This window comes from Hordeum vulgare, chromosome 2H, assembly GCF_904849725.1.
Source record: "Hordeum vulgare subsp. vulgare chromosome 2H, MorexV3_pseudomolecules_assembly, whole genome shotgun sequence".
Classification (NCBI taxonomy): domain Eukaryota; kingdom Viridiplantae; phylum Streptophyta; class Magnoliopsida; order Poales; family Poaceae; genus Hordeum; species Hordeum vulgare.
In genome coordinates this window covers 365,972,561-366,116,739 of record NC_058519.1, presented here as the reverse complement: position 1 = coordinate 366,116,739, position 144,179 = coordinate 365,972,561, and the positions used below count along the sequence as shown (strand labels likewise).

General features: G+C 42.5%; 1 long non-coding RNA gene across 1 annotated transcript; it reads left to right on the top strand.

Annotated features, from left to right (window-relative positions):
* Window positions 1-125,518: 125,518 nt before the first annotated feature.
* LOC123430087 lies at window positions 125,519-128,567 on the top strand. Its single transcript, XR_006622850.1, has 2 exons — window positions 125,519-125,745; window positions 128,163-128,567. It is a non-coding gene; the product is annotated as an uncharacterized LOC123430087 (long non-coding RNA).
* Window positions 128,568-144,179: the final 15,612 nt, after the last annotated feature.

The window sequence follows — 144,179 nt, the reverse complement described above, 5'->3', positions numbered from 1 at the left end:
TTAACGATACTAAGGTCGGATGAGCATAGGTGACAATGTTCAACCTTGCCGTTAATGCATCTACCTATGAAGAGGGCAAAGTAGTGCAAGGCAGGGAAATGAATGCTTCCTATGGTAGCTTGCGTGATGTCTCTTGTTTCTCCAACAGTTATACTAGAGACAAAATCTCTAACTGAAGACTTAGCAGGATCTTTAAGATTACCCCCATCGGGTATCTTGCAAATCCTATTGAAATCCTCCAAATCCATGGCGTAGGATTTATCATACAGATCAAACAGTATGGATGAGTCACGACCAACTGAAAATTTAAATCTACGCACGAAAGAGGCAGTGAGCAAAGCATACTGTTCACATTTATCTGAGAGGAATTCTTCTAACCCGGCATTGCGGACAAGTGTATCAAACTCATTCTTGAAGCCTGCTTCGATCATGAACTCATCGGAAGGCCATTCACATGGTTGTACAGGTGCGTCCCTTAGTTGATAAGGATCGGGCTCCCGAATAGAAAGACGGGGACCCTTCTTACTTGAGGAACCACCATGAAACTTCCTCCTGAACATAATTTCTTTTTGCTGAAATTTTTGAAGTTCAAGAGAAAAATGAATAAAGACCAACCACACCTTGTAGCAACTACTCCTACTAGTGCCTAGAGACCGTAGCACGCGCTAAAACTACTTGGGACCAGCTAAAATCAACATTTCAAGCTCAAGAACAGGGTCACCAAGGTAGCAAGAATACACGAAGGATAAAGCACTAGAGCAAAAACTAATTGGACCAATGGAGGAGTCACTTACCAAGGAGTAATTTCCCCAAAACGGTTCGGAGAATGGTGCTTTGAGCAAGGGGATCGAAAATCACAGCCAAATGAGCAAGAACACGGGTTTGAGCTGCGAAACGATTTTTCTGGAGGTAGAAGAAGAGGATGGGAGCTAGAATGAGTGGAGGGGGTCCCTGTGGGCCCCACAAGCTTGGTCCTTGCGGCCAGGGGGTAGGTCGCGGTGACAGGGCTTGTGGCCCACTGGTGTGGCCCCCAGGCCAGCTCTCAGTCCCAGTATTTTTCAAATATTCAACAAAAAATCATACTAGATTTTCAGGACCATCGGAGAACTTTTATTTTTGGGGTACTTTTCTCCGGGACGCTAAAACAGAAAGCAGGAAAAACTAAACTAAATCTATCATTTTTCTTCTAAGCAACAGAAAGTGAAAGCTTAAAACAGAGGTATGTGACTCCTTGATTCATCCATTTCATGGTCATCGAAATAAATCCGTCAATGGGGTTGATCAAATCCTCATGACAAAAACTTTTTCGAATCGCAAAAGGAAACGGAGAATTGTTGAATAGCCACTAAGTCACCTCAATGGGGATATGTATCTTCCCAACAAGCAAATCATACTTCATCTTGACACGAGGAATAGGGCATTCAAAGCTCCCAATAAGAATCGATGAAGTTTTTTCGATAGCATTGATGCAATGTACTTGATATCGTTTCTTCGGAAAGTGCACTGTATGCTCATTACCGTTGACATGGAAAGTGACATTGCCTTTGTTGCAATCTATAACAGCCCCTGCAGTGTTTAAGAAGGGTCTTCCGAGGATGACAGCCATGGCATCGTCCTCGGGAATATCCAAGATAACAGTCTATTAAAATAGTGGTGTTAGCAACCCCAACAGGCACATCCTCGCAGATGCCGACAGGGAAAGCAGTTGATTTGTCGGCCATTTGCAGAGAAATTTTGGTGGGTGTCAACTTATCCAGTTCAAGTCTACGATAAAGAGAGAGAGGCATAACACTAACACCGCTCCAAGGTCACATAAGGCAGTTCTTACGTAGTTTCCATTAATGGAGCAAGGTATAGTGGGCACTCCGGGATCACCAAGTTTCTTAGGAGTTCCACCTTTGAAAGTGTAATTGGCAAGCATGGTTGAGATCTCAAGATCTGGTATCTTCCGCTTGTTGGTCACGATATCTTTCATGTACTTGGCATATGGAGACATTTTGAGCATATCAATTAACCGCATCTGCAGAAAGACGGGTCTTATCATTTCAATAAAGCGCTCAAAATCCTCATCATCCTTTTTCTTGGATGGCTTAGGAGGAAAGGGCATAGGTCTCTGAACCCATGGCTCCCTTTCTTTACCATGCTTCCTAGCAGTGAAGTCATTCTTATCATATCTCTTAGGTTGTGGGTTATCAGGATTAACCATAGGTTCAATCTCCACATCCTTATCATTGCTGGGTTGAGCATTATTATGAACATCGCTGTCCATATTGTCACCAGGTTCATGTTCATCACCAGATTGTGTTTTTGCATCAGACACAGAAATATCATTTGGTTCTTCAGGTGTGACAGTATTTGGTGAACTGACATGTAGGTTTCTATCATCCTTCTTCTTCTTCTTAGGATGACTGGGTGTATCGGCATTAATTCCTTGAGAATCTTGATCAATTCTCTTAGGATGGCCTTTAGGATACAAAGGTTCCTGAGTCATTTTGCCTCCTCCAGTAATGACTCTGACAGAGTTGTTATTTAATTCATTGAGCAAGTCATTCTGAGCTTTAAGTACTTGTTCTACCTGAGTAGTAATCATAGAGGCATGTTTACTCAGAAGCTTCAGATCATTGACATTTCTGTCTACACAAGCACTTAAATGACTAAGCATACGAGTACTTTGTTCCAATTGTCTGCTAACATAATCATTGAAACTCTGTTATTTGGCAACAAAGTTGGCAAATTCATCAAAGCATAAGCTAGCAGGTTTGTCAAAAGGAATATCACTCTCATCAAACCTACGCAGAGAATTCACCTCTTCTACTTGTATGAGGTTATCGAGACCATGGATCTCTTTGATAGGTGGTAGATTGTTGACATCTTCAGATCTAATGCCTTTATCTTGCATAGATTTCTTGGCTTCTTGCATATCTTCGGGACCGAGGAATAGAATACATCTTTTCTTAGGAGTTGGCTTAGGAGGTGGTTCGGGGATAGTCCAAGCATTATCGTTGATCAAGATGTTATTCAGTAGGATCTCAGCTTGTTCTACACTTCGTTCCCTAAAAACACAACCGACACAACTATCTAGGTGGTCTCTAGAAGCATCGGTAAGTCCGTTATAGAAGATATCAAGTATCTCGTTCTTCTTTAGAGGGTGATCAGGCAAAGCATTCTGTAGCTGGATGAGCCTCCCCCAAGCTTGTGGGATACTCTCTTCTTTGAGTTGAGCAAAGTTGTATATTTCCTGCAAGACAGCTTGCTTCTTATGGACAGGGAAATATTTCTCACAGAAGTAATAGACCATATCCTGGGGACTACTCACACATCCAGGAGCAAGAGAAGTGAACCAGGCTTTAGCTTCATCCTTTAGAGAGAAAGGAAACAGCTTAAGGATATAGTAGTAGCGGATCTTCTCCTCACTAGTGAAAAGGGTGGCTATATCGTGTAGTTTGGTAAGATGGGCTACGACCGTCTCAGACTCATAACCGTGGAAAGGATCAGATTCGACTAGAGAGATTATCTCAGGGTCGACAGAGAATTCATAATCCTTATCGGTGACAAAGATAGGTGAAGTGGCAAACTTCGGGTCGTATTTCATCCTAGTTTTCAGAGATTTTTCCTTCCACTTGAGAAGTAATTTCTCAGCGTCATAGGCATCCTTACACGCAAGAAAATCCTCAGCTATCTCTCCCTCCATAACATGACCCTCAGGTATATCAGGCAGTTCATATCTAGGAGAGCTAGATCTAGTAGGAGCAAAAGCAGGTTCTATCTCAATAGTATCGACAGTTTCAGAAGCATCACGAGCATTGGCGGTAACTCTAGCAATATGAGCATCAAGGAATACCCCTAGTGGCACATCAGGCAAATTAGTATCTCTAGCAGTATCAAGCATAACATCATCAGGCAAAATAGCATCTCTAACATCATCAGGCAAAGCACTATCAGGCATAGCATCTCTAGCAGTATCAGGCATAGCATCTCTAGCAGTATCAGGCATAGCATCTCTAGCAGTATCAGGCATAGTAGCATCATAAGCATCATCAAGCACAAGCGACATATCAAGATTTCTAGTAGGAGGTGGTGTTGCAAACTTACTCATAACTGAAGGTGAATCAAGTGCAGAGCTAGATGGCAGTTCCTTACCTCCCCTCGTAGTTGAGGGCAAGACTTTGGTTTTTGGATCTTTCAGATTCTTCATAGTGATCAGCAGATATAAATCCCAAGTGACTCAGAGAATATAGCTATCCTTCCCCGGCAACGGTGCGAGAAAAATGCTGCTGACGTGCAACTATTCCTGACTTGATGCCTCCACGGCAACGGAGCCAGAAAAGAGCTGCTTCCAGTTGCTCAACAATTAGAAATTGTCTTGCAACAGCCCACCAGCGCGTGGGATCGCGGCAGTTTTCGAGGGTAGAGTATTCAACCCAAATTTGTTGGTTCGCGCGACGGGAAGTGAAAGAATATTCTCAAGTATTAGCAGCTGAATGTGTTAGAATCAGCCACACCTGAAAGATTAGTATCTGCAAGCAAGGTGTCAACATTAAAGTAGTATGATAACAACGGTGCCAGAAACGATCTGTTGACGGCAGACTATTCCTAACTTTTGTATCAATGGCGCCAGAAGTTGCCCGTGGACGGGAAATATTCTTTCCCGGCAACGGTGCGATAAAAAGTATTGTAGCAGGTAGCAGCAGTGTAACGAGTAACAAAAGTGGCAAGGAACAACAGTAGTCACAGCAGTAGCAAGTAGCAGCAGTAGCAAGTAACAGCAGTAGCAAGTAGCAGCAGTAGCAAGTAACAGCAGTAGCAAGTAGCAGCAGTAGCAACAGTAGTGGCAGCAGCAGCAGAGCAAAACAAGTAACAGTAGCAGCAAGTAACAGTAGCAGCAACAACAGTGGGACAAACTCGTAGGCAATGGGTCGGCGATTCGTCGCATGACATTCATCATGCAACAGTTATAACACGGAGAGATATGTGGCTAGCTCCCGTTCGTCAATGTGATGTAGGCATGCATTCCGTGTGTCGTTATACGTGCTTAGGGAAAAGAACTTGCATGACATTTATTGTCCATCCCTCCCGTGGCAGCGGGGTCCAAATGGATACTACGGGATATTAAGGTTCTCCTTTTAATAAAGAACTGGACCAACGCATTAGCACTTGGTGAACACATGAACTCCTCAAACTATGGTCATCACCGGGAGTGGTTCTGGTTATTGTCACTCCGGGGTTGCCGGGTCATAACACATAGTAGGTAACTACAACTTGCAAGATCGGATCTAAAACAGACATATATTGGTGACAACATAATAATTTCAGATCTGTAATCATGGCACTCGGGCCCTAGTGACAAGCATTAAGCATGGCAAAGTAGTAGCAACATCAATCTCAGAACATAGTGGATACTAGGGATCAATCCCCGTCAAAACTAACTCGATTACATGATAGATCTCATCCTACTCATCACCGCCCAGCGAGCCTATGAATAGATTACTCACGAACGATGAAGAGCTTCATGGAATTGGAGAGGGAAGAAGGTTGATGATGACGATGGCGACAATCTCCTTGATCTGGAGCCCAAAGCGGACTCGAGATCTGCCCTCCAGATGAAGAACAGGATGTGGGGGCGCCTCCATGTCGCAAACGCGATGACATCTTCTCTCTTGATTTTTTTCGGGACGAAAGGGAATTTATAGAGCTGAGTTTGGGGGCGGCAGAGCCACGTGGGCCCCACAAGCTTTGTTGCCACGACCAGGGGGGTGGCCGCGGCGACAGGGCTTGTGGCCCACTGGCCCGTCCCCTCCGGTGGATCTTTGCGCATGTATTTTTCATATTTTCCAGAAATATTCTCCGTAAATTTTCAGGACGTTCTGAGAACTTTCATTTCTGCACAAAAACAACACCATGGCAATTTTGCTGAAAACAACGTCAGTCCGGGTTAGTTCCATTCAAATCATGCAAATTAGAGTCCAAAACAAGGGCAAAAGAGTTTGGAAAAGTAGATACGATGGAGATGTATCAAGGCCCAGGAAGAGAATTGTTCATCTTGTTGGGAGAAAGACTTCAATGTATGAATACCCAGAAGATGCTGAGGAAGAAGCTCCTGTGGAGATCCCATATCCTCCCAAGAAGAAGAAGCTCATCGCTGATACTATGAAATCTGCTCCTAAGTCTCCTGCCAAAGCAAAGAAGGTTGTAGTGCCTAGAAGGACTACCAAGGACATACATGCAGCTGCCAAGAGAAAAGGCCCTGCATTCAACGCCCATGCTGTAGAGGAGGAAGAAGATCAGAATGTACTAATTCCCAGGAAACTCAGACCAACCCTTCCTATTCACAATGCTGCTCATCCAATAGAAGAAGATATGAAGAAGATGAAGGATGCCGGGCTAAGAAAGTGGAGAACTAATGATCCATATGCTATCAGAAGAAGAACTATTGTTGATCCAAGGTTTCACACCAAGTAAACAACAATATATTTATGAGACTGTCTTGTTTGACAAGATCTCAGTGACATGAGGTATGTCGACTCGGCATATATCAAAGAAAATGAGAATTTATTTCCCCATGTCCAAGAGAACTTCAGATTAGTGGACATTGAAAATTTGTTGGCAAAGAGATGACCCCATGGAATGAAGAGCTAATCATGCAATTATATGCAACTGTTCATTTCTATAATGATTCTTTAGTCTGGATGACTGATGGTCACAAGTATGAAGCCACAGTTTCTGAATGGGCTGCTATCATTGGTGCCCCAAGCAGGAAGATCGAGATGTAGATGTGTATGCAGAAGCAAAGCAGAGTCACAACTCAATGGCCAATATGTACAAGACAATTCCACACAAGTACTTGGCTAGTCACAAGATGGGATTAGTGTACTTTTTTGCAAGTAGGCATTCCTACAACAAACACTATTCTGAGATACACCCTCATGCCTAAATCAGGAGATGAAAGATGATTAGAGGACATTCCATCAACCTTCTGCACGTGCTAGACACTCATACTAGATTCAGAGTGATGGATTTGATAGTAGAAACTATCCAGAAATCTGCTGCGGATCAGAAGAGATCATGTGGTGCTCCTTACATTCAAATGCTTATCAATGCCAAGCTAGGCAAGCATGCATGTCCACTTGATCTTCCACATCTACCTCTTCAGCCAGAGTTTGAAGACAATGAAGTGGTAATGGATGACAATGATCCCAACTCAGCTGCAGCAAGAATGGCAGCAGAAGCTGAGGCTGCTAGAAATAGGCCACCACCAGTTCCACAGCTCAGAACTCAAGTTGAACAAATGGCATTTCTAGTTAGCTCTGTCAGAGGCATGGAGAAGAACATTCAGGAGATACTGCAAAGCTAGAAAAGCCTTGAGAGATTCATGGAAACAGAGTTTCATGACATGGATGTGAAGGTTTCTGAATTGACAACTATAGTCAAACAACTTCAACATGAAGTTGACTCAGTGGAGATCCCACGCTTAGAAGATTAAGATGATGATGATGATGATGAGTAAGAGTCTCCTCCTCCCACTACTACTCAGTTCAACACCAGGCCTAGGTCAGTTGACGTACCTGCTCAACACCTTCAGCACCAGCTCTAGCTCAAGGACCTTCAGTATCAACTCCTCTATCACATCTTCAGCACAAGCTTCAGCACCTTCAGCACCAGCTCCAACTCAAGCACCTTCAGTATCAACTCCTCCAGCTCCAGGAGATTCAGGAGAAGCCTTCTCGTATGCTCTTCTGTCGACTCCGTCATCAGTTGCCCAGAGAGACGAGTAGTTCTATACCTTTTGAACTTTTTCGTAACTTGTTGCCAAAGGGGAGAAATGTATAGATCATAAACTTCGTGTGTGAGAGAGATTTTGACCTGATTTGCTCTCTGATGACCCACAAGTATAGGGGATCAATCGTAGTCCTTTCGATAAGTAAGAGTGTCGAACCCAACAAGGAGCATAAGGATCTGACAAGTGGTTTTCAGCAAGGTAAAATTTTCAAGCACTGAAATTATCGGTAACAAGTGATTGTGTGGTGAGATGATTCATAGCAAGCAACAAGTAACAAAAGTAGCAACGGTGCAACAAAGTGCCCCAATCCCTTTTGTAGCAAGGGACAAGCCTGGACAAAGTCTTATAGGAGGAAAAACGCTCCCGAGGACACACGGGAATTTCTGTCATGCTAGTTTTCATCATGTTCATATGATTTGCGTTCGTTACTTTGATAGTTTGATATGTGGGTGGACCGGCGCTTGGGTACTGCCCTTACTTGGACAAGCATCCCACTTATGATTAACCCCTCTCGCAAGCATCCGCAACTACGAAAGAAGAATTAAGACAAAGTCTAACCATAACATTAAACTAGTGGATCCAAATCAGCCCCTTATGAAGCAACGCATAAACTAGGGTTTAAGATTCTGTCACTCTAGCAACCCATCATCTACTTACTACTTCCCAATGCCTTCCTCTAGGCCCAAATAATGGTGAAGTGTTATGTAGTCGACGTTCACATAACACCACTAGAGGAAAAACAACATACAACACATCAAAATACCGAACGAATACCAAATTCACATGACTACTATTAGCATGACTTATCCCATGTCCCCGGGAACAAAAGTAACTACTCACAAAGCATAATCATATTCATGACCAGAGAGGTAATGAGTAGCATCAAGGATCTGAACATAAACTCTTCCAGCAAGTAATCCAACTAGCATCAACTACATAGAGTAATCAACACTACTAGCAACCTTACAAGTACCAATCGGAGTCGCAAGACGGAGATTGGTTACAAGAGATGAACTAGGGTTTGGAGATGAGATGGTGCTGATGAAGATGTTGATGGCCGAAGAGAGGAGTGTTGGTGATGACGATGGCTACGATTTCCCCCTCCGGGAAGGAAGTTTCCCCAGCAGGATCGTCCTACCGGAGCTCTAGATTGGTTCTGCTCAAGTTCCGCCTCGTGGCGGCGGCAAATCCACGAAAAAGCTCCTCTCTGATTTTTTTTCCGGACGAAACCCTTCATATAGCAGAAGAGGGGGGCCAGTGGGCCAGAAGGCTGCCCACAAGCCCCCTAGGCGTGGCCTAGGGGGGTGGCTGCGCCTAGCAGGCTTGTGGCCACCAGCTGGTGCCCCTCTGGCGCTTCTTCGGCCCAGTATTTTTTATAAATCCAGAAAAAAATCATCGTTTATTTTTACGGTGTTTGGAGTTGCGCAAAATAGGTATCTCAAACTTGCTCCACTTTCAGGCCAGAATTCCAGCTGCCGGCATTCTCCCTCTTCATGTAAACCTTGCAAAATAAGAGAGAAAAGGCATAAGTATTGTACCGTGAAGTGAAATAATATCCCAAGAAGCGATAAATATCAACATGAAAACATGATGCAAAATGGACGTATCAACTCCCCCAAGCTTAGACCTCGCTTGTCCTCAAGCGAAAGCCTAGCTCAATAAATATGTCCACATGTTTAGGGAGAGAGGTGTCGACAAAACAAGATACGAACATGCATGCGTCATGATCATGATCAGAACATCAATACCAACATATAATCTCTCATGCTAAAGTAATAATTCCTTCACAAAGTAAAGCATGGATAAAGAACCTTACCGAGAATTAACAACCGATAGCCTTTAGTCATTGAAGCAATTGCAATTTATCACAACATCAGAAAGAGTCAAATAAGAGCTTGTAAAGCAAATCCACATACTCAATCATTATTTCATTCTCTACAATTGCTACAACTCACGTGGTACTCATGGGATCAAAGTTTCAGTTGGACACAGAGAAAGATAGGGGCTTATAGTTTTGCCTCCCAACTGCTTACCCCAAGGGTAATGTCAACAATAATACTCCATGAATACTTACCTCCAAGTTGACATATGAATATAGATCTTTCCCAAGCATATGACGTTAGCCAAGATAAAGGCGAGATAAGGAATTGGTGAAGATCACCATGACTCTTTTAGGGAAAAAAGTAAAGGTACAAGATAGGCCCTTCGCAGGGGAAGCAGAGGTTGTCATGCGCTTTTGAGGTTTGGATGCGTGTCCTCTTAGTGCGGAGGAACGTCACTTTATATTGCCTCCTGTGATAAAGAACTTTATTATGCAGTCTCTCGCTTTTATGTCTTCCTCATCACATGTTCGTACAAAGCTTATTTTCCACACACTAATAGATCATACAAATTAGAGAGCAATTTTTATTGCTTGCACCGATGACAACTTACTTGAGGGATCTTATTCAATCCATAGGTAGGTATGGTGGACTCTCATGGCAAAACTGGGTTGAAGGTTTATGGATGCACAAGTAGTATCTCTACTTGGTGCGGGAGTTTTGGTTAATATGAGGTGGAAGCAATCGTCACATGCTAAGGGATCTCTAATCATATAACATTGTTTGGAACCAAGCAAACACAATTCATTATGTTGTCTTCCTTGTCCAACATCTACTTCTAGGCATGTAATAGTTTAGTGAGTGTTCACAATCATAGATGGTGTCAGAGATGATATATTCATATGTGAACCTCTCCTTCTTTATGACTTCCTATTAATTGCAACGATGACCAAGGTCTACGTTTGTCTAACCTCAACAAGTCTCAATCATCATTCTTTTTATATGTGAAGCCATCACTTCCCATAAGATCATTACATGATCTTTCATGCTTTTGTTCTTTTCTCAATCTATTGATCATGGCAAGAGGCAAAGCCCTTCAACTAAGACACTCTTCATTATATGGCTCACGAGCTCGAATACATCTGGGGTGACTCAAAGCAAAACTCAAGACTAAAACACCAAGACCTTAAATCTACTAGATAAAGAGAAAGATGAAAAGAAAAACTAAAACAAAGGTAAAGGCAAAAGATATGATGATGATACGATACCGAGGCAACTCCCCCAAGCTTGGCACAAGCCAAGGGGATTGCCCATACCCATGTTTAGTTGTCTTCCTTTGGTGGTGATGGTGGTGGAGTTGTTGCAACATGAGCTTGATCCTCCGTCTTCCAAGGCATAGGTGCTCCATCATGGAAAGATGAACGAGTCTCCGGAATCCTCAAATGTGCAGCCAACCGTATTGATTTAAATCTATACTCATACTCACAGTTTTGGTTCTGCACATCATAGATCTGGGCCTGGAGTTGATCAATTCTATCATAGAGCCTGGAGAGGTGCTTCCCAATGTCATTGGCATCAATCCTGTGCTTGTTGGTGAACTCCGTGATCATCATGTGGTTGGCGTTGAGTCCACGCTCCACCATCCCTTGGCACTTGAAGACTTGTTTCTCCGTTGCTTCGAGCCTCGTCTCCACGCTTCCGGTCTTCTTGGGCCCCTCAACATCACGGATGTGCAACATCCCCTCACGCATCTCGATAGATTGAGGGTGTTGCAGCACTCCCGTGAGGTAGGGATTGATGACCTTCTCGAAGATCTTGTCCTTCAGAGCTTTTGGGGACGTCATGGCAATCTAGATCTGCAACAGAAAACAGAGGAAATCTGCATGATACGAGGGTCAAACCAAACGAGAGAATATATATTGATTTTTTCCAGACTAGAAGGAGTGCTTTGCACGAAAACGGAGTCCGGGAGGCACACGAGGTGGCCACAAGCCCCCCAGGCGCGGCCAGGGGTGGGCCCGCGTCTGACAGGCTTGTCGCCTCCTCGCGCGCTTTTCGGACTACTTCCAATTTTTCTATTTTTTCAAATATTCCAAATTGGAGAAAATTTCCTACTGGAAAAGCTTTGGAGTCTGTTTTCTTACCGAATCACATACCTCTTCGTTTCCAGAGTCTGAAACAGGCCGATAAATATCCGTTAGGTATTCTTCCGGAGTTATGGTATTGATAATATTGGTTTCAACATTTATGGGAGTACCTGAGATATAATGCTTGATTCTATGCCCATTTACAACTCTCGGACAATTACCTTCCGTGTTGTTGATCTTGATAGCACCAAAACGATATACTTCCTCAACAACATAGGGACCTTCCCATTTAGAGAGAAGCTTCCCTGCAAAAAATCTTAAACGAGAGTTATATAGCAAGACATAATCACCTACATTGAACTCACGCTTTTGTATCCTCTTATCATGCCACCTCTTAACCTTATCTTTGGACAACTTGGCATTCTCATATGCCTGAGTTCTCCATTCATCAAGCGAGCTAATATCAAATAACCTCTTCTCACCGGCAAGTTTGAAATCAAAGTTGAGCTCTTTGATTGCCCAATAGGCTTTATGCTCTAGCTCCAGAGGTAAATGACATGCTTTACCGTACACCATTTTGTATAGAGACATGCCCATGGGATTCTTATGGGCAGTTCTATAAGCCCACACTGCATCATCGAGCTTCTTAGACCAATTCTCTCTAGACCTGTTGACAGTCTTTTGCAGAATTAGTTTAATCTCTCTATTGCTTAGCTCTACTTGACCACTGGACTGAGGGTGATAGGGAGACGCAATTCTATGGTTGACATCGTACTTAGCAAGCGTTTTACGGAAAGCACCATGAATGAAATGTGAACCACCGTTGGTCATTAGATATCTAGGGACTCCAAATCTAGGGAAAATAACTTCTTTAAGCATCCTGATAGAAGTGTTGTGATCAGCACTACTAGTGGGGATAACTTCTACCCACTTAGTGACGTAATCAACATCAACTAGGATATGAGTATACCCATTGGATTTTGGAAAAGATCCCATATAATCAAAGCCCCAAACATCAAATGGTTCAATGACAAGCGAATAGTTCATAGGAATTTCCTGAAGTTTACCGATATTACCTACTCTTTGACATTCGTCACAAGACAAGACAAACTTATGGGCATCCTTGAAGAGAGTGGGCCAATAGAAACCTGATTGCAATACCTTGTGTGCAGTTCTATCTCGCGCATGGTGTCCTCCATAGGCCTCGGAGTGTCACTTCTGTAGGATCCGTCCCTGTTCATGTTCAGGTACACAATGTCTAATAACACCATCTACTCCTTCCTTATAAAGGTGAGGATCATCCCAAAAGTAATGTCTCAAGTCAAAGAAGAATTTCTTCTTTTGCTGGTATGTGAAACTAGGTGGTATATATTTGGCAATGATATAGTTTGCATAATCAGCATACCACGGTGCACTACGTGAAGTATTGATGACATTCAGTTGCTCATCGGGAAAGCTATCATCAATAGGTTGTGGGTCATCAAGAACGTGATCTAACCTAGACAAGTTATCTGCTACGGGGTTATCAGCACCCTTCTTGTCGACAACGTGCAAATCAAATTCTTGTAGCAAGAGAACCCATCTGATAAGTCTAGGTTTAGCGTCCTTCTTCTCCATGAGGTACTTAATAGCAGCGGGATCAGTGTGAATAGTGACTTTGGAATCAACTATGTAAGACCTGAACTTTTCACATGCAAACACGACTGCTAAAAATTCCTTTTCCATAGAAGCATAGTTTCTCTGGGCACTGTCTAGAGTTTTACTAGCGTAGCGAATAACATTCAACTTATTATCAACTCTTTGCCCTAGAACAGCACCAACAGCATAATCGCTAGCATCACACATGATCTCAAAAGGTAAGTTCCAATCAGGTGGTTGAACAATAGGTGCAGTTATCAAAGCCCTCTTAAGTATTTCGAAGGCTTCCTCACAATCATCGTCAAAAACAAAAGGAATATCCTTTTGTAAGAGATTGGTAAGAGGCCTAGAAATCTTAGAGAAGTATTTTATGGACCTTCTATAGAAACCAGCATGACCAAGGAAACTTCTTATACCTTTGATATCTGTGGGGTATGGCATCTTCTCGATTGCATCAACCTTAGACTTATCGACTTCGATACCTCTTTCAGAAATTTTATGTCCCAAGACGATGCCTTCATTAACCATAAAGTGGCACTTCTCCCAATTCAAGACAAGATTGGTATCTTTACATCTCTACAAGACTCGATCAAGGTTGCTAAGGCAATCATCAAAATAAGACCCGTAAATGGAGAAGTCATCCATGAAAACCTCAACAATATTTTCACAAAAGTCAGAGAATATAGCCATCATACATCTTTGAAAGGTGGCAGGTGCATTACATAAGCCGAAAGGCATACGTCTATAAGCAAAGGTACCAAAAGGGCAGGTGAAAGTGGTTTTCTCCTGATCAGATTGTGCAACTGGTATTTGGGAGAGACCAGAATAACCGTCTAGAAAGCAGAAGTGTGTGTGTTTAGACAGTCTTTCTAGCATTTGGTCGATAAAAGGCAAAGGGTAATGATCTTTCCTAGTGGCTTTATTCAATTTCCTAAAATCGATCACCATCCTATAGCCAGTAATAATCCTATGTGGGATCAATTCATCCTTATCATTAGGGACAACGGTAATGCCTCCCTTCTTAGGGACGCAATGCACCAGACTCACCCAATCACTATGAGCAACATGATAGATAATACCTGCTTCCAGGAGCTTTAGTATTTCTTTTCTTACTACCTCTTTCATTTTAGGATTTAATCTCCTTTGATGTTCAGCAACTGGTTTGGAATCAAGATCAGTTTTAATCTTGTGCTGGCATAGAGTGGGACTAATGCCCTTAAGATCATCAAGAGTATATCCAATAGCAGCACGGTGCTTCCTCGGAGTTTTTAGTAACTTATTTTCTTCATGCTCTGAGAGGATAGCACTAATAATAACAGGATATATCTCTTTCTCATCTAGATAAGCATACTTAAGAGTATCAGGCAACTGTTTAAGCTCAAACACAGGATCACCCTTTGGTGGGGGTGGATCCCCAAGCAGTTCAACAGGCAGATTATTCTGAAGGATAGGATATTGTTCTAAGACAACTCTATCTATTTCACCCCTTTCATCCATATGCATATCATTTTCATGCTCAAGCAAGTATTGCTCTAAGGGATCAGTAGGAGGCACGGCAATAGAAGCTAAGGCAATAGTTTCATCCTTACTAGGCAACTCCTTTTCATGAGGTTGTCTACCAAACTTGGAGAAATTGAACTCATGTGACACACCTTCAAAGCCAACAGTGACAGTTTGCTTCTCACAGTCAATATGAGCATTGACGGTATTGAGGAAGGGTCTGTCAAATATGATGGGATAAAAGCTATCTTGTGCGGTAGCAAGAACGAGGAAATCAGCAGGATACTTCGTTTTACCACACAAGACTTCAACATCCCTAACAATTCCCACATGGCAGATAGTATCTCTATTGGCAAGCTGAATAGTGACATCAATAGGTTCTAGCTCGACAGGTGCAATCTCGTCTTTAATTTCATCATATAAGGATTGAGGTATTGCACTAACACTAGCACCCATGTCACATAAACCATGATAGCAATGATCTCCTATCTTAACAGAAACAATAGGCGTGCCAACAACAGGCCTATATTTGTATTTAGCGTGAGGTTTAGCAATTCTAGCAGCATCTTCACAGAAGTGAATATTATGTCCTTCAACATCGTCGGACAGAAGATCTTTGATAATAGCAATGTTAGGTTCAACTCTAATTTGCTCAGGGGGTGTAGGTGTTCTAATGTAGCCTCTACGTATCACAGTTGAAGCTTTAGAATGATCCTTCATCCTAACAGGGAAAGGTGGTTTCTCAATGTAAGCACTGGGAACAACAGGATCATTATAGGCGATGACTCTCTCTTCAACTGGATTGGGTTTAACTACATTGACTTCTAAAGGAGGATGATATTTAAACCACTTCTCTTTGGGGAGATCAATATGAGGAGCAAATGATTCACACAAAGAAGCTACTATCTGAGAGTCAAGTCCATACTTAGCGCTAAAGTCACAAAAAGTATTTGTTTCAACAAAGAATTTAACGCAATCAAACTTGAAATTCACACCTGACTCCTTACCTTCTTCAAGCTCCCAATCTTCAGAGTTGCGTTTAATTCTCTCCAATAAATTCCATGTGAAGTCAATATCTCTCTTCATAAAAGAACCGGTACAAGAAGTGTCAAGCATGGTGCGATCATCATGAGAAAGCCGAGCATAGAAGTTCTGAATGATAATTTCTCTCGAGAGCTCATGGTTGGGGCATGAATATAACATTGATTTAAGCCTCCCCCAAGCTTGAGTGATGCTTTCTCTGTCACGAGGCCAAAAATTATAAATATAATTTCGATCACGATGTACTAAATGCATAGGATAAAACTTTTGATGAAATTCCAATTTCAACCGATTGTAGTCCCATGATCCAGTATCATCACATAGCCTATGCCATGTCAACGCCTTATCGTTCAAAGATAAAGGAAAGACCTTCTTCTTGACCTCATCCTCAGGCAAACCTGCAAGCTTAAATAAACCACAAACTTCATCTACATAGATTAGATGCAAGTCTAGATGTGATGTTCCATCTCGTGTAAAAGGATTAGCCAGCAGTTTATCAAGCATACCCGAAGGAAATTCAAAGCAAATATTTTCAGTAGGTGCAGCAGGTTGAGGAGCACCTCTTTGTGCTTCTGTTCGAGGTGAAGATACCCCGAACAAGCCCCTCAAAGGATTAGTATCCATAGTGACAAGTGACAATCAATTTCAGCACACTATATGAATGTTTCCTTACCAAGTTCCACTTACCAAAGGCGCTTCACTCCCCGACAATGGCGCCAGAAAAGAGCCTTGATGACCCACAAGTATAGGGGATCAATTGTAGTCCTTTCGATAAGTAAGAGTGTCAAACCCAACGAGGAGCAGAAGGATCTGACAAGTGGTTTTCAGCAAGGTAAAATCCGCAGGCACTAAAATTATCGGTAACAAATGATTGTGTGGTGAGATGATTCGTAGCAAGCAACAAGTAACAAAAGTAGCAACGATGCAGCAAAGTGGCCCAATCCCTTTTTTAGCAAGGGACAAGCCTAGACAAAGTCTTATAGGAGGAAAAATGCTCTCGAGGACACACAAGAATTTCTGTCAAGCTAGTTTTCATCATGTTCATATGATTTGCGTTCGTTACTTTGATAGTTTGATATGTGGGTGGACCGGCGCTTGGGTACTGCCCTTACTTGGACAAGCATCCCACTTATGATTAACCCCTCTCGCAAGTATCCACAACTACAAAAGAAGAATTAAGACAATGTCTAACCATAGCATTAAACTAGTGGATCCAAATCAGCCCCTTACGAAGCAACGCATAAACTAGGGTTTAAGCTTCCGTCACTCTAGCAACCCATCATCTACTTACTACTTCCCAATGCCTTCCTCTAGGCCCAAATAATGGTGAAGTGTTATGTAGTCGATGTTCACATAACACCAGTAGAGGAAAAACAACATACAACACATCAAAATACCGAACGAATACCAAATTCACATGACTACTATTAGCATGACTTATCCCATGTCCTGAGGAACAAAAGTAACTACTCACAAAGCATAATCATATTCATGACCAGAGAGGTAATGAGTAGCATCAAGGATCTGAACATAAACTCTTCCACCAAGTAATCCAACTAGCATCAACTACAAAGAGTAATCAACACTACTAGCAACCTTACAAGTACCAATCGGAGTCATGAGACGGAGATTGGTTACAAGAGATGAACTAGGGTTTGGAGATGAGATGGTGCTGATGAAGATGTTGATGGTGACGAGTCCCCTCCAATGAGAGGAGTGTTGGTGATGACGATGGCGACGATTTCCCCCTCTGGGAGGGAATTTTCCCCGGCAGGATCGTCCTGCCGGAGCTCTAGATTGGTTATGCTCAAGTTCCGCCATGTGGCGGCTGCGAATCCATGAAAAAGCTCCTCTCTGATTTTTTTCCGGACGAAACCCTTCATATAGCAGAAGAGGGGGTCCAGTGGGCCAGCATGCCGCCCACAAGCCCCCTAGGCATGGATAGGGGGGTGGCCGCACCTATCAGGCTTTTGGCCACCTGCTGGCACCCCTCTGGCGCTTCTTCGGCCCAGTATTTTTTATTAATCCAGAAAAAAAATCATCGTTGATTTTTACGACATTTGGAGTTGCGCAGAATAGGCATCTCAAACATGCTCCTCTTTCAGGCCAGAATTCCAGCTGCCGGCATTCTCCCTCTTCATGTAAACCTTGCAAAATAAGAGAGAAAAGGCATAAGTATTGTACTGTGAAGTGAAATAATATCCCAAGAAGCGATAAATATCAACATGAAAACATGATGCAAAATGGACGTATCACTCTCGTTTGGGTTTTTAAAACTTTGGTCTTTTGGATGACTTTATCCTATCTGTGTGATTGATCATACGCTTTATCTTGTTTGATGCTACACTATTATCTCTTAGTTATCTCTGTGATGATCATTCACTTATCTTGTTGGTGCCATGTGTATTACTATTCATTCCTATTTTGTTTATGCACCACCAAGATGTACGTGACATGAAAGAGTGACCCATGATCCTAATCGATTGTGCATTTGCCTTCAAACACAAATTTTAAATAATGCACAAATTTACGGGGAGCTCTTGGTTTTCACATACTTCTCAAAGCGTCGATGTTAATCATTGATTATATATTTTGTCGAAGCTTTGATCTATATGTTGTCATCAATTACCAAAAAGGGGGAGATTTAAAGCACAATTGCTCCCTAGGGTGGTTTTGATAATTGACCACAACATATGCATCATTGGACTAATATGTTCTCCAAGTATATTTCAGAAAAAAGTTCAAAAGATGCCATGGCTTAAGGTTTATGTGGAGATGCCCCTGGATGTAAGAAAGGAATAATGTTGGCTCAAGCTTCAAGCTGAAAGACTCTTCATTTTATATTTGTGAGAAATCACTTTTGAGTCCATAGGAAAGCCAATACTATTAGAAGGGGATGAGGTAGTAAAATAAACTGATTGCTCAAATGCTCAAAGTTATCAACCAAAACACTCAGTCATCGTTCCCACATATCCAGTTTGTCAAGATCGACATTCACAAATTTGGTGTCACCAACATTTTCATATCGGACCCACCGAGTTTGACCTCAAACAAAAACCCTAGCCACTCCCACCAAATCAGTGCATTCAAAACTAAGTCGGTGCTACCGAGTTCAGTGTGACCAACACTCTGTTGCCAAGATACACAAAATCGGAATTTCCGAGTTTGAGTATCGGTGCGTGATACATCTCAAACGTATCTATAATTTCTCTTTGTTCCATGCTCTTTTGGGTGACATTGTTATATGTTTTGCTACACTTTCATACCTTTTACACATATTTGGACTAACCTACTAACTCAGTGCACCCATTGCCAGTTACTATCTGCTGATGTCTTTTTTGCAGGGACTTTTAACCCAATTTACAGAGCCCCAAAAATCACGAGAAAAAATATATAAAAATCATCATGACGGAAGCGTCACGAGCACCAAAGGTGGGCCAGAGGGGAGCCACGGCTCGCCCAGGCGACCTCCCTGCGCGGCCCACCTCGTGGCCACGCCACCAGGTCGCCTGGGTGGGTCCCACCCCCTCTCGTGCCCTCCTTCGGCCTATCTTTACCTCTCCGACCGAAAACCCCGACATCATATCCAGAATCGTGAATTTGTCCATCGTTCCGCCGCCGCAGCGCTTCCGAGATCGGTTACGTCAGAAGACCTCTTCCCGGCACCCTGCCGGAGGGAGGATTGACCTCCGGGAGCTTCTCCACCACCATGGACGCTTCCTGCACGTGTCGTGAGTAGTCCTCCTTGGACCATGAGTCCATGACCAATATCTATGTGATGTCTTCTCTCCAATCTTGTGCTTCAATGCTTAGCCCTTGTGAGTTGCCCTACATGATCAAGGCATCTATGTAATTTACCTGCTGTTGCTATGCTTGGTTTGCTGGGATCCGATGGATTATGAGATTATGTTCAGATTGTGATGAGTTATATATTTGGTTCTCCTTTTATATTATGTTCTTGAGTAATTCATGCATGTTCTCCATTGCTTTTTATTGCTTTGGTCGAGTAGTAGATTGTAACTCCAAGAGGGATCGTTATGCATGATTGTGGGTTCATGCCCCCTGATGTCTAACTTGAGTGATAGAAACATGAGACTAGGGGATGTGCTATTTCCTCTAGGGAGAAAACAATGGTGCTTGTGACCACGGTTGCAAGGATTGTTTACCTTACGCAAAGTTCATTAGTGCAGTTGTCTGTTGCTTTGAGTTTACACTTTGGGTGGGGCTCGTAACTTAATACCAACGAGATGTTCTGGATAGATATCGCAAGGTGGATGATTAGAGAGTAGATGCTGATGGATAAACAGTCTACTTGTCTTGGCGTACTGCCCATTACTTTTGAGCCTCTAACTTTCCAGTAGCATGATTAGCATTGCGGTGCGTTTATAATTCTGTCAATTCCTAGCTGTAATTTGTTTACCCAACATAGTTGTTTATCGTCTTTTGGGAGATAGATATCACTAGTGAAAATCATGTGACTCTGGTCCATATTACAACCATTGTTTACACCTCCACCGTTTACTTCTTTTATTTACTTTTCCGTTGCAATCACTGTCATATTCCCGCTTGTGTTTTGATCCTTTGCAAACTACAAGGCCGAAGAGATTGACAACATCTCTGAACTCGTTAGGAGCAAAGTTGTTTGTTGTGTGTGCAGGTACACGTCTTCAGCTAGCGCCAGAGCAGCGGACACCTACTTGTTGATCCTCGGAGTCCTCCTGGTTCGATAAACCTTACAGTCCCCGTGTAAGGGAAATCAGGCGCTAACTACATGTCCACCTTCCACTTGGGGTAACCAATGAGGGGCGAGAAGTATATCCATCAACTCATCATCAAGCAAATTTCTGGCGCCGTTGCCGGGGACTCCATTCTTCAAGATAGGGGAGTTGCACGCTATCTTTTACCTTTGCTTTTTAGTCTTGTTAGTTTGCTTTCTAGTGCCTCTGTTATGCCCAAAAGAATGTACGATATGCTTGATTTAAAACCGTTTGATAAATGTTCTTTTGGTGTCCGTCTTGTTGATTATTCCATAAAGAAACCCTTAAGGAGAATTGGTGATGTTCTTATTGTTGTCAATGATAATTATGTTCCCGTTGATTTTCTTATTATGGACATTGAGTGTGATCCCTCATGTCCAATTATTTTGAGACGTCCTTTCTCCGCACCGTTGGTGCTATCATTGACATGAAAGAAGGGACCATTAGATTCCAATTTCCCCTTAAAAAGGTAATGGAACACTTCCCTTGGAAGTAGATTAAGTTACCTTATGAGTCCGTTATTCGGGCAAATTATTCTTTTGGAGTTGATAATACTTGATATTTTTGCATCATGCCTTGCTCAAAGGCATAAAAGAAAGCGCTTGTTGGGGCAACCCAATTTGTTTTAACTTTCAGTTTTCGTGGTCTTGATGCTTGTTACTACTGTAGAAACACCATTGTATCTTTATTTTCAAGCTTTGTGCCAAGTTTTAGCCTCCGATTGCAAGAAAGTTCAAAAGTTGTGACATGCTGTCCAGAAACAGATTCTGTCTGCTTGACGGAAAATTCGCCAAACATCAATAGATCATCTTTTTAATCTCAATTTTTTTTGACAGTATGCTCTATATAATTGTCTTTTTGGCTCTGTTCTGAGTTTTTTGATTTGAGTTGCAGAAGTGCCCTGAAACAATTATTTACTACTTGCTGTTCTGTTTTTCCCAGATTCTGCCCTGTTTTGCGTTTTCATTGTTTTGCAAATCTTAAGCTTGCTTTTTCTTTGCAAAAACCTTTTGGAAATCTTGATAAATAGTAGCTCTTCATGAAAATCTTTATTTCCAGTAGAGAATAAATTATTTTATTATGGGCACTAACCACTCTAATCAGCTTATGATGAGTTTCATATGAAGCGAGTTTTCAAGTATGCGATGGAATATGATGAAATAAGATCCAGGAGTGTCAAGCACTCAATCTTGGGGATTCCCCCATGCACCCCCAAGAAATATTCAAGGAGACTCAAGTGTCTAATATTGGGGATGCCCCCGTGAATCCCCTTCTCCATCAACAATCATTAGTTCGTCCTTCTCCATGCTATATTTTTATCACTTCATATGTTAGGTGCTATAGTTGGAGCGTCCCGCTCTTTACTTTTTAGTTTGTTTTAGTTTTGTTTGCTGTTCATAACAAGTTGGAACCTAGCCTTCTTTGTTTGGGAGAGAAACACGCTCCACTTCACTCTAGAACACAACATACGTTTTCATACTTATGTTTTTTGTGTGGTCTTTATCTTTTCATAGGTGCTGACATGCTTAGCTCTTAGTTTTCATGCTTTATCTTTTTAAGAGATTTTATTTATGTTGCTTTTGGAACTCTCTTGAGTTATCATGCTTATCTTGTTTAGAGAGTTTTCTTGTTGCACTGAGTTGTGTGTCTTGCATGAATAGGTAAATGAGGTTGCTATTTAAGTATAGTAGTAACTTGCAATAGTTCTGAGGTATTGATTTGAGTAATGTTTGGACTATTGGTGTCAAGAGATTGAGCCTATTAGTGATAGGTGTCATATTTTGGGAAATCCGTGTGTATTTAAAAAAAATAGTTGAGAACTCTAGCTACTAGATGGATCGCTAACCTGTGGAGGGGATGGAATATATAGAGTACCCTCACGTTATCATGGGTCGAGGATGCGCAAGGATAACCAAACCCCCAAACACTCCTCCTCGGGGTACTTGTCTCTTTATGAATCTCCTGACTAGATAGAGAGTTACCGACAATAAGTGCATGGGTTCTTCGGACTAATGCGATTATTCGATTGTTGGCACTTCCACCATCCATATTTTGTTAGCCTCTTCGGTACCGTGCATTGCCATTTCTCATCTTGAGAGTTGTTGCAAAATTCGCCGGTGCATTCAAACCCTTGGCATGATACGCTATGTCATCATAAGCCTCATTATATCCTTCCTCAAAACAGCCACCATACCTACCTATTAATGCATTTCCATAGCCTTTCTGAGATACATTTCCATGCAACATCCACCATCTCATGACTTGATCTTCATGTCATACATGCTTTTGCTTGATCGAGGAGCCGCATTCTAGTTGGGCCTTGCCCTTATTATTGCTACATGATGCGCTAGTTTCATTGCATATCCTGCTACACTAGCAGAGGCATACATTTGCATACATCATGATAGTTTGCATTTGTCTTTATGTTGAGTACTTCTTATAAAGTGTGAAGATCTTATTTTTATTCTTGTAGAATATAGAGTGTTGCCCTTAAGTGAGGAAAAGATCCCAAAGAGGACAAATTAAAAGATCCCAAAAGAGGACACTAAATAGAAAGAGCCAAAGAGGCCACAAAAAAATGAAAAGAAATAAAAAGAGAGAAGGGGGCAACACTACTATTCCCTTTGAAAGGTCCACACTTGTACTCCATTGTTATATTTGTACTGCATAGAGATTATATATTTTGTTTTGCTGCCCTACATGATCAAGGTATCTATGTAATTTATCTGCTGTTGCTATGCTTGTTTTGCTGGAACCGATGGATTATGAGATTATGTTCAGATTGTGATGAGTTATATATTTTGTTCTCCTTTTATATTATGTTCTTGAGTAAGTCATGCATGTTCTTCGTTGCTTTTTATTGCTTTGGCCGAGTAGTAGATTGTAACTCCAAGAGGGAGCGTTATGCATGATTATGGGTTCATGCCCCCTCATGTCTAGCTTGAGTGACAGAAACATGAGACTAGGGGATGTGCTGTTGCCACCAGGGAGAAAAGAACGGTGCTTGTGACCACGGTTGCACGGATTGTTTACCTTACGCAAAGTTCGTTAATGCAGTTGTCCGTTGATTTGAGTTTACACTTTGGATGGGGCTCGCAACTTAATACCAACGAGATGTTCTGGATAGATATCTCAAGGTGGATGATTAGAGAGTAGATGCGGATGGATAAACGGTCTACTTGTCTTGGCTTACTGCCCATTACTTTTGAGCCTCTAACTTTCTAGTAGCATGATTAGCATTGCGGTGTGTTTATAATTCTGTCAATTGCCCAACTGTAATTTGTTTACCCAACATAGTTGTTTATCGTATTTTGGGAGAGAGACATCACTAGTGAACATGATGTGACTCTGGTCCATATTACCACCATTGTTTACACCTCCACCGTTGCAATCACTATCACTATTTCCGCTTGTGTTTTGATCCTTTGCAAACTACAAGGCCGGAGAGAATGACAACCTCTCTGAACTTGTTGGGAGCAAAGTTATTTCTTGTGTGTGCAGGTCCACATCTTTTGCTAGTGCCAGAGTAGCAGACACCTACTTGTTGATCCTCAGAGTCCTCCTAGTTCGATAAACCTTACAGTCCCCGTTTAAGGGAAATCTTTTGCTGACAACATCTCCACCTTCCACTTGGGGAAACCAACAAGGGGCGAGAAGTATATCCATCAACTCGTCATCAGTGCCACCGAGTTTGGTCATCTGGCCGTTAGTCACCATTTCGATGCCACCGAGTTTCATATATCGGTCTCACCGAGATTCAAAAGTTCACACCTTTGTGCTAATCGGTACCACCGACTTTTCAACTTGGGTGTCACTGAGTTTGCCCTTTTGTGTGTAACGGTTGGATTTTGGCTGCTGCCTATATATACCCCTTCACCCACCTCTCATTTGTGGGAGAAGCACTCAGAACACACACTTCACTGCCAGATCCATTTTCTGATAGGGAGCCACCTACTCATGTGTTGAGACAAAGATATTCCAATCCTATCATTTGAAACTTGATCTCTAGCCTCCCCAAACTGCTTTCCACCAAATCAACCTCTCCTACCCATGCATATTGTGTGAGAGAGTGATTTGTGTTGAGGAGACTATCTTTAGAAGCACAAGAACAAGGAGTTCATTGATCTACCATATCTATTACCTTTTGGAGGGATGTGCCTCCTAGATTGGTTAGGTGTCACTTGGGAGCCTCCTACTTCGTGTTGTGGAGTTGAACCAAGAAGTTTGTAAGGGCAAGGAGATCGCCTACTTCGTGAAGATCTACCATGAGTAAGGCTAGTCCTTTGTGGACGGAAGCCGTGGTGGAATAGACAGGTCCGCTTCTTTGTGGACCCTCATGGGTGGAGCCCTCCGTGGACCTTTGCAGCCGTTACCCTCCATGGGTTGAAGTCTCCACTAACATGGACATATGATAGCGCCACCTATCGGGACCATGTCAGAAATCGTCGTGTCAACCTCATGCGTTTGATCTCCCTACATTACTCCTCTACTTTACACTTGCATGTTTTACTTTCTGCTGCTATACTATTAGAATTGCATGTGTAGGGTGTACTTGACCTGCTATAACTTTTGTAGCTGTTTCTCAAGTAGAATTGGGAAAAGGAAATTTTTTATCTTGTCAAGTAGTCTAATCACCCCCTCTAGACATACTTTCGATCCTACATGTTAGTGTTATCCCTTTTAACTTATATCAAGAAATTATGCATGAGATATCACCCGTTTAGATAGAAGACATAGATGTTACTATTAAAATTGGTAATAGAGACACCATCACACCACTTGGGATTGTTAGAGATGTTGAAGTCTTGTGTGGAAAAGTAAAATACCCTACTGATTTTCTAGTACTTGTCTCACCACAAGATAACTTTTGTCCCATCATATTTGGCAAACCCTTCTTGAACACTATCAATGCTCAAATAGATATCAAAAAGGAAACTGTCAGTGTTAATTTTTGTGGTATGTCTCATGAGTTTCATTTCTCCAAGTTTAGTAAGCAACCCCATGAAAAATAATTGCCTAGTAAAGATGAAGTAGTTGGTCTTGCTTCTATTGCCATTCCTCCTACGGATCCATTAGAACAATATTTGCTAGACCATGAAAATGATATGCACATGCCTGAAAGAAATGAACTAGATAATATGTTCTTTGAGAAAAAAATATCCTTAAACACAACTTGTCTGTTGAAACTCTAGGGGGTCCTCCTCCACCGAAGGGTGATCCTGTGTTTGAATTAAACAAATTACCTGACACTTTGAAATATGTTTATCCTGATGAAAAGAAGATATATCATGTTATTATCAGTGCTAACCTTACAAATCATGAAGAACAAAGATTGCTAAAAACTCTAAGGAAGCACCAGGCCGCTATTGAGTATACTCTTGATGATCTTAAGGGCATTAGTCCCACTCTTTGTCAGCACAAGATTAACATGGAACCAGACGCTAAACCCGTTGTTGATCACCAACGAAGACTTAATCCCAAAATGAAAGAAGAGGTAAGAAATGAAATTAAAGCTTCTAGAAGCAGGTATAATTTACCCCATAGCTGGTAGTAGATGGGTAAGTCCCGTTCGTTATGTTCCTAAGAAAGGATGTATTACTGTTGTTCCCAATGATAAAAATGAACTCATTCCACAAAGAATTGTGACTGATATAGAATGATAATTGATTTTAGAAAATTAAACAAAGCTACTAGAAAAGATCATTATCCTATACCTTTTATAGACGAAATGATAGAAAGATTATGGAAGCACACACATTTTTGCTTTCTAGATGGTTATTCTGGTTTCTCTCAAATACCCGTGTCATAATCCGATCAAGAGAAAATCACCTTTACTTGTCCTTTTGGAACTTATGCTTATAGACATATGCCTTCTGGATTATGCAATGCACCAAATACCTTTCAAAGATGCATGACTGCTATATTCTTTGATTTTTGTGAAAATATTGTTGAGATCTTCATGGATGATTTTTCCGTTTATGGAACTTCTTTTGATGATTGCTTAAGCAACCTTGATCGAGTTTTGCAGAGATGTGAGCAAACTAACCTTGTATTGAATTGGGAGAAGTGCCACTTTATGGTAAATGAAGGTATTGTCTTGGGTCATAAAATTTCCGAACGGGATATTGAGGTGGACAAGGCAAAGTTGATGCAATTTAGAAGATGCCATGTCCTAAAGATATTAAAGGTATCCATAGTTTCCTTGGTCATGCTCGTTTCTATAGGAGGTTTATTAAAGACTTCACTAAAATTTATAGGCCTCTTACTAATTTATTACAAAAGGATGGTCCTTTCATTTTTGATGATGAATGTGTATAATCCTTTGAAACACTTAAGAAAGCCTTAACTTCTGCATCTATTGTTCAACTGCCCGATTGGAACTTGCCTTTTGAAATTATGTGTGATGCTAGTGATTATGTTGTTGGTGTTGTTCTGGGACAAAGAGTTTATAAGAAATTAAAAGTTATTCATTATGCTCGTAAAACTCTAGACAGTGCCCAGAGAAATTATGCTACCACTGAAAAGGAATTCTTAGTAGTTGTATTTGCTTGTGATAAATTCTAATCTTACATCGTTGACTCTAAAGTAATTGTTCAGAGTGATCATGCTGTTATGAAATATCTTATGGAAAAAAAGATGCTAGGCCTAGACTTATTAGGTGTGTTCTCTTGCTACAAGAATTTGATTTACATATCATTGATAGGAAAGGAGCTGAGAACCCCGTAGCTGATAACTTGTCTAGGCTAGAAAATGTTCTTGATGACCCACTACCTATTAGTGATAGCTTTGATGATGAACAACTAGTTGTTGTTAATGTTTCTCATAATACACCGTGGTTTGCTAATTATGCTAATTACATTGTTGCTAAATACATACCACCTAGTTTCTCCTATCAACAAAATAAAAAAAACTCTTCTTTGATTTAAGACATTACTTTTGGGATGACCCACATCTTTATAAAGAGGGAGTAGATGGTTTTATTAGATGTTGTATACCTGAGCATGAACAGGAACAAATCCTTCGGAAGTGTCACTTCGAGGATTATGGAGGACACCATGCGGGAGATAGAATTGCACACAAGGTATTACAGTGTGGATTTTATTGGCCTACTCTTTTCAAAGATGCTCGTAAGTTTGTCCTCTCTTGTGATTAATGCCAAAGAATTGGTTACATTAGTAGACGTCAGGAAATGCCTATGAATTGTTCACTTGTTATTGAACCATTTGATGTTTGGGGATTTTATTATATGGGACCTTTTCCTTCCTCTAATGGGTATACACATATTTTGGTTGCTGTTGATTATGTCAATTAATGGGTAGAAGCTATTCCAACCAATAGTGCTGATCATAACACTTCTATTAAAATGCTTAAGGAAGTTATTTTCCCATGTTTTGGAGTCCCGAGTTACTTAATGACTCGTTGTGGTTCACATTTTATCCATGGTGATTTTTGTAAGTTGCTTTCTAGATATGATATTAACCATAGAGTTGCATCTCCCTATCATCCTCAGTCTAGTGGTCAAGTAGAATTAACCAATAGAGAAATAAAATTAATATTGCAAAAGACTGTCAATAGGCCCCGAAAGAATTGGTGAAAGAAATTAGATGACGCATTGTGGGCCTACAGAACAACTTATAAAACTCCTATGGGTATTTCTCCTTACAAAATGGTTTATGGGAAATCATGTCATTTACCTCTTGAGCTAGAACATAAAGCTTATCGGGTAATTAAAGAACTCAACTATGATTTCAAACTTGCTGGTGAAAATAGGTTATTTGATATTATCTCATTAGATGAATGGAGAACCCAATCCTATGCAAATTCCAAACTATTCAAAGAAAAATTTAAAGATGGCATGACAAAAAAATCCAAAAGCGAGAATTCAAAGTTAGTGAATATGTTCTATTGTACAATTCTCGTCTTAGATTTTTTGGAGGAAAACTTCTCTCCAAATGGGAAGGACCATATATCATCGAAGAAGTTTATCGGTCTGGAGCTATTAAAATCGGTAACCCGAAGGCACTAATCCGAAGGTGGTCAATGGACAAAGAATAAAGCAATATATTTCTGGCACACCAATTAATGTTGTAACAAACATTATCCAAACCATGACACCGGAGGAGCACATTAAGGAGACCTTCGAGAACACTCCAGAATCCTTAAAAGGAAGAGGTATGTGATACGGTAAGTAATCGGGCTCAGAAAAATCCACAAAAATATTTTATGGCAGTTTTGGAATATTAGAAAAATAGGAAACTGAGAAACACACGGGAAGGCAACCGAGGTGTCCACTAGACACGAGGGTGTGCTAGGCCCCCCTAGCACGACCTGATGTCTAGTGGCCCCCTAGGGCACCTTCCTGACACCGTTTTCTTGTGGAACATGTATTTCCTTGTATAAAAATTTGTTGGAAATATGCTCTAGAGGCAATAATAAATTAGTTATTATTATATTTCTTTGTTCATGATAATCGTTTATTATCCATGCTATAATTGTATTGAATGGAAACACAATACTTGTGTGGATACATAGACAAAACATTATCCCTAGTAAGCCTCTAGTTGACTAGCTCGTTGATCAAAGATGGCCAAGGTTTCCTGGCCATAGGCAAGTGTTGTTACTTGATAACGGGATCACATCATTAGGAGAATCATGTGATGGACTAGACCCAAACTAATAGACGTAGCATGTTGATCGTGTCATTTTGTTGCTACTGTTTTCTGCATGTCAAGTATTTGTTCCTATGACCATGAGATCATATAACTCACTTACACCAGAGGAATGCTTTGTGTGTATCAAACGTCGCAACGTAACTGGGTGACTATAAATATGCTCTACAGGTATCTCCGAAGGTGTTAGTTGAGTTAGTATGGATCGAGACTGGGATTTGTCACTCCGTGTGACGGAGAGGTATCTCGGGGCCCACTCGGTAATACAACATCACACACAAGCCTTGCAAGCAATGTGACTTAGTGTAAGTTGCGGGATCTTGTATTACAGAATGAGTAAAGAGACTTGCCGGTAAACGAGATTGAAATAGGTATGCGGATACTGACGATCGAATCTCAGGCAAGTAACATACCGAAGGACAAAGGGAATGACATACGGAATTATATGAATCCTTGGCACTGAGGTTCAAACGATAAGATCTTCGTAGAATATGTAGGATCCAATATGGGCATCCAGGTCCCGCTATTGGATATTGACCGAGGAGTCTCTCGGGTCATGTCTACATAGTTCTCGAACCCGTAGGGTCTGCACACTTAAGGTTCGACGTTGTTTTATGCGTATTTGAGTTATATGGTTGGTTACCGGATGTTGTTCGGAGTCCCGGATGAGATCACGGACGTCACGAGGGTTTCTGGAATGGTCCGGAAACGAAGATTGATATATAGGATGACCTCATTTGATTACCGGAAGGTTTTCGGAGTTACCGGGAATGTACCGGGAATGACGAATGGGTTCCGGGAGTTCACCGGGGGGGGCAACCCACCCCGGGGAAGCCCATAGGCCTTGTGGGTGGCACACCAGCCCTTAGTGGGCTGGTGGGACAGCCCAAGAAGGCCCTATGCGCCATAGGAAGAAAATCAAAGAGAAAATAAAAAAAGGAGGAGGTGGGAAAGGGAAGAAGGACTCCACCTTCCAAACCAAGTTGGATTCGGTTTGGAAGGGGAGACCTTCCCCCCTTGGCTCGGCCGAAACCCTTAGGGGTCCTTGGACCCCAAGGCAAGGCTCCCCCTCTTCCCCCTATATATACGGAGGTTTTAGGGCTGATTTGAGACGACTTTTCCACGGCAGCCCGACCACATACCTCCACGGTTTTTCCTCTAGATCGCGTTTCTGCGGAGCTCGGGCGGAGCCCTGCTGAGACAAGATCATCACCAACCTCCGGAGCACCGTCACGCTGCCCGAGAACTCTTCTACTTCTCTGTCTCTCTTGCTGGATCAAGAAGGCCGAGATCATCGTCGAGCTGTACGTGCGCTGAACGCGGAGGTGCCGTCCGTTCGGCACTAGATCATGGGACTGATCGCGGGACGGTTCGTGGGGCAGATCGAGGGACGTGAGGACGTTCCACTACATCAACCGCGTTCACTAACGCTTCTGCTGTACGGTCTACAAGGGTACGTAGATCACACATCCCCTCTCGTAGATGCACATCACCATGATAGGTCTTCGTGCGCGTAGGAATTTTTTTGTTTCCCATGCGACGTTCCCCAACAAAATTCCCTATGTATATCTCCTGATGATTTGACCCGAATACTACGGAGAAATCCTATATTCTTGTTTCGTGTTGTTTTTCTCATAGATCTAAATCACCATGGCCTCATCAAGCTCTTCCAAGGACAAGTTCTTCGAGAGGGTTATCAACTCCTACTTGCCAGAGGTGATGAAGCATCCTCAAAACATTCAGATGCGTGATGGGGTGTTTCACATCCGGGATGTTCAAGGGGCAAAGAAGATGGGGATCGTGGAAGCTAGGCTTGAGGCGTTGGAGCAAGAGATCTTCAGGTGCCAAGGCATGGTGGAGCGTGGACTCAGTGCCAACCACTCCATGATCACATAATTCACCCATGATCCGAAGGTGGATGGAAATACCTTGGAGGATATCATCTTCACCCTCAACGATCAAGTCAATTTTCTATAAGGCCAAGTTTTCGATCTTCAAAACCAAATCTTTGTGTATCAAGCAGGATTTAAGGGTATGAGTTTAGCTGCCAGTTGCATGACTTTGGAGACTCGTGCCTCTTCTTACAATGGTGAGCCACTGCCATGGAAGCTGGAGTACAAGTTTTCCGCTACCTCGTCATCTACACCACCACCTCCATCTTCACCACCAAAGAAGGAGACTTGAGTACAAGACTATGGCGTCACATCCCTGGAACTCTAATCAAGTATAGCATTGTGCTCATATGTTCTTTGCATTGCATCAAAGGAAATTGCAACAAGATCAAAGAAAGTGGTGAAGCAAAACTCAAAAACCCTAGCCACTTCTCAAATTCAAAGAAATTATAAACTTGTTCAAATCAATGAACCCAAAATGGCCTCAAGAAAAGTTCAACTTTTCTGATAATTCATGGAAGCAAGTTAGAAGTGAAGAAAATTATTTTCATAACACATTTGGCATTTTATTTAAATGCAAAAAGCTAGTGGATTCAAGTTTAAATTTGAATTCAAAAACTTTAAGTTTTCAAAAATGTTGTAAACTTCAGGAATGGTTGGATATATTCCAACAAATATTCTCGTCTGTTCAAAATATTTTTGGTAAACTATTTTGGAGCTGAAATAAATAGCAAACCAAAATAGTTAGTAAAACAGAAAACAAAACAGAAAAAAGGAAGAAACACTTACCTGTCGCTCACGTGGCCCGACCCAGCTTCTTCCCTGTCGTCTTCCTCCCCCGCCAGTGGGCAGCAGGAGGTGGCCGCCGCGTACTCCGGCGCGGCCACGCACCTGTGCGCCTGCCTGGCCGCCGCGTTGCGCTGGCACGCGAGGGGATAACCCTCCCCAGGCGTGCCCGAGCTCATCCTCTCCTCATTCTCCCCCTCTCCTTCGTTCCCCACTGCCGCCATTGAAGCCCGAGCAGAGATCGAGCTCGCCGCCGTTCTAGCCTACCTCTTTCCCTTTTAAGCCGCGCAATAGAACCGCCGCAGCTCCCTGGAGCTTCCTAGACACGAGCCCGACGCCGAGACGCAGTGAAACGACGAGTCGCAGTTGTCTTCTTCCTCGGGTCACCGAAGTTCACCGCCGGCGTTCTCCCTCTCCACGTCGTCCCCGAGCAAGCTAGCGCCACCACTGCACTCCCCATGAGCTTGCGCAGATTTCCCCAAGTTTCCCACTTAGATTCCTTCCTCTAGCCTTGATTTCAGTGGAGCCCGATGAGATCTGCCGCGGGAGCTCGTCGCCGGTAGCCCTCCGGTGAACAGCTCGTCCTTCTGAGGCCACCAGCAGCTTCAGACCGTCGCGTAGATGCCGTAGGAGCTCAGTCCCGTGCGTAGCTCCCTGTGTTTCGATGACCCCGATGACGCCCGAACTTTGGCCGCCGCCAAGCTCATCGCCGGCGTCATCTCCGTCCGGATCAGCCCCGGCTAAGTGCAAAAATGAACCTGCGGGAGTCGTGACGTTCCTCTGGTGCACTCCGCGCCGAGTTTGGCCGCCTGTGCGCTGTTTCCGAGCCCCTTCGCCGTACTGATGGTCGTCGGAGGCTCCCCGCCGGCGAGGATGACCTCGCCGCTGGTGGATCTCAGCTGGCCTGAGCCACTGACGCGTGGGGCCAGCCTCTGGATGTTTTGGATTAATAAAAATAAAATGAATTAAACTAATAAGTCACTGACATGTGGGTCCAGTACTGTTAATTAGCTAATTAAGTTTAAAACTAATCTTAAACTGACCAGAGTCACTGACTAGTGGGTCCTACTGGTCAGGTTTGACTTTCAACGACCAGTTTGACCTGCTCATGCCATGCTGACGCAATAAGTGGATTTTCTGTTTAAAAAGAATTCCAGAAAAATGCAAAAACTTCTAAAAATCATAGAAATTAATCTATAACTCCAATGAAAATAATTTATATATGAAAAAGTATCAGAAAAATCCAAGGAATCTGAATATGTCATTTTCAAACATGTTTGAAAATGTTACTGGACCAAACATGTAGAATAATGAATAAGTTAAATCTTATAAATGCTATGGAGATGGAATTTGAAAATCATTTGAATCCCACTTCAAATACTATGATCAAACATTGTTCAATCACAACCAGCAACTTAACATATCATTTCCATGCATGTTAAAAACAAGTTGATCTGAGCATCAGGTCGAATCAATTAAAATGGTATTCGAGAATACCTCGTTTGAAGTGATATTGAATCTGATTCAAATCAACTCCAAACTTAATAAATGATAGCTACATTAGCATACCACCTTGCATCCTCATGCCATGCTCATGCATCACTCTGTTGCATATGATTGTTATTAATTGTTGTCATTTCTTTCGGTAGGCTTCGCTCCTCCGGATTCCACTGAATATCCGACTGACGGATATTGTCCCTCCTCTGAGCAACAAGGCAAGCAACCATTGTGATCATCCCGATAAATCCCATGTTCTCGCTCCTGCACTTACCTATTGCATTAGGATCAAATGCTTCAAATGCTTTTGCCACGTTAGTTGAACCGACTTCCTTTGCATGACCTGTCTTTGTCACAGTAAACAGCTGAACCTTGCAACCTAGCATACCTGGTAGATGCTTGAGCCATGATGTGCCTTATCCTGCTATGCATGCTATGCTTAGAGTTGTGTATGGTCTGTCATCTGGGAGATGAACAGAATTGTGAGATTGTGTTCAGTAAGTAAAGGTTGTGTGTTGAACCTGATTTGGTAAAGGTACTGGTGAAAGGCTATGTAGGAGTACATGGCGGGTTGTTTCATTGGAACCGTCCTTAGGACCTGAGTTCCGTGTATGTAATCCAAGATGAGATACTACCACATGCTGGGCCCTGAAATATGACCCCACTCGACTTATTAATCGCTTAGTACTCGGTCCAGGAGTTCCAAGTAGTTTTTGGTGTTTATAGTCATGCTCGAGGCCGTGCATAGTACTGACCTGAGAGGTGGGCTGTGATGCGGTAGGCAGTGGCACGGTGTACCAAGTGGCACCCGGATGGTGGGCTTGGGAACCCTGCGCACATCGTTTGGGGCCGTGGCGGAAACCTCGGCCGGACTTCCGTGCAGGTTACCCTCAGATAGGCGATAGACATGGACTAAGTATTAGTGTGGTTAACGGTCGTGGCCGACTCCCTTGCTGGGCTTCCGCTTGAAGGTTGCCGAGGTGCATGGCGTGCACATGGCGATAAGTGGCGAGAGCGTGTGTGAATAAGTACACCCCTGCAGGGTTATGATCTATTCGAATAGCCGCGTCCGCGGATATGGACTACTTGAAGACATATGTTGCTCATAGATAACTTCAATGGCTACTCATAAAATTGTCAAGATAAGCGTGAGTGTCGTGGACGGCATTTTCGTATGGAGACGGAATGATTCCACGATGGAGTATTGTTGTGGTGTTAGTGGACTCGTGTGCGAGAAATCAAGTTGTCAAAAATTGTTTTAAAATGCAAGTTGTCTAGCCACGAGACAAATGTTGGCTTTCCGCATGAAACCCCACAATTCCTTATTGATACATTGCATGAGTAGATAGTTATCCTAAAGTCTTGCTGAGTACCTCCGTACTCATGTTTTCTTAATATTTGTTGCAGAGGTTGTTAATGACCCTAATGGAGGGTTCTTCCTAGACATCGACGACGACGAGTAGCTGGTATCCCAGCTACGATCTGGCCCTAGGGTGGGTCTGTAGTATAGTCAGGCCATGTGCCCTCTAGTTTCATGTGTCTGTACTAAGACAGTTTAATTACTTCCGCTGGCTTGTAACTTGAATGACTGTTATGATGGGTCGTGAGACCCCTACTGTGTAATATTATGTGTGTGGCTCTCCCGAGCCTCTTAAATAAAGCTTGTATGTTTATGGTTATGTTGTGATGCCATTGATGTATCTATACATATAGGTATGCCATGCGTACGTGTGTCGTACTTGATATGTATGGGGTTCGATTACCTAGTTGTAGACTTTAGTAGCATTCCTTACAGGGAAATGCCTCTTTGTGATCCAACGAGCCATGGTAGCTCGCTACTGCTCCGGACACATTGGTTGACCGGCGTGTGTCCTTCTTAGTTGCTGTGTCTGTCCCCTTTGGGGAAATGTCACGCGATGTAATGGATTCCTTGTAGCTTGCTACGACTCATCTACATTCGCTGGTGACTGACACCTGCTTTCCTGGGTCACGTATGTCTGTCCCTGTGCGGAAGTGCCACTTTGGTTTATCACTAGACATGTCGATCCGGGTTCTTTGTCACTGGATTGCTAGCGACACAATTGCATACGCGATTCAAAAGGCGCAAACGGTCCCGGCTAAGGTAAGGCTGCAGCCGTGGGGTTAACCGTGCATGAGACCGCAAAGAGATGCGATGTGTTACAGGCTGGATTCCTATGACTTAGGATCGGGGTCCCGACATATGGACACTCCCCTTGGCTTGTGCAAAGCTCGGGGGAGATGCCCCGGTATCGTATCACCATCACTCTTATTTATCTTTATCCATATTAGTTTGATCTTTAGCTATTCTGAAATTTAGTCAAATAAAAGTTTAGTTCGTTCATTTTCTTTTGAGTGTTAGTTTTGTGATCTATCTATCTACCTATGTAATCGGGTGAGAGCTATATAATAAATTTTATTTTGAGTTTTGCTTCTTTACTTTCTTGTTGCAACCAAAATAAAGGAAAATAATGAAAAGATCATATGCCAATCTTATAGTAAGTAGTGACATCACATACGGAAAAGTATCAGTGGTAAAATTTGTTGAAGGTTGACAAACATAGCATTGGTCGGTGATGCAACACATGAAAGAATTAATAAGGGAAGAGAAGATTTACATGCAAATATACTATCCTTGACACCTTTTATGATTGTGAGCCCCCATTAATTATAGTATGCTAAAACCGTTGATGTTGGACAAGGAAGACAATGTAATGATTTATGCTTGTTCACATTCATATAGAAGTTATATTGTTATAGATTCTCTAACATGTGGTACTTGCCCAATAGCTTTGCTAGACAAAACTCCACACTAAGTAGAGATACTACTTGTGCATCCAAAACCTTAAACACAAATCCATATTTTAAGAGTCCACCATACCTACATATGGATTGAGTAAGATCCTTCAAGTAAGTTGTCATCGGTGCACAAAGCAATAAAAGTTGCTTCTAAACATGTTCGATCATTTAGAGTAAGGGAAATTAAGCGTTGTACAAACTTGTGATGGTGATAATCAAAGTGACGGACTGCATAATAAAGTTTGCCATCACAAGGGGCAATATAAGGTAACATTCTTTTGCACTAAGAGATTTAGCATACAACCAAGAAGCGCATGATAACCTTTTCTTCCCTCTGCGAAGGGCATATCTTTTACCTTTATGTATTTACTTTTGTGCAAGAGTCAAAGTATTTTCCTCTACTTCCTTTATCTTATCTTTGGCCAGCATCATGTGGTGGGGAAAGATCTAAACATATATATCCAGCTGAATGTGGGTGGTCACCCTTGAGGTGAATACATTGGGAAGCAACACTATAAGCCCCTGTCTCTATATGTGTCCGGTTGAAACCTTTTGCTCATATGAATGCGGTGAGTGTTAGCAATCATAGAAGACTAAATGATGGTTGAGTATGTAGACCTACTTAAGAGCTCTGGTACGTGACCCTTCCTGAAAATATGATGAATTGTGTTGCAAAGTTGACTGAAAACATAGTTTGTTAGTTTTCAATATAACTTATGCTTCATACTTTGATGTTGTGATGAATTGCTACTTATTTATAAGAATCCTTTGTGATAAAAGTTATATGATGAAAATGTTGTGATGAAGTATTTTATAAAGTTTTATTTCCTTTTATAATAATGAGCATGATGCTGCTATGTCCGTATTTTGTTTTTATTGACACCTCTCTCTCAAAGCATGTGGTCATGATTTTCGCTATCGGCTTTTGCTTGAGGACAAGCGAGGTCTAACCTTGGGGGAGTTGATATGTCCATGTTGCATCATGTTTGGTTACTGTTATTTATAGTGTTTTTATGCATTTTGCCACTTGGTGGAGTAATTCTAATGCCTTTTCTCTCATAATATGCAAGGTTTACATCAAGTGGGAGAATGCGGGTAAATGGAATTCTGGGCCTGAAAAAGCTACATCAGAGATACATATTCTTCAAATCTCCAATTGGGCTGAAAATTTATGGAGATTTATTTTATAAAAAGTAAAAAATACTAGAGCGAAGAAGTACCGGAGGGGTGCTACGAGGCGCCCACTAGACACCGGGTGCGCCAGGCCCCATGGCGTGGCCTGGTGTCTAGTGGGCCACTTGGCCCACCTCTGGAGATCATCTTCTTGTATAAAATATCTTTTACCCCAAATACTTAAAGATAGGACTTTCGGGACAAAGCGCCGCCGTCTCGAGGCGGAACCTGGGTAGGAGCGCTTTTGCCCTCCGATGGAGCGATTCCGCGGGAGGAACTTCCGTCCCGGAGGGGGAAATCGAGGCCATCGTCATCACCAACAACCCTCTCATCTTGGGGAGGCCAATCTTCATCAACATCTTCATCATCACCATATCCTCTCAAAACCCTAGTTCATCTCTTGTACTCAATCTTGTACCGGAACCTCGGATTGGTACCTGGGGTGTCACTAGTAGTGTTGATTACATCTTGTAGTTGATGCTTCATGGTTAATTTGGTGGAAGATCATATGTTCAGATCCATTATGCTATTTAATACCTCTCGGATGATGAACCTGCTTATCACCTGTGAGTAGTTACTTTTGTTCTTGAGGCCACGGGAGAAATCATGTTGCAAGTAGTTATGTGAAGTTGATATTCATTCGGTATTTTGATGATATGAACGTTGTGATTCCCTTAGTGGTGTTATGTGAATGTCGAGTACATAGCACTTCACCATATTTGGGCCTAAGGTAATGCATTGTGGAGTAGTAATTAGAGAGTGGGTTGCGAGAGTGACAGAAACTTAAACCCTAGTCTATGCACTACTTCGTAATGGGCTGATTTGGATCCATATGTTTAATGCTATGTCTATGCACTTCCTCATTGGGTTCGACACCCTTACTTATCAAAAGGACTATGATTGACCCACTATACTTGTGGTTCATCAGGACCCACAATCTTCTTGAACTTCTCCATGACCAACATTACAACCCATGCAATTGGTTCACTCTCCATCACTGCAAGGACAATGGTGCTACAGAGCAATACCTCCTTTTAGATCACTTCTACCTATGGCCCCGTCGATGACAACCAAAAAGAAGAATTCCTAGTCAAGCATGCAAGGGCCATGACACCAGTGGGAGAGTCATGGTTAATCAATGGTGACTTCAACATCATGTAAGAGGCGAGAGACAAGAGCAACTTGAACCTGCACATGAAGATTATGGGCAAATTCAAAGCAGCGATTGTTCGAGCTAGGCTAAGAGAGATCAAGTGCAAGAACAAGCACCCCGCCTAGAGAAATGAGAGGGAGAACCCAACGTTTGTAGCCCTAAATAAGGTTTTATACAATCAAGAATGGGAGTCTCTCTTCCCCTCACTCATCCTAATGGTGACATCAACTGCCTTCTTGGATCACTGCCTCATTCTCTTTACACCGCGTCGGAAGGTGTAGGATCAAAAGTTTGTCTAGAGGGGGGTGATAAGACCACTTGACCAAATTCAAACTTAACCTTTTCCAAATTTTATCGGTAGGTGATACGTCTCCAACTTATCTATAACTTTTTATTGTTCAATGCCATAATATTATCATTCTAGGATATTTTTTGGCATTTATTTGTTGATTCATATTATTTTTTAGCACTAGCGTATTAACCTAGTGCCAAGTACGAGTTGATGTTTTCTGCATGTTTTTGGCTTTTCAGCTTTACATTACCAAATGGAGTCCAAATACCACAGAACTTTTTGATAATTTTTTTCTGGACCAAAAGAAGACCTAGATGCTTCGGGAGAAGGCCTAGGACCACACGAGGGCCCCACAAGCCAACAGGGCGCGCCCAGGGAGGTTGTCTCACCCTGTTAGTTTGTGGCTACCCCCTCGTCTCCCGACCTCGTTCTCTCGCTTATAAATCCTCATATATTCCAAAAACCCTAGGGGATCTCCCGAAATACTTTTTTCGCTGCCAAAAATCTCTGCTCCGTCGTGTGCCCATGTGGAGCCATGTTCCGGTTCCCTGCTGGAGGGGCAATCGATAATGAAGGGCCTCTGCATCAACCTTACTACTCCCATGGTGATGTGTGAGTAGTCTACCACAGACCTACGGTTGCATAGCTAGTGTCTAGATGGCTATCTCTCTCTATATTCTTCAATACAAAATTCTGTTGGGGAACATAGTAATTTCAAAAAAATTCCTACGTCACGCAAGGATCTATCAATGGAGAAACCAACAATGAGCAAAGGGGTAGAGCATCTTCATACCTTTGAAGATATCTAAGTGGAAGCGTTGCTAGAACGCGATTGATGGAGTCGTACTCGCAGCGATTCAGATCACGGTGGATTCCGATCTATGCACCGACCAACGATGCCTCCGTGTTCAACACACGTGCAGCCCGGTCACGTTTCCAACACCTTGATCCAGCAAGGAGGGAGGATAGGTTGAGCGAGAGCTCCGGCAGCACGACAACATGGTGACGGTGGAGCTACGTGGCACTCCGATAGGGCTTCGCCAAGCACTACGGAGGACGAGGAGTAGGGCTGCGCCAAGAGGGAGGAAGAACTAGTGTCTTTGCAGCCCTAAAACCCCACATATATATAGGGGGAAGGAGGAGGAGAACCTTCCACCCCTAGGTAAAACCTAGGAGGTGCGGCGCCTAAGGAGGAGGAGGAGGTCGCGCCCTAGGGTGGCTTGCCACCTAAGGCAAGCCTCTCCACGCCCTAGGGTTGGCCCCGTAGCCCTTATGCGGCTTGGGCCTTAGGTGGGTGGCGCACCAGCCCACCTAGGGGCTAGATCCCATCCACTTTAGGCCCATGTAGCCTCTTGGGGCTGGTGGCCCCTCCAAGTGGACCCTCGGAACCCTTCCGGTGGTCCAGGTACATTACCAACGAATCCTGAAACACTTCCGGCGATCAAAACTCCACTTCCTATATATGATTCTTTACCTCCGGACCATTCCGGAAATCCTCGTAACGTCCGGGATCTCATCCGGGACTCCGCACTACCTTCGGTAACCACGTACACTACTCCCATAACAACCCTAGCGTCATCGAACCTTAAGTGTGTAGACCCTACGGGTTCGGGAATCATGCACACATGACCGAGACATCTCTCCGACCAATAACCAACAGCGGGGTATGGATATCCATGTTGGTTCCCGCATGTTCCACGATGATCTCATCGAATGAACCACGATGTCGGGGATTCAATCAATCCCGTATGCAATTCCCTTTGTCTATGGGTATGATACTTGCCCGAGATTCGATCGCCGGTATCCCTATTCCTTGTTCAATCTCGTCGCCGAAAAGTATCTTTACTCGTTCCGTCACACATCATCCTATGGCTAACTCCTTAGTCACATTGAGCTCATTATAATGATGGATTACTGAGTGGGCCCACAGATACCTCTCCGTCACTCGGAGTGACAAATCCCAATCTCGATTCGTACCAACCCAATAGACACTTTCCGAGATACCTGTAGTGCACCTTTATAATCACCCAGTTACGTTGTGACATTTGGTACACCCAAAGCACTCCTACGGTATCCGGGATTTGCACAATCTCATGGTCTAAGGAAATGATATTTGACATTATAAAAGCTTTAGCATACGAACAATACGATCTAGTGCTATGCTTAGGATTGGGTCTTGTCCATCACATCATTCCCCAATGATGTGATCCCGTTATCAATGACATCCAATGTCCATGATCAAGAAATCATGATAATGTATTGATCAACGATCTAGCCAACTAGAGGCTCACTAGGGACATGTTGTTGTCTATGTATTCACACATGTATTACGGTTTCCAGTTAATACAATTATATCATGAACAATAGACAATTATCATGAACAAGGAAATATAATGAGAACCAATTTATTATTGCCTCTAGGGCATATTTCCAACAGTCACCCACTTGCACTAGAGTCAATAATCTAGTTCACATCACTATGTGATTGCAATGAATCTAACACCCATACAGTTCTAGGGTTCGATCGTGTCTTGCTTGTGAGAGAGGTTTTTAGTCAGCGGGTCTGAACCTTTCAGAATCGTGTGTGCTTTACAAATCTCTATGTAATCCTATAGATGCAGCTACCACGCACCATTTGGAACCATTCCAAATGACTGCTCCACTATATGAATCCGGTTTATTACTTAGAGTCATCTGGATTAGTGACAAAGCTTGCATCGTCGTAATCCTTTACGATGAACTCCATTTACCACCTCCATAATCGAGAAAAATTTCTTAGTCCACTAGTTACTAAGGATAACTTTGACCGCTGTCCAGTGATCCATTCCTGGATCACTCTTGTACCCCTTGACTAACTCATGGCAAGGCACACTTCAGGTGCGGCACACATCATAGCATACTATAGAGCTTATGGCTAAAGCATAGGGGACGACCTTCATCCTTTCTCTTTCTTCTGCCGTGGTCAATTATTGAGTCTTACTCAATATTCACACCTTACAACACAGCCAAGAACCCATTCTTTGCTGATCTTTTTTTGAACTCCTTCAAAAACTTGTCAAAGCATGCATTTCATTGAAAGTTCTATTAAGCACTTTGATTTATCTCCATAGATCTTGATGCTCAATGTTAAAGTAGCTCAATACAGGTTTTCCTTTGAAAAGCACTTTTCAAACAACCCTATATGCTTTCCATAAATTCTACATCATTTCAGATCAACAATATGTCAACCACATATACTTATCAGAAATTCTATAGTACTCCCACTCACTTCTTTGGAAATACAAGTTTCTCATAAACTTTGTATAAAACAAAAATCTTTGATCATCTCATCAAAGCGTATATTCCAACTCCGAGATGCTTGCTCCAGTCCATAGAAAGATCGTTGGAGCTTTGCATACTTGTTAGCATCCTTTAGGGTAGTCAAAACCTTCTCGTTGTATCAAATACTACCTTTCCTCAAGGAAACCGTCGAGGAAACAATATTTGACATCCTATCTGCAAGACATCATAAATGATGCAGCAACTGCTAACATAATTCCAACAGACTTTCATCATCGTTACGAGCTAGAAAGTCTCATCGTAGTCAACTCTTTGAACTTGTCGGAAATATCTTTGCGACAAGTCAAGATTTCTTAATGGTGACTTTTTACCATCATCGTCTGTCTGCCTTTCAATGATCCATCTTTAGTTAATAGTCTTATGACCATCAAGTAGTTCTTCCAAAGTCTATACTTTGTTTTCATACATGGATCCTCCCTCATATTTCATGGCCTTCAGCCATTTGTCGGAATCCGGGCCCACCATCGCTTCTCCATAGCTCGTAGGTTCATTGTTGTCCAACAACATGACCTTCAAGACAAGATTACCGTACCACTCTGGAGTAGTACGCGTCCTTGTCGACCTACGAGATTTGGTAGTGACTTGATCAGAAGCTTCATGATCACAATCATCCGCTTCCACTTCAATTGGTGTAGGCGCTACAAGAACAACTTCCCGCGCCCTGTTACACACACCGGTTGAAGTGATGGTTCAACAACCTCATCAAGTTTCCACCATCCTCCCACTCAATTCTTTCGAGACAAACTTTTCCTCGAGAAAGGACCTGTTTCTAGAAACAAACACTTTGCTTCCGGATCTGAGATAGGAGGTATACCCAACTATTTTGGGTGTCCTATGAAGATGCATTTATCCGCTTTGAGTTCGAGCTTATCTGACTGAAACTCTTTCACATAAGCATCGCAACCCAAACTTTTAAGAAACGATATCTTAGGTTTCTCTAAATCATAATTCATACGGTGTCATCTCAACGAAATTACGTGGTGCCCTATTTAAAGTGAATGTGGTTTTCTCTAATGCCTAACCCATAAATGATAGTGGTAATTTGATAAGAGACATCACAGTATGCACCATATCTAATAGGGCATGACTATCACATGCGGACACACCATCATACTATGGTGTTCCAGGTGGCATGGGTTGTGAAAAAAAATCACGTGAAACAATTTTCACCTGGTCTTAAATGTTTACCAAACTCGCAACTCAGATATATATGTTTACCTCCACGATCACATCGTAGACATATTATCCTCTTGTCACGATGATCTTCAACTTCACTCTGAAATTACTTGAACCTTTCAATAATTCAGACTTGTGTTTCATCAAGTAAATATACTAGTATCTACTCAAATCATTTGTGAAGTAACAACATAATCATATCCACTGCATGCCTCAGTACTCATTGGACTGTACACATCAAAATGTATTATGTCCAACAAGTCACTTTCTTGTTCCATATCACTGGAAAAATGAGGTCTTCAGTCATATTGCCATTGTGGTATAATTTGCATGTCTCAAGTGATTCAAAATCAAGTGCGTCCAAAACGATCCATTTGCATGGAGTTTCTTCATGCGTTTATATGAATAGACATGGTTCGCATGTCTCAAACGTTTTCAAAACGAGTGAGTCCAAAGATCCATCAGTATGGAGCTTCTTCATGCGTTTTACACCAATATGACTCAAGCGGCAGTGCCACAAGTAAGTGGTACTATCGTTACTACTTTTTATATTTCGGCAACAATGTTATGAACATGTGTATCATTACGATCAAGATTCAATAAACCATTCATTCTAGGTGCAAACCATTGAAGGTATCATTCAAGTAAACAGAATGACCATTATTTTCTTTAAATGAATAACTGTATTGCAATAAACATAAACCAATCATGTCTATGCCCAACGCAAACACCAAATAACAATTATTTAGGTTTAACACTAATCCCGATGGTAGAGGGAGCATGCGATGTTTGATTGACATCATCCTTGGAAACACTTCCAACACACATCGTCACCTTGCTTTTAGCAAGTCTTCGTTTATCCTGTAGCTTTTATTTCGAGTCACTAACACTTAGCAACTGAACTGGTATCTAATACCCTGGTGCTACTAGGAGTAATAGTAAAGTACACATCAATATCATGTATATCCAATATACTTTTGTCGTCTTTGCCAGCCTTCTCATCTACCAAGTATCTAGGGTAGTTCCTCTTCAATGACCGTTCCCCTCATTACAGAAGCACTTATTCTCGGGTTTGGGTTCAACCTTGGGTCTCTTCACTAGATCAGCAACTGGTTTGTCATTTCATGAAGTATCCCTTCTTGCCCTTTGCCCTCTTTGAAACTAGTGGTTTTACTAACCATCAACAATTGATGCTCCTTTTCATTATCTACTTTCGCTGTGTTAAACATCACGAATAGCTCAAGGATCATCATATCTATCCCTGATATGTTATAGTTCATCACGAAGCTCTAGTAGCTTGGTGGTAGTGACTCTGGAGAACTATCACTATCTCATCTGGAAGATTAACTCCCACTCGATTCAAGCGATTGTAGCACTTAGACAATCTGAGCGCATGCTCAAAGATTGAGATTTTCTCCCTTACTTTTGTAGACAAAGAATCTTGTCGGAGGTCTCATACCTCTCAACATGGGTATGAGCATGAAATCCCTATTTCATCTCTTGGAACATCTCGTATGTCTAGTGACGTTCGAAACGTCTTTAGTAATTTGCATGTCTCAAGTGATTCAAAATCAAGTGCGTCCAAAACGATCCATTTGCATGGAGTTTCTTCATGCGTTTATATGAATAGACATGGTTCGCATGTCTCAAACGTTTTCAAAACGAGTGAGTCCAAAGATCCATCAGTATGGAGCTTCTTCATGCGTTTTACACCAATATGACTCAAGCGGCAGTGCCACAAGTAAGTGGTACTATCGTTACTACTTTTTATATTTCGGCAACAATGTTATGAACATGTGTATCATTACGATCAAGATTCAATAAACCATTCATTCTAGGTGCAAACCATTGAAGGTATCATTCAAGTAAACAGAATGACCATTATTTTCTTTAAATGAATAACTGTATTGCAATAAACATAAACCAATCATGTCTATGCCCAACGCAAACACCAAATAACAATTATTTAGGTTTAACACTAATCCCGATGGTAGAGGGAGCATGCGATGTTTGATTGACATCATCCTTGGAAACACTTCCAACACACATCGTCACCTTGCTTTTAGCAAGTCTTCGTTTATCCTGTAGCTTTTATTTCGAGTCACTAACACTTAGCAACTGAACTGGTATCTAATACCCTGGTGCTACTAGGAGTAATAGTAAAGTACACATCAATATCATGTATATCCAATATACTTTTGTCGTCTTTGCCAGCCTTCTCATCTACCAAGTATCTAGGGTAGTTCCTCTTCAATGACCGTTCCCCTCATTACAGAAGCACTTATTCTCGGGTTTGGGTTCAACCTTGGGTCTCTTCACTAGATCAGCAACTGGTTTGTCATTTCATGAAGTATCCCTTCTTGCCCTTTGCCCTCTTTGAAACTAGTGGTTTTACTAACCATCAACAATTGATGCTCCTTTTCATTATCTACTTTCGCTGTGTTAAACATCACGAATAGCTCAAGGATCATCATATCTATCCCTGATATGTTATAGTTCATCACGAAGCTCTAGTAGCTTGGTGGTAGTGACTCTGGAGAACTATCACTATCTCATCTGGAAGATTAACTCCCACTCGATTCAAGCGATTGTAGCACTTAGACAATCTGAGCGCATGCTCAAAGATTGAGATTTTCTCCCTTACTTTTGTAGACAAAGAATCTTGTCGGAGGTCTCATACCTCTCAACATGGGTATGAGCATGAAATCCCTATTTCATCTCTTGGAACATCTCGTATGTCTAGTGACGTTCGAAACGTCTTTAGTGCTTCAATTCTAAGTCGTTTAAGCATTATTCATTGAACTATCATGTAGTTATCAAAAACGTGTATGTCAGATGTTCCCAACATCTACAGACGATGCTCGGGGTTCAGCACACTGAGTGGTGCATTAGAGACATAAGCCTTATGTGCAGCAATGAGGACAATCCCCAGTTAACGGACCCAGTCCACATAATTGCTACTATCACCTTTCAATTAAGTTTTCTCTAGGAACATATCAAAAACCGTAGAGCTATGGCGCAAGTTACAACATAATTTGCAAAGACCTATTTGACTATGTTCATGATAATTAAGTTCATCTAATGAACTCCCACTTAGATGGACATCCCTCTCGTCATCCAAGTAATACATTATCCGCATCCACTAGCCCGTGTCCGATCATCATGTGAGACGGACTAGTCATCAATGGTGAACATCTCCATGTTGATCGTATCCACCATAGACTCATGTTCGACCTTTCGGTCTCCCGTGTTCCAAGGCCATGTCTGTACATGCTAGGCTCGTTAAGTAAACCTAAGTGTTTCGCGTGTGTAAATCTGGCTTACACCCATTGTATGCGAACGTTAGAATCTATCACACCCGATCATCACGTGGTGCTTCGAAACAACGATCCTTCGCAACGGTGCACACTTAGGGGGAACACCTTTTCTTGAAATTTTAGTGAGGGGTCATCTTATTTACTACCGTTGTTCTAAGCAAATAAGATATAGAAACATGATAAACATCACATGCAATCATATAGTGACATGATATGGACAATATCATCTTGCTCCTTTGATCTCCATCTTCGGGGCACCATGATCATCATTTCCATTGGCATGACACAATGATCTCCATGATCTCCATCATTGTGTCTTTGCGAAGTCGTCTCGCCAACTATTACTTCTACTACTATGGCTAACGGTTAGCACTAAAGTAAAGTAATCACATGGCGTTGCATCTCATACAATAAATTAAGACAACTCCTATGGCTCCTTCCGGTTGTCACAGTCATCGACATGAAAGTCGTGAATCCTATTACAAGAACATGATCAATCTCATACATCACATATGTAACATTACATCCTTTTGGCCATATCAAATCACATAGCATACCCTGCAAAAACAAGTTAGACGTCCTCTAATTGTTGTTGCAAGTTTTATGTGGCTGATTTGGGTTTCTAGCAAGAATGCTTCTTACCTATGTGACGCCACAATGTTGATATGCCAATGCTATTTTTCCTTCATAAGGACCCTCTTCATCGAATCCGATCCGACTAAAGTGGGAGACACACACACCCACTAGCCACCTTATGCAACAAGTGCATGTCGGTCGGTGGAACCAGTCTCATGTAAGAGTACGTGTAAAGTCTGTCTGGGCCGCTTCATCCCACAATGCCGCCGAATCAATACAAGACTAGTAACAGCAAGCAATTGACAAAACCATCACCCACAACTTTTGTGTTCTACTCGTGCATACAATCTACGCATAGAACCTGGCTCTGATACCACTGTTGGGGAACGTAGTAATTTCAAAAAAAATCCTACGTCACACAAGGATCTATCTATGGAGAAACCAGCAACGAGCAAAGGGGTAGAGCATCTTCATACCTTTGAAGATCGCTAAGCGGAAGCGTTGCTAGAACACGGTTGATGGAGTCATACTCGCAGTGATTCAGATCGCGGTGGATTCTGATCTATGCACCGAACAACGGCGCCTCCGCGTTCAACACACTTGCAGCCCGGTGACATCTCCAACGCCTTGATCCAGTAAGGAGGGAGGATAGGTTGAGGGAGAGATCTGGCAGCATGACGACATGGTGACGGTGGAGCTACCCCGCACTCCGACAAGGCTTCACCAAGCACTACGGAGGACGAGGAGGACGAGGAGTAGGGCTGGATCGAGAGGGAGGAAGAACTTGTGTCTTTGTTGTTGGAAATATGCCCTAGAGGAAATAATAATTTGGTTATTATTATATTTCCTTGTTCATGATAATTGTTTATTATCCATGCTAGAATTGTATTGATTGGAAACTCAAATACATGTGTGGATACATAGACAACACACTGTCCCTAGTGAGCCTCTAGTTGACTAGCTCGTTGATCAAAGATGGTAAAGGTTCCTGGCCATAGGCAAGTGTTGTCACTTGATAATGGGATCACATCATTAGGAGAATGATGCGATGGACAAGACCCAAACTCTAAACGTAGCATATGATCGTGTGAGTTTATTGCTACTGTTTTCTGCATGTCAATGTATCTGTTCCTATGACCATGAGATCATGCAACTCCCGGACACTGGAGGAGTACCTTGTGTGTATCAAACGCTGCAATGTTACTGGGTGACTATAAAGGTGCTGTACAGGTATCTCCAAAGGTGTCTGTTGGGTTGGCATGGATCAAGAGTGGGATTTGTCACTCCGTGTGATGGAAAGGTATCTCGGGGCCCACTCGGTCATACAACATCACAACAAACCTTGCAAGCAATGTGATGAAGGAGTTAGTTACGGGATCTTGTATTACAGAATAAGTAAAGAGACTTGCCGGTAACGAGATTGAACTAGGTATGGAGATACCAACGATCGAATCTCAGGCATGTAACATACCGAAGGACAAAGAGAACAACATACGAGATTAGCTGAATCCTTGACATAGAGGTTCAACCGATAGAGATCTTCATAGAATATGTAGGAGCCAATATGGACATCCAGGTCCCGCTATTGGTTATTGACCAAGGAGTGTCTTAGGTCATGTCTGCATAGTTCTCGAACCCGCACGGTCTGCACACTTAAGGTTCAATGACGTTTCGGTATTATTGAGTTATGTGTGTTTGGTAACTGAAAGTTATTCGGAGTCCCGAATGAGATCTCGGACATCACGAGGAGCTCCGAAAATGTCCGGAGATAAAAATTGATATATAGGAAAGTGGGGTTTGAACTCCGGAAAAGTTTCGGGCATTTCCGACAGTGTACCGGGAGTGACGAATGGGTTCCGGGGGTCCACCAGGTGGGCCCACCAACCCCAAAGGGTCTCATGGGCTGTCGGAGGACGTGGAACTGCCCTTAGTGGGCCGGCCGAAGCCTCCACTAAAGCCCAAGGCGGATTGGATGTGGGAAGGAAAGAAACCCAAAGGTGGAAAAGGTGGAAAGGGTTTCCAAGTGGAGAGGAGGAATCCTACTCCTAGTAGGATTGGAGTAGGACTCCTCCACCTCCAATTTTGGCCAAACCTTGAGGGTTTGAGGTTGCCTCCTCCCCTCCTCCCTCCTATATATACTAGACGTTTTAGAGGTGAGGGCTAGCCCTAATTGCCACGTGCTCCCTCTACTTCTCTCTAGATCTGTTTCTCCTCTAGTCTAGTTCGGCGGTGCTTAGGTGAAGCCCTGCTAGATTAGTTCACCACCACCACCACCATGCCGCTGTGCTGGAGACCTCATCTACCTCTCCGCCCCTCTTGTTGGATCAAGAAGGAGGGGGTCGTCATCGAGGTGTACGTGTGCTGAACGCGGAGGTGTCGTACATTCGGAGCTAGACCGGGATGGATCGTGATGGGATCGCGGAATGGATCGTGATGTGATCGCGGGATGGAATGCGATTTGGATCGCAAAGATGTTCCACTACATCAACCACGTTATATACGCTTCCGCTTAGCGATATACAAGGGTATGTAGATTCACTCTCCCGTCTCTAAGATGATCATCACCATGGATAGGTATTGCGTGTGCATATGAAATTTTTTGTTTCCCATGCAACGTTTGCCAACAGTGGCATCATGAGCTAGGTTCATGCGTAGATGATATCTCGAGTAGAACACAAAAGAGTTTGTGGGCGTTGGTGTTCAATTTTCTTCCCTCCTTAGTCTTTTATTGATTCGGCGGTATTGTTGGATTGAAGCTGCCCGGACCAACTTTACTCGTACGCTTACGATTAGACCGGTTTCATCGACAGACATGCAACTTGTTGCATAAAGATGACTGGCGGGTGTTTGTTTCTTCAACTTTAGTTGAATCGGATTTGACCGAGGCAGTCCTTGGAGAAGGTTAAATAGCAATTTTCATATCACCGTTGTGGCTTTGTATAAGTAAGATGCAATCATACGAGATACCCATAGCAGCCACGTAAAACATGCAACAACAAATTAGAGGACGTCTAACTTGTTTTTTCAGGGTATGCATGTGATGTGATATGGCCAAAGACATGATAAGATATATTGGATGTATGATATGATCAAGTTGTAATAGTTAAATATCGACTTGCACGTCGATGCTACGGAAACCGGCAGGAGCCATAGGGTTGTCTTTAAACTAACATTTGTGCTTGCACATGCTTTTACTATATCGCTAGGTGGTAGCTTTAGTAGTAATAGCATAGATAACGCGACAACCTCTATGGCAGCATGATGATGGAGATCATGGTGCGGCGCCGGTGACGATGGAGATCATGCCGGTGCTTTGGTGATCGAGATCTAGAAGCACAAGTTCATGGCCATATCATCTCACTTAAGATTTGCATGTGATGTTAATCCTTTTATGCACCTTATTTTTCTTAGAACGACGGTAGCATTATAAGGTGACCCCTCACTAAAATTTCAAGATAAAATTGTGTTCTCCACGACTATGCAGCGTTGCGACAGTTCGTCGTTTCAAGATACCACGTGATGATCGGGTGCGATAGACTCAACGTTCACATACAACGGGTGCAAAACAGTTGCACACACGGAACACTAGGGTTAAACTTTACGAGCCTAGCATGTACAGACATGGCCTCGTAACACAAGAGACCGAAAGTTCGAGCATGAATCATATCGTTGATATGATCAACATGGAGATGTTCACCACTGAAACTATACTCAACTCATGTGATGATCGGACTTGAGTTAGTGGATTTGGATCATGCGCCACTCGAATGACTAGAGGGATGTCTATTTGAGTGGGAGTTATTAGTAATATGATTAGCTAAACTAAATTATCATGAACGTCAAAAGGTCTTTGCAAATTATGTTGTAACTTCCACTGTAGCTCTATTGTTTTTGATATGTTCCTAGAGAAAATTTAGTTGAAAGATGATAGTAGCAATTATGCGGACTGGGTCCGTAAACTGAGGATTGTCTTCATTGGTGCACATAAGGCTTATCTCCTTAATGCACCACTCAGTGTGCTAAACCCCAAGCGTCATTTGTAGATATTGCGAACATCTGACATACACATTTTTTATGACTACGTGATAGTTCAGTGCGTAATGCTTAATGACTTAGTATTGAGGCGCAGAAGATGTTTTGAATGTCAAGAAACATATGAGATGTTACAAGAGATGAAATTGGGATTTCATACTCCTGCCCTTATTGAGAGGTACGAGACCTCCGACAAGATTCTTTGTCTACAAAGTAAGGGAGAAAATCTCAATCGTTGAAAATGTGCTCAGATTGTCTGAGTGCTACAATCGCTTGAATCGAGTGGGAGTTAATCTTCCAGATGAGATAGTGATGGTTCTCCCAAGTCACTGCCACCAAGCTACTAGAGCTTCGTGATGGACTATAACATACCAGTGATAGATATAATGATCCTTGAGCTATTCGTGATGTTTGACACCACGAAAGTAGAAAGCAAGAGGGAGCATCAATTGTTGATTGTTAGTAAAACCACTAATTTCAAGAAGGGCAAGGGCAAGAAGGGATACTTCATGAAATGGCAAACCAGTTGCTGCTCTAGTGAAGAGACCCAAGGTTGAACCCAGACCCGAGACTAAGTGCTTCTGTTATAAGGGGAACGGTCACTGAAGTGGATCTACCCTACATACTTGGTAGATGTGAAGGCTGGCAAAGTCGACAAAAGTATATTGGATATATTTGATATTGATGTGTACCTTACTAGAACTCCTAGTAGCACCAGGGTATTAGATACCGGTTCAGTTGCTAAGTGTTAGTAACTCAAAATTATAGCTACGGATTAAATGGATATTAGCAAGGGTGAGGTGACGATGTGTGTTGAAAGTAACTCCATGGTTGATGTGAGCAACATCGCACGCTCCCTCTACCATCAGGATTACTGTCATACCTAAATAATTGTTATTTGGTGTTTGCGTTGAGCATAGGCATGATTAGATTATGTTTATTGCAATACGATTATTCATTTAAAGAGAATAATGGTTATTCTATTTGCTTGAATAAATACCTTCAATGGTTTATTGAATCTCGATCGTAGTGATACACATGTTCATAATATTGATGCCAAAAGACGCAAAGTAGTAATAATAGTACCACTTACTTGTGGCACCGACACTTGAGTCATATTGGTGTAAAACGCATGAAGAAGCTCCATACTGATGGATCTTTGGACTCACTCGTTTCTGAATCGTTTGAGACATGCAAACCATGCCTATTGGTGTAAACGCATGAAGAAAGTCCATGCAGATGGATCGTTTGAACTCACTTGATTTTGAATCACTTGAGACATGCAAATCATGACACATAAGCAAGATGACTGGAGGCCTCGTTTTCCATTGAGATGGAACAAGAAAGTAACTTTTTGGAAGTAGTGCATTTTGATGTATGCAGTCCAATGAGTGATGAGGCACGCAGTGGATATCATTATGTTCTTACTTCATAGATGATTTGAGTAGATACTGGTATATTTACTTGATGAAACACAAGTCTGAATTATTGAAAGGTTCAAGCAATTTTAGAGTGAAGTTGAAGATCATCGTGACAAGAGGATAACATGTCTACGATGTGATCGTGGAAGTAAATATCTGAGTTGCGAGGTTGGTATACATTTAAGACAATGTGAAAATTGTTTCACACCTAATGCCACCTGGAACACCATTAGTGTGATGGTGTGTCCGAACATCGTAGCAGCACCCTATTAGATATCGTGCATATTATGATGTCTCTTATCGAATTACAACTATCGTTTTGGGGTTATGCATTGGAGACAACAACATTCACTTTAATAGGGCACCACATAGTTCCGTTGAGATGGCACCGTATGAACTATGGTTTGGAGAAACCTAAGCTGTCGTTTCTTAAAAGTTTGGGGCTACGATGCTTATGTCCAAAGGCTTCGGCCTGAAATATTGAACCCAAAGCGGATAAATGCATCTTCATAAGATACAGAAAATAGTTGGGTATATCTCCTATCTCAGATCCGAAAGCAAAGGGTTTGTTTCTAGAAACGGGTCCTTTCTCGGGGAAAAGTTTCTCTCGAAAGAATTGAGTGGGAGGATGGAGGAACTTGATGAGGTTATTGAACCAACACTTCAACCAGAGAGTAGAAGGGCTCATGAAGCTGTTCCTGTGGCGCCTACACCAGTTGAAGTGTAAGCCAATGATGGTGATCATGAAGCTTCGGATTAAGTTACTACCAAACCTCGTAGGTTGACAAGGATACGCGCTACTATAGAATGGTGCGGTAATCCTGTCTTGGAGGTCATGTTGCTGGTCAACAATGAACCTACGAGTATGGAGAAGCGATGGTGGGCCCAGATTCCGACAAATGGCTGGAGGCCATGAAATCCGAGAGAGGATCCATGTATGAAAACGAAGTGTGGACTTTGGAAGAACTACTTGATGGTCGTAAGACTATTAAGTAGAGATGGATCTTTAAAAGAAGACATACAATGATGGTGAGACTCACCATTTAAGAAAGCTCGACTTGTTGCAAAGAGGTTTCCGACAAGTTCAAGGAGTTTATTGCAATGAAACTTTCTCACTCGTATCGATGCTAAAAGTCTGTTTGAATTATGTTAGCAGTTGCTGCATCTTGCAGATGGATGTCAAAACATTGTTTCCTCGACAGTTTCCTTGAGGATCCTAAGGTTTTTCGATCCTAAGGATGCTAACAAGTATGCAAGCTCTAGAGATCCTTCTAAGGACTGGGGTAAGCATCTCGGAGTTGGGTATGCGCTTTGATGTGATGATCAAAGCTTTTGGGTTTATACAAAGTTTGTGAGAAACTTGTATTTCCAAGGAAATGAGTGGGAGCACTATAGAATTTCTGATGAGTATATGTGGTTCACATATTATAGATCGGAAATGATGTAGAATTTCTGGAAAGCATATAGGGTTGTTTGAAAAGGTGTTTTTAGAGGGAAACCTGGATCGAGCTACTTGAACATTGAGCATAAAGATCTATAGAGATAGATCAAGACGCTTGATAGAACTTTCAATGAAATGCATGCCTTGACAAGTTTTTGAAGGAGTTCAAAAATAGATCGGCAAAGAAGGAGTTCTTGGCTATTTGTAAGGTGTGAATTTGAGTAAGAATCAAAGCCCGACCAGGGCAGAAGAAAGAGAAAGGACAAAGGTCGTCCCCTATGCCTTAGCCGTAGGCTCTAAAGTATGCTATGCCGTGTACCGCACGTGATGTGTGCCTAGCCATGAGTGTGTCAACGGGTACAAAGAGTGATCCATGATTGAATCACTAAACAACGGTCAAAGTTATTCTTAGTAACTAGTGGACTAAGGAATTTGTATCGATTATGGAGGTGATCAAAGAGTTCGTCGTAAAGGGTTACGTTGATGCAAGCTTTGACACTAATCAGAATAACTCTGAGTAGTAAACTGGATTCATATAGTGGACCAGTCATTTGGAATAGTTCCAAATGGCGCGTGGTAGTAGCATCTATAGGATGACAAAGAGATTTGTAAAGAACACATGAATCTGAAAGGTTCAGACCCGTTGACTAAAAAACCCTCTCACAAGCAAGACATGATCGAACACCAAAACTATATGGGTGTCAGATTCATTACAATCACAAAGTGATGTGAACTAGATTACTGACTCTAGTGCAAGTGGGAGACTGTTGGTAATATGCCCTAGAGGCAATAATAAATTGGTTATTATTATATTTCCTTGTTCATGATAATCTTTTATTACCCATGCTAGAATTGTATTGACCGGAAACTCAAATACATGTGTGGATACATAGACAACACACTGTCCCTAGTGATCCTCTAGTTGACTAGCTCGTTGATCAAAGATGGTCAAGGTTTCCTGGCCATAGGCAAGTGTTGTCACTTGAAAACAGGATAACATCATTAGGAGAATGATGTGATGGACAAGACCCAAACTATAAACGTAGCATATGATCGTGTCAGTTTATTGCTACTGTTTTCTGCATGTCAATGTATCTGTTCCTATGACCATGAGATCATGCAACTCCCGGACACCGGAGGAATACCTTGTGTCTATCAAGCATTGCAACTTTACTGGGTGACTATAAAGGTGCTCTACAGGTATCTCCAAAGGTGTATGTTGGGTTGGCATGGATCAAGAGTGGGATTTGTCACTCCGTGTGACGGAGAGGTATCTCGGGGCCCACTCGGTAATACAACATCACAACAAGCCTTGCAAGCAATGTGACTAAGGAGTTAGTTACGAGATCTTGTATTACGAAACGATTAAAGAGACTTGTCGGTAACGAGATTGAACTAGGTATGGAGATACCAATGATCGAATCTCGGGCAAGTAACATACCGAAGGACAAAGGGAACAACATACAGGATTAACTGAATCCTTGACATAGAGGTTCAACCGATAGAGATCTTTGTAGAATATGTAGGAGCCAATATGGACATCCAGGTCCCGTTATTGGTTATTGACCGGGGAGTGTCTCAGGTCATGTCTGCATAGTTCTCGCACCCGTAGGGTCTGCACACTTAAGGTTCGGTGACGTTTTGGTATTATTGAGTTATGTGTGTTTGGTAACGAAAAGTTGTTCGGAGTACTGGATGAGATCCCGAACATCACGAGGAGCTCCAGAATGGTCTAGAGGTAAAGACTGATATATAGGAAAGTGGTTTTTGAACTCCGGAAAAGTTTCGGGCATTTCCGGTAGTGTGCCGGGAGTGACGAATGGGTTCCGGGGGTCCACCACATGGGCCCACCGACCCCAAAGGGTCTCATGGGCTGTGGGAGGACGTAGACCATCCCTTAGTAGGCTGGACGAAGCCTCCACTGAAGCCCAAGGTGGATCGGAGGTGGGAAGGAAAGAAACGCAAAGGTGGAAAATGTGGAAAGGGTTTCCAAGTGGGGAGGAGGAATCCTACTCCTAGTAGGATTGGAGTAGGACTCCTCCACCTCCAATTTCGGACAAACCTTGAGGGTTTGAGTCTGCCTCCTCCCCTCCCCCTCCTATATATACTAGAGGTTTTAGAGGTGAGGGCTAACCTTAATTTCCATGTGCTCCGTCTACTTCTCTCTAGATTTGTTTCTCCTCTAGTCTAGTTCGGCGGTGCTTAGGCGAAGCCCTGCTGGATTAGTTCATCACCAGCATCACCACACCGCCATGATGGAGAACTCATCTACCTCTCCACCCCTCTTGATGGATCAATAAGGCGGGGATCGTCATCGAGATGTACGTGTGCTGAATGCGGAAGTGCCGTCTGTTCGACACTAGATCGGGATGAATCGTGATGGGATCGCGGGACAGATCATGATGAGATCGCGGGACGGGCGGAGATTTGGATCGCGAAGATGTTCCACTCCATCAAGCGCGTTATATACGCTTCCTCTTAGCGATCTACAAGGGTATGTAGATTCACTCTCCCCTCTTGTAGATGATCATCACCATGGATAGGTATTGCGTGTGCGTAGGAATTTTTTTGTTTCCATGCAACGTCCCCCAACATTGGCAGCCCTAAAACCCCACATATATATAGGGGAGGAGGAGGAGGGCTGGCCACCCATAGGGAAACCCTAGGAGGTGCGGTGGCCAAGGAGGAGGAGGAGGTGGTGCCCTAGGGTGGCTTCCCACCCAAGGCAACCCTCTCCACGCTCTAGGGTTGGCCCCTTAGCCCTTGTGCACGTTGGGCCTTAGGTGGGTGGCGCACCAGCCCACGTAGGGGTTGGTTCCCATCCACCTTAGGCCCATGTAGCCTCTTGGGGCTGGTGGACCCTCCCGGTAGACCCCGGAACCCTTCCGGTGGTCACGGTACATTACCGACGAATCCTGAAACACTACCGGCGATCAAAACTCCACTTCCTATATATGAATATTTACCTCCGACGAATCCCGAAACACTTCCGGCGATCAAAACTCCACTTCCTATATATGAATCTTTACCTCCAAACCATTTCGGAACTCCTCATGACGTCTGGGATCTCAACCGGGACTCCGAAGTACCTTCGTTAACCACGTACACTATTCCCATAACAACCCTAGCGTCATCGAACCTTAAGTCTGTAGACCCTACGGGTTCGGGAACAATGCAGACATGACCGAGACATCTCTCCGACAAATAACCAACAGTGGGGTCTAGATATCAATGTTGTTTCCCGCATGTTCCACGATGATTTCATCAGATGAACCACGATGTCAAGGATTCAATCAATCCCGTATGCAATTCCCCTTGTCTACCGATATGATACTTGCCCGAGATTCGATCGCCAGTATCCCTATACCTTGTTCAATCTCGTTGCCGGCAAGTCTCTTTACTCATTCCGTAACACATCATTCCGTGGCTAACTCCTTAGTCACATTGAGCTCATTATGATGATGGATTACCGAGTGGGCCCAGATATACCTCTGTGTCACACGGAGTGACAAATCCCCGTCTCGATTCGTACCTGCCCAACAGACACTTTCTGAGATACCTGTAGTGCACCTTTATAATCACCAAGTTACGTTGTGACGTTTGGTACACCCAAAGCACTCCTACGGTATCCAGGAGTTGCACAATCGCATGGTCTAAGGAAATGATACTTGACATTAGAAATGCTTTAGCAGACGAACAATACAATCTAGTGCTATGCTTAGGATTGGGTCTTGTCCATCACATCATTCCCCAATTATGTTATGCCGTTATCAATGACATCCAATGTCCATGATTATCTATTGATCAACGAGCTAGACAACTAGAGGCCCACTAGGGACATGTTGTGGTCATGTATTCATACATGTATTACGGTTTTCGATTAATACAATTATAGCCTGAACAATAGACAATTATCATGAACGAGGAAATATAATAATAACCAATTTATTATTGCCTCTAGGGCATATTTCCAACAAGTTCATCACATCTTTGCGATGATCTATTCGATATAATCACTTTGTGTAGTGCGTTTGTTGAGACTTGATGAATTGTGATTTTATCTTTAGATTATTCATGATAAAAGATTTGAGTCTTCTCTGACTTCTAAATATGATTCTTATGTGCATGGTCATCATAGCTTGGTAAATATCTCTCATCTATTGATTTGATTTGGCCAAGTAGATTGATCTTTATTCAGTGAGAGGGGTGCATTGTAATGGGTTCAATCTGTCAGATTTCTATATCCTAGTGACAGAAAGGGACAAGATACGTCTTTGTATTGTTGCCACTAAGGATTAAATGATGGTGTTAGTTCATATTAAGTGAATTCTATTTGTCTACATCATGTCAATGTTCTCCAAGCATTACTCTATTTTACTCAATACCCTAGATGCATGTTCGATAGTGGTCGATGGGTGGAGTACTAGTAATAGGTGCAGGAAGGAGTCAGCCTATTTTCTTATGGACGTGAATCATATATACACATGACCATTTCCATGAATATCACATAACTACACGCTTTTCTATCAATTTCCAAACAATAATTTGTCTACGCACCGTATGCTTACTTTCATGAGAGATGCCACTAGGGAAAACTATGGCCCCCGGGTCTAATCACTTATAAGTTTACAAACGCTACAATTCCTCATTGTTCTTATTTACCTTTTATTTTATTTTGCAATTTACAATTATCTACTACCAACCACACTACTTACAAGCTTGCAAATAACAAGCCCAAGGGAATTGATAACCCTCTTGCCCGTATTGGGTGCAAGTGTTTGCTTTTTTGTGTGTAGCCGCTGAAGACGGGTGTTGGTTATCACTCCTACTGGTTCTATAAACCTTGGTTCTCTACTGAGGTAAATACTTACCTATATTGTGCTGCATCACCCGTTCCTCTTCACGGAAAACCCAACACATATCACAAGTATCAAGAAGGATATCTTGCACCGTTGCCAAGGAGTATTATCAACCTACTATCAAGTAACTTCTCACAAATTATCATGCAATTGTTATTTTTTATTTGCTCTTATATTTTTCTTGCTTCATAAAAATTGAAAATACAAAAATATTTATCTTTGCTAGTTGCTACTTTACTTCTTTGCTTGTCATACTTGCTAGTTTACTTGTCCTTATTCTTATTTTGCTTGCTCGGTCACCATGTCTCAAGATACTACTAAGTTGGGTGACTTCTTAAATACTAAGAATAATGATTTTATTAGTATACGTATACCACTGGCCACTAGTCCAGATGCTTATGATATAAATGTTGCATTGTTGAATCTTATCATGAAAGAACAATTTTTGGGAAGTCCTAATGAGGATCCCAGTGCTCATCTTAATTCCTTTGTTGAACTTTGTGATATGCAAAAGAAAAAAGACATGGATAATGATATTGTGAAATTGAAGTTGTTTCCTTTTTATTTACAAGATAAAGCTAAATCTTGGTTCTCATCTTTACCACGTAATAGTATTAGAACATAGGATAAGTGTAAAGATTCTTTTATTACCAAGTATTTTCCTCCTGCTAAGATCATCTCCCTTAGAAATCATATTACAAATTTTAAACAACATGATCATGAACATGTCACACAAGCTTGGGAGACGATGAAAATGATGATTAGAAATTTCCCTACCCATGGTTTAAACTTGTGGATGATTATCCAAAACTTCTATGATCTATTAAACTTTGTATCTGGAAATCTTCTAGATTCTGCCGCATGTGGTACCTTCATTGAGGCGAACTCGGAGAGTACACCATACTTCTGGGCAACATCATGACCAACTAATCTTAATGGTATACCGAAGGAGCTCCAACTCGTAAGAAGGTAAACTTTATTGACGAAATCGCTACTTGGAGTGAAAAAGTTGATGGTCTTATTAATTTGGTTGCTAATAAAATGCTCATGTTGATACTAATGACACGTCCTTGTCTACTTTGATTGAGAAAATGATAATGTTGTTGATGTGAATTTTATTTTGCGAAATACTTTCAATGACAATACGTATAGAGGTAATTTCAATGCTAAGCCATATTCCGGTAACTCCTCTAGTGGTTATGGCAACTCTTATATCAATTCTTATGGAAATATCTCCACCAATAGTAATAAGTTATCCTCTAACCGCCAAAATACTTTCAAATAATTCATTAATTCTCAAAAAGTTTTCAACACTATTGTAGAGGAAAAATTGCATAGAATTGTTAATTTGGCTAGAAACATGGATAGGATTACTCTTGACGTAGAAACTCCAAAAAGTAAAACTTGTCCACGAAAGCATGACTTAAATGAGACTATTAAATCTATCAAAATATCTATGAATGAAAGTAGGGAGAGGACCGCCAAGTTCAAAGCTAACCGGGAATACCTAGAAAAATCTCTTCCACCCAATTTTTACTGGAATCATGATGAAGATCTTGAAGTACTTGGTACTTATCCTATTGAATCTTGGTTTAATTCTCTCAAAATAAATGATGAAGGGACTGGAGATGAGTCAACTCTAGTTATAGATCGTCCCAATTGCTTTGAGGGTGATGATTCTGTTGGAAATACTCCCTAGAGGAAATAATAAAGTAGTCATTATCATATTTCCTTGTTCATGAGAATCGTTTATTATCCCTGCTATAATTGTATTGATTGGAAACTCAAATACATGTGTGGGTACATAGACAACAAAGTGTCCCTAGTATGCTTCTACTCGACTAGCTCGTTGATGAAAGATGGTTAAGGTTTCCTAGCCATAGACATGAGTTGTCATTTGATAACAGGATCACATCATTAGGAGAATGATGTGATGGAGAAGACCCAAACCGTAAGCATAGTGTTTGATCGTATCAAGTTTACTGCCATTGCTTTGTGCATGTTAATGATGCGTTCCTATGACCATGAGATCATGCAACTCACTAACATTGGAGGAATGCCTTGTGTGTACCAATGTCCTAGCGTAACTGGATGACTATAAAGATGCTCTACATGTATATCCGAGGGTGTTTGTGGAGTTGGCATGGATCAAGACCGGGATTTATCACTCCGTATGACGGAAAGGTATCTCAGGGCCCACTCGGTAATGCAACATCACAATAAGCTTGCAAGCAATGTGTCTAAGGATTTATTCACGTGATCTTGTATTATAGAATGAGTAAATATACTTGTCGGTAATGAGATTGAACTAGGTATTGAAATACCCATGATCAAATCTCGAGAAAGTAATATACCGATGGATAAAGGGAACTGCATACGGGATTAAGTGGAATCCTTGACATCGTTGGTTTGACCGATATTGATCTTCATAGAATGTGTGGGAACTAATATGGGCATCCAGGTCCCGCTATTGGTTATTGACCGTAGAAGTTTCTCGGTCATGTCTACATAGTTCTCGAACCCACGGGGTTTGCACACTTAATATTCGATGCCGATCTAGAATAGATGAGTTATTGTGTTGGTGATCGAAGATTGTTCGTAGTTCCGGATGAGATCCGGACATGACAAGGAGCTTTGGAGTGGTCCAGAGGTAAAGATTCATATATGGGAAGTTGGTATTCGAGTTTTGGAAGAGTCTTAGAAAGTTATCGGTTTTGTGACGAAGGTTCCAGAAGTGTTCCGAGGGTCCACCAGGAGGGTCCACCTCCCCCGAAGGGCCCCATTGGCTGTGAGAAGTGGTGCACGACCCTCTTGTGGGTTGGGCACCCCTACCACCTGAAGGCCCATGCGGACAAAGGGCTAGGGCAGCCCAAGGTGGGGCGCCACCCATTGCCTTGGGTGGCAAGGCTTCCTACCTCGACCGCCACCCCTCCTAGTGGAAACCCTAGGCCAGCCAATTCTCCACCCTCCCCTATATATATGAGAGGAGAAGGAGGCAGCCAACGCACAAGTACTTGGCGGTGCCCTCCCTCTCTCTCACAGTACTTCTCCACCGTCACAATCACGGTAGGGCTTGGCCAAGCCCTGCCGAGATCGTGCCACCACCACCACCACCACGCTGTTGTGCTGCCTAAGAACTTAGCTACAACCGCACCCACGCTTGCTGGATCGAGGTGGTGAAGGCGTCATTGAGCTGTAGGTGTGCTGAACACGGAGGTGTTGTCTGCTTGGCACTTGATCAGTACATTCGTGATTAGATCACGAAGACATTTGACTACATCAACCGCGTTTCTCGACGCTTCCGCTTGCAATCTACAAGGGTATGTAGAGGCACTCCCCCTCTTGTAGTTTTTGATCTCCATTGATTGATCTTGGTGAGGGTAGGAATTTTTTTGTTTCCCATGCGACATTCCCCAACAATGGCATCATGAGCTAGGTAAATGCGTAGATAACATGCATGAGTAGAACATGAAGTGTTTGTGGGTGTTGATGTTCAAATTGCTTACTTAGTCTTATTTGGATTCGGCGGTATTGTGGGATGAAGCGGCCCAGACCAACCTTACTCTTCCACGTACGAGATACCGGTTCCATTGAGTGACATGCAACTTGTTGCATAAAGATGCCTGGTTGGTCTCTCTCTCTCCCACTTTAGTTGAATCAGATTCGACAGGGGCAGTCCTTGTAGAAGGTTAAATAGAAACTTGAATATCACCGTTGTGGCTTTTCATAGGTAAGAATGGTTCTTGCTAGTTACCCATAGCATCCATGTAAGGATGTCTAGCTTGTTTTTGCATGGTATGTTGTGATATGATGTGGCCAAGGACATGATGAGATATATGTGATGTATGAGATGTTCATGTTTTGTATGGATTATCACGACTTGCATGTCGATGTGTACGGCAACCAGCAGGAGCCATATGGTTGTCTTTAATTATTTTTTCCTTTTTTTTCTTTACTTGATCACTATGAGTTAGCAATAGTGGTAGAAGCATAGTTGGCACGACAACCCCAATGGCGACACAATGACAGAGATCATGGTGTCATGCCGATGAGGATGGAGATCATGCCGGTGCTTTGGAGATGTAGATCAAAAGCACAAGATGATGGCCATATCATGTCACTAAATTGATTTGCATATGATGTTAATGCTTTTATTCATCTTATTCTTCTTAGGAAGATGGTAGCATTATAAGATCATCCCTCACTAAAATTTCAAGATAAAATTGTGTTCTCCCCAAGTGTGCACTGTTGCAAAGGTTCCTCGTTTCGAAGCATGTAGCGACCCGACTAAAGACGAGTCAAGCCTCTGTGTTTCTGTGCCATCCCTGGATCAGTATGCTGGCACACACAGTACATCAATGTATATATCAAAGTGCAATCACATGTAAAATAGCGTAAAACTGATATATACCTTAATTATCTCAGCGGAAGCGGTCAAGGGAGTGGAGTCCCAATAAACACCAACGGCAAGTTGAGTGTAGACCGTAACCCTGAATCATACTCTTACTCGTCGAAGAAAATATCTGCAACATAAGACGTTGCAGCCGTGTAGGTCAGCATATTGAATATGCTGGTAAGTCACATAAGAGAGGGGTGAAAAGTAATCATCTATACTATATGCATATATGGCAGGTGGGGCTATAAGTTTTTAGCGAAAAAGCAAGTTTTCTCCTACATCAAAAGAGGCTAAAAGCAAAATATTACTACGCTGTTGGTTGTTAATGAGATGGTTCCGCCAACCAGTTCTCATACCCAAGCTATCAGTATTACCCTCATCAAGTATTTATAATGGTGTTGAGAATTTCAGATAACTTCAGTTCCTTTGGCTCAAGTTGTCCATGACCGTGGACACGGCTAATCGATTAGGTTTGAGTACTCTGCAGAGTTTTGCACACGTTCCCCACAAGATTTGATCGCCTCCGAGTATGTCCTCGCACTTCAAGGTGTTTGAAGACAGGATGATCAAAACATGGTCTTTCAACGGGTCCCTCTGAATCCCTGTCGGTGCCCATCCAATCCTACCGTTCTTCTACATCTGCTAGCACGGCCTGTCCAGAGTCGCCGCGTTGTCCAACCAAGCCAGAGCCCATAATGACTTGTGGCTGTGCAGGTAAGCCTTGGGTCTTGAAAATATCCGTCCGTCTCTTTGAGCCTGGGTGAAGCTTTCCGCAGGATGACATGGCCTCTCCAGCATCCCGGGCATCCATTGGGTTCTCCAGGGAGCCGATCAACCGTCCTTCACCCAGAGTTGCATTGCGTCCGAGGTCTTGAAAATCTTGTCTTAACCGGTCTTGATTATTTAATCAACCTCGCATCACTCGTGATATGCACTCAACCGAAATCCCGTCTACTCAAGCATAGCAATATGAAATTTGTCGTCCCGGGGCCAAGTATCGGGGTTGTTGTGTGCCTACCACATGATACTACAATCTATACTAAAATTTCCAAGTACCTAAATAGCATGCAATTGGGCATAGGATGGTAGAACTACGATGCATAAAACATAGGTGATAGTATGATCAAAGTGACTTGCCTGGTGATGTTGACGAAGAAGAATTTCTCGAGAAAATAACTTGATAGACTACTCGTCACTCTCCGATGAAATCTATATAACAAACATATCATTCACATAAGCACTCATACTAGCAATCATTCTGGCAATCAAAACAAAAGAGAGAGAGCGAATAAGAAACCGAAAGAAACTTCAAATAAGACTAGGGAGTCTTCTACTACGTCAAACACTAAATAGTTTTTGTCCAACAGAAAATAATAACAAGGAACTAAGATATAAATCTAACTAAGATAAAATAAAGTATTTTTCACAAAACTTTTTGAAAGTATTCCCAAACGGGATTTGAAACAGTGCGGAAAACAAATGCAAGTTATTAAGGAACTATAATTGATTTCATGAAAACAAATAAAAATAAAATAAAAACTTGTTGCAAAACTACTGTTTATCTAACAGAAACAAAACATAATATTTCTGAAATAATAAAGAAAATATTTTAAAAAAACAATTCTAGAAAAGGAACTAGCCGAATTCCTAAAAGAGGTGAAACAGAAATTGTTTCACATGAAAAAGTGAGCTAAAATACTCAAACAAATCTGAAATTTTTACCACTGATGAATAAGATCACTAGTGATCAGTACCAAAAGGAATCAAATTAAAAACTATTTTTAAACTCCTGGAATAGGCAAAACAAGGTTTAAACTAAATCTGATCTAACTTATATTTGAAAATTTCAAACATAGACAAATTATATGTTTTTAAAAACTACAGGAAATTTGAGAGCTACTGGAAAAAAGAATCACTATCATTGGACTTTGGGATCAAAAGTTGTGGCCAAAACAAAACAGAAACTTTCTGTTTTTGCAAGTTAAACAGATAAACTGAAGCTAATCTAGCTAACTAATGGGGGTACACGTGGCATGCTACTATAGGCTGCGGGAGATGTTTGCTGCAAACTTAGGAGCAAACGGCCTAGGCTTAACAAAAACTACTGGCTAAAAGAATAAGTGAAAAAAAACCGTTGGTTTTCTACTCTAAACCGAAGGGGTACTATAGGATATAATCTATACCCTACATATAAGATCTAAGGGCTATAAAGAAAACAAAAGGAAGAACAGAGAGATGGGGGTGTCACCGTAGCTGTGGAGGTAGCTCCGGCGAGGTGGGTGGTCGCCGGCGAGGGAGGGAGCTCGGGGGGGGGGGGGGTGGAGAGACGGGGAGGCAGCGGCGGGGGTGGTCCTCCTCCTCGGGGAGGCGTCGGGCGGACTGGGGCGGCTCGGGTGGCGCTCCAGGGAGGCGGCCGAAGTGGGCAGAAGCTTCGCTGCTCCGGCGGGCGGTGGCACGGGCTTCGGGCGGCGGCTCGTCGGCGTAAGGGTGGGAATGGGGGCGGCCGGGGTGGGGGGTTTATATAGGCGAGGGGAGGGGAGAGCTAAGGAAGGGGAGAGGTGGAAATCGGGGAGATCCCGGGTACTGGGGGCAGGCTCGGTCTCGGGCTGGAGTAAGGAAGGAGGAGGAAGAAGGGTGGCCGACGCGGGGAAGGGTCGGTCGCAGGGCCCATCGGGCAGAGAGAGGGAGGCGGGGGAGAGAGGGTCGGTTGGCCGGCAGTTAAGGGATTTAGATCCCGGGTCAGTGGGATTCGGCCCATGTCTAAAAAGCGCTCGGGGCGGCGTCTTAAAAGAAAAAAAAGAACTTTCCTATTTATAACTTTTTCCGAAACAGAAAACAAAAGCGAAATAAAAGGAAATAAATCAAAATATTAATATAGGGTATTATATACCAAAAAAATCAGAAAAATATTCTCTACCCGAATAACATTTTTCCAAAGCAAAAATAAAAACTTAAAAAAAAAGTTTTTTCAGAAATTCCCAAATTTGCTATATTTTCTTTTTGCAATTATTTTTGCAAATGAACTTTGTATTTTCTTGGCTCAAATATTTCAGAAATTTGCCCGCACTTTGGAGGGTCATTTTCCTCCTCTCTTTTCTGTTTGACAGAAAGTATTTCCCGGCATTTCTTGCACGAAGAAAACAAATAAAAATGCAAGGGAATTCAAATGTAAATATCTCCGTTCAAATTCTTTATAGTTGAAGAAGTCATGTCTTCTTCTCTCTTTGCTTTTAAAAGATTGAATTTGAATTCACCGGAGAAGGGGAAAGTCATTTTATTCCCTCTCATTCAAAAGTTTTGAAAACTTTCAAATTTCACACAAGTTTCAGTCACTCAGGCAACCAACAAACAATCAATCTAATAATTATATTAACATTCCAAAATTTATAATTTTGGGATGTTACAAAGCACCACATGATGATCGTGTGTGATAGAATCTACTTACGCATACAACGGGTGTAAGCCACTTTTGCACATGCAGAACACTAGGGTTAAACTTGACGAGCCTAGCATGTACAAACATGGACTCGGAACACACGAGACTGAAAGGTCAAATATGAGTCATATAGTAGATATGATCAACATGGAGATGTTCACCATTGAAACCACCTCATCTCATGTGATGATCAGACTTGGGTTGGTGGATTTGGATCATGTTACACTCGAACAACCCGAGGGATGTTGATTTGAGTGGGAGTCCTTAAGTAATATGATTAATTGAAATCATTATCATGAACATAATCTAAGTTGTATTTGCAAAGAATGTTGTAGAACAATAGATCACGATTTAGCTCCCATGTATTTTTGATACGTTCCTAGAGAAAACTAAGTTGATAGATGGTAGTAGAAATTATGTGGACTGGGTTCATAAACTGAGAATTGTTCTCATTGTTGCACAGAAGGCTTATGTCCTTGATGCACCGCTCGTGTGCAACCCCCTCATGCATCATATGTGATTGTTGTGAACATCTGTCAGACACGCTTTTGATGACTACTTGATAGTTCAGTGTATCATGCTTTACAAGTTTGAATTAAGGATCCAAAGCTGTTTGGAATGTCACGAAGCATATGAGATGCTCCAAGATCTGAAATTGGGATTTCAGGCTCATGCCCGTGTTGAGAGGTAGGAGACCTCTGACAAGATTTTTTTCCTAAAAGATGAAGGAGAATAGCTCAATCGGTGAGTATGTGCTCAGATTGTCTGGGTGATACAATCACTTGAATCAAGTGGGAGTTCATCTTCCAGATAAGATAGTGATTGACATAGTTCTCCAAGTCACTACCACCAAGCTACTGGAGCTTCGTGATGAACTATAACATGCCATGGATGGAGATGTGATCCCTGATCTATTCGAGATGTTTTACACCACAAAGGTAGAAATCAAGAAGGAGCATCAGGTGTTGATGGTTTGTAAGACCATTAGTTTAAAGAAGGGCAAGGGAAAGAAGGCAAACTTTGAGGTTGGCAACCAAGTTGTTGCTTCAGTGAAGAAACCCAAGGTTGAACCCAAACCCGAGACTCAGTGTTTCTATTGTAAGGGGAATAATCAATGAAAGCGGAACTACCAGAGATACTTGGCAGATAAGAAGGCCAACAATGTCAAACAAAAGTATATTAGATATACATGTTATTGACATGTGCCTTACTAGTGCTTGTTATAGCCCCGGTATTTGATACCGGTTCAGTTGCTAATATTAGTAACTTGAAACAGGAGTTTCCAAAAAAGCACAAACTAGCTAAGGGTGAGGTGTCGATGTGTGTTGGAAGTGTTTCCAAGGTTGATGTGATCACCATCGCACACTCCATATACCTTCGGGACTAGTGATAAACCTAAATAAATGTTATTTGGTGTGTGCGTTGAGCATGAACATTATATTGATTTTGTTTATTGCAAGACGATTATTTATGTAAGTTAGAGAATAATGGGTTATTCCGTTGACATGAATAAATATCTTATATGATCATGCACCCAAGATGAATGTTTATTGAATCTCGATTGTACTGATACACATCTTCATAGTATTGATGCCAAAAGATTCAAAGTTAGTAATGATAGTACCACTTACTTGTGGCACTGCCACTTAGGTCATATTGGTGTAAAACGCAGAAATAAACTCCATGCTGACGGATTTTTGGACTCACTCGATTTTGAAATGCTTGAGACATGTGAACCATGCCTATTGGTGTAAATGCATGAAGAAACTCCATGCCGATGGATCTTTGGACTCACTCGATTTTGAATCGATTGAGACATGCAAACCATGCCACAGGGGCAAGATGACTGAAGACCTCATTTTTCTAATGAGATGAAACGGGCAAGTGACTTATTGCAAATAATTCATTTTGATGTATGCAGTCCAATGAGTGCTGATGCATGCAGTGGATATCGTTATTTTCTTACTTCATAGATGATTTGAGTAGATACGTGTATATTCACTTGATAAATCACAAGTCTGAAATGTTGAAAAGTTCAAGCAGTTTCAGAGTAAAGTCGAAGATGATCGTGACAAGAAGATGAAATGTCTATGATGTGATTGTAGAGGTAAATATCTGAGTTACAAGTTTTGTGTACATTTAAGACAATCACGAAATTGTTTCACAACTTGTGCCACGTGGAAGACCGTAGTGTGATGGTGTGTCCGTACGTCGTAGCCGTGCTGTATTAGATATGGTGCGTACTATGATATCTCTTATCATTTTTCCACTATCGTTTTGGGGTTATGCATTAGAGACAACCACATTCACTTTAAATAGGGTACCATCCAAATCCGTTGAGATGACAATATATAAACTATGGGTTGGCAAGAAACCTAAGCTGTCATTTCTTAAAAGGTTGGGGCTCCAACGCTTATGTTAAAAGGCTTAAGCCTGATAAGCTCGAACAACGGACAAGTGCATCTTTATAGGATACACAAAGGAAACAGTTAGGTATACCTTCTATCTTAGATTCGAGGGAAAAGTGTTTGTTCCTAAGAACGTGTCCTTCCTCAAGAAAAAGGGGAACTTGATGAGGTTATTGAACCGTCACTTCAACCGAAGATTAGGAGGGCGTAGGAAGATGTTCCTGTGGCACCTACACCAGTTGAAGAGGAAGCTAATGATAATGTTCATGAAGCTTCAGATCAAGTTACTACCGAACCTCGTAGCTCGGCAAGGACACGTACTGGTCCTGAGTGGTCCGATAATCATGTCTTGGAGGTCATGTTGTTAGACAACGATAAACCTACAAGGTATGGAGAAGCGATGGTAGGCCCGGATTCCGCCAAATGGTTAGAGGCCATGAAATACGAGATAGGATACATGTATGAAAACAAAGTATGGACTATGGAAGAATTACCTGATGGATCTTTAAGAGGAAGACAAACGATGCTGGTAAATGTCACCATTTATAAAGCTTGACTTGTTGTGAAGTGGTTTCCGACGAGTTCAAGGAATTGACTATGATGAGCCGGTATCACCCGTAGCTATGCTAAAGTATGTTGGAATTATGTTAGCAGTTGCTGCATTTTAAATTATGAAATCTAGCAGATGGATGTCAAAACATCGTTTCCTTAATGATTTCCTTGAGGAAAGATTGTATGTGATACAACCAGAAGGTTTTGTCGATCCTAAGGATGCTAAAAAGGCATGCGAGCTCTAGCGATCCATTTATGGACTAGTGCAAGCATCTCAGAGTTGGAATAAGCACTTTGATGAGTGATCAAAGCTTTTCGTTTATACAGAGTTTATGAAGAAACTTGTATTTGCAATAAAGTGAGTGGGAGCACTATAGAATTTCTGATAAGTATATGTGGATGACATATTGTTGATCGAAAATGATGTAGAATTTCTAGAAAGCATAAAGGGTTTTTTGAAAGAGTTTTTCAAAGGAAAAACCTGGATAAAGCCACCTAAATATTGGGCACCAAGATCTATAGATATAGATCAAGATGCTTGATAAAACTTTCAATGAATACATACCTTGACAAGATTTTGAAGGAGTTCAAAGTGGATCAGTCAAAGAAGGAGTTCTTGCTTGTATTGTAAGGCATGAATTGGAGTAAGACTCAAAGCTCAACCATGACAGAAGAAATATAAAGGACGAAGGTCGTCCCCTATGCCTTAGCCGTAGGCTCTTTAGTATACCATGTTGTGTACCACACCTGGTGTGTGCCTTGCCATGAGTCTGTCAAGGGTACAAGAGTGATCCAGGAATGGATCACTGGACAACGATCAAAGTTATACTTAGTAACTAGAGGACTAAGGAAATGTTTCTTGATTATGGAGGTGATGAAAGAGTTCATCGTAAAGGGTTACGTTGATGCAAGCTTTGACACCAATCCGGATAACTGTGAGTAGCAAACTAGATTCGTATAGTGGAGCCGTCATTTGGAATAGCTCCAAGTGGAACATGATAGCAACATCTACATAATGAAATAGATATTTGAAAAAGTACACACGAATTTGAATGTTGCATACCCGTTGACTAAATCCTCTCTCACAAGCAAAACATGATCAAATCCCAGAACACATTAGGTGTTAATCACATGGTGATGTGAAAGATTATTGATTCTAGTGCAAGTGGGAGACTATTGGAAATATGCCCTAGAGGCAATAATAAAGTAGTTATTACCATATTTCCTTGTTCATTATAATCATTTATTATCCATGCTATAATTTTATTGACTGGAAACTCAAATACATGTGTGAGTACATAGACAATAAAGTGTCCCTAGTATGCCTCTACTGGACTAGCTCGTTGATTAAAGATGGTTAAGGTTTCCTAGCCATAGACATGAGTTGTCGTTTAATAATGGTATCACATCATTAGGAGAATGATGTGATGGACAAGACCCAAACATAAGCATAGCGTTTGATCGTATCAAGTTAACTGCTATTGCTTGCTCCATATTAATGTATGTGTTCCCATGACCATGAGATCATACAGCTCACTAACTCGAAGGAATGCCTTGTGTGTACCAATGTCGCAACGTAACTGGATGACTATAAATATGCTCTATATGTATATCCGAGGGTGTCTGTGGAGTTGGCATGGATCAAGACTGGGATTAGTCACTCCGTATGACGAAGAGGTATCTCGGGGCGCACTCGGTAATGCAACATCACAATAAGTGTGCAAGCAATGTGGCTAAGGAGTTAGTCACGTGATCTTGTATTACGAAATAAGTAAAGAGACTTGCTGGTAACAATATTGAAATAGGTATGGAGATACCCACAATCGAATCTCGGGCAAGTAATATACCGATGGACAAAGGGAACTACATACGGATTAACTGAATCCTTCACATCGTTGGTTCGACCGATATAAATCTTCGTAGAATGTGTGGGAACCAATATGGTCATCCATGCCCAACTATTGGTTATTGACCATAGAGGTGCCTCGGTCATGTCTGCATAGTTCTTGAACCCGAAGGGTCTGCGTACTTAACGTTTGGTGACGATCTAGTATATGTGATTTATTGTGTTGGTGACCGAAGGTTATTCGGAGTCTCCGATGAGACACCGGACATGAAGAGGAGCTTTGGAATGGTCCAGAGGTAAAGATTCATATATGGGAAGTTGGTATTCGAGTTCCGAAAGAGTTTCAAAAAGTTAACGGTTTTGTGACGAAGGTTCTCAAAGAGTTCAAAGGGTCCATCGGGAGGGTCCACCTACCCCGGAGGCCCCTGATATCCGCTTTGTATCCCCGACAACTGCGCCAGAAATACTTCTGCTACTGCAACAAAAGACCTTCCAACGGCGCCAAAAATAGGAGTGTTGCTTGATACTCCTCAGCAACGACACCAGGAATGCTTCTGCTACGGCTACGCCTTAAGGGACTTCCTAGGCAAGTATGCAAAGGATTTCCCCCATGGCCTTGGAGCCTTGCGTTGGTGTTCCCTCGAAGCGGAAAGGGTGATGTAGCACAGCGGTGGTAAGTATTTCCCTCAGTTTGAGAACCGAGGTATCAATCTAGTGGAGGAGTATCACAAGATCCTGCACAAACACAAAAGCTTGCTCCCAACGCTATGAAGGGGTTGTCAATCCCTTATAGATTGTTTGCCAAGTGAGAACTGAAAGCAACAAAGTAACAAAGCAAAGTAAAAGCGGAGGTGTAAACGATGGATGTGAATAGACCCGGGGGCCGTAGTGTTTACTAGTGGCTTCTCTCATGAAAGCAAGTAGACGGTGGGTGAACAAGTTACTGTCGAGCAATTGATAGAACCGCGCGAAGTCGTGACGATATCTATGCAATGATTATATCTATAGGCATCACGTCCAAAACAAGTAGACCGATACTTTATGCATCTACTACTATTACTCCACACGTCGACCGCTATCCAGCATGCATCTAGTGTATTAAGTCCATAAGAACAGAGTAACGCCTTAAGCAAGATGACATGATGTAGAGGGATAATCTCAAACCAATGACAAAACCCCCATCTTTTTACCCTTGATGGCAACTACTTGATATGTGCCTTGCTGCCCCTACCGTCACTGGGAAAGGGCACCACATGGTAGAACCCAAAAGCAAGCACTTCTCCCATTGCAAGAATCATAGATCTAGTTGGCCAAACAAAACCCAAGACTCAGAGAGACTTACAATGATATAAAATCATGCATATAAGAAATGAGCAAAGACTCAAATATATATCATAGATAATCTGATCACAAATCCACAATTCATCGGATCTCGACAAACACACCGCCAAAGAAGATTACATCGGATAGATCTCCATGAAGATCATGGAGAACTTTGTATTGAAGATCCAAGAGAGAGAAGAAGCCATCTAGCTACTAACTACGGACCCGTAGGTCTGAAGTGAATTACTCACGAGTCATTGGAGGGGCGATGATGATGATGAAGAAGCCCTCCAACTCCAAAGTCCCCTCCGGCAGGGTGCCGGGAAGGGTCTCCGGATGAGATCTCGCGGAAACGGAAGCTTGCGGCGGCGGAAAAGTATTTTCGAGGCTAACCTGATTTTTGGCTGAATATTTGGGAATATATAGGCCAAGCATCTAGGTCAGCGGGCGGCCAGGGAGGCCACAAGCCCTCACACCGCCGCCTCCCCCAGGTGGCGGAGTGGGCTCTTGTGGGCTCCCTGGAGCCCACCTGGCTTGGCCGAGAGGCCCACTGATCTTCTTCCGTTCGGAAAAAATCATTTCGGGATTTTTATTCCGTTTGGACTCCGTTCCAAAATCAGATTTGAAAAGAGTAAAAAACACAGAAAAACAGGAACTGGCACTTGGCACTAAATTTATAAGTTAGTCCCAAAAAAGATATAAAAGGTACATAAAACATCCAAAGAAGACAAGATAAGAGCGTGAAACCATCAAAAATTATAGATACGTTTGAGACGTATCAAGCATCCCCAAGCTTAACTCCTGCTCGTCCTCGAGTAGGGAAGTGATAAAGAATGAATTTTTGATGCTTTCATGCTACCTAGCATAGATGTCCTTTGTAATTCCTCTTATGTGACGTGAATGTTCAGATCCATTAGATTCAAAACAATAGTTTGCTATTGACGTGGAAACAATAATAATTCAAGCAAACTAGCAAGGTAATCATGAACTTTCAAAATAACAAGGCCAAAAGAAAGTTATCCCTACAAAAGCATATAGTCTGGGTATGCTCTATCATCATTACACAACGAATTTAAATCATGCACAACCCCGGTATTGGCCAAGTAATTGTTTCACACGTTTACTTTCTCAAACATTTTCAACTCTCATGCAATACATGAGCGTGAGCCATGGTTATAGCACTATAGATGGTGTGGAATGTGGTGGAGGTTGCAAGACAAAAAAAAGGAGAAGATAGTCACATTAACTAGGCATATCAATGAGTTGTGGAGATGCTCATCAATAGATATCAATGTGAATGAGTAGGGATTGCCATACAAATGATGCACTAGAGCTACGAGTATGTGAAAGCTCTTAAAGAAAACTAGTGGGTGTGCATCCAACTTGCTTGCTCACGAAGACCTAAGGCAATTTTGAGGAAGCCTATCATTGGAATATACAAGCCAACTTATATAATGAAAATTTCCCACTAGCTATATGGTGGTGACAAAACGAGAGACTCTCAATCATGAAGATCATGGTGCTTAATATGCACAAGTGTGGAAAAAGTGGTAGCATTGTCCCTTCTCTCTTTTTCTCTCATTTTTTATTTGGTGGGCTCTTTGGCCTCTTTTTTTATTTTTTTGGTGGGCTTCTTTGGCCTCTTTTATTTCCTAAGATGGGACAATGCTCCATTAATGATGATCATCACACTTTCAACTCAAAACTTAGAGAAACTATGACTCTATATGGAATGCCTTCGGTAGTGTACCGTGGCAATGATCTAGCATGGCATAGACATTAATGGAAACATCATGCTAGCTATCTTACGATCATCTAATGGACATGTAGACGTGGTGGCACATGTCATGGTGGTAGTTGCATGGCAATATATCTCGGAGTGACTTCGAAAAAGCCATAGTAGGTAGGTATGGTGGCTGTTTTGAGGGAGGCGAAAGTTGCACGACACTAAGAAGATAGTGATGGTGGAAGGTGAAAGTGCATCTAAACCATGGACTCAACATTAGTCATGAAGAACTCATATACTTGTTGCAAAAGTTTTATTAGTAATCGAAAGAAAACATTCAACGCATACTCCTAGGGGAAGGGTTGGTAGGTATAAACCATCACGCGATCCCGACCGCCACGCAAAGGATGACAATCAATATACTAATCATGCTCAGATTTCATCACATAGCGGTTCACCATATGTGCACGCTATGGGAATCACTAACTTCAACACAATTATTTCTAGATCCACAACACCTTACTAGCATGACTTCAATATTACCATAACCACAACTCAAAACTAATTGAGATGAATCAAACTTCTCTAACTATTCAATGCACATGAAGGTGGAAGTTTTCTTATCCCTTTGGATAACTACCCCTTTTGAGACTACTTTAAAAGCATAGATCAACTACCAAGCCACGCACCGCTGTGCTCTAAAAGATATAAGTGAGGCACATAGAGCAAAAGTATCTAGCTCAAAAGATATAAGTGAAGCACATGTGAGCTGAATTGTCTACCAAAAGATATAAGTGAAGCTCGACAAAATCACGATGAGTGCATGTCTCTCTCTCTAGGTGTGCAGCAAGGATGATTGTGACACAAAAAAATAAAAGACTCCTACGATACAAGACGCTCCAAGCAAAAAAACATAACATGTGGTGAATAAAAATATAGCCCCAAGTAACGTTACCGATGGATTGAAGACGAGAGAGGGGATGCCTTCCCGGGGCATCCCCAGGCTTAGGATTTTACGGCATCCTTGAATCTCTTGCGGTGCCTTGGGCATCCCCAAGCTTGATCTCTTGCCACTCTTTACCTTTTTGTCCATAAGAACTTCACCCAGAACTTGAAAACTTCACAACACGAAACTTAAACAGAAACTCGTGATAACATTAGTACAAGAAAGCAAACCACCACTTCCTTAGGTACTGTAGCAAACTTAAATTCTACTTGTGCTAATGTTGGGTTACTGTAATTTCAATCTTCCATGGCTAATACCTCCCGATACTATCCATAGTTTCATCAAAATAAGCAACCAACACAACAAAAACAGAATCTGTTAACAGCAGACCAGTGTGTAGCAATCTGTATATTTCGTATATCTCTGGTACTTCAACAATTCCGAAAAATTACGACAGTCTGAAGAATTTGCGTAGCAATCAGAAGCAAAAAGAATCAACTCAAAATCTCTAACAAAAAAACGAAAATTCTTTTCGTGAGCCGAAAGTTTCTGTCTTTTCCAGCATGACCAAATGATCATCCCCAAGACTAATCATAACGGTTTTGCTTGGCACAAACGCAAAAAGAAACACAAAAAACACAATCATAACCAAATTATGAAAGTGTGGAAAACACAAAACAGAAAGAAAAAGGATAGATTCGTTGGGTTGCCTCCCAACAAGCGCTTTTGTTTAACGCCCTTAGCTAGGCGAAAGGTGATGAAAATCACATCTAAGTCTAACATACTTCCTATGCATAGGCATTTTATAGGAAAATAGATTGTCAAGACAACCAATAGTCACCATATGCAAGGAAGAAGAAAGAGACAATAGCAATCTCAACATAACGAGAGGTGATTTGGTAACATGAAAGTTTCTACCAAAATATTTTCCTCTCTCAAAGCAATTACATGTGGGATCATATTCGAATTCAACAATGTAACTATCACATAGGATATTCTTTTCATGATCCACATGCATGCAAAGTTGACGCTCTTCAAAAATAGTGGGATTGTCATCAACCAAAGTCATGACTTCTCCAATCCCACTTTCAATATTATTGCAAATATCATAATCATCATGAGGCTTGAACAAATTTTCAAGATCATAGGAAAGATCATCACCCCAATCATGATTATTGCAACAAGTAGGGGACAAAGCAAAACTAGCATCCCCAAGCTTAGGGTTTTGCATATTTTTAGCATGATTGCCACTAATAGAATTTATAGTGAAACCATTGCAATCATGCTTTTCATCCAAGGAGCCATCGTGAATCACTTCATAAGTTTCTTCCACACAATTTTCAGATTCACTCATCTCACGCAAAACTACATAAAGATAGTCAAGTGTCCTCAACTCACTAGCAATTCGTTCCACACAAGTGGGTCTCTTAAAGAGATTAACAAACGAAGATGCAAGCATATTGAAGGCACATGGCACACAAGCGAACAGAAAGCAAGCGAGAGAAAAGGGTGAACGAAAAAAGGCAAATGAAAATGGCAAAGGTAAAGTGGGGGAGAGGAAAACGAGAGGCAACTGGCAACAAAAGTAAATGCAAGAGATGAGTTTGTGAGACCTACTTGGATAGATCTTGATTTCTCCTCCCCGGCAACGGCGCCAGAAATACTTCTGATGTCAGATGTGTATCCCCGGCAATGGCGCCAGAAATACTTGTGCTACTGCAACAAAAGACCTTCCAACGGCGCCAGAAATAGGAGTGTTGCTTGATACTCCTCAGCAACGACACCAGGAATGCTTCTGCTACAGCTACGCCTTAAGGGACTTCCTAGGCAAGTATGCAAAGGATTTCCCCCATGGCCTTGGAGCCTTGCGTTGGTGTTCCCTCGAAGCGGAAAGGGTGATGTAGCACAGCGGTGGTAAGTATTTCCCTCAGTTTGAGAACCGAGGTATCAATCTAGTGGAGGAGTATCACAAGATCCTGCACAAACACAAAAGCTTGCTCCCAACGCTATGAAGGGGTTGTCAATCCCTTATAGATTGTTTGCCAAGTGAGAACTGAAAGCAACAAAGTAACAAAGCAAAGTAAAAGCGGAGGTGTAAACGATGGATGTGAATAGACCCGGGGGCCGTAGTGTTTACTAGTGGCTTCTCTCATGAAAGCAAGTAGACGGTGGGTGAACAAATTACTGTCGAGCAATTTATAGAACCGCGCAAAGTCGTGACGATATCTATGCAATGATTATATCTATAGGCATCACGTCCAAAACAAGTAGACCGATACTTTATGCATCTACTACTATTACTCCACACGTCGACCGCTATCCAGCATGCATCTAGTGTATTAAGTCCATAAGAACAGAGTAACGCCTTAAGCAAGATGACATGATGTAGAGGGATAATCTCAAACCAATGACAAAACCCCCATCTTTTTACCCTTGATGGCAACTACTTGATATGTGCCTTGCTGCCCCTACCGTCACTGGGAAAGGGCACCACATGGTAGAACCCAAAACCAAGCACTTCTCCCATTGCAAGAATCATAGATCTAGTTGGGAAAACAAAACCCAAGACTCAGAGAGACTTACAAGGATATCAAATCATGCATATAAGAAATCAGCAAAGACTTAAATATATATCATAGATAATCTGATCACAAATCCACAATTCATCGGATCTTGACAAACACACCGCCAAAGAAGATTACATCGGATAGATCTCCATGAAGATCATGGAGAACTTTGTATTGAAGATCCAAGAGAGAGAAGAAGCCATCTAGCTACTAACTACGGACCTGTAGGTCTGAAGTGAACTACTCACGAGTCATTGGAGGGGCGATGATGATGTTGAAGAAGCCCTCCAACTCCAAAGTCCCCTCCGACAGGGTGCCGGGAAGGGTCTCCAGATGAGAACTCGCGGAAACGGAAACTTGCGGCGGCGGAAAAGTATTTTCGAGGCTCCCCTGATTTTTTGCTGAATATTTGGGAATATATAGGCCATGGATCTAGGTGAGGGGGCGGCCAGGGAGGCCACAAGCCCTCGCACCGCCGCCTCCCCCCTGGTGTCTGAGTGGGAGCTTGTGGGCTCCCTGGAGCCCACCTGGCTTGGCCAGAGGCCCACTGATCTTCTTCCGTTCGGGAAAAAATCATTTCGGGGTTTTTATTCTGTTTGGACTCCGTTCCAAAATCAGATCTGAAAAGAGTCAAAAACACAGAAAAAACAGGAACTGGCACTTGGCACTGAATTAATAAGTTAGTCCCAAAAAGATATAAATGGTACATAAAACATCCAAAGAAGACAAGATAATAGCGTGAAACCATCAAAAATTATAGATACGTTTGAGACGTATCAACCCCCATGGGCTGTGAGAGGTGGCACACCAGCCCCTAGTGGGTTGGACACCCCTCCCACCTAAAGGCCAATGCGGCCAAAGGGCTAGGGCGGCCCAAGGTGGGGCACCACCCCTTCCCGTGGGTGGCATGGCTTCCCACCTTGGTCGATACCCCTCCTAGGGGAAAACCTAGGCCGGCTATCTCTCTACCCTCCACGATATATATGACAGGAGATGGAGGCAGCCAACACACAAGTCCTTGGCGGCGCCCTCCCTCTCTCTCGTGGTACTTCTCCACCGTCGCGATCACGATAGTGCTTGGAGAAGCCCTGCCGAAATTGCACCACCACCGCCGCCACCACGCCGCCATGCTACCGGAGAACTCAGCTACTACTTCAACCACACTCGTTGGATCAAGGTGGTGGAGGCGTTATCCAGCTGTACATGTTCTGAACGCGAAGGTGCCGCCTGTGCGTCACTTGATCGGGACATTCATGATTGGATCGCGGGACGGATTATGTTTGGATCACAAAGACATTCGACTACATCAATTGCGTTTCGCAATGCTTCCTATTGCGGTCAACAAGGGTACGTAGATGCACTCCACCTCTCATATATGTTTATCTCCATAGATTGATCTTGGTGAGCATAGGAAATATTTTGTTTCCCATGCGATGTTCCCCAACAGATTCTAGTGCTAAAACTGAAAAAGTGGGTTTGGAGAGGTTAAAACTTTAACTAGTGATGTGCCCACTATCTTGGATCACAAGGATTTTAATTATGATAATTTCTATTTAGTACAATGTATTTCCTTGCTGCAATCCACTATTAGCTTACCCAGATCTTAGGAACAAAATAAAGTTTTTACTCAACATATAGTAGAAGCTATGGTTAAAGCCTATGATGAAAAACTTGAGTTAGAAGTCCATATTCCTAGAAAGTGGTATGATGAATGGGAACCTACTATGAAAATTAAGATCAAAGAATACGAATCCAATGCCTTGTGTGATCGAGGTGCTAGTGTTTAAACTATACCTAAATCTGTATGTGATGTGCTTGGTCTTACTAATATTCATGGGTGTTCCCTTCAACTACATCTTGTAGACTCTACTATCAAGTACCTCTTGTAAGAATAAATGATATTCTCATAATTGATAATAGAAATTATGTTCCCGTAGATTTTATGGTACTTGATACTGAATGCAACCCATCTCGTCCAATAATACTTGATAGACTTTTTCTAAGAACTATAGGTGCATTAATTGATATGAAAGAGGGAAACATACAGTTCCAATTCCCAGTGAGGAAATAGATGGAACACTTCCCTTGAAAGATAATCAAACCAACTTAGTAATCTATCACAAGGGCCACTTGTGTGTGGAGTTTCCAAGATGACAACACTTAAATCATATGCATTATGCCTAGCAAGGAGCATAAAACAATAACACGAGTTGGGAGGCAACCCAATATTTATCTTTATAGTTTTATTTTTACTTTCTATTTGTGTGTCATAACATGAGTGTTTCCTATGTAATGATTGTGTTTTTGTGTTTAAATTAGTGTTTGTGCCAAGTAAAGCGTTTGGGATGATTTGAATAATAGCAGAATTGTTACGATGCAAAAACAAAAACTTTATTGTCGAGTGCAGAATTTCTCTGATTTTCCTAGAATGATTTTTGATCTGAAATTATTACACAGTATTTATATACAAATTACCCAGGTCTTACTAATTTTTAAGAGCTTTTGGATTTACATAAGTATGGTACCTAACTATATCATTACAGACTGTTCTGTTTTAAATAGATTCTGTTTTTTACTTGCATAGTTTACTTGTTTTGATGATGTTGTGGATTATATCCGGGGGTATAAGTCATGGAGAATTTATAATATACTAACTTATGAAATAATAAAATAGGAATCAATTTATAACAACACCTAAATTATTTGATATGTTTATTAATCTAACGGACCTCACGAAGTTTCTGTTGAGTTTTGTTTGCTAGAGTTTTCAAGTTTTTGGTGTTATCGCGATGGAAGAAGGAATAAGGAGTGGAAGGAGCCTAAGCTTGGGGATGCCCAATGCACCCCAAGGTAACATTCTATGAAGACTCAAGTGTCTAAGCCAGGGTATTCCCCGGAAGGCATCCCCTCTTTTGTCTCAATCCATCGGTATGTCACTTGGAATTATATTTTTATTTATCACATGATATGATTTTTGCTTGGAGCGTCGTTTGCTTTAGTTTACTTTTTATTTTTATTTTTCCACAATCATTGTTCTATGAATACACCCACATGAGGGGTACACAAGATCACCATGACTCTTTGTGCTTCACTTATATCTTTTGAGTTTAGTAGTTGCTCTAGTACTTCACTTATATCTTTTAGAGCACGGTGGCGTATAGATTTTAAAGAAATAATTGCACTCTCATTCTTCACTTATATTTGTTTGAGAGTTAAAAAAAGCAACGCTAATTTTCTTGGATTATAAGATTAGTTCAAAAATAATAGGTATTCAATGAGTGCATAATCAAAACCACATGTTGCACATAAAAGAGAAATCATGGTTAATGATATTAATGTGGTAATGTGAAAAAGCACGAGTGCATGATCATTGGTTAATATAGCTGTCATGAATTAGAGGTGTTAACTTGCTGTTCATCCAATATTTTTTATGGCATGGTGATGATGTCTGAGCATATTTATTCCTCGTTGAAATGCTAGTGCTATTTGAATCGGGGGCTCGCGATGGTTAACTCCTACCAACCTCCTCCCTAGGTTCATGCGAGTAGTGCTTTGCTTCGAGAGAGCTAACAAAATGTTGGAATGAGTATATGAGTTCTTTGTGACTAATGTTAATCCATGGATATACACACTCTCACCTCCACATATTTGCTAGCATCTTTGGTACCATGCATTGTCCGTTCTCACCCCAAGGATCGGTGCAACTTTTGCCGGTGCATCCAAACCCCATGACATGATACGCTTTGTTTCACATAAGCCTCATTATATCTTCCTCAAAACAGCCACCATACCCATCTATCATGGCATTTCTGTAGCCATTCGAAGATATATTGCCATGCAACTTCCACCATTACATCATATGACTTATACTTCCATTGTCATATTGCTTTTGCATGGTCGTAAGATATATAGCATGATATTTACATGGCTTGTCCATTTTTTATATCTTTTGGTACGCTAGATCATTGGACATCCTCACACACTTCCAGAGGCATTCATATAGATTCATATTATCCTATCAGTTTTTCATATCGAGTTGTAAGTAGATAAAAGTGTGATGATCATCATTATTTAGGGCAATGTCTCATTGAGGATAGGATGACTGAGAAAATTGTTCCCCCACAAGTTGATAAGGGACTCTGAACGAAAAAAATAATTAAAAAAAGAGAAATAAAAAAATAAAAAAAATGAACAAATGAGAGAAAAGAGAAAAGGGACAGTGCTACTACCTCTTATTCCGCACTTGTGCCTCAAAGTGCCACCATGTTCTTCATATAGAGAGTCGCTTATTTTGTCTGTTCCATATGCTAGTGTGAATTTTTCATTATAGAATGTGGCTTGTATATTCCGTCAATGGGCTTCCTCAAATGCATGACGTCTTCATGAGCAAGCAAGTTAGATGCACACCCACTTAGCTTCAGTTGAGATTTCATACACTTATTGCTCTAGTGCATCCGATGCATGGCAATCCCTACTCCTGACATTGATATCTATTTATGGGCATCTCCATATGCCATTGATACACCTAGTTGACGTCAGACTTTCTTCACCACTTTCACCCCTTGAGAAACCTACCACCATATTCTATTCCACCTTTATGCTATATCCATGGTTCACGCTCATATATTGCCCAAGTAATAAAAATATGAAGCGCGTTAAAAAGTATGATCCAATTGCCTGACTTGACACCATGGTGCTTAACATTTGTATTTATGTGGTGAGGACAGAGCCATGCTATATTTATATGATAAAATGAATAGGGGGTGAACATTCTTTAAGGATCCTACGCTTTGAAACTTGATTATTATATTGCTTATGTTTATAAGCATTACTATGTTGATGTTTATTAATTCACCATTTCTCAATGATCAAACCAGAAATAGATTACATGCTTGATAGCATGTCACATCAAAAATTCTATTTTTTATTATTTACCTACTCGAGGACGAGCATGGATTAAGCTTGGGAATGCTGATAAATCTCCAACATATCTATAACTTTTGATTGTTCCATGCTATTATATTATCGTTCTAGGATAATTTTTGGAAATTTATTTATCAATTAATATTATTTTTGAGCACTAACCTATTAACCCAATGCCTAGTGACAATTGCTATTTTCTGCAGGTTTTGGGCTTTTCAGGTTCACAGTACCAAATGAAGTCCAATTGCCAGGAATTTTTGTGATGATTATTTATAGACCAAAAGAACACTTGGAAGCTTCAGGAGGATACCAGAGGCCTCACAAGGGAGGCACGAGCCAACCAAGTGCGGCCAGGGGGTAGGACGCGCCTTGTTTCCTTATGCTCCCCTCGGGTGCCTCCTGGTGCCCCTCTCTGGCCTATAAATTCACATATATTCCAAAAACCCTAGGGAGCCAGCCAAAACACATTTTTCTCCACCACAAGTCTTTGTTATGTTGTGTACCTGTGACGCCCTTGATTTAATCGTACGCTAATCATACACACAAATGCGTACGATCAAACTCAAGGACTCACGGGAAGATTTCACAACACAACTCTAGACACCAATAAAATGTACAAGATTCATGTTACAAGCCATGGGCCTCGAGGGCTAGAATACAGAAGCTCGATAAACACATGAGTGAGCGGAAGCAACAAATATCTGAGTACAAACATTAAACATGGGGTGCCTTAGAGAAGGCTAGCACAAAAGATACAACGATCGAACGAGGCGAGGCCTCCTACCTGGGAACCTCCTAACTACTCCTAGTCTTCTGCGCCTCCACGAAGAAGTCACCATCGGGGTGGCAGGCGTCGGCAGGAAACTCCATCTCCTGGGCTCCATCATCTGGTCGCAACAACGGATCAAGGGGACAAAGGGGGAGCAAAGCAACGGTGAGTTCTCATCCAATGTACTCGCAACACTTATATCAGAACTATGCTAAGTATGCATCAGTATCAAAAGAGGGGGTTTAAATGTGGACTGACTGCAGCAATGCGAGAATAGAGAGAGGAAGGCCTAGTCCTTTTGAAGACTAGCATCTTCAGGGGTCTTGCAGCAATAGACGAGAATAGAACAGGATAACACAAATAATAGTCATATTGTTGCAACAATATCAATATGAGGTCACGCCCAGAGATCCTCCCTCGACTCCCTCCAAGGAAGCAATCCCGGGGAAACTAATTCCAGTTAAGTAACAGTTGTAGTTGTATAAGATCAGGGCACAACTCCAAGTCGTCCTGTAACTATGGACACGGCTATCCGAATAGTTCATTTCTTCCCTGCAGGGATGCACAACATATTCCCCATCACGCTCGATAACACACTGGCCGGACACACTTTTCTGGGTCATGCCCGACCTCGGAATATCGACATGTCGCATCCCCACCTAAGCTCAAAAGAGAGGCCAGCCCGCCGGTCTAACTCCTAAGCACAAAGGGTTCATGGGCCCACTTTCCCTCTGCGCTCCTGCATGATGCAAGGGTAGCCGATGTCAGTCCTAGCACCCCTTATTACAAGCGCGATGCAAATCGGGACCACTCAGGCACGCGCCACTCCATTGCTGACGTCTGAAAAGCTTCGGCTGATACCACTACATCGAGTACCCATAATTCTTCCCACGCAGACGCTTAGTGGGTAATAAGGCCTTCCGACCAACCCAGATCAAATACCCAAATCCATTATCATTTTAATTAAATCATCGACACATCCACGCGGGAATCCACCCGCCTAACATCTATCGATAAAAGATCCCAGTATCATGGTCAAGTAATTGTGTGGTTGTAACATCAGGGGGAATCCGAGGTATCACCCTCGTTGGATTCCGAACGATTTATCCGTCAAGGTGGACTTAGAGGAATCACCCTCGAGGGTCTCACACTTGAGGGGTTGCACAACAGATTCGTCGTCGGGAGTGGTGAAGGAGGAATCACCCTCGATAACCACGACCGACTAGATGCACTACACAGATATCATCATGAGTACTTCGCAAGGTGTCACCCTCGGTACCCGATAGTAGCTCTGTAGCGTCGTATAACTAAGGGGGGGTGTAAGTGTTATGTCGGGTATTGGCTCGTCGATCAGGGATCGAGACTCGACAATAAAGCGGGACAACTGGACTAAGGGGTCAGAGGGATGACTGTTCCACCTATGCTAAACAGTTTTAAAGTACAATACTGAAAGTTGCAGTTCATTAAAATTAGGCTATGCATGAGATATAGGAGCTAACTACAACAGTAGCAAAATTCTAATGCAAGTATGAGGGAGAAAGAAATGGGCGATATAGGAATGATCAAGGGGGGTTTGCTTGCCTTGTTGCTCTACGGCAATGGGCTGGTCGTCAAGGGCGTAGTCGTACTAGGCAGCAGTGACAGTCTCGGGGTTTACCGGTAAGAAGAGGGGGGAAGAAATAATAAATTCAAAGCACAGATGCAACACTAAGCATGACATGACAAAAATGCAGGTCTAGGCATGAGCTAACGCAGTAACATCCGTCACATACGGATCGGGAAAATATCAGATGATATTTCCCGGGTCTGTGGCTACTATCGGTCAGACAGAAAACGATGGAAAAGTTTCACGTTTAATATGCTAGGGACGCGTGACAAACGAGCGGATAGTGTATCCGGGTTCGTCTCGTTCTGCTGATCAACTTTCATGTTCAAATTATTTCCATCTGAGCTTCGGATTATTTTATATTAATTGTTAAAGATTTAATTAATTATTTAGGAATTAACAGATTTAATTATATTAGATAATTAAATATGACCTTGTGGTGATGTCAGCACGACATCAACAGTCAACACGGGTTGACTGGTCAATTATGACCAGTGGGTCCCATGTGTCCTAGGCACAATTTAAATGTTTAGATTAACTAATAATTTATCAGATTAATTAGTGGGGGACCCATGTGTCATACTTTGTTAGGATAATTTAATTATCTAATTAACAGATTTACTTAATTTTTCAATTTACTCTTAATCATATATTAACTAACAAATTCATTAATTAATTACTTAACTAATTAATTATTTAATCAATTAACCTATTTATTAAATATAATTTTTATATTTTTTTAACAGAGGGTGTGGGGCCTCCGTGTCAGTGGGAGTGGGGGGGGGGGTTGGCCCCCACATGGTAGTGACCCACCGGCCATACACACACACATATACAACACGCATATATACCTATGCATACATACACACATACAAATTTTCATACATACATACATGTTCTGTACATACATACATTTCCCTTTTTTCTTTTCTTTTTCTTTATCTCTTCTCTAAACAAAATCACAGGAGGCAACTCCTCCTCCTCCTGGCTAGCAGGAGGGAAATGGCGCCGGCGCGAGGTGGAGGTCGCCGGAGGCCGTGGTGTAGGGCGTCAGAACGGGACCAGAACAGGGGAAGGAAGTGGGAGGAGCCCAAATGAAGGGCTCACCGGCGTTGACGGGAAGGCCCGATATAGCCGGAGTTCACGGGGAGGGGCAGAGGAGGCGGCTCATGGTCGAGGTGGGGAGGCCGGATCCGGTGGTGGAGGTGCGGTTCCAGTGGCGGAGGAGCTCCGGTGTGGAGGTGGCCGGAGGCGACAAGCTCGACGTGATGCTGGCCCTGGTGCGGCGCGCGAAGGCGCAGGTGGAGCGAAGGAGGCCCGATAGGCCGATGGGGATGTGGCTGGAGGGCGAGGAGGCGCTCCAGCAATGGAGGCGGTCGGCGGTGGAATCCGGCCGGAGGTGGAGGTGCAGGTGGCCCGGCGACAGGGTTTGGTCGGGATCGAGGGGCTCATGGGGAACGGGGGGGGTTATGGCGCTGGTGGTTCCTGGCGAGGGGTGAGCCGAGCGAGGGGAAAACGCAAGGAGGGGCGACGGCGGTGCGGAGTGGGGCAGGGAGCCGGGCGACGGGCGAGAGAGATGGGGGGGGGGGGGAAGTCGCGGCTGCGGGTTGAGGTGAGCGAGGGGAGGCGACGGGGACAGGGGACGAGGGGGTTGGTGAGAGCGAGGGAGGTGAGAACGAGGAGGTCTGCCCCTCTCCCTCATGCAGGTGATGGCGCGAGTGGAGGGAGTGGGGAGGCGCTACAGCGTGGGCTAGGGTTAGTGGGGGGGTACCACCCCCCCCCCCAAATTAAGTGGGCTATTGGGTGGCCGGCTGGGCAGGCTGGCCTAGTTGGGCCGGGGCCTTTTTTGTTTTTTTGTTCTAATTATTTCTTTTCTGTTTTGCTTTAGTGTTTTTTATTTTGTTTTATAAAATATGTAACTAGTTCTTAATTTAGTTTTAAAAATTATGCCACTGCCCCAAAAAGTTTGGAACATCAATAAATTAGTATGTTTTTGTTTTGTTAATTAAAAGCATTGAATTAATTGTTTTAGTTGTTGTTTTATTTATTTGAGGGTTTTTACCCACTTAATAATAATGTGGTTTCAACATGACAAATATCCACAGAATATTTGCCACACTTCGAACCTTTTTGTTTACATGTTTGACCAAGTTGAATCTTGACTTTAAATTGAAATTTAAATTTGAATAGGGTTGGATTAACGCGTGATTAACAACTGTAACAGTGGTGGCATGGCATCATTAGCATAGGATTACTGTAGCTTAATCCGGGGATGTCACAACTCTCCCCTACTAACAAGAATTCTCGTCCCGAGAATTAGTAGGTAGAAGGAAAGAGCTCGGGGTATTCATCACGAAGATGATCCTCGCGTTCCCAAGTGGCTTCATCTTCAGAATGATTTGGCCACTGCACTTTAAGGAACTTGGTGACCTTGCGATGAGTCTGACATTTAGCCTGGTAGAGAATGCGGACCGGATGCTCTTTATAAGAGAGATCTTGTTGCAGCTCAAGCATATCATGATCCACTGCTTGAATAGGATCCCTCAAGCAGCAACGGAGCTGAGACACACGGAAGACATCGTGAACCTGAGAAAGGTTCGCCGACAGTTCCAATTGATAAGCTACTTCCTTACGCCTTTCTAGATCAGTGAAAGGACCGATATAGCAAGGAGTTAACTTGCCCTTGATCCCAAAACGGTGTGCGCCTCTCATTGGTGTGACACGAAGATAAGCCTTTTCGCCAGGTTGATAGACCATATCTTGATGATGACGGTCATACTGGCTCTTATGACGAGACCGAGGAGCCTTCAGATTCTCATGAATAATCCGGACTTGATCTTAGGCATGTTGTATAATATCCAGACCAAAGAGTGATTGTTCCATTGGACGGTGGCTCGAGAATTTCATACGAAGCCAAGTGCAAAGGTTACTTTGGAGTCAAAGATGTACAGGAGAGTAAGGTTTCGATCCTGTGGAATTTAGGGTTATGGGCCCATCATGCGGGCCAAGAGTAGGTAGAGTGGTGAAACCTTGTACGGTCTTGATAGCAAGACATGTCAGAGGATAAACTGTCAGTTATGCTGGTAACAACGTCGGTACCAAGGGCGGGGGACGACTAGAACCATTTTTTCCTGCTCGCTGAAACGGGGCGGACCAATAGGCAAGGCTCTAGTCCACCGGCGGTGTCACATCCCTAGTTTTACTTTGCTTGCCAAGCATTCATGCATGCATATTTAAATTCTTTCGAATTTGAAATGGGGAAGTGATCAAGCCTCAGGAACCAAAATTTTGTGAAATAGGCAATATAAAAACTGCTTCAAATAGTTCCAAGAAAATGTTCCAACTATTCTATGGAAATATTGAGATGAGGTAAATTTGCCAACCAATATTTCAAAAACACAGAAACATTTTATAATGGAGTTTTGAATTAATCAAACAATTATTTGAAATGGAATTATATCTGCTATATATGAAATATAGTTCCACAATTCCTAAAAATAAATGTGTGGCATTAGATATTTATATTATGCCACCTAAAAATATTATCAGGGTTTTATAAAAATAATTTGAACTATTTTCAAATCAAAACAAATGTCAGAAAAGAAATACAAGCAAACAAAATAAAAAAAGAAGAAGAATCCTACCTGTCTGACCGAGGAGGGAAGCCAGCCCAGCCCACCAGGGGCAGGGGGTCTTGTTCCTCCTCGTGCTAGGAGCACAGGCAGGTGCGTGGCGCGCACGGCCACGTCGCCGTCCACCTCCACCCTGCCTGCCTACCTCCCTCTCGCCTTAGCTGCGCCACGGTCCCCCTCTCTGGTCTCTCCCCATCTCTCTGCTTCTCCCTCCCCCACCGGATCCCAGCATGGCCCTCGCCTCCGTCCATCGCAGCCGCAGCCTCCGGCCATCCCTCGCCTCCCCGAGAAGCCAGTGTCTCCGCAGCATCGCCCTCGACCTCCCTGCGAGAAGAATCAAACCTTGAGCTCGTGCAACACCGCCGCTCTGCCGTCTTCAACCTCCGGACGCCGGAGCCCTCGGTCGTTGATACGCTCCGCCCAGAGCCTCTCCTCCATCGTCGTTGCCTCCATCCTCCCTGCAGTGAGCCGCAGGTTCCATTCCACCTCTCTCCAGGCTCTCCCATGCCCTCTAGCTGCAGCCCCGCATCGAGCCCGAGCCGCTGTCGCTAAAGCTTGTCGCCGGCACCTGTTCCGGCGACCCCAAGCCCCCTGACCAGCCCAAGTCGATGAGGTCGAGCAAGGTCTACCTGCTGGTGGTCTTAGCTCGTGATTTGGTGTTGTGCAGCGTGTTTCCGACCAGTTTCGGTGAGCCTCCGCCGTGGTTCTGCTCGCCGCCCGCGAAGCTCCGATGAGCGATGACATGGCGTGGTCATTAGGGCCTAATCCCTCCCAGAGCCAATGACAGAGGGCCCCACGCATGGTCAAACCCCAATTAGGGGCGGGTCAACTCGGGTTTAGCCCCAGGTCGCTGACCAGTGGGCCCCACTAGTCAGGTTTGACCTGGCATGGCTGTTTGACCAAGATGACATTAGCGTGACGCATTAATTCATTTCTGGTTTTAAATAATTCCAGAAAAATAGCAAAACTTCAAAAATTCATAGAAATTAAATTATAACTCGGATGAAAATAATTTATATATGAAAAATTATCAAAAAATGCAAGGATTCCAATGGTAACATTTTCATGCATGTTTGAACAATTTAAACTTGTTGAATAGGACAATTACACAAGAGGCATATAAATGCTTATATTTGGAGTTTAGTATTGATCTATATTGACCAAATAAACCCAAATTAAATTGTGATCACTTGCATTAAATTAAAATCAGCATCATGTTAACATGCCATGCTCTTGCATCATTGTGAAGCATTTGACGTGCTTAATTCGTTCTCTATTGATCTTGTTGATAGACCTTGCGAGATGTAGTTATCACCGACATCGAAGAACAACTGAGTTGTTCTAATCAACAGGCAAGCAATCCCCCTTGAGCATTTCTATACAATCCCACTCTCTCTCTCTTGCTCTCATTTCAATGCATTAGGACCAAAAGATTCAACAACTACTTATGTTTCGGTAGATGAACCCATTCCTTTGCAGGACCTGTCTTTGTCACAGTAAATAGCTAAACCAAGCAACCTAGCATACCTGGTAGATGCTTGAGCCATGTTGTTCCATTACCATGATATGCTTGCTATGCTTATAGTTAAGTGATATGATCATCTAGATGATGAATTGGAATGATCATCTCCTACTAATGAGAGTTAAGTGTGTGAACCTGTTTTGGTATAGGTAGCGATGAGAGGACATGTAGGAGTACATGGTGGGTTGTCTCATTGATACCACACTTAGGACCTGAGATCTTGTGTTAGTGTTCCAAGAATAGATACTACCGCACATTGGGTTCCGGTAACTCGACCCCTCTCGGCCTATTAACTACTTCGTTCTCAATCCGAGAGTCGCAGTAGTTCGAAACATTCATAGGTTGTGGCACGACCTGCTAAGTGGATGAACGGTCCAATCGGGACCGGCTTAGGGCACTGCTCACATCGTTTGAGGCCATATTGGAAACCTCGGCCGTACTTCCATTATGGGTTCCAACTCAGATAGGCGACTGCCTTGGGCGTGAGTAATTGTAGGTTAACGTCCGTGGACGACTCCCTCCCTGGGCTTCCGCTTGAAGGTTGTCGAGGTGCTTGTTTTAAGTGCACATGGCGATAAGTGGCGGGAGCATGTGTGATGAAGTACACCCCTGCAGGGTAATTATCTATTCGAATAGCCTCGTCCTCGGATATGGACTACTTGGATACTTACATGGTTCATAGATAACTTTAACGGATACTTTAAAATGGTCAAGATAAGTGTGAGTGCTATGGATGGCCTTCTCGTAGGATGACGAGAGAGGATCCATGGTGGTGTATTGTTGTGGTGGATATGTGGACTCGTGTGCGCTCTCTCGTAGGGAAACGAGAGAGGTATAAAACATTCTTGTAGTTTAGGTTAGCCAAAGGTCAAAGCTGGCTTTTCTGCAATAAACCCCACAACCCCTTTCATTGATACATGATGCATATGTAGTTAGTTCTGATGTAAGTCTTGCTGAGTACCTTCGTACTCACTGTTGCTTATTTTCATTTTTGCAGAGATAGCCGTTTTCTCTCTATGTTTTCCTGTTAACGTTAACACCGATGGAATAGCTTGGGAACCTAGATAGTGGTCTGGCTCCTATGGTAGGGTTGTTGTAGCTTTTCAGGCTCTTCCAGCCGCTTTTAATAGATGTTTGTACCTAGACATGTAGCTTCCGCTTGATGCTTGTATGCTCTGAATGTTGGGTCATGTAACCCCTGTGTTTGCAACACTATACTATGTTGGCTCTTCGGAGCCTATTAAATAAATGATGAGTCGTAGAGTTATGTTGTGATGCCATTGCTGTATCTACACATATCATGCATATTGTGTGTATGTTTGAAATGCATTGGTATGTATGGGATTCGACACCTAGTTGTGTGCCTGTAGTAGTACTCTTTACAGGGAAATGCCTCTGTGTGCTTCCACCGAGCCTTGGTAGCTTGCTACTGCTCCGGACACATTGATTGACCGGCATGTATCCTTCTCTGCTGTTGTGTTTTTCCCCTCGGGGAAATGTCACGCGGTGTAATGGAGTCCATGTTGCTTGCTATGACTCGTCTACACACGCTGTTGACCGACACCTGCTTTGTTGGGTTATGTATGTTTGTCCCTGTACAGATGTGCCACTTGGGTTTATAACTAGCCATGTCGACCCGGGTTCTCTAACATATAATTGCTCGCGACATAGTCATACACGTGAGCCAAAAGACGCAAACGGTCCCGGCCAAGGTAAGCTGGCAGCCATGGTGATTACCGTGCGTGAGACCACAAAGTGATATGATGTGTTACAAGCTGGAATTTTATGGCTTAGGATCGGGGTACCGACAGCGTTGGTATCAGAGCTTGACTGTCTGTAGGATTACCAAGCCAAAATGGTCGATGTTGAATCTAGTAACACTATAGTTATATAAGGGAATTGATTGTGGAAAGGGAACGTAGATTCTTTTTACTTCTTTGCTCAAGTCACTCTATTCTGAGTCACCATCTTCTCTTCTACGGGGATTAAGGACAATGCTTCTTACCTATCTGCTAGGATGACGAGTTACTGAACCATGGACATATAGGATGGTCGGGTGTCAATTCTGTTTCCATCCATTTTGTGAGAAGTGCTGCCTATTTCCTTGCTGCACCTTGAACCCATGATGTTGAGTTGTTATGTTGCCTAAATCTCTTGTAGGTTGCCTCATATTTCATGCCGGTACAACCGTTATGCTGTCCGATTTTCCCTAGGATCGTGGTGTTTTAGTGTTCTTCCTTGTGTCTGAACCCTGGTTGTTTCCTTCAAGATGTCGCCAATAATCCGGAAATCTGCTAGTCGTGGTCAAACCCATGGAGATGGTAGGGATGAAGAGGGTCCTCTCAATCCGCCTTTGATGACAGAGGTTATGTTAGAAATTGAGAGGAAGAAGCGTGCCACCAACCGTCTATTGGAGCACGTTGAGCAGAATACAGCCCATCAGCGAAATGAGCTAGTATCCATCAGAGACTTCATCAAATTGAATCTGCCCACCTTCCATCATTCCAATGAGCCACTAGATGCAGATGATTGGCTCCGAAGTATCAACAACAAGCTGCGTTATGCAAACGTGGCTGGAGGAGACAAGGTTACTTATGCCACATATCACCTTGAAGGTTATGCTAGCCTATGGTGGGAGAACTTTGAGGCCATGCGTCTTGCAGGACAAGTTACTTCATGGAAGGAGTTCTGTGAAGCTTTTTGTGAGCATCATATTCTGCAGGCCCTGATAGATCAGAAGCAAGAGGAGTTTTGCAATTTATCTCAAGACAAGATGGATGTGGTTGCTTGTAGTTGTCAGTTTGGACGCCTCACGCGTTATGCACCAGAAAAAGTATCCACAGATGCCAAGAAGCAAGCTAGATTCAGGAAAGGTCTTAACCCAAAGCTTCGCCATGATCTCAGTCTGCATGAGTTCACCAGTTTCGAGGTTCTTGTGAACAAAGCCATACAAGCAGAAACAAGTAGAATGACCTACGAGGAATCTCGCAAGCACAACCGTGATGTTGGATCATCTTCAATTTCTATGTCTCTGAAGCGCAGGATATGGATCAGGAATGCAACTCTTCCTCCGAGATATGCACCGAGACCATCCTATGTGGCGCCTCGTTTGCCGATGCCAAGTGTTCCCCCGAACAACCTCATCAACCAAGTGTTCAACCCAGATCCACATCCTATGTATGGAGCATGGTTCAAGTGTAGCTAGCCAGGACACTATTCAAGGGATTGTCCTCTACGTGGTTATGTACCACCACATCAGGAATGGGTGTTGTTTGTTGCAAGCCGCCAACAAACATGATTAATGAAAGGTTAGTTTCTCTAACTCGTGGATGTGTGCACCATGTATCTACAGAAGAAGCTCAAGATGATGATGATGTCGTTCTTAAGACGCTTCTTGTCAATTCTCATCCAGCTTGAGTCCTATTTGACTCGGGATCATCCCACTCCTTCATCTATGAATGTTATGCCTCCTTGCATAACATTGCTTTCGAAGATATGCCCATCCCATTAGTAATTCAGGCTCCAGGTTCCAAATGGCAAACTAATGCAGTAAGCCATGGGAACCAAATCCTTGTCGATGGTTTAGTATTCCTTGATTCTCTGATAGCCCTCAAGACTTCAGATATCAATATCATTTTGGGGATGGACTGGATGACAACTCATCATGCCAAAATTTATTGTTTCTCTAGGACTGTTCATCTTACTCATCCTTCTGGCTAGGTAATCAATGTCTCAGCTGGTATTTCAAAACGTCAGATTTATGCTCTCAATGCCAATCCTCTTCCAGACCATGAAAACATCCCGGTAGTCCGTGACTTCTCTGATGTCTTTCTAGAGGAACTGCCAGGTATTCCACCTGACAGAGAAGTAGAGTTTGTCATAGAACTTGTTCCAGGAACCACTCAAATTGCTAGAAGACCCTATAAGATGTCTCCCCAAGAATTAGCTGAGCTTAAGATCCAACTCGATGAATCTTTGAAGAAAGGTTTCATCCATCCTAGTTCTTCTCCTTGGGCTTGTCATGTCCTCTTCGTCAAAAGAAGGATGGTATGGATCGGATGGTTGTAGATTATTGACCGGTTAATTCGTTACGATAAAGAACAAATATCCGCTCCCCACGATCAACGATCTATATGATCAACTCGCTGGATCTGCAGTCTTTTCCAAGATGGATTTGAGATTAGGTTATCATCAAATCAAAATTAGGAACGGGAACATTCCTAAGACGACCTTTGTCACTCGTTATGGCCAATACGAGTACACTGTCATGTCCTTCGGTCTAACCAATGCCCCAGCCACTTTCTCTTGTTTAATGAATTCAATCTTCATGGAGTACTTGGACAAATTCGTCGTGGTTTACCTCGATGATATTCTGATTTACTCGAATAACGAAGAAGAACATGTCGAGCATCTTAGGCTGGTATTAATGAAACTTCGAGAGCGCCGCCTTTACGCCAAATTCTCTAAATGTGAATTCTGGTTGCCATAAGTGACCTATCTAGGCCACGTAATTTCTGCGAAGGGTATTGCTGTCAATCCCGAGAGAGTTCAGGCCTTTCTTGATTGGACTCCACCTGAATCGGTGAAGCAACTTAGGAGTTTCCTCGGCTTAGCGAGCTATTGTCGCCGTTTCTTGAGAACTTCTCCAAAGTTGCTAAACCTCTAATTGAACTCCTCAAGAAAGACAAGAAGTTTGAGTGGACCCCACAGTGTCAGGAAAGTTTCCAGGAGTTGAAAAGATGACTGACTATTGCCCTAGTACTTGTGCCCCCGGATTTCACAAAGGAGTTTATTATCTACTGCGGTGCCCCGCGTCAAGGACTTGGATGCATTCTTATGCAAGATTGTCATGTGATTGCCTACGCATCTCAACAGTTGCGTCCACATGAGGAGAATTATCCGACACATGATCAGGAACTTGCCGCTGTAGTTCATGCACTGTTAACCTGGCGACATTACCTTCTGGGTAATCGTTGCAAAATATACACTCATCACGAGAGTCTAAAGTATATATTCACCCAACCGGATTTGAATCTCAGGAAAAGACGTTGGGTTGAGTTGATCACGAACTACGACTTAGGAATATCTTACACCCCAGGCAAAGCCAATGTCATGGCTGATGCACTAAGTCGTAAATCCTATTGTAACAACCTCATGTTGCTACGAAGTCAACCACTTCTCCATGAGGAATTCCGTAAGCTTAATCTTCACATTGTTCCTCAAGGATTCCTTTCCATCTTGGTGGCGAAACCGACTCTTGAGGATCAGATCATAGAAGCTCAGAAACATGATACGGGAATTTCCTAGATCAAGAGCATCGTTGCCAAAGGAGTTGCTGGTTGTTTCTTGGTAAATGATAAAGGTGTTGTATTCTTTGAGAATCGTTTATTAGTTCCCAAGAAGAAACAACTTCGAGAATTGATCCTCAAGGAAGCTCATGAATCTCCTCTCACGATTAATCCCAGTAGCACTAAGATGTATCAGGACCAACGCCACAGGTTCTGGTGGACACGGATGAAGAGAGAAATCACTCAATTTATTGCTAACTGTGACATTTGTCATTGCATTAAGGCAGATCATCAAAGGCCCGCTGGCACCCTTCAGTACTTGGCTATTCCCGAGTGTAAATGGGACAAGGTTGGTATGGATTTCATCACCGGCTTTCCAAAGACTAAGAAAGGGAATGATGCCATCTTCGTGGTCATCGATCGTCTTTCGAAAGTCGCTCATTTCCATCCAGTTCGAGAGAGTATAACTGCTAGTCAGTTAGCATACCTATATATTTCTCAAATAGTTTCTCTTCATGGTGTTCCTCTGGAAATCAATTCAGACCGTCGAAGTCTTTTCACCTCTCGATTTTGGGAAAGTTTCCAAAATGCTATGGGAACTCATCTCTCCTTTAGCACTGCTTATCACCCTCAGTCAAGTGGTCAAGTAGAAAGAGTTAATCAAATCCTCGAAGATATGCTTAGAGCCTGTGTTATCTCATTCGGAATGAATTGGGAGAAATGTCTTGCGTTCGCTGACTTTGCTTATAACAACAGTTTCCAGTCTAGTCTGGGCAAAGCTCCTTTCAAAGTTCTGTATGGACGAAGATGTTGAACGCCATTAAACTGGTCAGAAACCGGTGAAAGACAATTCTTTGGACCGGATATGATCCAGGATGCACAGGAGCAAGTTCGCATTATTCGTGAAAATTTGAAAGCTGCCCGATCTCGTCAAAAGAGCCAATATGACCGCCGTCATAAGGAATTAAGTTATGAATTTGACGAGAAGGCTTACCTTCAGGTTTCACCTCTCAAGGGTATCCATCGTTTCGGTATCAAAGGCAAATTGGCTCCTCGTTACATTGGTTCTTTCTGCATTCTTGCTAAACGAGGAGAAGTTGCCTACCAATTGGAACTACCCCCGCAGCTTTCCAAAGTTCATGATGTGTTCCACGTTTCTCAACTCAGGCGTTGCTTCAAGGATCCTATCCGCGAAGTGGACCACAAAACGCTTGATCTCCAAGATGACCTTTCATATCAAGAATATCATGTTAGTATTCTTAATGAAACCGAGCGCAACACTCGACATCGCAACATCAAGTTTATCAAGGTTCAGTGGTCTCATCATTCCGAGGATGAAGCAACCTGGGGGCGCGAAGATCGTCTTCGGTTTGAGTACCCCGATCTCTTCCCGACTACGCCTGAATCTCGGGACAAGATTCTTGTTTAGTGGGGGTGAGTTCTCTCAGCCCTAGTTTTACTTTGCTTGCCAAACATTCATGCATGCATATTAAATTCTTTCGAATTTGAAATGAGGAAGTGATCAAGCCTCACGAACCAAAAATTTGTGAAATAGGAAATATAAAAACTGCTTCAAATAGTTCCACGAAAATGTTCCAACTATTGTGTGGAAATATTGGGATGAGGTAAATTTGCCAACCAATATTTTGAAAACACAGAAGCATTTTATAATGGAATTTTGAATTAATCAAACAATTATTTGAAATGGAATTATACATGCTATATATAAAATATAGTTCCATAATTCCTGAAAATAAATGTGTGGCATTAGATATTTAGATTATGCCACCTAAAAATATTATCAGGGTTTTATAAAAATGATTTGAACTATTTTCAAATCAAACAAATGTCAGAAATGAAATAAAAGCAAAAAGATAAAAAAAAGAATCCTACGTGTCTGGCCCAGGAGGGAAGCCAGCCCAGCCCACCAAGGGCAGGGGGTCTTCTTCTTGCTCGTGCCAGGAGGACAGGCAGGTGCGTGGCGCGCACGACCACGTCGCCGTCCACCTCCACCCTGCCTACCTGCCTCCCCCTCGGCTTAGCTGTGCCACGGTGGCCCCCAGCGTCGTCATCATCCTTTTCCCCCTCCCTGGTCTCTCCCCATCTCTCTGCTTCTCCCTCCCCCGCCGGATCCCAGCGTGGCCGTCGCCGCCGTCCGTCGCAGCCGCAGCCTCTGACCACCCTTCGCCTCCCCGAGAGGCCCAGTGTCTCCGCAGCATCGCCCTCAACCTCCCTGCCAGAAGAATCGAGCCCCGAGCCCCTGCAACACCGCCGCTCCGCCGTCTTCAACCTCTGGTCGCCGGAGCTCTCCATCGGCGATTCGCTCCGCCCAGAGCCTCCCCTCCGTCGTCGTTGCCTCTTTCCTCCCCGCGGTGAGCCGCAATTTCCATTCCATCTCTCTCCAGGCTCTCCCGTGTCGTCTAGGTGCAGCCCTGCATCGAACCCGAGCCACCTCTGCTAGAGCTCATTGCCGGTGCCTGTTCCGGTGACCCCAAGCCCCCTGACCAGCCCCAGTCGATGAGGTCGAGCAAGGGCTACCTGCTGGTGGTCTGAGCTCGTGATTTGGTGCACTGCACTGTGTTTCCGAGCAGTTCCGGCGAGCCTCCGCCGTGGTTCTGGTCGCCGCCGACGAAGCTCCGGTGAGCGATGACGTAGCATGGTCATTAGGGCCTAATCCCCTCCCCAGAGCCACTCAGAGGGCCCCACGCGTGGTCAAACCACAATTATGGGCGGGTCAAGTCGGGTTTAGCCCCAGGTCACTAACGAGTGGGCCCGACTGGTCAAGTTTGACCTGGCCCGGCTGTTTGAACGAGATGACATCAGCGTGATGCATTAGTTCATTTCTGGTTTTAAATAATTCGAGAAAATAGCAAAACTTCAAAACTTCATAGAAATTAAATCATAACTCAGCTGAAAATAATTTATATATGAAAATTTATGAGAAAAAATGCAAGGATTCCAATGGTACCATTTTCATGCATGTTTGAACAATTTAAACTTGATGAATATGACAATTACACAATAGGCATATAAATGCTTATATTTGGAGTTTAGAATTGATCTATATTGATCAAACAAACCCCAATTAACTTGTGATCACTTGCATTAAATAAAATCAGCATCATGTTAACATGCCATGCTCTTGCATCATTGTGAAGCATTTGCCGTGCTTAATTCGTTCTCTGTTGATCTTGTTGATAGACCTTGCGAGATGTAGTTATCACCGACATCGAAGAACAACTGAGTTCTTCTTATCAACAGGCAAGCAAACCCCCTTGGGCATTTTGATACAATCCCACTCTCTCGCTTTTGCTCTCATTTCAATGCATTAGGACATAAAGATTCAACTGCTACTTATGTTTCAGTAGATGAACCCATTCCTTTGCATGACCTATCTTTGTCACAGTAAATAGCTAAACCAAGCAACCTAGCATACCTAGTAGATGCTTGATCCATGTTGTGCCATTACCCTGATATGCTTGCTATGCTTAGAGTTGAGTTCTCTGATCGTCTTGATGATGAATTGGAATGATCATGTCCTACTGATGAGAGTTAAGTGTGTGAACCTGTTTTGCTAAAGGTAGCGATGAGAGGCCATGTAGGAGTACATGGTGGGTTGTCTCATTGATACTGCACTTAGGACCTGAGATCTTGTGTTAGTGTTCCAAGATTAGATACTACCGCACATAGGGTTGTGGTAACTCGACCCCTCGCGGCCTATTAACTACCCTGTTCTCAGTCCAAGAGTCACAGTAGTTCGAAACATTCATAGGTTGTGGCACGGCCTGGTAAGTGGATGAACAGTCCAATCGGGACCGGCTTGGGGCCCTGCTCACATCGTTTGAGGCCATATTGGAAACCTCAGTCAAACTTCCATTATGGGTTCCAACTCAGATAGGCGACTGCCTTGGGCGTTAGTCATTGTAGGTTAACGTCCGTGGCCGACTCCCACGCCGGGCTTCCGTTTGAAGGTTGCCGAGGTGCTTGTTTTTATGTGCACATGGTGATAAGTGGCGGGAGCATGTGTGACGAAGTACACCCCTACAGGGAAATTATCTGTTCAAATATCCGCGTCCTCGGATATGGACTACTTGGATACTTACATGGTTCATAAATAACTTTAACGGATACTTTAAAATGGTCTAGATAAGTGTGGGTGCTACGGATGGCCTTCTCGTAGGATGACGAGAGAGGATCCATGGTGGTGTATTGATGTGGTGGATATGTGGACTCGTGTGCGCTCTCTCGTAGGGAGACAAGAGAGGTATATAACATTGTTGTAGTTTAGGTTAGCCAAAGGTCAAAGCTGGCTTTTCTGCAATAAACCGCACAGCCCCGTTCATTGATACATGATGCATATGTAGTTAGTTCTGATGTAAGTCTTGCTGAGTAGCTTCGTACTCACTGTTGCTTATTTTCATTTTTGCAGAGATAGACGTTGTTCACTCTACATTTTCCTGTTAACGTTAACATCGATGGAATAGCTTGGGAACCCATATAGTGGTGTGGCTCCTATGGTAGGGTCGTTGTAGCTTTTCAAGCTCTTCCAGCCGCTTTTAATAGATGTCTGTACCCAGACATGTAACTTCCGCGCGATGCTTGTATGCTCTGAATGTTGGGTCATGTGACCCCTCTGTTTGTATCATTATACTATGTTGGTTCTTCGGAGCCTATTAAATAAATGATGAGTCATAGAGTTATGTTGTGATGCCATTGTTGTATCTACACATATCGTGCATATTGTGTGTATGCTTGAAATGCATTGGTATGTGTGGGATTCGACACCTAGTTGTGTGCCTGTAGTAATACTCTTTACAAGGAAATGCGTCTTTGTGCTTCCACCGAACTTTGGTAGCTTGCTACTGCTCCGGACACATTGATTGACCGACATGTATCCTTTTCTGCTGTTGTGTGTGTACCCTCGGGGAAATGTCACGCGGTGTAATGAAGTCCATGCAGCTTGCTACGACTCGTCTACACACGTTGTTGACCGACACCTGCTTTGCTGGGTTATGTATGCCTGTCCATGTACAGATGTGCCACTTGGGTTTATAACTAGCCATGTCGACCCGGGTTCTCTGACGTATAATTGCTGGCGACATAGTCATATGCGTGAGCCAAAAGGCGCAAACAGTCCCGATCAAGGTAAGGTGGCAGCCGTGGTGATTACCATGCGTGAGGCCACAAAGTGATATGATGTGTTACAAGCTGGAATTGTATGGCTTAGGATCGGGGTCCCGACAGGCGGCTACCAGAATGTTAACCACCATAGTAACAGGGTCTTACTGATAGAGTTGTACACAGAGGTTTTTACCTAAGCAGGGAATTAACACTACTTAGATAAGTTATGCCATAAGAAAGGTCAAACAGACCAATAGGAAGAAAAATGTGTTCACACATACAAGTATTAAAGTATACCATTCCCGAGGAAAAATAGGGTATAGTATACGTGATAGGTCATCAAGTACATAACCATTTAGATAAAGAGGCAAGAAGAATTATGATGCTTACCCATACCATGCAGTTTGGATAATTGATCAGGAACAATTTAGCATTGCGCTTCCAATGTTCCTGTTGAAATTTGAAGTACCACATCCGAGCTTCGGGGTAGCATCGACATGGTCATTAGGTAAAGGCCGGATCTATGGGTATACAAAGAGGATCCATGAGGAACAACTTATAAAATTAGTCATATAGTTACCGCATGAAGAATGGCGAATCTTACATATGGACGAGTTTATAACAATAGGTCCTTTAGCCCGGTGTGCCAGACAAGACATCACCTACGAGGTTACATAAAGACCAAAGTTATAATTATTGGAAAATGCTCCAACCATCATATCTGCCCGAGATTCAGATCTGACTGGTGTCGGGACACCTCAGATTCAAGATGCCCAGAAGAAAAGATGAAGATGCAAGATTCTCATGATATGAGCTACACAAGTAATTCTTGAATCATGAGTTCGATTGTAAGACATATGAACACAATGTCAATACATTCGTGCCCACATAGAATCCTTACGTCAAAATGCAACTGAGTTCTCATTTGGAAACCATCATCGAGGATAACAAGGTTCCATGTGTAAGTCTGGATTAGCTCTTATGAAGGAACTTCTGTTCCCTTGATCAAATCAGTCAGTGGCTTGGGGTGACAAGAGAAATTATATGGAGTGAAGATAGCAAATCTTCAAAACATATAACACTTCACACATGCGTGATGACTTGGGAAGATCCTAGAGGAAGCAAAACAAAACTTTCACATATTCACGGTGGCAAGAATGGACATAAAGTTTGGGGAAACATTTCTGCTATCAAGCACATTCTTCATGAGCTAGGCACAAGGATAATGCTTTCAAGAGCTTCATCGCGGAACATGGAGAAGTTGAGGGCCTGACTGATGGGCTCAGCAACAACCCCTCAAGATTTTGATAGGGATGAATTTCCAAAATTTATAATATCAAGGAGATAACATTTGTCAAGTCAAATGGTATAATGTCTTATGCTCGGGGGAACAACAACAATTAGACACTGGTTGAATGGTGCGCTCGGAAATACGGATGGAGTAGCACAACCAATGTCAAAAATGATGAGTCAACACCCAACACACTAAGAATGAAAAAAATCAGTTGTTAACCTCAAGGCAACAAGGTTTCCAGAAGTATTGGAATCACACATCAAAGTTCACTTGTTGGTATTCCGGTTTGAAACAACATGGGACCAAGAAATGAATGGTGATGGCGGCAAATATCACTATATCAAGAATTCTTAAGACGTGTGCAATTCTCATGACATTCTTGGTATAAAAGATAGTAATACTCCAAGGTAGAAGATAACATAAGCTGAATTAGCAAGGAACTCAAAGGGACAACACAAACATGAACAAGTTTGTGTTGGAGGGAAGGCAAGAAGGTTGTTGATCATAACACAGATCATCAAGGGGCAAGGATGGTATTTCTCATCATGCATTCGATCGATACCCTCGAAGAGCTCAGAATGCTGATGATGATCACAAAACATTTGTTAAGAAGTTTCATGAAGATGTAATCGATCAGCGACGATGATACGTCTCCATCGTATATACTTTTCCAAACTCTTTTGCCCTTGTATTGGACTCTAATTTGCATGATTTGAATGGAACTAACCCGGACTGACGCTGTTTTTAGCAGAATTGCCATGCTGTTGTTTTTGTGCAGAAATGAAAGTTCTCGGAACGTCCTGAAAATTTATGGAGAATATTTCTGGAAAATATGAAAAATACCTGCGCAAAGATCCACCGGATGGGATGGGCCAGTGGGCCACAAGCCCTATTGCTGCGCCCCCCTGGCCGCGGCAACCAAGCTTGTGGGGCCCACGTGGGTCTGCCGCCCCCAACTCCAGCTCTATAAATTCACTTTCGTCCAGAAAAAAATAAAATAGAAGATTACATCGTGTTTGCGATACAGAGGCGCCACCACATCCCGTTCTTCATCTGGAGGGCAGATCTGGAGTCCGTTTCGGGCTCCGAAGAGGGGAAATCGTCGCCATCGTCATCATCAACCTTCTTCCCTCTCCAATTCCATGAAGCTCTTCATCGTTCGTGAGTAATCTATTCGTAGGCTCGCTGGGCGGTGATGAGTAGGATGAGATCTATCATGTAATCGAGTTACTTTTGACGGGGATTGATCCCTAGTATCCACTATGTTCTGAGATTGATGTTGCTACTACTTTGCCATGCTTAATGCTTGTCACTAGGGCCCGAGTGCCATGATTTCAGATATGAAATTATTATGTTGTCACCAATATATGTGTGCTTTAGATCTGATCTTGCAATTTGTAGTTACCTACTATGTGTTATGACCCGGCAACCCCGGAGTGACAATAACTGGAACCACTCACGGTGATGACCATAGTTTGAGGAGTTCATGTGTTCACCAAGTGCTAATGCGTTGTTCCGATTCTTTATTAAAAGGAGAACCTTAATATCCCATAGTATCCTTTTGGACCCCGCTGCCACGGGAGGGATGGACAATAGATGTCATGCAAGTTCTTTTCCCTAAGCACGTATGACTACACACGGAATGCATGCCTACATCACATTGACGAACGGGAGCTAGCCACATATCCCTCCGTGTTATAACTGTTGCATGATGAATATCATCCAAACGAATCACCGACCCATTGCCTATGAGTTTGTCCCACTGCTGTTGTTACTTGTTTCGCTCTACGGCTGTTACTTGTTTTGCTCTCCTGTTGTTACTTGCTTTGCTCTGCTTCTGTTACTTGCTACTGTTGCTACTTGCTACTGTTGTCACTATTGTTGTTCCTTGCCACTGCTGTTACTCGTTACACTCTTGCTACCTGCTACAATACTTTTTTCGCTCGCTGTTGCCGAGAAAAGACTATTTCCCGTCCATGGGCAACTTCTGGCGCCATTGATACAACAGTTAGGAATAGTCTGCCGTCAACAGATCGTTTCTGACACCGTTGTTATCATACTAATTTGCTACTGATACTTTGCTTGCAGATACTAACCTTTCAGGTGTGGTTGAATCTGACACATTCAGCTGCTAATACTTGAGAGTATCCTTTCACTTTCCGTCTGGCGAACCAACAAATTTGGGTTGAATACTCTACCTTCGAAAACTGCCGCGAACTCACACGCTGGTGGGCCATTGCAAGACAATTGCTAATTGTTGAGCAATTGGGAGCAGTTCTGGCTCTGTTGCCGCGGAGGCATCAAGTCAGGAACACGTCAACAATATTTTTCTAGTGTCGTTGTCGGGGACTACTAGCAACAGCTTTTTCTCGCGTCGTTGCCGGGGAAGGATTGCTATATTCTCTGAGTCACTTGGGATTTATATCTGCTGATCACTATGAAGAATCTGAAAGATCTTAAAAACCAAAGTCTTGCCCTCAACTACGAGGGGAGGTAAGGAATTGCCATCTAGCTCTGGACTTGATTCACCTTCAGTTATGAGTAAGTTTGCAACATCACCTCCTGCTAGAAATCTTGATATGTTGCCTGTTCTTGATGATGCTTATGATGCTACTATGCCTGATACTCCTAGAGATGCTATGTCTGATACTGCTAGAGATGTTATGCCTCATACTGCTAGAGATGCTATGCCTGATACTTCTTTGCCTGATGATGCTAGAGATGCTATTTTGCCTGATGATGCTATGCTTGATACTGCTAGAGATACTACTTTGCCTGATATGCCACTAGGGGTATTCCTTGATGCTCATATTGCTAGAGTTACTGCCAATGCTCGTGATGCTTCTGAAACTGCCGATACTATTGAGATAGAACCTGCTTTTGCTCCTGCTAGATCTAGCTCTCCTAGATATGAATTCCCTGATATACCCGAGGGTTATGTTATGGAGGGAGAGATAGCTGAGGATTTTCTTGCGTGTAAGGATGCCTATGACGCTGAGAAATTACTTCTCAAGTGGAAGGAAGAAATATGTGAAAGCTAGGATGAAATACGACCCGAAGTTTGCCACTTCACCTATCTTTATCACCGATAAGGATTATGAATTCTGTGTCGATCCTGAGATAATCTCTCTAGTCCAATCTGATCCTTTCCATGGTTATGAGTCTGAGACGGTCGTAGCCCATCTTACCAAACTACATGATATAGCCACCCTTTTCACTAGTGAGGAGAAGATCCGCTACTACTATATCCTTAAGCTGTTTCCTTTCTCTCTAAAGGATGACGCTAAAGCCTGGTTCACTTCTCTTGCTCCTGGATGTGTGAGTAGTCCCTAGGATATGGTCTATTACTTCCGTGAGAAATATTTCCCTGCCCATAAGAAGCAAGCTGCCTTGCAGGAAATATATAACTTTGCTCAACTCAAAGAAGAGAGTCTCCCACAAGCTTGGGGTAGGCTCATCCAGCTACAGAATGCTTTGCCTGATCACCCTCTTAAGAAGAATGAGATACTTGATATCTTCTATAACGGACTTACCGATGCTTCTAGAGACCACCTAGATAGTTGTGCCGGTTGTGTTTTTAGGGAACAAACTGTAGAACAAGCTGAGATTCTACCGAATAACATCTTGATCAACGATAATGCTTGGACTATTCCCGAACCACCTCCTAAGCCAACTCCTAAGAAAAGAGGTATTCTATTCCTCAGTCCCGAAGATATGCAAGAAGCCAAGCAATCTATGCAAGAGAAAGGCATTAGATCTGAAGATGTCAAAAATCTACCACCTATCGAAGAGATCCATGGTCTCGATAACCCGATACAGGTAGTAGAAGTAAATTCTCTGCGTAGGTTTGATGAGAGTGATATTCCTTTTGATAAACCTTCTAGCCTATGCTTTGATGAATTTGACAACTTTGTTGCCAAACAACAGAGTTTCAATGATTATGTTAGCAGAAAATTGGAACAAAGTACTCGCATGCTTAGTCATTTAAGTGCTTGTGTAGAGAGAAATGTCAATGATCTGATGCTTCTGAGTAAACATGCCTCTATGATTACTACTCAGGTAGAACAAGTACTTAAAGCTCAGAATGACTTGCTCAATGAATTAAATGACAACTCTGTCAGAGTCATTACTAGAGGAGGTAAAATGACTCAGGAACCTTTGTATCCTGAGGGCCATCTTGAGAGAATTGATCAAGATTCTCATGGAATTAATGCTGATACACCCAGTCATCCTAAGAAGAAGAAGAAGGATGATAGAAACCTACATGTCAGTTCACCAAATACTGTCACACTTGAAGAACCAAATGATATTTCTGCGTCTGATGCAGAAACACAATCTGGTGATGAACATGAACCTGGTGACAATATGGACAGCGATGTTCATAATGATGCTCAACCTAGTGTTAGAGCATATATCTCCATATGTGGTTTTGGTAATTGATGACAATTCCTATGGACTAATGGTTGCCTTAAGTTATATTTATAGGATTTGTCCATAGGCACTTCTTGAAGTCCATCTGTTGGGTTCAAGGAGTTTATATGATGACCAAGATGGTATTCAAGGTATTATCCAAAGGATGGTCATAGAGACACAAGGTTGATCAAGATCTCGGACAAAGAGTAAATCAAGATGATCAACACACAAAGCGTATAGGATGTACCGAGAGGGATCAAGTGATCCCATAGTATGGTAAGCATTGTCCATTACGTGTTTATGTACTAACCCATGGTCTTTGTGAGAGTTCTATGTGGGGGTTAGGTGTGCTTCCATGGGCTTGCGTCAAAAGGAAGATCTCATACAACCCATGAAGGATGCCGTCAAGTGGCGATCGTCATCAAGATTGTGGTGTGCAAGTTCAAGTGGATCAGCACGAATATATCATTGAAACTCATGTGCTAACAAGGACAAGATCAAGATAAGCATTCCTGAGTACTACATGCTTGAATCTTGTGGATGCTCACATGGTGGACAGATGAAGATGAATATAGAAGCTAGGCTTTCCACATTGTGTATGGGAGAGCTTCTTGAAGACTTCATCATGTCTTGCTTTCAACTTGAGTCAAGAAGGAACAACAACACCAAGCTCAAGTGAAAGGCTAACTCAAAGGTATCAGTTCCTTTGACGTTAGTGGTGCGGAGTGATGATCAGCGAATAAAAGTATACATGCAAGTATAGATCATCGGTACCCCTTCTTTTTATGATTCTTGAATCTTTAGGGATCCCGCACTTTTAAGAGGGGATCACTGGGTATTGCGATAAATTTGCTCAAAACTACATCTCTACTTTTCTACTCATACCACATCTCCACTGCTCTGCTTTGATCTCAAAACAGAACCAATGCCTCGGACATCCGGCTTCCTCCGGACGTCCGAGGGCCGGATGGCCGACTACTTCGGAAATCCGGAACCTTATACTAGAGCCAAAGTCTCGGACATCCGGCTCCCTCGGGACGTCCGAGGGCCGGACGCCCGACCACTTCGGAAAACCGGAACCTTGCACCAGAGAAATCCAGAGTCAAATAACTCGGACTTCCGGCCTCCCCCTGTCGTCCGAGGGTCGGACGTCCGACCACTTTCGGAAATCCAGTGCCCTTGAACAGAGCTGAACTCTCGGACATCCGACCTTCTCTTCGGACGTCCAGTCCCTCTTTGTCTATACAGTGATTCCTGATATCTATAAAGTGGTTCCTGATATATATATATACATCCCTCGGACGACCGACTCATGTCGGACGTCCGACCCCTTGTGGGCGTCCGGACATCCTAGAACTGCCGGACGTCCAACCACTGTCAGACTTAAGTGACCCCAACGGTCACTTTCCCCTATCCACTATAAATACCCCCTCCCACTTCGTGAGAGGGGGTCCAACACAGCCATATCTTGATAAGAACACATTTCTACTTCACACACATTGGCTCACACGAAATCTTAGATCCCAAGAGCTTTTGCGAGCCCCTTTGAGAGATGTTCCAATCAAAAGATAGATTGTCTCCCTCTCCTCCTCTCAACCCAAGCTATTTGAGATTTGGGCATGTTTTGAGCATTCCCCGTGATCGTCTTACTCTTGGAGGTTGGAGACTCCTAGGCGGTAGGAGTTCTTCGGAGAGGAGTCAATCCGTGTGATTACCCCCGGAAAAGTTTGTGAGGGTTTGGAAGCCACCTCAAAGGCTTACCACTAGTGGTTGAGAAACGCCTTCGTGGTGTTATCTCAAAGGGAGAATAGGGTGAGCCTTCGTGGCGTTGGTGTGCCTTCGTGGTAACATCCACCTCTCTAATGGTGACTAGCTTCCCTCCAAGGAAGTGAACATCGGGATACATCTTTGTCTCAGTGACCTTGGTTATCCCTAACCCTAACTCCTTACTTGTGGTTTACTTGTGTTACTTGAGCACACATATGTTGCATATTGTTTGTGCTCATTATATTGTGTTGGCTATTTCTTTGTACATGATTAATCGTTCAAGCATACCCTCTATATCCAGACGTTCACACTTGCAGCTTTTGATATATCGTGTGCTATAGTGTGATCTAGTATCTTCTGTCGTTCACCTACTCGTCGTGTGATATAGCTCAAGTTTGTGTAACTTACTTGTGCTTGTTAGTAACAGTGTTGTGTCCATCTTGGTAGATCATGTTGTTGGTGCACGTTGCGGTGTCTATTGCATTTAGGATTTGTGCTTGAAAAGTATCCTCTTAGTTTATTTCCGCATTACGTTTAAGCCAAATCCGAAGAAGTTTTTAAATAGCCTATTCACCCCCCCTCTAGGCGTCATCATGGTCCTTTCACCTAGCAATGATAAGGATGTGGAGATTGAACCTACGGTTAATCCTGATAACCCACAACCTAAGAGATACGATAAGAATGACTTCACTGCTAGGAAGCATGGTAAAGAAAGGGAGCCATGGGTTCAGAGACCTATGCCCTTTCCTCCTAAGCCATCCAAGAAAAAGGATGATGAGGATTTTGAGCGCTTTATTGAAATGATAAGACACGTCTTTCTGCAAATGCGGTTAATTGATATGCTCAAAATGTCTCCGTATGCCAAGCACATGAAAGATATCGTGACCAATAAACGGAAGATACCAGATCTTGAGATCTCCACCATGCTCGCCAATTACACTTTCACAGGTGGAACTCCTAAGAAACTTGGTGATCCCAGAGTGCCCACTATACCTTGCTCCATTAAAGGAAACTACGTAAGAACTGCCTTATGTGACCTTGGAGCCAGTGTTAGTGTTATGCCTCTCTCTCTTTATCGTAGACTTGAACTGGATAAGTTGACACCCACTGAAATTTCTCTGCAAATGGCCGACAAATCAACTTCTTTCCCTGTCGGCATTTGCGAGGATGTGCCTGTTGTGGTTGCTAACACCACTATCTTAACAGACTTTGTTATCTTGGATATTCCCGAGGACGATGCCATGGCTGTCATCCTCGGAAGACCCTTTTTAAACACTGCAGGGGCTGTTACAGATTGCAACAAAGGCAATGTTACTTTCCATGCCGATGGTAATGAGCATACAGTGCACTTTCTGAAGAAATGATATCAGGTAAATTGCATCAATGCTATCGAAAAAACTTCATCGATTCTTATCGGGAGCTTTGAATGCCCTATTCCTCGTGTCAAGATGAAGTATGATTTGCTTGTTGGGGAGATACACATCCCCATTGAGGTGACCTAGTGACTATTCGAAAATTCTCTGTTCTCTTTTGCGATTCGAGGAAGTTTTGTCGACGCGATTTGATCAACCCCATTGACGGATTTCTTTCGATGACCATGAGATGGATGAATCGAGGAGTCACACACCTCTGTTTTAAGCTTTCACCTTCGGTTGCTTAGAAGAAAGATGATAGATTTAGTTTAGTTTTCCCTGTTTTCTGTTTTAGCGTCCCGTGGAAAAGTACCCCGGAGCTGGTTATTTCCCTCCTTGGGAGTAGACCAACTTAGGCCAAAAGCCTAAGCTTGGGGGAGTACGTGTTTGCACCAACTTTACATTCATGCTTATGCTTTCACTTTGTTAGTCGGTGTTTACACTTTGCCACTATATTATCCATGCTAGTTTATTTCCGTTTTCTTGTTTTCTTGTTTTGTGTCCTTTTGAGAAAACCCAAAAAGATTTTCCTTTCTTCTTTTGCTTGTTGGGAGCTTTCCCGTGTAAATAGTTTTCTTTTTCTTTGGGTCAAGGTAGAAGATATTGGTTACAATGTTTAGTGGCTCTCGCATGCATACCTGTTCATTTGTTAAAGAGCCATATTACTTTGTCTTCTCCTTTGTGTTTGCCTGCTGATTCAGCTTTAGTCCAATGCATGAGCACTCTTATTATTGTTCACATCGTTCGATCGTGCAAGTGAAAGGCAATAATGATGATATATGATGAAGTGACTGAGACTGGAAAAGCTGGTATGAACTCTATCTATTTTGTTTTTGTAATTATGACTAGCTTGTCGTCCCAGATTCAGCTTTGTTGTGAGAGAACCATGTTTGCAATGACAACTTAGAGATCATACTTTTTGATGCCATGCTTATTTAGCTAGGAGCTTATAATGGTTTGTCTTGAATGCCAACATAGATTTTGAGATGACTATGATGTAGTATGATAGGATGGTATTCTCCTTTGAATGATTCAAGTGGCTTGACTTGGCGCATGTTCATGCATGTAGTTGAAACAAAATCAACATGGCCTCTATGATGTTCGTGTTCATGGTGATTTATATCCTGCTCATGCTTGCACTCCATGTTAGTTAAACTCATTGCATCTTGATGACCGTTGTCGCTCTCTAGTTGGCCGCTTCCCAGTCTTTTGCTAGCCTTCATTTGTACTAAGCGGGAATACTGCTTGTGCATCCACTTCCATAAACCCAAAAGTTTTTCCATGAGAGTCCACCATACCTACCTATTTGCGGTATCTACCTGCCGTTCCAAGTAAATTTGCATGTGCCATTCTCTAAACCTTCAAGAAATAATCTGTTTTGCATGCCCGAACCGCTCATGTGGCGACAGGGGGCTATTGGTATCTTCCATGTTAGGCGTGTTATCTTCGACATGTGTTTATTCACTGTCATTCACGAGAAAGGGGCCGGTAATTGGAATGCCCAGTTCCACGCTTAAATCGAAAAATAACTGTAAAACAAGACTCCCCCCGGATTGATGTTAGTATGGACGGTACCCGAGGATTCGGCTAGCCGTGGAGTGTGATTGATTGGTGGTGGGGGAGCTAAAACTTTACTTTTCTGTTTGGGAACCGCCTATAGCATGAGTAGTGTGGAAGATATTGAGAACTCTTGGTCATTGCGTTGACAATGAAAGCATGCCACCCAAAATTATTATCTCTGTTTTCAAAGCTTGAGCTCTGGCACATCTGCAAATCAATGCTTCCCTCTGTGAAGGGCCTGTCTATTTATGTTCCTGTTGAGTCATCCTCTTCTTATTTAAGCACCAATTAGAGAGCACCTCTGTCATTTTTAAGCTTTGCTTTTGATTGATATTGAGTATGACTATGACTGGATCTTCATTGTTATGAATTACAATGTTTAGTCAGCCCTTGATCTTTGAAAGTGTTGTGCATTTATGTTTTGCGGTCTCAGAAAGAGCTAGCGAGATACCACCTATTCATATTGCTTCATACTTGCTTTGATTGAATTGTTGGTATCTGAAACTCATTATTATTTGCTCGCTAGCTGATTAAGCCATTGATGTTAGTTTACCGTGAGACCTATGTGTCACTTGCTTATGTGGTTAACTTGTGATCTTGCTGAAATTCTGGTTATGAGTTAGACATAGTTGCAACAACAAGATCAAACAGAGTTTGTCAAAGTTTTTCTTCCTCTTTCAGTTTGTCAACTGAGTTGCTTGAGGACAAGCAAGGTTTTAAGCTTGGGGGAGTTGATACGTCTCCATCGTATCTACTTTTCCAAACTCTTTTGCCCTTGTTTTGGACTCTAATTTGCATGATTTGAATGGAACTAACCCGGACTGACGCTCTTTTCAGCAGAATTGCCATGGTGTTGTTTTTGTGCAGAAATGGAAGTTCTCGGAACGTCCTAAAAATTTACGGAGAATATTTCTGGAAAATATGAAAAATACGTGCGCAAAGATCCACCAGAGGGGATGGGCCAGTGGGCCACAAGCCCTATTGCCACGGCCCCCTGGCCACGGCAACCAAGCATGTGGGGCCCACGTGGGTCTGGTGCCCCCAACTCCAGCTCTATAAATTCACTTTCGTCCAGAAAAAAAAGAGAAGATTTCATCGCGTTTGCGATAAGGAGGCGCCACCACATCCTGTTCTTCATCTGGAGGGCAGATCTGGAGTCCGTTTGGGGCTCCGGAGAGGGGAAATCGTCGCCATCGTCATCATCAACCTTCTTCCATCTCCAATTCCATAAAGCTCTTCATCGTTCGTGAGTAATATATTCGTAGGCTCGCTGGGCGGTGATGAGTAGGATGAGATCTATCATGTAATCGAGTTAGTTTTGACGGGGATTGATCCCTAGTATCCACTATGTTCTGAGATTGATGTTGCTACTACTTTGCCATGCTTAATGCTTGTCACTAGGGCCCGAGTGCCATGATTTCAGATCTGAAATTATTATGTTGTCACCAATATATGTGTGCTTTAGATCTGATCTTGCAATTTGTAGTTACCTACTATGTGTTATGACCCGGCAACCCCGGAGTGACAATAACTGGAACCACTCCCGGTGATGACCATAGTTTGAGGAGTTCATGTGTTCACCAAGTGCTAATGCGTTGTTCCGGTTCTTTATTAAAAGGAGAACCTTAATATCCCGTAGTATCCTTTTGGACCCCGCTGCCACGGGAGGGATGGACAATAGATGTCATGCAAGTTCTTTTCCCTAAGCATGTATGACTACACACGGAATGCATGCCTACATCACATTGACGAACGGGAGCTAGCCACATATCTCTCCGTGTTATAACTGTTGCATGATGAATGTCATCCAAACGAATCACCGACCCATTGCCTACGAGTTTGTCCCACTGCTGCTCTTACTTGTTTTGGTCTGCTGGTGTTACTTGTTTTGCTCTGCTGATGTTACTTGCTTTTCTCTGCTGCTGTTACTTGCTACTGTTGCTACTTGCTACCGTTGTCACTACTGTTGTTCCTTGCTACTGCTGTTACTCGTTACACTGCTGCTACCTGCTACAATACTTTTTTCGCTCGCCGTTGCCGGGAAAAGACTATTTCCCGTCCACGGGCAACTTCTGGCGCCATTGATACAACAGTTAGGAATAGTCTGCCGTCAACAGATCGTTTCTGACACCGTTGTTATCATACTACTTTGCTACTGATACTTTGCTTGCATATACTAATCTTTCAGGTGTGGTTGAATCTGACACATTCAGCTGCTTATACTTGAGAGTATCCTTTCACTTCTCGTCTGGCGAACCAACAAATATTGGTTGAATACTCTACCCTCAAAAACTGCCGCGAACCCACGCGCTGGTGGGCCATTGCAAGACAATTGCTAATTGTTGAGCAACTGGGAGCAGTTCTGGCTCTGTTGCCGCGGAGGCATCAAGTCAAGAACACATCAAGAACATTTTTCTAGTGTCGTTGCCGGGGACTGCTAGCAGCAGACGACATCAAGCAAAGGAATGGTGAAGGGAAAGGTTGTCGGAACTATAGATAAGACCGCTAGCTTAGAATTGAGATTGCATTTCAGGACAACCAACATGATGTGGAAATATCAATGCAAACTTAGTGCACTATTGGAAATGTGTCCCATGGATGAAAGACATATTTAGCATGGTCAAGCTTTAGCATGACGATGATGATGTAGCCTAACAGCTTGGAATGACATGATCGAGTACAAACTCGTAAGCAAAGAAGATTACTAAGAGTTGTTGGATCGCAATGGGTACTTGATTCACTTATCGATATCCCTGAGTGTCCAATAACTCAAAACACGGGGAAAACTGGAATTGATGAAAATATCATAGTTGATGAGGAGCTCACAAGAAGTTATATAGCTCCGTGATATCCTCGACCTACAAGGGATAATACTCGGAGGTAGATCAACATTAAGGCTTGGACCGATGTATTGATCTGAAGAAGACAAGTACTTTAACCCGTCTGAGAATGAAACCAAGGTAGGACAACATGGACGGAACCACGATTTCAAAGGACAAGATCACAGATACCAGATTTAAACCACAAAATGAATGATTATTGATACGAGAAGCTCCTATGGTAAGATCAACGTCGTTTCCATGGGCATGAACACAAAGTTCAAGGTCGACTCCCACTTCATCAATGCATCACCTACCATTTACTCCTCGCCTTTGATCAGGTTGTAGCTTTGAAAGAATATCCGACAAAACACCAGAAGATTAAGACTCATGAAAACTCTTTGGACCATCTTGTTTTAGGAAGGCATAGGTTCAACCCATCGGGGCATCTTAGGAACATATACCACAAACTTCAAGAGTAATTAACACGTGCTTGAAGAGCATGGCTGACAAATGCATATGATATAACTTATCAGAGGGAGAAGACACAATTTACCAATGGCATTATTTATCAGGGGAACAATATCATTATAATTTATGAATGTAAAGGTTGTCGTCGGATAATAACCCAGCAATGGGTCTGGCAGTCCACAAAAGGGACTCGTGTAGTATCGGTACTCAATCAGAGGAAGATAGAATCCAATGCATCGGATTTTAGAACATCTGAAAAATACCGATACTTAATTACCAAAGGAATTAGGATCCCTAGGTTGGTGTATCATAATCAGATGCTCCGATCAAATACAAGTAAATTGAATGAACTTAGATGGACAATCAATCAAAGTTGATTTGCCGAGAACCAGCTCCATCTGGAAGGACGTCTGAGCCGGAAAGATAATTTATGAGCATCAACAGATGATTGTGCACATTCACACAAAGGTAGAATCAATAAGATCACAGGAAATTCACAAAGGAATTCAATGAATGCGGCTAGACACATGGATTTATCCATAATGCAAGCAGGTGAGTAAGGTCATGAACAATAGGCTACGAAGGATTTCGGAAGATCGAATAGTAATTCGAAGGCCTTACGAAACACATGACAACTGAGGACCAGCGAATCCCTGGTAAGACAATTCGTTGCATCACCTAAAAGCAAGAGCAACTAAAGGGAAAATAGGAATGACATTTGTATGTAGTCATCCATAGTGGTTGACGGAGAAGGGAAATCACAAAAGCAATGAGCGCAAGTTCTCGAGAGAACATTGGAGAGTATCTTCGGAGTCTTCTCACGGATCAAGTTATCGTCTGGAATACGGGGCTCTCCGGGAGGAAATATTTACGAGAGCCTAATGTTAGAGTTAGCAAAATCTTTAACCCGAAAAAGAAGAGAGAGTAGAAACCAGAGTATAGAAAAGGAGTAAAATATACTAATACCACCCAATTGAGATGTGGGCCCGCAAGCCACAACATCAGTGTTAGTAAATTTTTCAAACACTAAACTCAACTTCGGCCAAGGAGTTGGAAAGGGGGCTACCTATAGGCAGTCGGCTCTGATACCAACTTGTGACGCCCTCGATTTAATCATACGCTAATCATACACGCAAATGCGTACGATCAAACTCAAGGACTCACGGGAAGATATCACAACAAAACTCTAGACACCAATAAAACACACAAGCTTCATATTACAAGCCATGGGCCTCGAGGGCTAGAATACAGCAGCTCGATAAACACACGAGTTAGCGGAAGCAACAAATATCTGAGTACAGACATTAAACATGGGGTGCCTTAGAAAACGCTAGCACAAAAGATACAACGATCGAACGAGGCGAGGCCTTCTGACTGGGAACCTCCTAACTACTCCTAGTATTCAGTGGACTCCATGAAGAAGTCACCATCGGGGTGGCAGACGTCGACAGGAAACTCCATCTCCTGGGCTCCATCATCTGGTCGCACTAACGGATCAAGGGGACAAATGGGGGGGGGCAAAGCAACGGTGAGTACTCATCCAAAGTACTCGCAAGAGTTATATCAGAACTATGCTAAGTATGCATCAATATCAAAAGAGGGGGTTTAAATGTGGACTGAATCCAACAATGTGAGAATAGAGATAGAAAGGCCTAGTCCTATCGAAGACTAGCATCTTCAGGGGTCTTGCAGTAATAGACGAGAATAGAACAAATAACACAAATAATAGTCATATTGTTGCAACAATATTAATACGAGGTCACACCCACAGATCCTCCCTCGACTCCGTGTGAGGAAGCAATCCCGGGCAACTAATTCCAGTTAAGTAACAGTTGTAGTTGTATAAGACCAGGGCACAACTCCAAGTCGTCCTATAACCGTGGACACGGCTATCCGAATAGTTCATTTCTTCCCTGCAGGGGTGCACACCGTATTCCCCGTCACACTCAATAACACACTGGTCGGACACACTTTTCTGGGTCATGCCCAGCCTCGGAATATCGACACGTCGCAGCCCCACCTAAGCTCAACAGAGAGGCCAGCCCGCCGGTCTAACTCCTAAGCACAAAGGGTTCATGGGCCCACTTGCCTTCTGCACTCCTGCATTATGCAAGGGCAACCGATGTCAGTCCTAGCACCCCTTATTACAAGCGCGATGCATCACAGGACCTCTCGGGCGTGCGCCGCTCCATTGCTGACGTCTGAAAAGCTTTGGCTGATACCACTACGTCGAGTACCCATAATTCTTGCCACGCAGACGGTTAGTGCGTAATAAGGCCTTCCGACCAACACAGATCAAATACCCAAATCCATTGTCATTTTAATAAAGTCATCGACACATCCACACGGGACTCCACCCTCCTAACATCTATCCATCAAAGATCCCAGTATCATGGTCAAGTAACTGTGTGGTTGTAACATCAGGGGGAATCCGAGGTATCACCCTCATTGGATTCTGAACGATGTATCTGTCAAGGTGGACTTAGAGGAATCACCCTCGAGGGTCTCACACTTGAGGGGTTGCCCGACAGATTCGTCGCCAGGAGTGGTGCAGAGTAATCACCCTCGATAACCATGACCGACTAGCTGCACTACAGAGATATAATCATGAGTACTTCGCGAGGTGTCACCCCCGGTACCCGATAGTAGTTCTGTAGCGTCGTACAACTAAGGGGGGTGTAAGTGTTGTGTCAGGTCTTGGCTCGTCGAGGGATCGAGACTCGACAATAAAGCGGGGCAACTGGACTAAGGGGTCAGAGGGGATGACTGCTCCACCTATACTAAACAGTTTTAAAGTACAGTACTGAAAGTAGCAGTTCATCAAAATCAGGCTATGCATCAGATATAGGAGCTAACTACAACAGTAGCAAAATTCTAATGCAAGCATGAGGGAGAAAGAAATGGGCGATATAGGAATCATCAAGGGGGGTTTGCTTGCCTTGTTGCTCTGCGCCAAAGGGCTGGTCGTCAGGGGCGTAGTCATACTGGGCAGCAGCGGCAGTCTCGGTGTCTACCGGTAAGAAGAGGGGGGAGAAACAATATGACTAGGTTCATGCGAGTAGTGCTTTGCTTCGAGAGAGCTAACAAAATGTTGGAATGAGTATATGAGTTCTTTGTGACTAATGTTAATCCATGGATATACACACTCTCACCTCCACATATTTGCTAGCATCTTTGGTACCATGCATTGTCCGTTCTCACCCCAAGGATCGGTGCAACTTTTGCCGGTGCATCCAAACCCCATGACATGATACGCTTTGTTTCACATAAGCCTCATTATATCTTCCTCAAAACAGCCACCATACCCATCTATCATGGCATTTCTGTAGCCATTCGAAGATATATTGCCATGCAACTTCCACCATTACATCATATGACTTATACTTCCATTGTCATATTGCTTTTGCATGGTCGTAAGATATATAGCATGATATTTACATGGCTTGTCCATTTTTTATATCTTTTGGTACGCTAGATCATTGGACATCCTCACACACTTCCAGAGGCATTCATATAGATTCATATTATCCTATCAGTTTTTCATATCGAGTTGTAAGTAGATAAAAGTGTGATGATCATCATTATTTAGGGCAATGTCTCATTGAGGATAGGATGACTGAGAAAATTGTTCCCCCACAAGTTGATAAGGGACTCTGAACGAAAAAAATAATTAAAAAAAGAGAAATAAAAAAATAAAAAAAATGAACAAATGAGAGAAAAGAGAAAAGGGACAGTGCTACTACCTCTTATTCCGCACTTGTGCCTCAAAGTGCCACCATGTTCTTCATATAGAGAGTCGCTTATTTTGTCTGTTCCATATGCTAGTGTGAATTTTTCATTATAGAATGTGGCTTGTATATTCCGTCAATGGGCTTCCTCAAATGCATGACGTCTTCATGAGCAAGCAAGTTAGATGCACACCCACTTAGCTTCAGTTGAGATTTCATACACTTATTGCTCTAGTGCATCCGATGCATGGCAATCCCTACTCCTGACATTGATATCTATTTATGGGCATCTCCATATGCCATTGATACACCTAGTTGACGTCAGACTTTCTTCACCACTTTCACCCCTTGAGAAACCTACCACCATATTCTATTCCACCTTTATGCTATATCCATGGTTCACGCTCATATATTGCCCAAGTAATAAAAATATGAAGCGCGTTAAAAAGTATGATCCAATTGCCTGACTTGACACCATGGTGCTTAACATTTGTATTTATGTGGTGAGGACAGAGCCATGCTATATTTATATGATAAAATGAATAGGGGGTGAACATTCTTTAAGGATCCTACGCTTTGAAACTTGATTATTATATTGCTTATGTTTATAAGCATTACTATGTTGATGTTTATTAATTCACCATTTCTCAATGATCAAACCAGAAATAGATTACATGCTTGATAGCATGTCACATCAAAAATTCTATTTTTTATTATTTACCTACTCGAGGACGAGCATGGATTAAGCTTGGGAATGCTGATAAATCTCCAACATATCTATAACTTTTGATTGTTCCATGCTATTATATTATCGTTCTAGGATAATTTTTGGAAATTTATTTATCAATTAATATTATTTTTGAGCACTAACCTATTAACCCAATGCCTAGTGACAATTGCTATTTTCTGCAGGTTTTGGGCTTTTCAGGTTCACAGTACCAAATGAAGTCCAATTGCCAGGAATTTTTGTGATGATTATTTATAGACCAAAAGAACACTTGGAAGCTTCAGGAGGATACCAGAGGCCTCACAAGGGAGGCACGAGCCAACCAAGTGCGGCCAGGGGGTAGGACGCGCCTTGTTTCCTTATGCTCCCCTCGGGTGCCTCCTGGTGCCCCTCTCTGGCCTATAAATTCACATATATTCCAAAAACCCTAGGGAGCCAGCCAAAACACATTTTTCTCCACCACAAGTCTTTGTTATGTTGTGTACCTGTGACGCCCTTGATTTAATCGTACGCTAATCATACACACAAATGCGTACGATCAAACTCAAGGACTCACGGGAAGATTTCACAACACAACTCTAGACACCAATAAAATGTACAAGATTCATGTTACAAGCCATGGGCCTCGAGGGCTAGAATACAGAAGCTCGATAAACACATGAGTGAGCGGAAGCAACAAATATCTGAGTACAAACATTAAACATGGGGTGCCTTAGAGAAGGCTAGCACAAAAGATACAACGATCGAACGAGGCGAGGCCTCCTACCTGGGAACCTCCTAACTACTCCTAGTCTTCTGCGCCTCCACGAAGAAGTCACCATCGGGGTGGCAGGCGTCGGCAGGAAACTCCATCTCCTGGGCTCCATCATCTGGTCGCAACAACGGATCAAGGGGACAAAGGGGGAGCAAAGCAACGGTGAGTTCTCATCCAATGTACTCGCAACACTTATATCAGAACTATGCTAAGTATGCATCAGTATCAAAAGAGGGGGTTTAAATGTGGACTGACTGCAGCAATGCGAGAATAGAGAGAGGAAGGCCTAGTCCTTTTGAAGACTAGCATCTTCAGGGGTCTTGCAGCAATAGACGAGAATAGAACAGGATAACACAAATAATAGTCATATTGTTGCAACAATATCAATATGAGGTCACGCCCAGAGATCCTCCCTCGACTCCCTCCAAGGAAGCAATCCCGGGGAAACTAATTCCAGTTAAGTAACAGTTGTAGTTGTATAAGATCAGGGCACAACTCCAAGTCGTCCTGTAACTATGGACACGGCTATCCGAATAGTTCATTTCTTCCCTGCAGGGATGCACAACATATTCCCCATCACGCTCGATAACACACTGGCCGGACACACTTTTCTGGGTCATGCCCGACCTCGGAATATCGACATGTCGCATCCCCACCTAAGCTCAAAAGAGAGGCCAGCCCGCCGGTCTAACTCCTAAGCACAAAGGGTTCATGGGCCCACTTTCCCTCTGCGCTCCTGCATGATGCAAGGGTAGCCGATGTCAGTCCTAGCACCCCTTATTACAAGCGCGATGCAAATCGGGACCACTCAGGCACGCGCCACTCCATTGCTGACGTCTGAAAAGCTTCGGCTGATACCACTACATCGAGTACCCATAATTCTTCCCACGCAGACGCTTAGTGGGTAATAAGGCCTTCCGACCAACCCAGATCAAATACCCAAATCCATTATCATTTTAATTAAATCATCGACACATCCACGCGGGAATCCACCCGCCTAACATCTATCGATAAAAGATCCCAGTATCATGGTCAAGTAATTGTGTGGTTGTAACATCAGGGGGAATCCGAGGTATCACCCTCGTTGGATTCCGAACGATTTATCCGTCAAGGTGGACTTAGAGGAATCACCCTCGAGGGTCTCACACTTGAGGGGTTGCACAACAGATTCGTCGTCGGGAGTGGTGAAGGAGGAATCACCCTCGATAACCACGACCGACTAGATGCACTACACAGATATCATCATGAGTACTTCGCAAGGTGTCACCCTCGGTACCCGATAGTAGCTCTGTAGCGTCGTATAACTAAGGGGGGGTGTAAGTGTTATGTCGGGTATTGGCTCGTCGATCAGGGATCGAGACTCGACAATAAAGCGGGACAACTGGACTAAGGGGTCAGAGGGATGACTGTTCCACCTATGCTAAACAGTTTTAAAGTACAATACTGAAAGTTGCAGTTCATTAAAATTAGGCTATGCATGAGATATAGGAGCTAACTACAACAGTAGCAAAATTCTAATGCAAGTATGAGGGAGAAAGAAATGGGCGATATAGGAATGATCAAGGGGGGTTTGCTTGCCTTGTTGCTCTACGGCAATGGGCTGGTCGTCAAGGGCGTAGTCGTACTAGGCAGCAGTGACAGTCTCGGGGTTTACCGGTAAGAAGAGGGGGGAAGAAATAATAAATTCAAAGCACAGATGCAACACTAAGCATGACATGACAAAAATGCAGGTCTAGGCATGAGCTAACGCAGTAACATCTGTCACAAACGGATCGGGAAAATATCAGATGATATTTCCTGGGTCTCTGGCTGCTATCGGTCACACAGAAAATGATGGAAAAGTTTCACGCTTACTATGCTAGGGACGCGTGACAAATGAGCGGATAGTGTACCCTGGTTTGTCTCGTTCTGCTGATCAACTTTCATGTTCAAATTATTTTCATCTAAGCTACAAATTATTTAATATTAATTTTTAAAGATTTAATTACTTATTTAGGAATTAACAAATTTAATTATATTAGATAATTAAATATGACCTCGTGGTGATGTCAGCACGACATCAGCAGTCAACAGGGGTTGACTCGTCAAATATGACGAGTGGGTCCCATGTGTCCTATGCACAATTTAAATGTTTAGATTAACTAATAATTTATCATATTAATTCATGGGAGGACCCACGTGTCATACTTTGTTAGGATAATTTAATTAGCTAATTACCAGATTTACTTAATTATTATATTTACTCTTAATCATATATTAACTAATAAATTCATTAATTAATTAATTCACTAATTTATTATTTAATCAATTAAACTATTTATTAAATATAATTTTTATATTTTTTTGAACAGAGGGTGTGGGGCTTCCCTGTCAGTGGGAGTGGGGGGGGGGGGGTTGGCCCGAGATGGTAGTGACCCACCTGCCCCACACACACACATATACAACACACGTATATACCTATGCATACATACACACATACAAATTTTCATACATACATACATCTTCTGTACATACATACATTTCCCTTTTTTTTTCTTTTTCTCTTTATCTCTTCTCTAAACAAAATCACAAGAGGCAACTCCTCCTCCTCCTCCTCATGGCTAGCAGGAGGGAAATGGCGCCGGGGCGAGGTGGAGGTCGCCGGGGGCCGTGGTGCAGGGCGTCGGAACAGGACCGGAGTGGGGGAAGGAAGTGGGAGGAGCCCGAATGGAGGGCTCACCGGCGTTGACGGGAAGGCCCGATGTAGCCGGAGTTCACAGGGAGGGGCGGCGGAGGCGACTCGTGGTCGAGGTGGGGAGGCCGGATCCGGTGGCGGCGGTGCGGTTCCGGTGGCGGAGGAGCTCCGGCGTGGAGGTGGCCGGACGCGACGGGCTCGGCTCGGGGCTGGCCCTCGTGCGGCGTGCGAAGGCGCTGGTGAAGCGAAGGAGGCCTGGTCGGCCAATGGGGTGGTGGCCGGAGGGCGAGGAGGCACTCTGGCGATGGAGGCGGTCGATGGTGGAATCCGGCCAGAGGAGGAGGTGCAGGTGGCCCGGCGGGAGGGTTTGGTCGGGATCGAGGGGCTCGTGGGCAACGAGGGAGGGGGGTTCTGGCGCTGGTGGTTCGTGGCGAGGGGTGAGCCGTGAGAGGGAAAAACGCAGGGAGGGGCGACGGCGGTGCAGAGTGGGGCAGGGAGCCGGGCGATGGGCGAGAGATATGGGAAGGGAGAGCGCAGGGGCGCTCCGGTGGTGGGGGGGAGGTTGCGACGGGTTGAGGTGAGCGAGGGGAGGCGACGGGGACAGCGGATGAGGAAGGTTGGTGAGAGCGAGGGAGGTGAGAACGAGGGGGTCTGCCCCTCGCCCTCGTGCAGGTGATGGCGCGAGTGGAGGGAGTGGGGAGGAGTTGTGGGGTGGCTAGGGTTAGTGGGGGGGGGGGGTTATACCCCCTTCGCCAAATTAGGTGGGCTATTGGGTGGCCGGCTGGGCTGGCTAGCCCAGTTGGGTCGGGGCCTTTTTTGTATTCTTTTGTTCTAATTATTTCTTTTATGTTTTGCTTTAGTCTTTTTTAATATTTTCTTATAAAATATGTAACTAGTTCCTAATTTAGTTTTAAAAATTATGCCACTGCCACAAGAAGTTTGGCACATCAATAAATTAGTTTGTTTTTGTTTTGTTAATTAAAAGCATTGAATTAATTGTTTTAGTTGTTTTATTTATTTATTTTAGGGTTTTTAACCACTTAATAAAAATGTGGTTTCAACATGACAAATATCCACAGAATATTTGCCACACTTTGAACATTTTCGTTTACATGTTTGACCAAGTTGAATCTTGACGTTAAATTTAAATTCGAATTTGAATAGGGTTGGATTAACGCGTGATTAACAACAATAACAGTGGTGACATGGCATCATTAGCATAGGATTACTGTAGCTTAATCCGGGGATGTCATAGTACCCATCTGGAGCCGTGTTTCGGAGCCCTATGAGAGGGGTGATCAATGACAGAGGGCCACTACATCATCCTTGCTACTCCCATGGTGATGTGTGAGTAGTTCACCACAGACCTACATGTCCTTAGTTAGTACCTAGATGGCTATCTCTCTCTCTCTCTCTTGATCTTAAATACAATGATCATCACATCTTTGCTTTGATCTATCTCATGTAATTGTTTTGTGCAGTACGTTTGTTGGGATCCAATGAATTGTGGGTTTATTTTTTAGATTATTCAACATAAATATTTTAGTCTTCTCTAAATTCTAAGTATCATTCTTATGCGCATGATCATCATACCTTCTTAAATCTCTATGATCTATTGATTTTCTTTGGCCAAGTAGATCTATCCTTCTTTAGTGAGAGGGGTGCGTTGTAGTTGGTTTAATCTCACGGATTTCTATATCCCAGTGAAACAAAGGGATAAGATACATCTTTTTATTATTCCCAAGGATACAAAGATGGGTTATTTTAGATTAATTGAATTATCTTTGTCTACATCATGTCAATGTTCTCCAAGCATTACTCTGTTTTACTTAATACTCTAGATGCATGCAAAATAGCAGTCGATGGGTGGAGTAATAGTAATAGGTGCAGGAAGAAGTTGGTCTATTTTCTTATGGACGTGATGCCTATATATACATAATCATTTCCGTAAATTTCACATAACTATGCACTTTTCTATCAATGGCCCAACAGTAATTTGTGTACCCTTTGTATGCTTACTTTCATGAAGATGCCACTAGGGAAAACTATGGCCCTAGTGTCCATTGACTTATAAGTTTACAAACACTACAATACCTTGCTTTCCCTATTTACCTTTTGTTTTATTTTGCAATTTACAATTATCTATTACCATGCAACAGCTTGGAACCGATGCTCCAGGGGATTCCCTTTTTATTTCGTTATCACCATGTGATTTATTTGGTTGTCGATTTCATCATCGCATCATGCACATCATCCTCTTTGCATTGACACTCCATTCCCATCATTCTTCAAAACTCGCATCCGTTGTTGATTGTTGATTTTCACGGTTTTGGTTGTTGGCCGTTTCGGGACAACGACACACGGACGCCACCACCGTATCATTAAATTATTTTTTTAAATGTATGTATAAAATTTTCTCGGAATGGGTCAAAAGTTGGCATGTGGTCTTACTTTAATGTAGGTAGACCGTGTGTTAAATTTTGTCGCATTCAGATGTCGTTTGATACCCGAACCGTTAAACCTATAACTACAATATAGCCGGTAAAACCATATATGATTTCGGTTTTAAAAACCCTGTCACGGACCGCACCATTCCCTCTCATTTCGGACCAAGAGCCTCCTACACAGCCTACACAGCCCGCCAAGCCTAACCCTCCGATCGGAGCCGTTGAATCGTGATCCCACCTTCCGAAAACGGGCAAAAACCCACAACCCTAACTACCCCTCCTATATATAGAAAACTCCCTCGTCTTGATTTGGAAAACCTAACCCCCTGCTTCAAATTATGTGCCGCCCCATTCCAGCCTCGCCACTTGGTGGCTTTGCCTCCTACCAACCGCGGCCATCTCACCCGGGCCCGTTCCGTCGCTGCGGTGGCCCGCAAGCGCCGCGAGCATCCATGGCGCCGCTGCGCCCGCAACCCCCTAGCTCGTGCCCCTCAGCCGGACTCCCCCTATGGTGCTCGCCAGAGCGAGCCGTGCTGCTACCGTCTGTCATCCCTGCTGGTGAGCGAGGTCACTCCGGAGCACCCTCTGCTCCATTCTCCCTCTAGCATCTCCTCTCTCTCACCTCGTTTTCTCTCCGCCTATGTCATCGACACGAACCACCGGAGCTCGCCTCGCATCCGCCTCCATCTCGCCACCAACGATCGGATCCGTCGGGACTTCATCGGATCTAGCCATTCCCGACCTTCCGTTGCCTCAAGCACCTCCATCCTTTCCGGATCTAGCGCCGCCGCCTCCGTGCTCCCGCTGGGAACCTCCCGCTCGAGGAGGATGACCAGGAGCACTAGTGCCCGATCCAGCGGTGCGTGGGCTATAGTCGTCCCGGCCTAGCCACACCTCCTTGTCGGCCGAGAGTGGCCCAGCCGCAGCCGCATCCGCCTCCCGAAGGCCCGCTAGCTGGCCGGTCCTATGCCCGGCCCAGCCACTCCCGTATTACCAAGCCGACGCAGCTTTTGTTGGCGCATGGCTAGATCCCAGCCCAGCCACTCCTATTCCTTGCCATGTGCACATTATTGTTATCTTGCACCCATCCAGATTTAGCCCAACACAGCACATTCGGCCAATGTCATGTTTTTTTCCAGTGGAATGAATTTGTCTATTAACCAGGATATTTCATATTATAGAAAATGCCCACATTCTGCATTGCTCATAATTAAATAACCATGCATCGGCTTAAAAAGTTTAATATATGTAAAATGACTAGAATTTTGCATAGATTAATAATATCCACCTTTCATGCATGATAAAAATGTTTAACTTCCTGTTTTCACATAATTTGCATAAATGTCATAATCTTGCATAATTGTTGTGTTATTTCTTAAAAGTAAATACCCACATGTTATATATGATGTCGGGGTAGAAAATCCATAGAATCCATCTCTGCAATAAGTTTTGTCATTTGAGTAAGTTTGTGTGCATACTATTTATGTTGTGATGCCTTGTTATTATTTTTGTTATTTTCTGTGATTTAATCCATGCATCATATGAATTTTTGTTCAACATGGGATGTGCCCATTATGATGTGTACTAGCCCCTCGTATTTTTGTTTCCATGAAAACGCATGTTTAGATGTTATTTTCTTGCTGCCAACATGCCATAGAAATTTTGTTGTTTGTAGGGTCAATATAACTGGAATCTGGAATATTTTGTTGCTATGTTTCCATGTCATTTGCTATTGATCTAAAGCCCCTTTGTGGTTGGTACAATGGAATGAATTGTAAATCATGTTATCCTCTGTTAGTTTGTGCCATTAGTGTTCAATTATAAATTTTGCAACCTAGTTAATTTTGTTGTCAAACATGTCAATCTGATAAAACTGTTGTTCCTTGCACCATGCTAACTTTTCTAATTGTGAGAATCTTTTTAGTTCAGATTGCCATGTTGGGTGGATGCTAGCTATGATTGTGTGCATAATTAGACCTTGCTAGTATGGAATGGAATGAAGTGCAAGATGCTTACTACCTTGCTGTAAATTTTAATGCCATTATATGCCTTGTAGCATGTGTTTTTCTTGCTTCCAATATGCATCCAGAGTAAAACCGCCATGTTAAAAACTTTTATTTTCACTGTGTGAAAGTGTGTTCAAGTAGCCATCTTGTGAGCTCATGTCCTATTGATCCATGCTTCTGTTCAATTTGCTGTTATGAGATGAATTGTTGTGCATTATGTCAACTACTGCCCCATGTATTATTTGTGTATTTTAGATTCCTGTATCTTGTTGTTTTGATGTGTGCAAAATGTCATGTTGCTGTTTTGGGAAGATTATGAATAGAATTTGTGTTGGTCGTATTTTTTGAACCGTTTCTCCGTTTTGAACATGCCATATATAAAACCTGCTTATAATTTCATGTTGTTTCATAATATCTTTTTGCATCCATGATTTAAAATGTTTGTGGTTTTCTTTTGCATGCATTTTGCATTCATGGCATATTCATCTTCCGTTGGTCATATCTTGTAGACCGTAACTCCGTATTGAATGATCCATATATGTAAATCGCCTAGAATGAAGTGTAGAATATCTTGGTACATTTGGCTCCCTGTTTAAATAAATATAAAAATGATTAGTTCAGATCTGGACCAATTACGAAATTAACAAATGGGGTCGTTTCGGAAATGCTATAAGTTGTTTCCGACCTCATTTAAAATGCCTAGATAGTGTAATTTATTTATGCCTCATCTCTTTACATGTTAATACCATTTAATAGTGTCATGTACCAAAACGAGAGTGAAGTAAATAATTCAAATATGGCGTTTCGTGAATATGCAATTCATTGCATATTGAGCTTCATTTAATGCGTAGTATTTATTGTTGTGCTTTGTCATGCCTTGCATAATTGTATGGACATGCATCATATTTGAGTATGCATCATGTCATGAATATGTTCTGGTGTTAACATGTGTTGACTGTTTGTTTCTAGATTTCTTCTCGCCAATAGAGTTACGCAAGAGTGTCGGAGTGTGACGATTTGTTCGACTATGTTGGTTCGTCTACTTCACGGATTCGTTCTCCTTTCAAGCGGGATCAGAGGCAAGATGATCATTTCCCTGGATACCACTACTATCATTGCTTTGGTAGTTGTCTCACTTCTATTGTTATGTCTCCTTACCTACCACCCAAATGTCAAGCCTCCAAACATTGCCATGAAAAGCCTCTACCCCCTCCACATCCTAGCAAACCTTTGTTTGGCTATGTTACCACTTGCTCAGCCTTCTTATAGTGTTGCTAGTTGCAGCTGCAGTTGATTCCATATGCCAACATGGATTTATTGAGATGTCACAATATTATTGCTATTTTAACTAATGCACATATATACTTGGTAAAAGGTGGAAGGTTTGGCCTTTTGATTGGTGTTTTGTTCCACCTTTGCCGCCCTAGTTACTTGTGTACTCGTGTTATGTTCCATATTGTGCGCTCCTAGCATGCTTGGGGGTTGTTATGGGGACCCCCTTGATAATTTGTCTTAGACTAAAACTCTTCTGGCAAGGCCCAACTTTGGTATTACATTTTCCTAATAACTAATAAACCCTCATAGGGAGTAATGAACCCGTGATAATGAATCAACAACTCGGGCGGGTGCTCCTCATGAGTCATGGTCCAAAATGGGCTGTGTGCGGGGCTGATACGTCCATTTTGCATCATATTTTCATGTTGATATTTATCGCTCCTTGGGCTGATATTTCACTTCACGGTACAATTCTTATGCCTTTTCTCTTTTATTTTGCAAGGTTTACATGAAGAGAGAGAATACCGGCAGCTGGAATTCTGGCCTGAAAGTGGAGCAAGTTTGAGATACCTATTATGCGCAACTCCAAACGCCGTAAAAATCAATGAGGATATTTTTCCTGGTTTATCAAAAATATTCGCCCGAAGAAGTGCCAGAGGGGCGCCAAGGGGTGGCCACAAGCCTGCACGGCGCGGCCACCCCCCAGGTCGCGCCATGGGGGCTTGTGGGCACCCTACTGGCCCAGTTGCCCCCCTCTTTTGCTATATGAACGGTTTCGTCCAGGAAAAAACCAGGGAGGAGCTTTTTCGTGGTTTCGCCGCCGCCACGAGGTGGAACTTGAGCATAACCAATCTAGAGCTCCGGCAGGACGATCCTGCCGGGGAAACTTCCCTGCCAGAGGGGGAAAGTCGCCATCGTCATCACCAACACTCCTCTCATCGGAGGGGACTCGTCACCATCAACATCTTCATCAACACCATCTCATCTCCAAACCCTAGTTCATCACTTGTAACCAATCTCCGTCTCGCGACTCCGATTGGTACTTGTAAGGTTGCTAGTAGTGTTGATTACTCTTTGTAGTTGATGCTAGTTGGATTATTTGGTGGAAGAGTTTATGTTCAGATCCTTGATGCTACTCATTACCTCTCTGGTCATGAATATGATTATGCTTTGTGAGTAGTTACTTTTGTTCCTGGGGACATGGGATAGGTCATGCTAATACTAGTCATGTGAATTTGGTATTCGTTCGGTAATTTGATATGGTGTATGTTGTTTTTCCTCTAGTGGTGTTATCTGAACGTCGACTACATAACAATTCACCATTATTTGGGCCTAGAGGAAGGTATTGGAAAGTAGTAAGTAGATGATGGGTTGCTAGAGTGACAGAAGCTTAAACCCTAGTTTATGCGTTGCTTCGTAAGGGGCTGATTTGGATCCACTAGTTTAATGCTATGGTTAGACTTTGTCTTAATTCTTCTATCATAGTTGCGGATGCTTGCGAGAGGGGTTAATTATAAGTGGGATGCTTGTCCAAGTAAGGGCAGTACCAAGCGCCGGTCCACCCACATATCAAACTATCAAAGTAACGAACGTGAATCATATGAGCATGATGAAACTAGCATGACAGAAATTCCCGTGTGTCCCCGGCAGCGTTTTTCCTTCTATAATACTTTGTCGAGGCTTGTCCCTTGCTACAAAAGGGATTGGGCCACTTTCCTGCACCGTTGCTACTTTTGCTACTTGTTGCTTGCTACGAATCATCTCACCACACAATCACTTGTTACCGACAATTTCAGTGCGTGCAGATTTTACCTTGCTGAAAACCACTTGTCAGATCCTTCCGCTCCTCGTTGGGTTCGACACTCTTACTTATCGAAAGGACTACGATTGATCCCCTATACTTGTGGGTCATCAAGACTATTTTCTGGCGCCGTTGCCGGTTAGTGAAGCGCCTTTGGTAAGTGGAACTTGGTGAGGAGACATTCATATAGTGTGCTGAAATTTATTGTCACTTGTCACTATGGATACTAATCCTTTGAGGGGCTTGTTCGGGGTATATTCATCTCAAACGGAAGCACAAAGAGTTGCTCCTCAACCTGCTGCACCTACTGAAAATATTTGCTTTGAATTTCCTTCGGGTATGCTTGAGAAACTGCTGGCTAATCCTTTTACAGGAGATGGAACATCACATCCAGACTTGCATCTAATCTATGTAGATGAAGTTTGTGGTTTATTTAAGCTTGCATGTGTGTCCGACGATGAGGTCAAGAAGAAGGTCTTTCCTTTATCTTTGAAGGATAAGGCGTTGACATGGTATAGGCTATCTGATGATACTGGATCATGGGACTACAATCGGTTGAAATTGGAATTTCATCAAAAGTTTTATCCTATGCATTTAGTACATCGTGATCGGAATTATATTTATAATTTTGGCCTCGTGACAGAGAAAGCATCGCTCAAGCTTGGAGGAGGCTTAAATCAATGCTATATTCATGCCCCAATCATGAGCTCTCGAGATAAATTATCATTCAGAACTTCTATGCTCGGCTTTCTCATGATGATCGCACCATGCTTGACACTTCTTGTACCAGTTCTTTTATGAAGAAAGATATTGACTTCAAATGGAATTCATTGGAGAGAATTAAATGCAACTCTGAAGATTGGGAGCTTGAAGAAGGTAAGAAGTCAGGTATGAATTTCACTTTTGATTGCGTTAAATCCTTTGTTGAGACAAATACTTTTTGTGACTTTAGCGCTAAGTATGGACTTGACTCTGAGATAGTAGCTTCATTGTGTGAATCCTTTGCTGCCCATATTGGTCTCCCCAAAGAGAAGTGGTTTAAAGTTCATCCTCCTTTAGAAGTCAATGTAGTTAAACCCACTCCAGTTGAAGAGAGTGTCATTGTCTATAATGATCCTCTGGTTCCCAGTGCTTACATTGAGAAACCACCTTTCCCTGTTAGGACAAAGGATCATTCTAAAGCTTCAACTGTGATACGTAGAGGCTATGTTAGAACACCTACACCCCCTGAGAAAATTAGAGTTGAACCTAGCGTTGCTATCATCAAAGATCTTCTGTCTGAAGAAGTTGAGGGACATAATATTCACTTATGTGAAGATGCTGCTAGAATTGCTAAACCTCACAGTAGAGACAAACATAGGCCTGTTGTTGGCATGCGTGTGGTTTCTGTTAAGATAGGAGATCATTGTTATCATGGTTTATGTGATGTGGGTGCTAGTGTTAGTGCAATACCTCAATACTTATACAATGAAATCAAAGATGAGATTGCACCTGTGGAGATAGAGCCTATTGATGTCACTATTCAGCTTGCCAATAGAGATACTATCTGCCCTGTGGGAATTGTTAGGGATGTTGAAGTCTTATGTGGTAAAACGAAGTATCCTCCTGATTTCCTCATTCTTGCTACCGCACAAAATAGCTTCTGTCCTATCATATTTGGTAGACCTTTTCTCAATACTGTCAATGCTCATATTGATTGTGAGAAGCAAACTGTCACTATTGGCTTTGAAGGTGTGTCACACGAGTTCAATTTCTCCAAGTTTGGTAGACAACCTCATGAAAAGGAGTTGCCTAGTAAGGATGAAACTATTGCCTTAGCATCTATTGTCGTGCCTCCTACTGATCCCTTAGAGCAATACCTGCTTGAGCATGAAAATGATATGCATATGGATGAAAGGGATGAGATAGATAGAGTTGTCTTAGAACAATATCCTATCCTTAAGAATAACTTGCCTGTTGAACTGCTTGGGGATCCAGCCCCACCAAAGGGTGATCCTGTGTTCAAGCTTAAATAGTTGCCTGATACTCTTAAGTATGCCTATCTTGATGAAAAAGAGATATGTCCTGTTATAATTAGTGCTAGCCTCTCAGAGCATGAAGAAAAGAAGTTACTAAAAACTCTGAGAAAGCACCGTGCTGCTATTGGATATACTGTTGATGATCTTAAGGGCATTAGTCCTACTCTATGCCAGCACAAGATTAAAACTGATCCTGATTTAAAACCAGTTGCTGATCATCAAAGGAGATTAAATCCTAAGATGAAAGAAGTAGTAAGAAAAGAAATACTAAAGCTCCTGGAAGCATGTATCATCTATCCTGTTGCTCATAACGATTGGGTGAGTCTGGTGCATTGCGTCCCTAAGAAGGGAGGCATTACCGTTGTCCCTAATGATAAGGATGAATTGATCTCACAGAGGATTATTACTGGCTATAGGATGGCGATCGATTTTAGGAAACTGAATAAAGCCACTAGGAAAGATCATTACCCTTTGCCTTTTATCGACCAAATGCTAGAAAAGCTGTCCAAACACACACACTTCTGGTTTCTAGACGGTTATTCTGGTTTCTCCCAAATACCAGTTGCACAATCTGATTAGGAGAAAACCACTTTCACCTGCCCTTTCGGTACCTTTGCTTATAGACGTATGCCTTTTGGCTTATGTAATGCACCTGCCACCTTTGAAAGATGTGTGATGGCTATATTCTCTGACTTTTGTGAAAAGATTGTCGAGGGTTTCATGGATGACTTTTCCATTTACGAGTCTTCCTTTGATGATTGCCTCGGCAACCTTCATGGAGTCTTATAGAGATGTAGAGACACCAATCTTGTCTTGAATTGGGAGAAGTGCCACTTTATGGTTAATGAAGGCATCGTCTTAGGACATAAAATTTCTGAAAGAGGTATTGAAGTCGATAAGTCTAAGGTTGATGCAATCGAGAAAATGTCATACCCCACAGATATCAAAGGTATAAGAAGTTTCCTTGGTCATGCTGGTTTCTATAGAAGGTTCATTGAATACTTCTCTAAGATTTCTAGGCCTCTTACCAATCTCTTACAAAAGGATATTCCTTTTGTTTTTGACGATGATTGTGAGGAAGCCTTCAAAATACTTAAGAGGGCTTTGATAACTGCACCTATTGTTCAACCACCTGATTGGAACTTACCTTTTGAAATCATGTGTGATGCTAGTGATTATGTTGTTGGTGCTGTTCTAGGGCAAAGAGTCGATAAGAAGTTGAATGTTATTCACTACGCTAGTAAAACTCTAGACAGTGCCTAGAGAAACTATGCTACTACGGAGAAGGAATTTTTAGCAGTCGTGTTTGCATGTGAAAAGTTCAGGTCTTACATAGTTGATTCCAAAGTCACTATTCACACTGATCATGCTGCTATTAAGTACCTCATGTAGAGGAAAGACGCTAAACCTAGACTTATCAGATGGGTTCTCTTGCTACCAGAATTTGATTTGCACGTTGTCGATAGAAAGGGTGCTGATAACCCCGTAGGAGATAACTTGTCTAGGTTGGAGAACGTTCTTGATGACCCACAACCTATTGATGATAGTTCTCCTGATGAAGAATTGAATGTCATCAATGCTTCACGTAGTGCATCGTGGTATGCTGATTATACAAACTATATTGTTGCTAAATATATACCACCTAGTTTCACATACCAGCAATAGAAGAAGTTCTTCTTTGACTTGAGATACTACTTTTGGGATGATCCTCACCTTTATAAGGAAGGAGTAGATGGTGTTTTTAGACGTTGTGTACCTGAACATGAATAGGGACAGATCCTACAGAAGTGTCACTCTGAGGCCTACGGAGGACAGCATGCGGGAGATAGAACTGCACACAAGGTATTGCAATCAGGATTCTATTGGCCCACTCTCTTCAAGGAAGCCCGTAAGTTTGTCTTGTCTTGTGACGAATGTCAAAGAATAGGTAATATTAGCAAACATCAGGAAATGCCTATGAACTATTCACTTGTCATTGAACCATTTGATGTCTGGGGCTTTGATTATATGGGACCTTTTCCAAAATTCAATGGGTATACTCATATCTTAGTTGTTGTTGATTACGTCACTAAGTGGGTAGAAGATATCCCCACTAGTAGTGCTGATCACAACACCTCTATCAGGATGCTGAAAGAAGTTATCTTCCCTAGATTTGGAGTCCCTAGATATCTAAGGACCGGCGATGGTTCACACTTCATTCATGGTGCTTTCCGTAAAACGCTTGCTAAGTAGGATGTCAACCATAGAATTGCATCTCCCTGTCACCCTTAGTCCAGTGGTCAAGTAGAGCTAAGCAACAAAGAGATTAAACTGATTTTGCAAAAGACTGTCAACAGGTCTAGAAAGAATTGGTCTAAGAAGCTCGATGATGCACTGTGGGCTTATACAACTGCCTATAAGAATCCCATGGGCATGTCTCCATACAAAATGGTGTACGGTAAAACATGTCATTTACCTCTTGAGCTAGAGCATAAAGCTTATTGGGCAATCAAAGAGCTCAACTTTGATTTCAAACTTGCCGGTGAGAAGAGGTTATTTGACATTACCTCGCTTGATGAATGGAGAACTTAGGCATATGAGAATGCCAAGTTGTTCAAAGAGAAGGTTAAGAGGTGGCATGATAAGAGGATACAAAAGCGTGAGTTCAATGTAGGTGATTATGTATTGCTATATATATAACTCTTGTTTAAGATTCTTTGCACGCAAGCTTCTCTCTAAATGGGAAGGTCCCTATGTTGTTGAGGAAGTATATCGTTCCGGTGCTATCAAGATCAACAACACGGAAGGTAATTGTCCGAGAGTGGTAAATGGGCAGAGAATCACGCATTATATCTCAGGTACTCCCATAAATGTTGAGAGCAATATTATCAATACCATAACTCCGGAACAATACCTAAGGGATATTTATCAGCCCGTGTCAGTCTCCGAAAACGAAGAGGTATGTGATTCGGTAAGAAAACAGAGTCCAAAACTTTTCCAGTAGGAAATTTACTCCGTTTTGGAATATTTGAAAAAATACAAAAATTGGAAGTAGTCCGGAAAGTGTGCGAGGAGGCGACAAGCCTGCACAGTGCGGGCCCACCCCCTGGCCACGCCGTGAGGGCTTGTGGCCACCTCGTGCGCCTCCCGGACTCCGTTTTCGTGCACGATACTCCTTCTGGTCTGGAAAAAAATCATTATATATACTCCCGTTTGGTCTGACCCCTGCATCACGTAGATTTCCTTTGTTTTTCGTTTCGAGCCTGTTTTTTGCCGCAGATCTAGGTCAAGATGTCGTCCCAGGAATCTGTGGGGGAGAACAACCTCCGTCAAATCTTTGGAGAAGTTCATGCTGATTTGAAAAGGATGGAGGTCACGGAGGCTAAGGAAAGGCTACCTAAAGAAACCAAGGGCAAAGCTGAGGAGAAGAATCAGGCATGGGATGAAGTGCAATCTGTGCTCAACAAGGAAGAAGTTGAAGAAGTGGATTTCCTCCAACCCTACCTCCACCTACTGTCTCCATCCTTGATTGAACTCTTGCGGTTTTGTGAAACAACTCGTGCTCACAATACTTGTCTCAGTCGTGAAGTTGTTTTGCTGGAAAAACATATCGCAGATCTCCAAGGTATAAATCAAAGATTAATGGCCCTCTTGGAGTCAAAGATTGCAACAACTCCACCAAAGGAAGACATCTGAAGCATTGGTATGGGCAATCCCCTTGGCTTGTGCCAAGCTTTGGGGAGTTGCCCCGGTATCGTTTCACCATCACATCTTTTGCCTTTACCTTTGTTTTAGTTTTCCTTTTTCAGTTTTCTCTTTGCTCTAGTAGATTAAAAGTCTTAGTGTTTTAGTCTTGAGTTTTGCTTTGTGTCACCCCGGATGTTTTCGAGCTCGTGAGCCATATAATAAAGAGTGTCTTAGTTGAAGGACTTTGCCTCTTGCCATGATCAAAAATAGAACAAAAGCATGAAAGATCTTGTAATGATCTTATGGGAAGTGATGGCTTCACATATAAAAAGAATGAGGATTGAAACTTGTTGTGGGTAGGCAAACGTAGACCTTGGTCATTGTTGCAATTAATAGGAAGTGATAAAAAAGGAGAGGTTCACATATAAATACATCATCTCTGACACCATCTATGATTGTGAACACTCAATAAACTATTGCATTCCTAGAAGTAGATGTTGTACAAGGAAGACAACATAATGAATTGTGTTTGCTTGGCTCCGAACAATGTTATATGATTAGAGATCCCTTAGCATGTGACGATTGCTTCCACCTCATATTAGCCAAAACTCCCGCACTAAGTAGAGATACTACTTGTGCATCCATAAACCTTCAACCCAGTTTTGCCATGTGAGTCCACCATACCTACCTATGGATTGAATAAGATCCCTCAAGTAAGTTGTCATCAGTGCAAGCAATAAAAATTGCTCTCTAATATGTATGATCTATTAGTGTGGAAAATAAGCTTTATACGAACCTGTGATGAGGAAGACATAAAAGCGACAGACTACATAATAAAGTTCTTTATCACAGGAGGCAATATAAAGTGACGTTCCTCCGCACTAAGAGGACATGCATCCAAACCTCAAAAGCACATGACAACCTCTGCTTCCCTCTGTGAAGGCTTATCTTGTACCTTTACTTTTTCCCCTTGAAAGAGTCATGGTGCTCTTCACTAATTCCTTATCTCGCCTTTATCTTGGCTAACATCATATGCTTGGGAAAGATCTATATTCATATGTCAACTTGGAGGTAAGTATTCATGAATTATTATTGTTGACATTACCCTTGAGGTAAGCAGTTGGGAGGCAAAACTATAAGCCCCTATCTTTCTCTGTGTCCATCTGAAACTTTGATCTCATGAGTACCACGTGACTTGTAGCAATTGTAGAGAACGAAAGAATGAGTGAGTATGTGGATTTGCATTACAAGCTCTTATTTGACTCTTTCTGATGTTGTGATAAATTGCAATTGCTTCAATGACTAAAGGCTATCAGTTGTTACTTCTCGGTAAGGTTCTTGATCCATGCTTTACTTTGTGAAGGAATTATCACTTTAGCATGAGAGATTATATGTTCGTATTGCTGTTCTGATCATGATCATGATGCATGCATGTTCGTATCTTGTTTTGTCGACACCTCTCTCCCTAAACATGTGGACCTATTTATTGAGCTAGGCTTTAGCTTGAGGACAAGCGAGGTCTAAGCTTGGGGGAGTTGATACGTCCATTTTGCGTCATGTTTTCATGTTGATATTTATCGCTCCTTGGGCTGATATTTCACTTCATGGTACAATTCTTATGCCTTTTCTCTCTTATTTTGCAAGGTTTACATGGAGAGGGAGAATACCGGCAGATGGAATTCTGGCCTGAAAGTGGAGCAAGTTTGAGATACCTATTCTGTGCAACTCCAAGCGTCGTAAAAATCAACAAGGATTTTTTCCTGATTTATCAAAAATACTGGGCCGAAGAAGTGCGAGAGGGGCGCCAGGGGGTGGCCACAAGCCTGCACGACGCGGCCACTCCCTAGGCCGCGCCATGGGGGCTTGTGGGCACCCTGCTGGCCCACTTACCCCCCTCTTTTGCTATATGAAGGGTTTCGTCCAGGAAAAAACCATCGAGGAGCTTTTTCGTGGTTTCACCGCCGCCACGAGGCGGAACTTGAGCAGAACCAATCTAGAGCTCCGGGAGGACGATCCTGTCGGGGAAACTTCCCTCCCGGAGGGGGAAATTGTCGCCATCGTCATCACCAACAGTCCTCTCATCGGAGGGGACTCGTCACCATCAACATCTTCATCAACACCATCTCATCTCCAAACCCTAGTTCATCACTTGTAACCAATCTTCGACTCGCGACTCCGATTGGTACTTGTAAGGTTGCTAGTAGTGTTGATTACTCTTTGTAGTTGATGCTAGTTGGATTATTTGGTGGAAGAGTTTATGTTCAGATCCTTGATGCTACTCATTACCTCTCTAATCATGAATATGATTATGCTTTGTGAGTAGTTACTTTTGTTCCTGAGGACATGGGATAAGTCAAGCTAATAGTAGTCATGTGAATTTGGTATTCGTTCGGTAATTTGATATGTTGTATGTTGTTTTTCCTCAAATGGTGTTATGTGAACGTCGACTACATAACACTTCACCATTATTTGGGCCTAGAGGAAGGCATTGGGAAGTAGTAAGTAGATGATGGGTTGCTAGAGTGACACAAGCTTAAACCCTAGTTTATGCGTTGCTTCGTAAGGGGCTGATTTGGATCCACTAGTTTAATGCTATGGTTAGACTTTGTCTTAATTCTTATTTTGTAGTTGCGGATGCTTGCGAGAGGGGTTAATCATAAGTGGGATGTTTGTCCAAGTAAGGGCAGTACCCAAGCGCTAGTCCACCCACATATCAAACTATCAAAGTAACGAACGCGAATCATATGAACATGATGAAACTAGCATGATAGAAATTCCCGTGTGTCCTCGGGAGCGTTTTTCCTCCTATAATACTTTGTCCAGGCTTGTCCCTTGCTACAAAATGGATTGGGTCACTTTCCTGCATCGTTGCTACTTTTTCTACTTGTTGCTTGCTACGAATCATCTCACCACACAATCACTTCTTACCGAAAATTTCAGTGCCTGCAGATTTTACCTTGCTGAAAAACACTTGTCAGATCCTTTTGCTCCTCGTTGGGTTCAACACTCTTACTTATCGAAAGGACTATGATTGATCCCCTATACTTGTGGGTCATCAGGGGCCACCTCGAGGAAACTCTGGGATTGGTTTTCCTCGTAGCTAGTCACATCCGATCGTGTCCTCAAAACGATATACATAACTCTTGTCGGGTTCTTTGACATGTCGCGCGGCCTTCTTGATTTTTTTACCTTTTACGAAATATCTTGTGCACCAGGATTCCGATGATACTTTGGGCTACCTTGAGGTTGAGGTTTTCCACCGGGATTCCGGGGAGATTACGAGTTTTTCGTAGTTGAGGTTTTCCCCGCAGCTTGTGGCTAGTTTGTGATGGATGAGTTGGAGCAACCCTGCAGGGTTAAATCTTTCGTAAATCCATGCCCACAGTTACGTGGAAACTTGGAAACTTAGTGACACACCCGATCATAGCAAACTTGAAGTAAAACCAATTAAAATACACCAACGGTGTGTGTAACTGTGACTTTCTCTTCTCGTGAGTTCTGAATTCGAGAGAGAACACGACGTGGTTATGTTGGACTCGGAAGTTGGTGTTCATGATTGCTTATTGATCATCATTAGTTCACATCCGATTATGCGTAGATGACTCACCGCTGATTTGCGTTGGTTTCCCTCCAAGCTTAAAGGGTGATGTAGCACATCAACGGCAAGCATTTCCCTCAATTATGAAACCAAGGTATCAATCCAGTAGGAAGATCCACAAGACCATGTAAGCATTATCTGCACACAAATAAGAAATCCTCGCAACCCAACGCATGTAGGGGTTGTCAATCCCTCGTGGGTAAAGTAAAAGGATAGATTGATAGATGAAAATAAAGTGATGGCAAATAAAACGCATCAAGGTATTTTTGGGTTTTTTGGTAATGTAGATCTGAAAATAAAAGAGAAAATAAAATGGAAACACAAATAGCAAAATAGTGATTGCAAAAAGATGATGTGAAGTAGACCCGATGGTCGTAGGTTTCACTAGTGGCTTCTCTCGAGAAAATAGAAAATGGTGGGTAGGAAAATTATTGTTGGGAAATTGATAGAAGCTCAAATAATTATGACGATATCCAAGACAATGATCATGTATATAGGCATCACGTCCAAGACAAGTAGATCGACTTTTGCCTACATCTACTTCTATTACTCCACACATCGACCACTCTCCAACATGCATCTAGTGTATTAAGTTCATGGAGAAACAGAGTAATGCTTTAAGAATGATGACATGATGTAGACAAGATCTATTCGTTTAGGAATAGAACCTACAGTTTTATCCTTAAAAGCAATGCTACATGCGTGTCATGTCTCTTTCTGTCACAAAGATTGAGCACCACAAGATCGAACCCATCACAAAGCACCTCTTCCCATTGCAAGATGAAAGATCATGTTGGCCAGAAAAAAATATCATAGAAGAATACGAGGCTATAACAAACAAGAATGGATATAATTTCATAGATCTGATCGTAAACTCGCAATTCATCTTATCCCAACAAACACACCGCAAAATAATGAGTTACATCAAATGGATCTCCAAGAGACCATTGTATTGAGAAGGAAAACAAGAGATAAAGCCATCTAGCTACTGCCTACGGACCTGTAGGTCTGATATGAACTACTCATGCATCATCGGAGGAGCACCAATGAGGATGATGAGGATCGTGTTCCACTTCGGAAAGAGCTCTAGATTGGATTTTGTGACTTCTACAACATACGTTGGCTGAAATGATTTTTCATCGACTCTTCTAGGGTTTCTGGAAAATTGGAGTATTTATAGAGCTCAGAGGTGGTGGAGGAGGTGCCCAAGGCCCCCACTACCCACCAGGCTGTGCCAGGGGCCCTAGGCGTTCCCTGGTGCCTAATGGATCGCCTGGGCCTCCTCTGGTGGTCACCATTGGTCCTCATGTTTCCTTCTGGCCTGAAAAAAATCTTCAAAAAGTTTCATGGCATTTGGACTTCATCTGGTATTGATTTTCTGCGAAGGAAAAAACAGCTAAAAACAGCAACTGGCACTGGGCACTATGTCAATAGGTTAGTCCCAAAAAATGATATGAAGTTTCTATAAAATGATCATAAAACATCCAAGAACAATAATATAATAACATGCAACAATAAAAATTTATAGATACGTTGGATACGTATCAGTATCCCCAAGCTTAAGTCCTCCTCGTCCTAGAGTAGGTAAATGATAAAAACAGAAATTTTGATGTGGAATGCTGCTTAAGAAATTCATCATATTTTTTTCTTTTTAGCAAGGACATATGGACTTGTAGATGATCAAAAGCAATATTCTATAATTTGACATGAAAACTTCAATAGTCAAGCATATCAACAAGCAACCAAGTCTTTCAAAATTTCAACCCTAAAGAATTCTATCCCTAGCCCATCATGCTCCATCATTGATCCATTGGTGCAACACACCCAAATATTAGCTACATCCAATGGTGAAGTATGATAATAGTGTTCCTTAGTTGGTGCTTTATAAGAGAAGATGGAGACTCAAATTCAAAATAAAAAATTGCATAAACTAAATAGATAGGCCCTTCGTAGAGGGAAGCAGAGCTTTGTAGAGGTGCGAGAGCTCAAAGTGAAAAATTCAGAGATAAAATATTTTGGGTGGTATGATTTTCCTATCAATGAAAACGACTAAGAGTTTCCAATATCTTCCATGCTAAACAAATCATAGGCAATTCCCAAACTAAAAATAAAGTTTATTCCTTTTTCCACCATTCATTCACATTCCACGACTAGTTGCATCCACGGGTACCGTCCATACCAACACTTTCCAAGGAATTTATTATTTGACAACATAATTTTTCTTTGCATTTTGGATCTAGGTATCCCTATTACCTCCATACTCTCGTGCAATGACAAGTGAATAAACAGTCATCTTGAAAATAACCTATTTAACATGGAAGATACCAGCCACCCCTTGCCGCTCCATGAGCGGTACGGGCACAAAAACATAATTTTTTTGAACATTAGAGTTGAAACTTGCAAATTTACTTAGAACAACGTTGAAATATCGTATATAGGTAGGTATGGTGGACTAATTTGGCACAACTTTGGGTTTATATTTGGATGCACAAGCAGTATTCCCACTTAGTACAAGTGAAGGCTAGCAAATAGATTGAGAAGCGCCCAACCAAGGAACGAAAATCATCATAAGCGAACACTAAACATAACTGACACCAAATAATGCAATACGAGTAGGATGTAATTTCATAGAATAATTATTGACTTCATGTGCATGCATAGGTAATCACAAACCTTAACACCAATATTGTTACAAAATCATAATTACTCATCAACATAACTCACACATCACTATCTTCATATCGCAAAACTATTTCAAAGAATCAAGTTTCACATCGAGTGATATTCATGAAAGGTTTTATTATATACTTCGTGGATACCAATCACTTTGGGACTAATTTCATCGAAAGCAATTGCCATTGCAAATAACAACTTCTCAAGCAAATATAAGCGAAGAAAAAGAGCACAAGTTTCTTTAAAATTTTCAACTCTCAAAATAATATAAGTGAAGCAAGAGAGGATTTCTTCAAAATTTCTACTAACTCTCAAAATAATCTAAGTGAATCATGAGAGAAAATTTCTTCAAAAACGACAGCACCATGCTCAAAAAGGATACAAGTGAAGTAGTAGAGCAATTCCATGGCTCTAAAAAATTTAAGTGAAGCATAAAGATCAATTCTAACAAATCATAGAATAATTTGGCTTGCTCAAATAGGTGTGTCCAGCAAGGTTTATTATAAACAAACTAACTAGCAAATCAAGCAAAGACACATATCATACAAGACGCTCCAAGCAAAAATCATGATATGTGACGAATAAAAATATAACTCCAAGTTAAATTACCGATGGTTGTTTATAAAAAAGCGGGGATGCCTTCTCGGGCATCCCCAAGCTTAGTTGCTTGGTACTCTTTGGATATTACCTTGGGGTGCCATGGGGTATCCCCAATCTTAGGCTTTTATCACTCCTTATTCCTTCATCCATCACGATCTCACTCAAACAGGCCCAACCTTGAGGGAGGGGGGGGGGCAGGGGGCCGCCGCCCTGCCCCCTCCCCCCAAATTCAGGGGGGCCTCCCGAGGTAGATCATCAGCTACTAATGGTAAACTATGGGACATAGCTTAGGGAGTTAACTAGACGTGGATGCGAATAATGTAGCGATTCTTCCTATTCCATCGTGTAGCAACCCCCAGATATACACCTTCCTTTTCTCTCTTAGTAATTTCCTAATTTGATCGCCAGTTTGTTGTCTTCCAGGCTTGCCGCTATCCCGGAGAATCCTGAGCGCAAGATGAAATTAGTAGGTACGCGACGCTGCTTTCTCTCCAACCTTCGAGCGACACATTACGCACATAAACATCGCCAATTTGCCTAGCTCACATTGTGCTATAGGCTCATCGTTGAACGCCCTACCACCAAAGGTCCAAAGTCATTCCAATCCATCCAAGGTATATTATATTGTCCCCTAATCCCTACTCCTTATGTGTTTAGTACTAAACTAAGTAATTTATCCTTTCCATCCATGGCGCATAGCTGACAACGATAAATCTTTGTTGCCATTATTTATGTATTTCCAGGCAATATGTGAATGAGTTGATACAATGAGAGAAGCCCTCTTGATATAATATTTAGGAGTAATATTGATGCCTCAATCTTAACAAGAGGAAAATGTCCACATCAATATAGGGTTAGAAATGTAAGTGGCTGTGGTAGTAAAATTGTTTCAATGGGTGTACATGCACAATCTGCTAGTGTTACTGAATAACCTGTTTTGCATTTTTTGTTCTAAATTAAATATTATAAAATTCACTTTGTCATATGGTGTAATGTCTACTATGTAATTTCAGAGTTTGTTAGAGAAGTCGGTTTTAATCCTAATGACATTATTGCTTAGGATCTTATTTATTGTGCATCTAACTATCACATCGGTGGGAGGAAGGTTCACACATATATAATAAACTAATTGAGATTGAGAATTTAAATGGTTTGGAAATGCTATGCATCGAAAAGAAATTATTGTACTAGATTGAAATCTACCCCATGATAAGTGACTTTGCATAATGGAATCATATATATATATATATATATATATATATATATATATATATTTGTATTGTTTTTCATGAATTCAAGGTTTTATTGCTAAGATTTCATATATACATATATTCATTATTATTATTGTATTGTTT